A 142,435-nucleotide genomic window follows, 5' to 3' on the forward strand; every position below is an offset into this window, starting at 1 on the left:
CCCCTGGGCTAAAGTCTCTACCGTGACGGCTTTTATTCAGACTATGATTTGTAACTAAATTGCCAAATTTCAGAGTGTTTGACACCAGCACTTCAACTATATATGCCCATTGTTTAATTTTTACAAAATAACTGCACAACACAGCATGCAGAAATAAATAAAGAAAACTGCAAGCGCCGTCCTTGTTTTAAAAAAGAACTGGTAAGTGTTTTTTGAAGCTGATAAATGGCATCAGATAATAAGCGGAGATTGTTAGTCCACACATGGAAGTAATTCCATTGAGCGTGTAGGATATAGATTTGTACATCACATGCCGGCATAAAGGAGCGCAAGATTCAACAATTCCAAACCAACTAATGAGCAAAGCTGAATCAGACAGATTCGAACCAAGGAATTTCGATTAAACCATTTGACTCCAGAGCAATGCAAACGCTGCAAAGGGTTGGTAAGTTAACCATTTCGCTATATGCACCCGCTTTGTCCCCTCAGATTTCGGGTCCGATCGAAGACCAAACCACATCCAAGGAGGAGGCAAGCAAGGCGCAAAGATAACATGCAACGAAAAGATGAAAAAAAGACACTGTTCAAGGCTCAGATTGATGCGTAAACCAATCACAGACATTGATCTCAGATGTCCAGACATAGAAATAGTTAAGCATCTTCATCACAGCACCAATTAATAGATAAAGACAGACCGGCGAGACAAAGGAAGAAGAAATCAGGCAGATGGAAAACGTAGCTTTTCTGATTTCTCTCGGATGCCAAACCAAAGGAAGGCATGAAACTGCAGACGAATCAACACGGCATCAGATTCAGACCGCCCGTCTGCTTGGACTCTCTTCACAGAGAAAGATCGACCAGCAAAACATTAGACAACCAAAATCGGAGAAGAAAAGGAGAAAAATATTGAACAACATCACACTGGGGAAGAACAGAGGGCGCCGCGGGGAAGAAACGGAGGCGGCCGAGTCTGCTGCTGGGGTGTCTGTATATAGAGGGAAAACTAGGGTTTCGTTCTATGGGCCGTCTTTTTAGTGGATTCGGCCCAACTAGTCATGCGTTGCAGGAATTATAGAACTAGGCTCCCATTGATTGAGCCTTCTTCCAAATGGACCTTGTAGACACCTGCGCGGCGTAGCTAGGATTTTCTTTATTTTGAAAATAAAAATTGTAAAAATAGATATCTATTTTTATTTTCTAATCTAATTTTCTAATTTTTTCAAACTAATATCTATTTTTATAATTTTTAAAATATAAAAAAGTTTTTAAATATACCACTATAGTCCTGTTATTTATAAAGATGTCATTACAAATATAATAAAATTGGATATATGCTATCACCTTAGTCTTCAGACATATTTCATAATGGTATGGATTCAATTTTAAAAGATTTATAATGACGTAATCTCATTTTAATAGATTCATAATGGTATGAAACTGATTCCAGGAGATTTAATGGCACATATCTAAATTCATAAGATTTATAATGATATTTTTAAAATACCGAAACTATAGGAGCATATTTAAAAACCATGATTTTATGATTGCATAAATTAAAAACCAAAATAAAAAGCTCCCGAGCTAACCCCGTTCTTTTTTTTTTTTTTTGCGAAGAAGCTAATCCCGTTCTTTCGCAATCAAAGTAGATGTGGGGTAATAAGCGACTGGCGCAACGGACAAGCAAATCCGGGCAGCCGATGGGGGCCGAGCGAGCCGCTGCAAAAACGCTAGCCATGCGAAATCCCCAGTGCCGCTCCCCGCCACAAACCCGCGCCCCGCCCACGCCGCTCTCGCTCCAGTGTCACCGCGACCACCACCTGCTCGACCACTCACGGCCGCCGCGAGCGCGTGTGCACGGCGAGCCAGCATGGCGGGTGCGCCGGCGCCGCGGAGGTCGGACCTCGACTTCGCCGACGTATTCGGCGGCCCGCCCCGCCGCTCGTCGGGGAACGAGCACCGTTCGCTGCGCGGCTCGCTGGACAGTTCGTCGTTCGGGTCTGCGCCGAGGGCGCGGAGCGGGGAAGCCGAGACGCCCGTGTTCGGGGACCGAGGGAGCTCCGACCGGAGGAGGCAGCTCGGGGAGGAGTTCTACAAGGACATATTCCCCGGGAGCGAGGCAGGATCGCCCAGGCGGGGTAGCGGCGGCGGGCATTGGGGGGACGTGTTCGGCGGGCCGGCGTCGCCTGGCTCCACAACCCGCCCGCGATCGAGGTACTATATTTAGCTTAGAACGAAGCGAATTTTTCAGCGAAGTGATATGAACAATCGTACTAGCATGCCAGAAAATGTTGGTATTGTGATTATGAAATTGCTTGCTTACGTTTACATACCTGTGTCCCGAATCAAATCAGTACTGACTGGATAGTTCTCTACTAAGTGGAGATTGTTTGCTCGTTGTCACGGACCTCAACCGAATCAAGCAATCAAACCCAACTCACAAAGCACACCAAATCAATCCAATTCGGTGTTCAACGTTCAAGTGGAATATCCTATCTGAAGTACAAATGGGAGACGAGAGGGAGTTCAGAAGGGAAAAGCAAGCTAAACCGGGTACAGAGAGAGAGAGAGAGAGAGAGAGAGTCCGGGGAAGAGAGAGCCAGGAGGAGGGAGGAGCCGGAGGTAGAAGAAGGTGCCGAGGAAGAGGAAGCCCGTTCGGTTCGGTTCGGTTCTGTTCTGTATTTTCATCGATGCCCTTGTCTCTCTCTGTTTGCTTCTTTTGCAGGCTCCCTCCGTTGGCCTGGCCCTACTTGTCAGCTTGACAGCTAAGGTCGTGACATCCCCCCCCCCCCGCCCCCTTGAAACTCGGCTTGTTCCCAAGCCGATTCCACTGCAAACCTCCGGGATCCCAAAGCACATAGAACTCCTGTTGGACAGCTGCTACCATCTTGCGCCATTGAATAACAGTGAGCCAATGCATCGGGAATTGTTCAGACTTCAGACTCTTGAACTTCCACCCGGGTGGTCACCAAATACCCGTGTGGTCACCAAATCAGAGAGGGGAACCTGATCATTCTTCTTGGGTATGACCATCACCAGCAGCGCCTCTGAGAAATCGCTGATGGCATACTTGTCGTGCATGGAACGACTGACAATGATGGACCCGTCCTTGGGGATCACCTTGCAGCAGTAGCAGCTCCCGAGCCCCTCCTGGTACTGGTAAAAACACTTGTGGTGGCTGTTCTTCTCCTGCATGAAGTTCCACACCAAGCAATTGCCAAGGGTGTAGCCAATATGTTCCTTCTCAGCCAGCTCTTCTCCATCTTGCAGATTGTTTTCCCATGAGTTGAAAGAAATGATTCTGACAGGAAGATGTTCAACTTGCCTTACCACTTCTGTCCTTGCATTTGCTACTTCCAACCAATTCTCTCCACCCAATTCATAACCCTGCTGCTGTGATTTCTCCATTTCCGTTTCATGAGAAAACCAAGTGATATCATAACTGTGAAGTGCATGTATTTCCCTTCCATGTTCCCTGATTTGGTATCTCTGTTGTAGCTCAGCAGGAATTTGCAAGTACTTCTCAGCAGATAGACTGACAACTAGAAAAGAAGCGTGCCGTTGGCACGGATTTTGACCCGTCATATAAATAGATATGTAAAAGCTTAATATACAAATGACACAATGGCAAGGGAGCGCACATCCTTTTTGAAAGGAGGACAGTGATATTACACAGCATATCAGGTTCAAAGCACTGCCACACATACCTTACACATAATAATAGCTTAAGTACCGGATAGATAAACTGCATAAGTTGTTAGATACTTAATAGTACAGTACAGTGGAAGATAAATTGCTAGATACATATAAGACCATATTTCTACACCACTACCCCACACCTGCCTGCACAATTTGAGAGTCACACACAGAGAGAGATGCAGCCGTCGTAACTTAGTTTATAATGGAAATTTAATTAATATGTGAGCTGACTTAACCATCGTAACTTAGGAGAAATATGCAACCGTATTACTCTGTCCTGTAACTTCATTCAGAGAGAAGAGTAGACAAAGTGAAGACAAGATGTGCAGGAGTATTTCAGGAAGCTTACAGACCAAAGGTGATTAGCAAGTTTAATTGAACGATCTGAAAATGGCCTAAACATCATTAATCAGACCAAGCAGATAATATCAAGTGGCACAGGAACTTTTCAAAATTGGCATAGACTGAATGTAATGCTACCAGCATTGCACAGATATATCAGGTAAATGAGGAATGGAAGCAATAATGCAATCAGTGAGTTACATAAGAACAAAAAGTAAAGGTATGTCAGTACAGAAGTTAACATTTTGTTATGTGTCGAGTCTTCTCTATCGTCATAGTTTTCCGAAACGCTGAAATCTATTTGGGGGGTTCTTAGAACGAAAATTAAGGAATAAACCATATGAGAAATGTGAAATCAGTTTATTATTTGCTATGAAGAGATGGAATCCTACTTCCATGGCTTCCAAAAACTTAACAATAACAGTGAAGTGAATCATGCATATAACTACTATAGTGATGTATTGTTATACCACGGACGCCTACATTTTCAGTTTCTTGTCAGACACTGCATGTTCTTGTTGAATCCTGTCAGAATTTGTGCTTAGTTGCACTACTGACAGTAAGGACTGGTGATGAATAAATCGAATCTAGAGTGGACTGCGCATATCAACACTGTTACCATGCAACCTTACTGTCTTAAATGTTGACCTGCTGGCCATTCTGAGAGCAAAACAAGGGATTAACTTAAGCAAAATTTCTGTCCAGATTCATTGACCTGCCCTCCTAGCAGTTCTAGACCATTGCATCTTCCATGCACTTATGTCAATTTTATTTAGACATCAACGGAACAATTTCTTGTCAGAAACTACACTTTTACATTATCCCCAAACACAGTTGCAACCTATGCATTAGCTACTACGTAGATTTGCACATGGACCCTATGTAACCAGTAGGCATGCCTTAGTTTGTTGTTCTGAACTCAAAACTAAGAATGAACGAACTGAACATTTCCCTCCAGATTCATTGGCCTGTAAATTAGGAAAGGAGCTCGAACATGCTTACTGTTGAGACGGTGATGAGGCTAAGCGAAGTAGTCCTGATCCCACCTCTCAAAGTCGTACTTGAGGCAAAGTAGCTTCATCAACAGTGTCGAGATGATACAGTCAGCTGCCTATATTAGATAATCTCTACATCATTCTGCCTATGTTATTTGAACAAAAGAAACATAAGTAAGGTTCAGCTCAAGCATCAGTCTGCACAAAATCAATTTTGAGCCCTGAAGACACCAATGATTAGAAGAGCAAAACTGAGTTTTAGCCATAGGAGCAAGGAACCAAGAATATCCCGCTTGCCAAACATGACTGTATTGTACTTTTAGTGATCCTTGGTCCGTTGAAAATCAGAGACACATCCAAATCGGTTCTTGCGGAGAATAGCCTTTTCCTTAAAAAGACCAAAAACTACAGCCTCTTGTAAACTAATACTGTGCGCTTGACTGTTACTCTTACTTCATTTGGCCTGTTTTTAGAACTTCACTGTCTTTATTTGTTTAGCTAACACTGCAATATAACGCACACTTTCTCCAATGTATGAATAAGTAATGATGGATGCATGATTTTGTTAGATAAATTTTATTACACTCAATATAAAGCTAGATGGATCAGTAGATGCATTCCTTGTCAACTCAATATTATCAAGTCTTCATAGCTAAGTGTTACTGCATAGGTTGGCTGATTAGGAATTAATGGTCAGTGTGTGGAGATGTAGTATGATATATAAACTGGTCACTTTTTTGGCGTACTCCGAATTCATTTGAATTCAAGTGATATGAGGTAAAGATAATAAGAAAATGACAATACGACCAGCTCTGTAAATGGCAAACTATATATAAAAAATGGAACAATCATTGAAAAACTAATATTATATTTGACTTTTAATTTTAAATCGGCAACATCAAGGAATTCTATATACTATTTCAAGTGTCTTGAATATAAGTGAATTTTCTCCAAACTTTTAGGAATGAAATTGATGCTCAAAAAATTTATGGAAATATAAAAAACAGCCAACTTTGGAAATTTTTAATTCAAATCCATTATTCCAATTCAAGTGTAACTTCTCAAAATGGATTCATTAGAGTCAAATCTACATCTTGGCCATGTTTCACAAGTTTTGGAACAGCTTAGCTCATCCGAATTTGAGAGAGAAGATACGAGGGAGACCGTACAAAATGTAGAGACAGCTCCATTCTTTTCCTGTTCCTGCTGGCCCCAACATCAGCGACCATTCTTTCCCTTTCTTGGACACGCCCCAAGCTCTGCCTTTGCCAGGGACACGTGCCGAGCTCTGTTCTCCTTTATCTCACTTAGTTCTCTCTCTTAATCTGCTGCTCACTCCGCCAGCTCCCTACCCATTGACAGCCACAGTTCACCCTTCCCAGCTCCCTCACGCCTCCGCCGTTAGACCATCTCCAACGGTTTCCCTTCAGGATCCAGAATCCCTTTACGACGGGATTTTCGTTCCCTTCAGCGCTCCAACGGTTTTCCTTCACGGTTTTTGTCACGAAGGGATTCCCAAGATCATTCTCTTCACGATTCCTCTCGAAGGGAAGCTGTTGGAGATGAGAGAAAATAAAGGGAGTGAAAACGGAGAAGAGAACGAAATGAAGTGAATATGGTTGGAGATGATCTTAGGCATAGCACCAACAACTCTGCCTGGCCCGGTCGTGCACCACCGCCCCTGCATCAGTCTTAGCCGAGCAGCACCGCGTCGCCCCGCTTTGGACGCTTCCACCAGCGAGCACGGGTGGCTTGCCGCGAATCAAAGCTGCGCTTCCTCAAACCGGACTGCCGAGCATTGTGGCTAAAACTACGCAGACCCGCTGCGTCCCCGATGCCTCTTCGCAGTCCGAGCCCGTCGTGCTGTCATCTCTTCGTCGATGCGCCGCGTGCAAATAGGCCATGGCGGTGGAGGGGCCCACCACCCCTCCGCGTCCTCCTCCTCATCCTCCATGAGGTACCTACCGGCGGCGGCGGCGCCGCCGCCGTCGTCGTAGAATGCAGAGAGGTTTGGGAGGAAGTCTGAACCCGCAGCCGCGGCCCAACAAGCTCATCGGGAAGGATGAGGCATGCCTATCACGGCTGCGCGTTGGGCGTCAGATCATGGGGAGGTGGAGTAGCTCGGCTTGCAGCCCGTCATTCTGCTCCGACAGAGGTTCCTTGCATGATGCCCGCCCCTGTTCTCACCGAAGAACCCCGCGTCCGCAGGGTTGCTCTAGGGGGAGGAGGGTCCGCCGTCTCTAACGGACCGGCGCTCGGGACACGTCGCTGGTGCTCTTGCCGCCGCTATCCTCAACGGAGGGACGCGCAGGAGACCTCGCGCAGAGGAGGTGGAGAACGCGGGGAGGAGCTCGTGCGGCAGTCGGGTCCAAGGCGGCAGGGCCCGGCGCCGGTGGCCGAGAGGGACGGCTCCGGCGTCTAGGATGTGGAGGGGCCCGGCAATGGCGGAGGTGCGGAGGAGCCGCCTGGTGGCAGCGGCCAGGACAGCTCCAGCGGGCGGCGGGGGCGGCGGAGCCGGGTTGCAGACCTCGAGCGTGGGATGGGCCAGCGCCGTGATGGAGCACGGTCGGGCGGAGGAGGAGACGTGACGGCGGCGGCGCTAGCCCGGCTTCAGATCCGGCGCGTGGAGCTCCGATCACCGGACGATGACGGCAGAGAGAGAGAGAGAGAGAGAGAGAGAGAGAGAGAGAGAGAGAGAGATTGCCGAGGAAGAGGGGATATCTTGATGCGGCTCCTCGGTCGAGCGGCTAGCCGGTCGGTGGCGCAGAAAGACTGTTTCCCAACGGACTAGGCACGAGGTCGCGGCGGGGATCGCACGGGTCGACGGAGCAGCAAGTCGCCAATGATCTTCTGTGAAGGGCGGGGCGGAGGTGCCTGCGGCGGTGGCGGAGACGGAGGTGGGGGGTTGGGAATCAAGAGGGACAGATCGTGATGGCGGTGAGGGCGCGCGGTGCAGAGCGCAAGCATTGGTGGCAAGGATATCGCGAAGCGGGTGGACGGGAAGCGAAGCGAGCGCTGGAACTCTCGGGGCTTTTCAGGGCGGATAGGCTAGATCGAATGGCTCTAATCTCTTCGGGAATGAATCGGACGGTAGCCAACCAACATGCTGACGTGGATACGCCGGGAAGGCTCAAATGCGACCAAGTTGAGACTAGTAAGAGATGTGTGACATAATGGTGAAAATGTAACCAAGAGCATGTATATAGTGTTCACCACAGGACAACATTTCAATTTCTTTTCTAGTGCCCCATGTAATCTGCGATTTGAACAACAACCAACCCACAGAAAACTGGAATATGGTTACCTGTTGGGGTGGTGGCCACGAAGCCAACTCAATTAGCTTCAATGCTATGGCAATTTGGTCAAGGCTTCAGCTCAACCAGTGGTAATGGATCCATGTCACACACCTCGACAATCACTATATAGGCAGATAGTAGCCAATGTTTTTGCAACAACCCCTCAACTCGATTGTTGATGAAAATTGGCCATGGTGGAGGCCTTAGACTACACGCACTACCAGCTGAATCCACTCGCATAGATAGCAGCCCAAATGACCACCACAACACTGACCTGCCCTTGGCTGAAAAAATGCCGCATACCTTACAACCACTTGTCAGGCATGGAAAAGCAACAAGGATAGTGCTGGCCAAGCTGAAGCACAATACATTGCTATGTGTCACAGGCAATATAACGTTGTGATAGAAACCTAAGCACCCCTGCAAACACAAGGCGCCGGCTGTGTCCTCTAGTAGGAACACGATGCCCTGGTCAAAGATTAGTGTGCAACTGTTGTTCCTGGGTGGCTTCCAGCTAGAATGCAATGGATTCGGAGGGCGCCATGGCACAGGTGGAGAGCCCAAGAGCACCGAATCCTTGCAGGATGCGATTGCAACTGACCATAGAGGCTATGATGGTGGTCTAAATGCATGAATAGGGATGTCAGGCGGGCAACATTAGTACCTCTCGTCCACAGGCATGTCGAGGTTGAGGTTGGTGAAGAGTGACGTTGATACAATCATGGTAATGTCCACGGATGTCAATAGACTGAGCACACGGTCATGAAATGGCACCGAGCACCAAATGAGCTTCACCATGGGGAGGTTGATGGTGATGGCTTGAGTGGTGAGGGCAGCTCCGTGACCACTCCCCTGCTCTACGGAGGTAGTAGCGGTGAGGTTGACGCGCTTATTTGGCGCAGACACAGCGAGATCCACAGCAGCGGCGGTTGTGGCACACCAACATCGATATTCACTGTCACTGGTACAACAGCAACCACCAGAGCAAGATTGTCGACGACGATGTCGAGTGTTGATGCAGGCGTGGCAATGGTCGGAGCCATGGCTGGAACACCCAAGTGCGTTGACTTGCTGACAAGGCATTTCATTGAACACCTTGCACGCAGGTTGGCAGCAAGAGTCCCATCTGTCCTTGGATCAATAGCGACCACAACGCAATCCGTAGAGGCAACATGAGAGGTCGTTGGCGCCAGGGTCACTGACGACGCGGGAGCGGTGGTGGTGGCCGATGTTGGCGCAATGGTGGACGCCGACGTCGAGGGAAACGCCGCAACGGGCATCGTGATGTTTGTCGACGCAGAGGTGAACTCCGATGCCAAGGTGGACTTGGGCGCAACGACGGGCACAAGAATGGTGGGTGTTGAGGACGATGCTGCACCAGGGTTCGGGGTGGAGGTGACGGTCAACGTCGGCGTCGACGTCATGGCACGCATGCCTGCAGATGCCAACGAAGCTTGGAGCGACATCATCGAGGAAGTGAACGGCCTGGTACATGTGAACGCCGTCACCTCTTCGAGCTGGTGTGGGAGATGTCAGCGACAACGCTATTGTCGATGGCATCGCAGGACGGGATGCTGTCGAGGATGAAGAGGTTGAAGCCTGAAATTGCTGCACCATGTCGTCCATCGTCACCATCATGCCGTCCATCATTGCCCTCATCTCCTCGATGTGTTTGGCTCTCTTGACACGTTCCTCGGCCATGCTTTCCACCAATTGTGCGAGCTGCTGCCGGAGCTTCGCCTTCCTCTCGTCAGACATAGCAGTCCACTCTTCCTCCCAAGTCATGGTGGCGAACTCAATCAGTGACGAGCGACGGCGGAAGGTGGTAGTAGGCTCTGATACCAATTGTCACGGACCTTAACTGAATCAAGCAATCAAACCCAATTCACAAAATACACCAAATCAATCCAATTCGGTGTTCAACAATCAACTCAAGTGGAATATGCTATCTAAAGTACAAATTGGAGAAGAGAGGGAGTTCAGAAGGGAAGAAGCAAGCTAAACTGGGGAGAGAGAGAGGGAGAGAGAGAGAGAGAGAGAGAGAGAGAGAGAGAGAGAGAGTGGGGACGAGAGAGCTAGGAGGAGGGAGGAACCGAAGGCAGAAGAAGGTGCTGAGGAAGAGGAAGCCCGTTCGGTTCGGTTCGGTTTTGTTCTGTATTTTCATCGATGCCCTTGTCTTTCTCTGTTTGCTTCTTTTGTAGGCTCCCTCCGTTGGCCTGGCCCCACTTGTCAACTAAGGTCATGACACTTGTCGATACATAAAAATTGAACACAAGACGACGAGTGCATCACTATTAGCTTACCACATCCTTTTTATTCTTTTGTAAACCACATCTTTAGTTCCACTTCGGAATATGCAGAACAACATATCAAATTCTAACATTTCAAATTTGAATAATGTTATGTTCACTTTGTTTTGACTCTACCCATACCTGCTTCTTGCAGCTTCTCCATGATCAACAGAGGCACAAACAGTTCGATGCCTACTTCTCCCTCTCGGCAAACATCCAACAGAAATGATGATGGGACATCACATGCTTACAGCATTCCAACTTCACCAAATTCACAAATGAACAATTATCTAGCCCAAGGGGCACCCCAACAAGATTCCAGGAAGGATCCCTTTTCATGGCATCGCTATACATTCCTATCTAGGTTTCGTTCTCAAAGTGGAGAAAAGAAAAACACCTCCAATTATGTCAGCTCGATGGACAGTGAATGTGAAGGAACTCCTGTTACCTTGGAAAATATCACGGCCAATAACAATTTCCATTTTTCATTCTATAAGTGGGCGGGCAAAGGAGCCTTGTTAGTGTTGCCAGCTACCGCGCAAGGAAATGCTGGAGATATTATTGGACTGAGAAGCTTCCCTCAAGTGGTTGTGCAAGGTTTTGACCTAATTGATGAGGAAGACAGCATGTCAACTGCCACTGGAGCATCAAAGAGTCAGACAGACTATGAGGATTCCAAATCTGGAAAACATAGTACAAACTCAGCAACCAAGGAAGGAGCTATTCCTTTATTCTTTGATGACTATATGCAAGGTGATAATGTCGAGGAAGCAGGTGGTCTTTTATTCAGAATTCTGCATACATTTCATTACTGACATAGCAGATAAAAACACTGAACCTATCTGCTCTAGTCATATTTAGTCCATTTGCATGGTTACAAAGAGTGGAGTAATTAGATTTCCATTATTAAGCTAGAGTGCAATGTGTGTTCTGCTTATCTAACTCCTGAACCTATTGCCCGTTTGCATTTTAGAGTAGATTTCCATTATTAAGCTGGAGTAGAAAGTGCATTAAGCTTATGTAACTCCTGTGATAGCTAAGGGCATGCCTTTTGTAAAGGAATAAATTAAACTGTTATTGTTCAAAATTTCTAAGTCGTGGGTTTTTCCCTTTTCTTCCATGCATAGATGGATTCCAGCTGATGTGATTTCTCTGCAGGAATGAAACATAGCACCGATTATACGAAGAATGATGTTTCATCAGGTAGCCCGAGCGCTAAAAGTTCTCGACCACCTTCAGGAGAGAAAAGTCGTGGTAGCAGAGTAAGGGGAAAGGTGAAGGATTTCATGAAAATATTTAGTCCTGAGGGTTCACCAAAGCGCAAAAGAGCATCGGAAACGCAGGACCAGACATCCATTGGGAAAAATGGAAGCAAAAGTGAACTGCAAGATAAGTTTAGCATATCCAGTTTGGAGGCCAATGAGGATGTGAAAACAGCCCAAATGAACAATCAGAATGCATTTATAGCTGCACCTTATCTGGTATGTAAAATCCAGATTATCTATTACCTGGATATCTGAATATTAATTTATGAATTATAAGCCTTTGGTTGTTTGACTGCTATCTTCAACAAAATACAGTTTGGCATTAGACAGATACACACACTAGATTGATCTCTGGATTGTTTCAGATGAGTGAAGTGCAAGAGAGTATGGACAAACCAGTCATGACGGCAAATAGTAAAGTGGAAACAAAAATGGATACAATTTCAGGAACTAATGAAGCTGTTTCTAATGGTAAGTCCTGACAGGGAGGGAGGTAGGGAGGGAGGGGTTGTGTTAAGTGTGCGTGTGAACGAATTGAAATGTTTGCCTCGCTTTCTAGAAGAAACTTTAAAATCAACATAATCATTATATTGTTTTTTCTTGAATATTCCTGCTACGAAAGAAAGATCGCAACAGTCTTTTCTCAATATTATGGCATTTACTGTAAAAATTTGGGGACCTTGCTGCATAGGCTATTAGCTACAGTTGATATACAGAACCGTGTGTTTGTAGATGGGACGTAAGTAATCCAGAAATTAATTTCCAAGCACATGTTTCCGATGATTTTTTGTCGTTTGTTATTACAAAACTCGTGCTCTTTCCCGAGAACAAATCACAGATAAATTATTTCTTCTTTTTTTCAGAGTCAATCCTTGGTGATACAAAAGACAAAGTTGACAACACAATAGATCATGGGGAAAGACATGTTGAAGATCTTGATGGATGTGTGGTACGTGCAAACTGCAAGTCTCTATATTATTGAGATTGATTATTCTAGTAGATAGCAGCAATCAGCAGATGCATTTGTGAATATTGGTCTATCAATCAACCAAATTATTTTTCAACTAATTCACCAACTAGAAACTTTTCCCGTCGAATGTCCTACAGGGTCTTAAATGTTGAAATTCAGCATTGGATTGGATGCCGCTAGGTGACTTACTGACTCATACGTGTCTCCAACCAATTACTAACCAACACTTTACTGAATGGGACGGTGTGTTAAGGATTTGGGGTTGGGGGAAAGCCCATGAGGCCATGATCCGTGACAACAAGGAACTGGCCTGATTTAATTCTGAATAACCAGCTATTTTAGTCATCCATTTCTAGCACAAAATGGCATGCAAATCCTACGGCAAATTTTGCCCTGGGACACTCCTATTTTGTGGTTTTAGCTACAGGACATTGTAAATGTTCATCTTTCCTGTTGTACACTGTAATATTTTGCTAATTAGGAAAGAGAAATAACTCAGAATGCCCTCAATACCCATGTTAATTTGTGGGACCCACGCGTCAGCCTTCACCTCTTTCTTTCTTTCTGTCTTTCTTCTTCCCCTTCCTTCTCACTCAGCCTGAGCTGGGCAACCCCTGTCGCCTCCGGCTCCTCTGGAGGTTGTGCAGAGGGACGCACGTGCTTCAACGATCCTGTGGGTGGGCTCGCCTCGACCGGTGACGCGTGGAGGCACGCGAAGGTGGTTGGACAATGGTAGGGACCCAGGAACTGGATCTCATCCACCTCGCACTCCATGCATTTCTTCCTTAGATTTGATGGAGGTCGTTGGGTGGACGATGGAGGTGGAGATCTCTGTGGACGATGGATTTTTGGAGGGCATTTCTCATATGTTGCCTTGCCTAGTTGAGTGTGATGGATAATTGGAGGCACGATGCTCGTGCCTTGTCCTAGGAATTGAGAAATTTGCTTTGGTTTGGCTCATCTAGGATTGGAATGCGATGGATGGAAGGGTCGAGGAGGAGGTGGAAGGAGACTCGGCTCGGACTCACCTTGGTGCTGCTCCGCCTCCACATCTCGCGTCGGGCGCTGACCCTGTGGCTGCCTTGTTGGAGGCAAGCGTGGGGATCCACCATCCATCACGCAACGCGCGTGGCATTCAGGGAGATCGTCTTTTCCAATAGAAAATTGACAAATTGACATCGTAAAAGGTGGGCTTCAACTATTTGCCACTAAAAACTATGTTATTTTTTATTCTTCACCATTTTACCCAAAATAATTGGTTTTGATTTTCATTTATCCATTCAAGCCATGTCAAATGATTATTGTACCCCTTATCTCACATTTGACCACCGATTCACCAGAGACCGGTCGGCTCGCGCTCGTCTCCCAGACAAGATCCTCCTAGACTGAGACTCACCATGAGGGGGTGAGGGAGGATGGGAGTGCAAGTTCAAGAAGGTGGCGGCGGAGGGGTGCCCTGCTGCCACTCAAGAGATGCATCTTCTCTGATCACCTAATGCCGGGTGCTCGCGTACCAGTGCCTCATCAAGGAGGATGATTGCCAGGCGCCCTGAAAGTGCCTAGAGGGGGGGGGGTGAATAGGCTTTTCTGAAAAATTAAAACTAAAACAGCGGATTAAATCTGCCGGATACTCCGGTGAAGGTCGGATACTCCGGTATGGTCCGGAGTATCCGGTATAGGCCGGAGTCTCCGGTCTATACAGGAAATTTAGAACAACTACGAATTAAAGCTAATAGCTAGAATCTAAGGTTTAATCTAGGTCTACTAGATATCACAGAGCTAGAATAACACTTAACACTAGCAAGATGATCACTAAAGTAATTTATATGACAAATCACAAAATTCACACAATAAAGCAAATGGCACAAATACGAACACGAGAGATTATCCCGGAGTAAGAAGTGTCTACGTCTCCGTTGAGGAGCTCACAAAGAGCTGGGTCTTTTTCCAACCCTATCTTCTTCTAGCGACCACCAAGATCAAGCTAGATATTCTTACTCAATTCGAAGATGTTTACAAACTTCCCGTGGCACTCTACAAGTTTTGGGTGCTCTACGGGCGACGTCTTTCCGTCTAGAAGCACAAAGCTTCAAGAGAAATGATTGCAGCGAATGCTCGATGAAGAACTCAATGCTCAAGTGGCTTGAACTCTCTCCAAACACAAACTCTCTAAAAATTTGCAAACTTTGCACTAGAGGTGGTTGGAGGGTCTTTGAATGCTCTTAAAGTGCTCAAGAGGTCTAAAATTTACCAGCAACAGCAAACTCTAAATGCTATGGGGTGTGGGGGCATTTATAACTCTCTCTCAAAAACTAGCCGTTACTGTTTTGTCAGAACTGACCGGAGCGTACACCGGAGTATCCGGCCCTAAATCCAAAAACGGCGTCGAATGGTCACAGAACGTGTCAGAACTAGCCGTTACAGTTCTGTTAAATTACCGGAGTCTCCGGTGAACACCGGAGTCTCCGGTGAACACCGGAGTCTCCGGTCCTGACAGTCCTTCCAAAAACGTTAAGTCTGGAGACTAGCCGGACCTTCCGGCCTCTCCAGGTACCGGAGTATCTGGTGTACACCGGAGACTCCGGTCTCTCTTTTCTTTTATCAAAAAGATTAAACACTAACCGAGAGTCTCTGCCGGAGTCTCCCTCGGAGACTCCGGTTAACTCTAAAACATTTACCGGAGTATCCGGTGAACACCGGAGACTCCGATCCCCTTTTAATTAAAATAAACACTTAACCGAGACTCTCTGGCGGAGTCTCCCTCGGAGACTCCGGTCTGTTAACCCTTAAATTACCGGAGTATCCGGTGAACACCGGAGACTCCGGCCTTTTTCCAAATAAAAATAAACCGTAACCGAGACTCTCTGCCGGAGTCTACCTCGGAGACTCCGGGCTAAATACTTAGTACCGGAGTATCCAGTGAACACCGGAGTATCCGGACTCAATGGATTTTTTCAGAATGAACTCGGTGTCCGTGAGTGATTGTGTCTCTCAACTAGTTGGTTCTAAGGGATATCTTGAGCATTGAGACACTAACCAAGCAATCAAATGCAACCCTCTTAATAAAGCGGCTATCCTAGACTCAATTTCAAAAATAAAAGAATTTAAATCCTATTGAGTACTCTTCGTTGATTCTCCATTTATTTCGACGGGCGTCAAACGTCACTTATCTTTACAACTAATGCTTAAACCTGTTCATAACTTAGAAAAGCATGTTAGTTCCTTAATCGTTTTGTCATCATTAAGCCAAAACCCACTTAGGGGGGCCTAGATGCACTTTCACGCCCAACTTTCCTGTTCAAGTCCGTCAAGCAGGGATTCGAGGGCAACAATGTGGCAAGATTCGTGCATCCAACCTTCTCCTTCTGGTTCCATCATTGACTCAAAAGTTGTTGCCTTTGGGGCATTTCATCGAACATGTCATTTGTAGGGGAGGTATAGTGTGATCAGGGCCCAGGCCGCCATGGAGATCGTGGACAAGGCCAACCATGTGACCGTGATGGACCATGATATAAAGTCGAGGAGGGAGCATTTCGTGCCTGATCCAATGAAGATCCCAGAAGCATTATGGAGCAGTGGAATCCACAGATTACCGATGGCCTCAACTCCTGCTAGCTTGAAGCTCCGAGGCTTGCTCGTCCCTCCCTCGCGCTCTGGCTCCCCGTCCTCCCTCGCCCTCTCCTGGTTAGTCTTGGTCAGTCAGTCTCCTGGCGAATCGGTGGACACATATGAGATAAGTGAAAAACTAAGAAAGAGAGAGAGAGTGATTTGCCAAATGCAATGATCACATCTGGATCGTGTTCTTTATATAACTGTTGATGCAGTACGATGTACAACGGATTCAAGATCCTAAGAAGAAGGGCGTGCCTATATGCACGACAACTAACTCACGCGAGAGTTCATGCTGACCACGCCATGCTATGCCAAGGATGCGGTCACCACGCCGCTGGCCAAGCCACGATGCGCACCAGACGCACTCACGACTTAGTCAGTGGACCACTAAATACAAATTCAATTTCTAACACGCCCCCTCAATCGCAACATGGTTCTCTCAGGTTGAGATTGTGACAGATTGTGCCAAACGGTGATCTTGACAGTGGCTTGGTAAATATGTCAGCAAGTTGGTCTTTAGATGAGATGAACCTCACTTCCAGAGCCTTGCGTCCCACTTGCTTTCGGACAAAATGGAAGTCTACTTCGATGTGCTTTGTGCGAGCATGAAAGACCGGGTTAACAGTGAGATACGTTGCTCTAAGGTTGTCACACCAGAGCAATGGTGGCTTGTGCTGAAAAATACCAAGCTCCTTCAGTAGAGACTGTATCCATATCATCTCAGCTGTGACATTTGCAATCGCCTTGTATTCAGCTTCGGTGCTTGATCTTGACACTGTAGGTTGCTTCCTAGAACTCCAAGACACAAGGTTCGACCCAAGAAAGACTGCAAAGCCACTAGTCGAGTGTCGATCGTCTGGGCACCCAGCCCAGTCTGCGTCTGAAAACGCGCTGACTGTAGTTGTTGTAGATTTCAGCAGCTTCAGTTCACGATCAAGTGTTCCCTTGATGAACCTAAGCACTCTTTTTACTGCAACCCAATGGATATCAGTAGGAGACTGAATGTATTGACATACTCGATTGACTGCAAAAGATAGGTCGGGTCGAGTGATAGTCAAGCACTGTAAGCCTCCAACAATGCTTCTATACTGAAATTGTTCCTTGTCTTTTAGAGTCACACCTTGGTCCTTAACTAACTTCTCACCGGATGCCATTGGAGTTGAAATTGGCTTGCATTTCTCCATATTTGCTCTTTTTAAAAGGTCCAAAGCATAACCTCTCTGTGACAGCAGAATTCCATCCTTCTCTGGCTTAACTTCTATTCCCAAGAAATACTCAAGTGGACCGAGGTCCTTTACTGCAAACTCACTACTGAGTTGTTGAATCAACTTACTGGTAGCTGAAGGTGTAGAGCTAACAATTATGATATCATCAACATATATCAGCATATAAATAGTCACCCCTCCTTCATTGAATACAAACAGTGAGGCATCAGCTTTAGATGAATTGAAACCCAGCTGTTGCAGTTTTCCTGTCAGTCGAGAATGCCAAGCTCGTGGAGCTTGCTTCAGTCCATATAGTGCTTTCTTCAGTCGACATATATAGTTGTGTGGATGGTTTGAATCCTCAAAACCAGGTGGCTGCTTCATGTAGACCTCTTCTTCAAGCACTCCGTGGAGAAATGCATTTTGAATATCGATTTGGTGCATTGTCCAACCTTTGATGACTGCAAGTGACAAAATGATCCGAACAGTTGTAGGTTTGACAACAGGGCAAAAGGTGTCAAGATAGTCCACACCATAACGCTGTTTAAATCCTTTGGCCACAAGACGTGCCTTGAACCTATCAACCGAGCCATCAGATTTCCTCTTTACTTTAAACACCCATCGGCTATCAATCAAATTTATTCCTTTCTTATGTGGCACCAAATCCCAAGTATCATTTTTTTATCAAGGCTGAATATTCAGTATCCATGGCTTCCTTCCACTTGGGTTGCTTCAATGCTTCTTGGAAGTCAGTAGGCTCAGAGACTGCAAACAATGCTTTTGTCGGACAGCCTACAGTTACTGTGTTATTGAAGCTGCATGTGTTCTCTGAATAACGCACAGTTCCATCTCTGAATTCTTTGGGCTGCACTATGTTGTTGCGGAGCCTGGTTCTCATGGGATGCTAGACATGCTCAGAAGGTTGTGCCTCACCAGATTCGCCATTTTCTTTGTCAAGGTTCAGTTGGCGTGCCACTGGTTCTATGTCTGAACTAATTACTGCATGTTCTGAACTTTCTGAATTTTCTTCACTGCCAGCAGTTGTACCTGTTTGAGAAGCACTAGTACCAGAGACATCAACGTTAGCATTAGGATCAGATATGCTACCACTCATGAGAGAATTATTCACTGTTGGACCACACACAACATCAGGGAATTGAATGAGCTCATGCTCTTGGTACTGCACAGGTTTTGCTGAAACTGGCAAGATGGTGGGATGATGTGTGGTCTTTGGTTGTTGGGTTTCTGTGGTAGGCTCACTTGCAAAGGGAAAAATGTTTTCGTCAAACACCACATCACGAGAAATGTACACACGACCAGTAGACCTATCAAAGCACTTGTAGCCTTTGTGAGCAGCACTATAGCCTAAGAACACGCATTGCTTTGTTCTGAAGCTGAGTTTCTTTGTGTTGTACGCTCGTAGGTTGGGCCAACAGGCACAACCAAAGACACGTAGCAGGGTGTAATCAGGCTCAGAACCAAGCAACCGATGAAGAGGAGTATCATGATTAATTGTTTTACTAGGCATTCTATTGATTAGATAGCAGGCTGTCTGAAAAGCCTCATCCCAGAATCTAAGAGGCATATTGGATTGAGAGAAGAGTTAAGCCTGTTTCTACAACGTGCCGATGTTTTCTCTCTGTTGTGCCGTTCTGCTGGTGTGAGATGCGGTGGCTAATCCCTGTACGATTGAAATAATGGTGCAGTCTATTGTACTCTCCGCCCCAATCTGACTGAACCATACAAATTTTAGAATTAAGAAGAGTTTCTACATGCTTCTGAAACTGAAGAAAGACAGACTCAACCTCGGATTTGCATTTCAGGAAATAGATCCAAACAAATCTACTATAATCATCAACAAAGGAGACATAATATTTCGAATTGTTCACTGATGGGAGAGCTGGTACCCAAACATCAGTGTGGATTATTTGTAGAGGAGCATTGGTTACATGTAAAGAAGAATCAAAAGGAAGTTGATGTGCTTTCCCTTGCTGACAAGCATTACAGACAAAGGAAGAGGAAGTATCATGAGCAACATCAATTTTATTGTTCTGCAGAATCCGAGAGACAATTGGCATGGCTCGGTGTCCCAAGCGTCGATGCCACTGTTGTTGAGTCATCTTGGCCGGGAAAAGAGCCTGGCTGGGCCTTTTATTGGGAAGCATGTAAAGGCCATCCTTACACTTTCCTCTGAGCAGAATGGCCTTCGTTGCTTGATCCTTAACAAAGAAGGAATGTGGATGAAATTCAACAAAGGCTTTATTATCAATGGCTAGCTTTCGGACGGAGATCAAGTGTCTATTGATTTTAGGGGCATGCAGAACATGGTTTAAGTAAAGTGGTTGATGTAATCCAGCAATAAAGGAATTCCCAACATGAGAGATAGACAAACCTGCACCTGATGCAACCTGAATTTGATCTCCTCCAGTGTAGCGTCCTCTTGTTGTTAGCTGCTCAAGATCACTTGTGATGTGATCTGTTGCGCCCGTGTCGACGTACCAGTTGGGGTCGACGGCGTAGCTATTGGTGACGGCGGCTGCGACTTTGTTGTTGTCGTCGGCTTGGTAGCTGTGGTCGAAGCGATACCAGCAACGAAGGGCATCATGCCCAATCTTGGAGCAGACTTGGCACACGACGTCACTGCGTCCTCCGCGACTGGACTGTCCTCCACTGGACTGTCCTCCCTGACCTTGGCGACCATTGCGGCCACTTGGGGAACGTCCACGATCTCCTCGGCCTCGGCCGTTCCGGCCACCATGACCGCCGCCACGGCCCTAGTTCCTGCTTGCACTGTTAGCAGATGATGATACCTGGATGACCGTGTTGTTGTGTTCTTGGCGCATCTCGTAGCTGAGCATGTGTGCGTAGATGTCGTTGATGCTGTAGGTGTCGGTGCGCGTGGTGATGCTGGTCACCAACAGGTCGTAGTCGGAGCCGAGGCTGCGCAACATGTACGAGATAAGTTCTTCGTCTGTCAGCGGCTTGCTGATGGCGGCGAGGACGTCGGCGAGATTCTTCACCTTGCGAAAGTACGTGGCGATGTTGGAGTCGCCCTTTTGGATCGTAGCAAGCTGCATGCGGATCTGCATCATGCGTGCATGCGAGCTCAACCCGAAGTGGTTCTCCAAGGTGCGCCATGCATCTCGCGCCGTCGTCACACCAACCATAAGCCCAAGCACCTCCTCGGTGACAGAGGAGAGGATGAAGCTCAGAACCAACTGGTCTTGATGATACCAGGTGATGTACTCGGGGTTGACGGCGATCCGGCAAGCGCTGCCGGCGTTCTCGTCGACAGGGAGAGTGGTGGTTTGATTGGGACGCTCAATGGATCCATCAACATACCCGAGAAGGCCTTGGCTCCTCAGATACGGGAGAACCTGTGTTTTCCACAGTAGGTGGTTCTCCTGGGTAAGCTTCACACTGATCATGTGGCTGAATGATGGTGTGGGCAATAGGCTGGATTGAGCATTGGTGGAGGGTGAGTTGGTGGTGGTAGAGTTTGGAGATCCGGCCATGGCAGCGGGCGATCAGAGTTGAATCGTGGCTCTGATGACCATGAAAAACTAAGAAAGAGAGAGAGTGTGATTTGCCAAACGCAATGATCACATCTGGATCGTGTTCTTTATATAACTGCTGATGCAGTACGATGTACAACGGATTCAAGATCCTAAGAAGAAGGGCGTGCCTATATGCACGGCAACTAACTCACGCGAGAGTTCATGCTGACCACGCTATGCTATGCCAAGGATGCGGTCACCACGCCGCTGGCCAAGCCACGATGCGCACCAGACGCACTCACAACTTAGTCAGTGGACCACTAAATACAAATTCAATTTCTAATAATAAGGGTACAATAGGTACAATAGTCATTTGACATGTCCTGAATGGATAAATGAAAATTAAAACCAATTAAATAGTTTAAAATGGCAAGGAATCAATGATAACACATTTTTTAGTGGCAATTTATCGAAGCCAAAATTTTAGGTGGCAAATAGTCGAAGCCCACTTTTTGCGTTGTCAATTTGTCAATTTTATCCCTTTTCATCACCGGTGAACATGAGTTGTGCCTCCCGGAAAGGAGAAGACAAAGAGGAGTATGAGGAATAAGATAGATATGACATGCAGGCGCAAGGGTGAAATTGATATTCCATCCCGTTTCTCTCTCCTCATCTGCGCAAAAACCTTATTTTAATACCCGCTATGTCCTACAACAAATTTCACACTTTTCGACAGTCTCCTACAACAAATATAAAAAATTTCAGTATATTACTGCTAATACCACAAATGGGAGTGTCCGCAAAAATTTGCCAAATCGTAACCATACCCCCAAAGCTTGGATGTTTTTGACATTCTGTTGCTAGTCCTACGTGAGTAAAAACTGGTGTTTTTATATTCATCATAGCAGCATTTGGCATTTAGTTGCTGCACGCCGATACATTGTGCGCATTCTGAGATTTAGTCATTGCATCCCTGATACGTGGCTATCTCCTTATTTTGGGGAAACACGGTTCCCAACACCTTGTATCCACAAATGTGCCTCCGAGAGTCCAAATGTGCACCCTGTGAATGCCGTTTACTGCTGTATTAAGCAAAATGACTTAAGGACAATGTGGCAAAGATTGACAAATACAAACCTACAGTCATACATGTAGTAAAAAATCAGCATGTGTCTATATATCTGATTTTGAAACCTCAGCTAACTTAGTGTTAGTTCATAGCTTAGAAGGTAAGTAGGTAACTACAGACAGTATCGTTCAAACTTTTAAACTAGATACTAAAAGATGTAAGTGAAGGTTGCTCTTTGTCAGATGCATAATTTAACCTATTTCCCTGTTATATAAAATTTTTCTCTTGTTATGGCTTCTTTGCCTAACAAATTATATTTCACAAACCAGGTTGAGCATTTCTCTGAAGATCCGGAACTTTATAATGATCAGGAAAAAGAGCAAATAAAGGTACTACATGGAGGACGAATTGGTGACTTGTTTCACAGTTACATTCTGCTTTTCCAATTTTTTCCTTTCCTGAATGTAGATATCTGAATCCAAAATCCGTGAATGGTCAAGGGGAAAAGAAGGAAATATTAGGTCATTGCTTTCTACACTGCAATATGTAAGTGCAGGAATATTAATCATATGTAATGCCGTAGTGTATACTCTTGCTAACTCTCAATTCCCAATAGGATATAACAATGTAAATATGATATGATAATGTTTTTATCCCATCTTTTGCCCTAACCCCAGTTTTATTTATGTTCTTCTCTTCCTTCTTCTTTAATGGTGAATGAGATCAGTCTTATTTTTGCATATCCAGAAGAAAAAAACAGTGTCAGAATTTTTATTCTTGCTGTATGTCTCCTGTAAGATGTTAGATGAAAGGTTTTCCTTTTATTTTAATCTCTTTGAAGTATGCTATAAATAATATCCCCACTACTTTTAAAAAAAAAAAAAATCTTGTGCTTCTTTAGGTGCTGTGGCCTGAGAGTGGATGGAAACCAATTCCTCTTGTTGATATAATCGAAGGAGCAGAAGTCAAGAAAGCTTACCAGAAAGCATTATTATGCCTTCATCCAGATAAGTTGCAGCAACGAGGAGCTGCCATGCATCAGAAGTATATAGCAGAGAAGGTTTTTGACATTCTACAGGTACACTGGATTTATCACACGTACATTTCTGATTGACTTGGGAGTTGAATGGTGGATATCACATTTCTAGTTGATTTCGTTTTGCAACGCTCCAGTAGTTTAATTGTGCATTTCTAGTTGATGTTTGACGACGTTGATATCTTACGTTTCAACAAAAACACCTGACATTTTCTCTTATATCTGCAGGAATCATGGAAGGAATTCAACACAGTCACTTTTGGATAGTATTGGTAGCTTAATTTATCATTGCATTGGCCATATGATATACCATACAGATACGGTGCTACCCAGTGTCCACAGCAGTTTGTTGAAACAACCTACAACAGTATAGTAAATGGCAGCCGATAGCCGATAAAAGAAAAGGCAACCGATTGGCTTGGTTCCATGATAGTTTTTTTTACATGTATATTATTGCTGGCCTCAGGTGAATCACGCTTTATGAACTTAGACAATACTGAAGCCCCGGGCACTGCTGCCCTTTGTTCAAAATTTCCGACTGTATAATATAGTAGTGGTAGTTCTATTGCTTCTAGAGGAAGTATCGTATCTGCAATGCTTCGTGTGCAACCATTTGTGTATAACTCCATTACATCCCTGGTGGGTCTTTGACGGAAGACGAGATGTGTGATGTTAAATACAAGTGTCCAATTTATAAGTGGTATTTGCAACTAGGACTAACTTATTGGGTATACAATTCTCTCTTTAATATATGATTCACCCATCACTCGATCCCTGTGGCTGCGCTAATCAGTGACGTCAGACTGAGCCTCCCCAACGCGCCATGCGTCTTCGCTGTTGTGCCTAGGAAACTCCTAAGATTGCACATCAGCTGGCAGCTGCCACCTTCCACTTTTATTTATCTATAAGTCGGATGTACATATTTACACAAACACTATACGCATATCTACACATCACTCGGATGTGTCTTAGCACATATTTAGATAAAATTAGAGATATAACTTTATACAACATGGATACGCATTTTGATCACTGAATATATTTATGTGTGCATGTTATATTCCTCTCGGGATTAGTTCGTGCTGCCTCTCTCTAATTGCAGCGGCCTCTTACGCGAGGAATCGGTTAATTAAATATAAATAAATAATTTTTACCTAACTAATTAATTTGTTTATACTATGTAACCAACTAAATAACTGATTGAACCCACATGCTAGCCTAAGAATAACTAATTATAGATTTTATTTATGAATTCTAGACCCACCAGCCATACATAGTAGAAGTAACAACACGCTGCAAATCAGATCTAGAGTCTATCCTTTTACATCACGTTGATGCTAGCATCGCCTGTAGTTTTCAGTTCAAGCAGCACCATCAACCTGCACCTAGTACACTCCAACAGCGATTAAAACAGAACACATACCGTCTTTCTATGCTATAGGAAAAAAAGTCAGATAGAAAGGCGACTTTGGCTTTTGGTGTCGATTCGATCGTCCTCCCTCCTCCAGTGATCCCGCCGGCACCAGAGCGAGTGGGGAACGAATGGATCGGCGCTCGAAGACAAGGGTATATGTCTAGGTTTGTCTAGGTTAGTGTACTTGGGGGCTTCATTGATGCGAATGTCACCCCAGGGTTAGGTTTTCTGGCGGCGATGATGAGGTGGTGGCGGCGTCGCTATCGGAGAATAAGTCTATCCGGCCCCTTCCTCGCCTCGGCAGCGCTCATTGCGGTGCCGGCGACGGGTTTGTGATGTGGAGTTTGTTGATTTCGTAGGTTGTTTAGGAGTTTTGTGCTGTCTGATGCTTCGGTTAGAGGCAGTGGCAATGACAGCGTGGTGTGTTATATGTGGAGTGTCTGCAGGAAGTGCGGTGGTGCAGCTAGTGGATCTAGTCTTCTTCAATTGTCGTTTTCGGACGGTGCGATCAGATCCATGGCCAAATGATAAGCACGGGGTGTATCCCCGGCCGATGGAAGTTCATAGGTTTTTCGTTCTTGTCTTCAGTGGCGGGACACTATTGTGGCTCACTTAAAGCCTTATGTGCGATGGTGTTTCTTTTGGTCTCGGTTTACTGCCTGACATCTTATTTCTTCTCCGTCATGTGCGTCGGTAACGAGGAAGTCCGACAATGCCAGACGGCTTCGGCAAGTACCAAGGTCCTCAAGGGTTTATCTATAATTTATTCTCTTTCTAGGGTTCTCTTTGTAAGTTGGCTGGGACAGCTCTCTCCTTTGTATCCTTCATTTTATGTATCTGTATTTACACCGTCCATGTACTTTTTTCGTTATTGTTTAATACAGGTGAGTACCAATTTCGAAAAAAAAGCCTGCCCCTAGTTTTAGTCAGCGGGCAAGACACTGACTAATGGGACCTAGTACGAAGTCGTTACATTTTGCCGGATGAACACAGTTTCAGGCGTGTAGACTTTGAGTAAGAACCAACCAAAGAGAGTTTGTATCAGGATGGATGGATTGATGGAAGCCACCACTTCAGCTTCCGCAGGCCCCAGTTTTCCGTAAGCCAATAAATACCTACTCAGGATCATAAATATTTAACATTTTGAATCAGATTCGATCAAAAATTTCAAACTTTAACTATTAATAACTTTTAAAATACGTATTTAAAAACCATGAAAATCATATACGTAGATTTCTCTGAAAAACACTTTCACAACTCATAAATTTAGATTTCATAAATATATTATAGTAAAAAATAGTAGTCAAATATACCTATTGAAGACCTTATCGTCTTCAAAACCTCCTCAACTGTTTTTTTGACCGGAGCGATAGGAGTATAGGACCTCGCGTGCCCACATCTCCGCTCTACGGCCCATGCGGCCCACAAACAAACTCCACACCGAGGCCTAGCCCTAGCCAACACGCCGCGCACGCAGGCACTCCTCATCAAGCCCGCCGCCGTCCGCCGCCTCTTGCTCCCACTCCGATTGCGCGGCGCTCTCCTGCGCCCCCCGTCGCCGCTCCTCGCGTTCCACGTGTCTCGCGCATTCGTCTCCCCCGCCTTGTGACCCAGCCCTTCGCCCCCGCGCTGTTCCTCTCCAGGTCCTCCGTCTCCTCCTCCTCCGCACGCGAGGATGCTCGACATTAACCTCTTCCGCACCGACAAGGGGGGCAACCCGGAGCTCATCCGCGAGTCGCAGCGCAGCCGCTTCGCCACTGTCGAGCTCGTTGACGAGGTCATCGCCCTCGACAGGGCATGGCGCGACAGTAAGACTCTCCTCTCCTCTCCTCGTTGCCCTAACCCTTCGAAAGTCGAAACCCTTCCGGATCCCCGGCCGGTTTCTGACCCCCAGGGTTCTCATCGCTGCAGGGCAGTTCGAGCTGGACAAGATCAGGCAGGAGCTCAACGCCACCAGCAAGAAGATCGGCAAGCTCAAGGCTGTACGTTCGTTTCGTTTCGTCTCGATTTGCGATGCTCTCGTTAGTATTCTCTTTTTCTGAGGGTCTTGGGGTGATGGCCGTGTGTCGCTGTGCAGGCCAAGCAAGAAGAGGAAGCGAAGAAGCTGATGGAGAACACGAACGAGATCAAGGACAGGTTGGCTGCCAAGGAAGCTGAGGTGCAGGAGGCCAAGAGCACCCTCGACGCCAAGCTCACGACTATTGGCAACATCGTGCATGAATCCGTGCCCATCAGCGACGACGAGGTGCGCTGGAAATTTCGTTTGTGCTGGTTCTAGAGATAATCGATGCAATTTCCTTTTTTTTGCCGAAGAAACCATTCTTCAGTAATTGCCCATCAACGACTGTAATGTGGAAGTCAGAGAACTGCTACCTGCACTCTGACCCTAATTCGCGCTCCCATCTTTTTATTGTTGGAATAATAATTGCGTTATAAGAAGCTGTATCAACATAAGAAACAACATTGCATTACTTTGATAGGTTAAAATTGCTCATGAGTCTGCCTATTCTGATCCAGTTTGACAAATTGGAATCAGTCTCTCTGAATTCCACTTAGCTGATATAAATTGTTTGTTCCTTATTGCAGGCAAACAATGCAACTGTACGGACATGGGGTGAGAGGAGGTTGGAGGAAAACTTGAAGAATCATGTGGATCTTTGCAGGATGCTTGACATTGTAGCTTTGGAGAAGGGTATATGCTCACAACTTTTCTCTTTTCTGAAGTACTTTCTAACTGCTAACACCGCTTGTTTAACCCATATTTCTTTTCCTGCTCTGCTATTGTTGTTGTAGTAACATGTGGGGTTTTTTTTTCGCGAGGAGTTGTAGTAACGTGCTGATTTTGTTCCTTGTTGCCATTCTAGTTTGGCTGCATGTGATTTTGTGCTGCTTCCCGTAACATAACAACCCTTTGTTCAGAACTTGGAAAATGTATAATGCCATGTATAATGTACGCTTTTTATTTTAAAGTTTTTCCTAATGATCAGTTCTGGTTTAACCAATTTCTATGTGCTTATGCTCTTTATTTGCTTCGTAACCATGATCAAGACTGTTTTTGGGGCATATGGCATTTTCAGATATGGAAACAGAGTTGATAGATTGTCCTTGTATTCCTTTGGCTATTGTGTCTTGAGCATTGAACCATCCAGGTATCCAACTAAGTAGTGGAAAAAGGAACCACATTCTTCTGTTCCCCCCTGAGAGCCTGTATGGATTGGAGGAAGTTGGATCCAAGTCCTTCCTAGAGAAGTCCCCCTCATCCAACCAACCCCAAAATGCACATATCTCATCCTGATATGTGCACATACGTTGTCCATCTAAATTAACAAGATTGTCTTTGTCAATGTGATATCACATGCTCTCGGGATCTATTCAGTATGCACTTATGAAGAAACTCATGGTGACAATTGACAATTGTGTTTTGTTTCTCTTGTTTTTGAGGGTGCGTCTCTTAACCTACTCCATTTTTACAGGTGCTGATGTGGCTGGTGGAAGGGGTTACTATTTGAAGAAAGAAGGTGTCCTCCTGAACCTGGCATTGATAAATTTCGGGCTAGCTTTCCTGACGAAACGAGGCTTTGAGCCAATGCAAACTCCCTTTTTCATGAGAAAGGAGACTATGGGAAAATGTGCCCAGTTGGCCCAATTTGATGAAGAGCTTTACAAAGTAAGCCTGATGAAATATTTTGTACATGCATATCATGTTGTTACGTAGCAACTGCTCCTGCATTTGTTTGATTAGTTGCATTATGTTTTCATGTTTTCGTTTTGGGGAAAGGTAACGCATCCTTTTGATGTATCAATTTACCATCACGTCTTCACAGCTTTGGAATAAGTTCACCTGGTTTATATGATAGCTAAAGTTCTATCCAAAAGAAAATAAATGATACATTGTCTTCTGGTAATTATCCTTCCAATTCTAAAGCTAATTCATGCGATTAGTAAGATCTAATTTCTGGTAATGCTGAGGGTTTCAATGAATTGCAACATCACTACATTTTTTTGTTTTTATCTCATCTGTTGCATTTAGGTTCCCCATAATTCCAAAAAAATAGTTTGATGAATTGGATGAATATTTCAGTTGTGTAAAAGGATATATTTCATTACAAGTTCATGACCATTAGTTGCATTTTCCAGTTAACAGGTGATGGAGAAGAAAAGTATTTGATAGCAACATCGGAGCAGCCGTTGTGCGCTTATCATCTAGGAGATAGAATTTATCCCGCTGAACTGCCAATCAGGTGGGTGATTTCTAAGTTAAGTTAGTCTGTCTTTAGTTTATGCGCACTAGTAATTCGATCATAAATAAATTATGCACTTATAGATATGCTGGGTTGCTGTTAAGTTAGTCTGGCTTTGTTGTTGTTGTTGTATAGATATGCTGGATACTCCACCTGCTTCCGGAAAGAAGCTGGTTCGCATGGAAGGGACACGTCTGGCATCTTCAGAGTCCACCAGTTTGAAAAGATTGAACAATTCTGTGTTACTGGCCCAAATGGCAATGATTCCTGGGAGATGCATGAAGAGATGCTTAAAAATTCAGAAGATTTCTATAAGGAGGTAAGCATCAGTGCTTTGTGAACCTTAAACCCCCATATCTATATCCTGGATGGTTGTCTTTCCAACCTGTCTAAACATTTCTTTAATATCCATCTTGCAGATTGGCCTACCTTATCAGGTTGTTTCTATTGTTTCCGGTGCTCTTAATGATGCTGCAGCCAAAAAGTATGATTTAGAAGCTTGGTTCCCTGCATCAAAAACCTACAGAGAATTAGTGTCTTGTTCGAATTGCACAGACTATCAAGCTAGGAGGCTTGGAATAGGCTACGGCCAGAAAAAGGTAAGATAATGTTTCACTTGGATTCTTGTAGATGTTTTGTCATTGTCGCTCTGCTTCACCTTCACCCACTGTAGATCGAAATGTTTGACCAGTTACTATCACTAATGATGTATGTCCGAAACGCAGAATGATGAGCAATCCAAGCAGTTTGTTCATATGCTCAACTCTACGTTGACTGCCACTGAGAGGACTCTTTGCTGTATTCTTGAGAACTACCAGAGGGAGGATGGTGTTGAAGTGCCGAAGGTGCTGCAACCATACATGGGTGGAATAGAGTTCCTTCGTTTCAAGCAACCTCTGGATGGCAAACAAGCTGCTGACTCCAAATCAAATAAGCCCAAATCAAAGGTCTGCCTCTGCTCGTGCCTTTTCCAAAGAACATTTTAATCCATAATCTGATGTTTTTGGGTCCTCTGCTGACAGGGAAATGCTGCTTGAGCTGGATGATGGACGAGCAATTCACACTTTTGGGAACTGATTGATATGGTGCATCCTTGTATTAATTTTGTGGGTCTTTCAGTATTTTATAGCATGATCATGGTGTTGCAGTTTTGGTGTAACCATTTTTTTGTGTCCTGGTTAAAACAGTATCTGGTCATGTACTTGCACACTGATCTTGCAAAGGACGTCTTGCGATTATGGATATTTGCGTATAATTTACTAAAAGGAGTGTAGTTTCATCGGTTTGTGCATTTGCTAATTTTCATCAAGGTTGTGCTTTATGTTAATTTGCTGCGCATGCTACTGTTAGTACTGCTCATTTAATTCTTAAAGTACTCACTTATTTGTTACAACCATTTGTCTGTTTAGCAAGGTTAACTCCAGTATACAAAACCTGCGGATGCAAGGGGATTTTTTTTTTGTTGCACCATCAACCCCACCCGAGGTGTTTATTGCGTTGCTAGCAAACTTTGCTTTCTTACCTGAAACAGCCAACACCAAACTGCGTTTACTGGCAAGTCTTTCCAATGCTGTCCGTCGATGCTGGGTGCCAGCCGGTGGACGGCGGCCTGTTGGCGATTAGCTGGGCCAATTCAGAGCTTGCTGGGTGTTGCAGCGTGTGTCACCGTATTACCCGGGGGGGGGGGGGGGCTGTTGGTGCTGGCTTGGTGTTTTGGGCATTGGCTGAGCAATTGTAAGTGTTACTGGCTTGAAGTGCTGTTATGGCTGGAACTTGGAAACGCGTTGTCGTGGTGAGTGGTGACCTCGCATGCACTTGCTTTTGGATTGTAGCCTTTACATAAGGCTACATGCACAGCAATGCCACTGAACTAAGACTGCGTAGGTCAGAAGTTAGTGTCAACTGCTGAATGCTGTTGTTGGCCATGCTTTTCAGGCTTTCACTGTTCAATGTAACTGTAGCTCTTGGATTCGGCAAGCATTCAAAGTTTCAAACCGACCGCCTCTCATCTTGTTGGCCTGTAACAGCATCCATGCCTGAGAATCTTATATGCTTGTAGTTTCAAAGAATCTGATTACATTTGAGTTGCCTTACATTGCTAGTAAAATTAAATCAAGGGGTAAAATCTGTTAGGATTTTTTTTCAAAACAGTGGTAGGAGCGCTACTATTTATTAAAGAAGAACAGAGGTTTTTATATTAAAACAGAACAGTTGTCTAACAAAATCGGCAGGGAACAACGGCAAAAAAGAGAACAATCAGGGATAGGTATAAATAAGGAAAATTAACACCGAATGTGTAAGGATCGATGATATTTTAAGAGAGGAGGTGAATTAGAACACTTAAAACTATTTCGGTTTCAAACAACACAAGATAAACTTATATCAGTTTCTATCTAAATATGCTCTAGTTTTATGTAGTGTGTCTACTCTACCGATCAAAGAGCTTGCAGCCTATCTAAGAAGGTAAAGTACAAGTAAGTAAATACAGAAATGTAAATAAGGTAGAGAGAGCAAATTCGACACAAGTATTTTTTTTCCGTAGTAACGATGATATGAATGTCACCCCTATTCTACGTTGGAGCTCCACAAAGGATATACTCCCGATCGGCATCCGGTCACGGACTTTGAGCCACTAAGTCACAAAGATGAGACCTCCACCCGGATGAGCCACCAAGCTACCAAGGTAAGATCGCATCACTAGCCTCTCTTTCGGTTTCTCGCCGCCTTAATCAATTTGAAGCTTGAGTTACAAAGGCAAGGGTCTTCGCGTCCTCGCACAATCGCCTCCTTCGACGGGGAGGAGTACACACCGCGCTAAATGGCTTGATGGCACAATAGCACGGCGGTGACTGAGCTGGCGAGGCATAACGGCAGCGCTAGCATGTGTGGCATGGCGGGCAGGTGGGGGCGTAACCCTAACTGCCGCACCGTGCTGGTCTTATACCCCGCACGAACACCCCCCTCTTTGGGCCGACCGAAAGGCCGCCATGGCCCAGGCCCAAGTTACAGTTGCCTCCTTTTCGCGCGTGCTCGCCTGCATGGGTCGGTGGGCCTAAAGTCCGATTGGACCTCAGCCTAAGTTTACTTGGCCCACATGCCACTAAACCGTGACCTAAGGCTAATTTGCATTTTAGACCCTGAATTTCTAGGAATTTGCAAATTAGTCTAACTACTAATACTGTTTATTTAATATTTATCATGTTTAGGCCCATGATATTTACTATAATTACATTCAGTACTGTTTACTATTGTAATTTAATATTCTAGACCCTATTTTTCTAGAATATTATGTAATGTTCAATGTGTTTGCTCCGTGCATTCCCTATAACATGCAATTATGTTTACGACCACTTTAAATTTGCAATTGAGATGTATTTTCTTGCAAGGTTATATAATAATTCACCTTAATTAAACCAAGAGCTCTTATGCCCAAAAATGCTTAATTTAAGTAGAATTGCAATGCGAAATAAAATTAAGTGATTACCTCGATTTAATATTTGTGAAACTCAAGTTAATGAAAATATGGATCTACTGCATATTTACAGATTATCCACCATTTCTATGAGGTTTGCATTTTATCATCTTGACAAAATGACTACCTTCTATGTGCTCCTCCAAATATTATACTTAGTATAACACAAGGTAATAGGAACATAGATATCTACTGATAAATGTCATATTATACCTCCTACTATTGTAAGATCTACACCATATTTGATAATTACCTTTAACATATTAGCTACATAATTTGAGGTCTACACTATGTAATTTAAGTCTCAACTTGATTTTACATATTTTTGCATCATTATTACAATAATACCATGATGATTTTTAATTTACCATTAGTAAATTAATCAAATCTATGGTTTAAATCCATGTAGGTCAAGATGAGCAACAAAGAGTTCGATATATTCGCACTTGATGGTCATAACTACCCGACATGGGCAATGGATGTCAAGATCAGCCTTGCGTCCCGCGGAATGGTAGCGGCACTCTAACCTCCACAAGAGGGAGATCCACCGCTCACAGATCAAGTTAAATATGATGTATTATACATAATAAGGCACTATATCTATCCAGGTCTCAAATCTAAGTCTCTGATGGAAGAAAATCCAAGCACATTATGGCTAGCTCTCAAAACAAGATATGAACAGCAGAAGACAGTCATTCTACCTTATGCAAGTCATGAATGGACATATCTCCGACTCCAGGATTTCAAATCTATCGGAGATTACAATCATTTAGTTCATAAAATATGTTCCAAGTTGTATTTTTTTTTGTGAAAAAGAACCTACAAAAACAAAAAAAAAATAGAGAAAACTTTATCTACTATGTTTCCCGCTAATAGGATCTTACAGCAACACTATCGTGCAAGAGAATACCAAGTTTATTCTGACTTAATACTTGTATTACTTCAGGTTGAAAAACACAATGAACTCCTTTTAAGGAATCATCATCAGTGTCCAATAGACGTTGCTCCTTTAACCGAAGTAAATTACATTCTAATGTTCAGAATAACAGTAAGTTCGATGGCTCTTCTAGAATTCAACCAACAAACTTTAAAGGTAAACGCAGGTGCAATAAGAAGCAGAAGCCACGTGCACGGGAAAAGGGGAAGGCCATTTTAAATCTAAATTTGATAAATCTAATGTTTATCGCAAGTGTGACTGTCACAAGCACACTACTAAGAAATGCCACACCCCGAGACATTTAATTGATATATATCTACAATTCGTGGGACGCAACCGACCTGCTCCCGGACAAAGATATGAAGCGCACTTCATTCTTCAAACTGACATCGTCAAGGAGGCTAGTTCTTCACAACAAGTTCCACAAGAACCGAGTAACAACCAAATTCTTCAGCTGCCAGAAGATCCCATGAGCACAGAAAATATGATCATCAATTTTGCTTCGCATGACATATTTGGAGACCTTATTTAGTCCCCAATTCCGAAGATACTATATTATCCATGTCTATTAGTTGTTGTAATAATAAGTTGTCATCATTATGTATTGTATGTCATAATATTGTATCGGTACTTATGATACTAAATAAAATTTATATGTATTCTATATATCTGATCAAGAATTTCATATTAAATTCTTCAATTATATATATATATATATATTTCTATGGGTCAATTCGATGGAGGAGGAAATGTGCCTTGTGGATAGTTGCACTACAAATTCTATACTGAAGGAAATAAAATATTTTCAAACTCTTGCGAAGAGATAAGGAAATATTTTGACAATCACTGGACATGATACAGTAATTGTTGGCTCCAGTCATGCCATAATTACTCTCCCTATAGGTACTCAAGTTATAATCGATGATGCTTTATTGTATCCTGATTCAACTCATTCCTTACTAAGTTATAGAGATATCCGTTAGGATGGTTTTCATATTAAAACCCATGATGACAACAAAGAGGAATGTCTCATCTTAATGAAAAACAACGGATATGGCAAACAAGTACTTGAGAAAATTCCCTTTTTATTGTCAGGATTATACTACACATACATCAAACTCGTAACAAATGTTTCGTATAAGATAATTTTTCAGAATATCAATGCATTCCAAACTTGGCATGATCGCCTTGGTCATCCCGACATAGGGATGATACAAAAAATTATAAACAATTCCATTGGTCATGATTTAAGTCATGCTAAATGCCGTGCATAACTCGTCGTTATGAAACAGTGAGAAGCCCTAGAATAAAAAAGAACAACCGCGGGAATGATGACCGAATTAAAACTCATATTCAACGTATTCATCAGTACGTTGTCACCCTCGTGAACTCCTTCAGCATGGTGTGGTGTGGTGCGCTCAGCCACGCTTGGGGACGTGGGTAGCCTGAGAAGACTACGGTGCAAACTGAGCAGGTGGTGGCCTTGGAGCGATCACCATGGATCCCGGCTTCGGATATGGGAAATCCCGAGCATAGTAACCGACATGGCTGCAGTTGTAGCACGGGCCGTCGGGGCCACCTGTCACTCTCACTTGAGAGCCAATGGGTCTTGCAGGCTGCCCTTATGGAGCGGAGAAAGACGGGCGCTGCACCATCCACATCGGTTGTGGAGCAGTCGGTGCCAACACGTGAGATGGTGGAGGTTGACTCTCAGTGCGAGCACGTTGAGAGCTCCCGCCCATAGAAGGCGACGAACCCCTCTTGCGCTTTTTCTCCGCTTGGTAGTTCTTGAGCTTGAACTCCACCGTGAGAGATGTGCTCACCAACTTGTTGAAGCTGGTGAACTCATGTGCGTATAGCCGGTCTTGCATCTTCGAGTTAAGGCCATTGACAAAGCGGTATTGTTTCCTCTCATCGGTGTTGACCTCATCCTGAGCATACTGTGCAAACTAATTGAACACCTGCACATACTCCATCACTGATTTACCTCCTTGCTTGAGGCCCATGAATTCCATTCTTTTGATCTCCATAAGACCCTTAGGAATGTGAAAATCCCAGAATACCTAGCGGAACTCCGCCCAAGATACCCGATAATTGGTGGGGTGCATGGCCAAGTAGTTGGACCACCACACGCTCGCCAGGCCTTGGAGCTGATGGGCGGAGAAGAGCGCCTTCTCGTGGTCCTCGCACCGAAGGAGAGCGAGTTTCTACTCGATGGTGTGAAGCCAATGGTCAGCGTCGAGCGGGTCCTCAGCACGCATGAAGGTAGGCGGCTGAGTCCTAAGGAAATCCGAGAAGTCATCTCGACGCCCGGCCCCACCTCCTCCTTGAGGGGCCGTGTTACGCACGAGAGCTTCGAGAAGCGCCGTCTAAGCTTGCCGGTTCTGCTCAATTTGCATAAGCACCTCCACCATGCTCGGCGGTGGAGACGGGTTATTCTCATTAGAACCTTCAGGAAGATCACCCAAACTGTCACAAGTTCTCATCCTGTTGCGACGATGTAAAGAAAGAGAGGCGAAAGGTTAAAGTCTGACATAGGTGAAAGATCCAACTCCAACTAATGCTATTTTGCTATGTCGGACCTCGCTTATTTGGATCCGTATACTATATACTGATGAAAATGCATGTTCAAATGCATGATGCAAAATGAGCAATGAAACATGAAAGCGTGCTTGCTTCTGAACTACACGTATCCTTCTCAAATGCTTCTCACCCCATCAACCATCACAACTACATACTTATACTTAGGGACATAATATAACAGGTTATACATATTGGCAAGAAGATGCACAAAAGAAATTTTAGTGAGTTGCTTATTGAAATTAACCACTTACTAAACAACGTTCTAATTATGTTTATGCTACTTATTTAAACCAAGCTTTGATACCACACTGTGAGGACAATTTAAATAATATTTCAATTAATCATCAGGAGGATCATTATTCATAATCATAACCTAGATGATTAACCAGAATATCATCCCGGTAGTCCCAGCACGTGTTTCGTGCCCAAGATCGGAACACATGCCTTCCAATATTTAGCATCACAACATAGCTTAAGAAAGAACAAGTAATTAACATTTATATTACAAGTTTTTAACATGCAATCATTTCCAACAATTTACATCAAAAGGTAATAACATCTACGCAGCGGAAACATAAACCTATACAACAAAAGAGAATGGAGCCACATGCCCTTAGGCTCCACCCTAAAAGCACGACCTCTGAGAGTAAGATGAACTACTCTTGCCCGCAACCCTGATTGGTAAACACAAAGTAGCCAAACACCAGCTCTTCCTTACCAGGAGCACCTAAAAACGCAGGCATGAGTACGAAGGTACTCGCAAGACTTAAACCATATAGAGCATATATACATAGCTTGACTCCAAAGATTATGCATTGAGCCATTAGCAAGAAAAAAGCCACATGGTTAAATTAAACATAAGCGGTAAGCAACCTGGACATATGTGTGAGCAACTAACTTAACTAACAACAACATAACTCTACCCTGCTATAACCTACTGAACATAAATAACTGAAAACATTATGAACATACATGTAACAAAGACTAACTCAACCATCTCCCACATATCCAACCATCAACCACAAGCGAAAACTCTACGACCAATGCAGATGGACAGAAGCATGCTCATGACCGAGAGCATGATATTTCAAAATATTTTTACACTATACAGGGGATACTCCTGGACCCACACGACTTGAGTACCATATAGCTTGCATGACCACACAGATCCATACAAGGGGGTACTCATGTCAACCTTTTCCAATAAGCTTCGACCATTTGAAACATGTATCGCTCGACGCGGCGATACTAGAACTACTCCGGAGCAAACTAGTACCACAACATGCCCGCCTACTCACATCGTCGATGTTCAGGCCTCAAATAACCACAGTTACAAAGATATTCGGCTCGCCTTACCATTAGACCGGTATGCGGTGAGTATGATAAGTGCCAACGCTGAATACACTGACAATTGGTGATTAAACAATGCAAGCGGTCTATGGTGTCCGGTTTTCTCTTTCGCCCAACCCAGGGGATCTCCACATCTGGGCAGGATAAACACCTCCTAGCACCGCCCACGTCTCATCTCATACTCACCACTCATACAACCATCATCAACCCATATCCAATATTGTGATCATTACGAAAGTAAATAACGCCTATGCTCGCGAAACGATGAAACAATTCACCGCTCGACTTCTACCGAATGACCTATGCATTGCTAAGCATTTCGATTTAACTTGTAATATAGACACCAACAACATACTCAAGGTGACAAGGAAATGATGAACAACATTTCAAGGTGGAAGTAATGCATTCAACATAGGATCTATCCACTTGTATCTGATCTCGACTCGACACATGCAAACATACATAAGCATAGTTTATCAATTTTAGACTTTATTCAATTGAACAAAGGTGCAATATGCTTAGTTGCTTGTCTTGCTGCTCAGGTGGCTGCCTATAATTACCCACGTAACACTCGTAGAAATTCGGAAGATTGGAGTCGTCTTCGACCACGGTCGTCTCCCACTCCGGCTCATTGTTCACTAAAGAAGAGCGAATGCAATGATGAGCATGAGTGAATACAACAAGGTATGCCACAATGCTTAACAACATGCTAGAAGTACAAGACATGCGAATCAATGCCATACTAAACGATCTAAACGAAATCTGGAAAATAACAACCACCCGGAGTATCCGGGTTGGTCTGGAGTATCTGGGTCCGGACCCTCCGGGTGAACCTCTGGAAGAGGCGCTCGGTTACTGCCTTCTTATTTGACTGGCCTGGAGTATCCGGGTTCCGGAGCCTCCGGGTCATCTTCCAGTGAAGGTGCTCGGTTAGCCACTATTCTAACTTAACCCAAAACCTCCGAGCTGGTTCGGACTATCTGGGCTGTGCCGGACACTCCAAGTGAAACTTTGGGAGAGGATCTCGGCTAATCATTAATGCAACTACCCGGAGTCTCCGGGTTTACCTAGATTATCCGGGTGAGGCGGACTTAGGTTCTTTCACAAATTTCCCTCGGTCGATTTGAGTCACTTTACAAATATGTGCTACACAAACATGTATATGTCCTATCCAATGGATTCCAAACCCATCTTGCAACCTAAACCCTAATAAATTTTGAACATAATTCGACGGACGATTTCTGCTGAACCCGAAGTATTCGGGTGAGGCCGGAGTATCCGAGTCCGCCCAGAAAAGCTGCTCTCGAGTGGATTTTTGGTTGATTCGAGTTGCGACCTTCTCCAAGCCTGAAGGAAACATGTTAGGGATAGTCCAAGGGTCTTGGAACTCACTCATCAATTAGCAACACGACTTTATAGCTTAAATTTGTCCAAAACTCCATGTTTGCTTCAAAAAGCTCAAGAACCTCAAGGACTTCAAGAACTACTCGATTCTTCCACGAAAACGAAAATGAATTGGATAGATGAGTAGCTCATGAGCTAGAGAATGCAATGGTACCACATGCATACCTTGACCTTGCTCCTAGAGAGAGAAATCCAAGGGAGAGTGAGAGAGCTTGAGAGGGGAGTGAGAGGGGCAGCAGTTGCAGCTGCTGTGTGCTGCATGGGTGGGGGCGTGGGGAGTGAGGGAGGAGAGAGAGAGAGAGAGGACAGGTGGGGCTGCCCATTTGAGTGGTTGGGATGATGGGGCCACTTGTTGGGCCCACATGTTAGAGAAAGGAGGTATTTCCAATGCGATTTCTATTCTTTTCTCTCTCAATTTTCTTTCTCTTATCCAAATAATTTTAAACAAATTGCTTTATAGTTACATAGCAAAATCATACAAAATTAAACATAATGCTTAAGAAACATATTTATGCTTAATTATGCAATTACGGATTTTGGGACGTGATAGATAGCCTCGCTTACAAAAAGAGAGGTATTTATAAAAGTAATACATATACCTCCAAATGTCTTCCATGTGGGATTTAAATGGGTTTTCGTTCGGAAACGGAATGAGAACAACGAGACAGTGAGATACAAAGTAAGGCTTATAGCACAAGGGTTCACGTAGAGACCTGACATTGATTTCAATGAAACCTATTCTCCAGTCATGAGTGGAATCACATTCCGATGTCTTATCTCATTGGTAGTTCAAAATTATCTATCTATGTAGTTGATGGATGTAGTGACTGCATATCTATGTGTGTCACTTGATTCAAACATATATATGAAGATTCCCGATGGAATCCAAATTCCGAATCCAAGTGCAAATTGCAACATATATTGTGTAAAACTTAATAAGTCGTTGTATGGCTTAAAGCGGCCAGGAAGAATGTGGTACAACCGAATTAGTGAGTTCCTTCTGCAAAAAGGCTACTCCAACAATGATGATTATCCATGCGCATTCATCAAGAAATCCTCAATGGTATTTTGTATTATCTCTATGTATATTGATGACATAAACATCATTGGCAACACACAAGATATCAATGAAGCATGTGATCATCTAAAGACGGAATTCGAGATGAAGGATTTGGGTAAAACCAAATTTTGCTTAGGTCTACAACTCGAGCACCTTCCCTCGGGAATTATAGTACACCAAACTGCATATGTCTAGAAAATATTGGAGAAATTCAATATGGACAAATCATATCCATGTAAAAGCCCCATGGTTGTTCGATCTCTAGATATGGAGCAAGATCCATTTAGACCATGGGAAGATAGAGAAGAGATACTGAGACCAGAGATTTCATATCTTAGTGTCATTGGAACGCTTATGTATCTTGTAAATTGCACCAAGCCAGATATTGTATTTACAGTGAACTTACTAGCTAGGCATAACACTGCTCCAACTAAACGCCATTAGGTGGGAGTCAAGAATATCTTTCGATATCTCTAAAGCACTAAAGATCTTGGTCTATTTTTTTAATTTCAATGAAACCAAGATTCAAATACGATTGGATACACTGATGTTGGCGACTTATCAGATCTCCACAATGCCAGATCACAGACATAATTTGTGTTACTACATGGTGGGATAGTCATTTCATGGAAGTCTTCCAAACAGACTCTAGTGGCTATATCCATCAATCATTCTGAAATAATTGCATTATATGTGGTATCACATGAATGCGTGTAGCTTCGCAGAATAATAAACTATATACAACAATCAAGTAGTATTGGTTCCATTGAATCACCTACCATTATCTACGAAGATAATGCTACTTGTGTTGCTCAGATGCAAACAAGTTACATAAAGAATAAAATCACTAAGCATATTGCCCATAAATTGTTTTATCTTTATGAGTTACAACAAAGTGGGGAGATAAACATCTTGCAAATTACATCTTGTGATAATCTCGTAGATTTATTCACAAAGTCCTTACCAACTTTGACATTTCAAAAATATGTTCATGGTATTAGTATACGTCGACTTCGAGATTTGCAAAAATCAGAAGGAGTCTCCTCCTAAATTTAACCTGTTCATACATCATATTGTACTCTTTTCCCTTTATAAGTTTTACTTATAAAGTTTCTCACAAAAAGTTTTTAATGAGACAATATCTACACAGGATCATATATCATACCTCTTATTGGTTTTTAAAGGAGGTATACAAGACATATCTGTTGTTCTTTAAACTCGTTTATGGATTTATCCTTTTACAAGATTTTCTCATATGAGTTAACAAAGAAACAATAATCAATATATGTTGTATCATTTTCTCCTTATTTTTTCACTGGATTTTAAAGGAGTTTTAATAGCATATCACTATTACTCTTCTCATATTTTTCTCATAGGATTTTTAAGGAGCTTTCAAGATGAAATATATAAGTACATGGACTGACATCGATCAAGGGGGGGGGGGTATTAGAAATTAAGTGATCTTCGCATAACCGTCGAGCAGTTACTCCAGAACAGTTGTTTGATCAAATGGGTGTCCGTTCGGGAGGATGTCTCCACGAATGGACACCCCTCCAACATGTATAAATATGTAACAATCATCAACAAAATAGATAGTTTGAATCTGTGTTTGTCTACTACTACTCTTTGCAATCCAATCGTTCTCAATAGATCCAAAGAAATGAGAATCGAATAAAGAAAATCTCCAAGTTGATGAATCTAGAGGACGAGGATGGTTCAGGACCAACTCATATATGATTCTTATCCCTCTAGCAACAAGAAGTATAACTTCAACAAGATATAAAATTTCAGCTTTAAAACAAAAACAAAAATTACAATGAAAATCGAGAAACTTGGAAGCAAACAAGAGAGCCAATAGAGTAAAATCTGAAGGAGATAAATGCAAGCACAAGAGAAAACTATAAACTTCATTTCTTGCACAGAGGAATGATCTATTTTTGATGGATTACAAAGTATTTTTGCATACAAAAGATTTCATATAATACATAGACAAAGTACTCATCTCTCCCTTTTCTAAAACCCTAGCACACAATTATCAAATGTATGGCTCCAAGGGCTCAACCACCTATCCCCTCTATTTATATCCTAGGTTCTTTGACCCCTTAGTTTCCTAAATTAATCCAAAAATACTCCTCTCTTTCAATACACTCCTACCTACCATCGAGAATATTTTCATACATCATTTTTCTCATTCATCGGACAACCGTAATGCCTTTATGACTTAGCTTCGTCTCAACGCAATCTTCGCGATAATGCCACGTGCATTTCTCATTCCCACGGTTTTGAGGCTAAACCGCGAAATCACCTTACACGCTTCTCAAAACGTGACTCACTGCCACTTGCTTGATGTCGATACGTGCACTTCATCTTGTGGTCTTGACCGTCGACAAGTCTCTCTTGCTCCCGATCCCTCGGGCCCTTTTGTCACTTGCACAAACATCCCTTTCGCTTGACTTTGTCAACACACCGTCTTTATCCGTCTTTTCACATTTTGCTTGCTCTCCACATGTACAACTAGGATCACTCTTGCTACATCCGACCTCCTTGATTGTCTGGTAGCCCCGATTATCCCACCATCGACCGTCAAATTATATCAATCACATACACATCATAAGACAAGTAAAAATGTATCTCTAACTCCATTATAGATTAGTCAAAATCAAAATCCTCAATCGAAAATCTTATCACAGAAAAATCATGAACACCGGATGATTCGGTGTTGCAAACTCTTCAATGTCGGGTCATCCGATGAATGTAACCCACTAGACAAGCCATTTTGCAACCTCTTTAAAAAATTAGTCTGACGTGCACAGATCTAATCACTGGACCATTCGGTATGCACTATTGAGTTTTCTCTTCTGACTCAAAACCTCCAACATAACTTCCTTTTGTACATTGGATCATCCGACGTATACAAATTTTTCAGTGCTAGCTCATTCGGTGAGTGTACATTTTTCGCTTAAGAAACAAAAACGTCAACTCCATTTTTTTTCTGTAATTTTGGTTAGTCATGATTATAATTGCAATACATAGACATACTAATGTAATCCTATAAATCATCAAACCAAATTAACAACATTATAAATCACTCATCACATATAAAACAAGACGCATTTCAATTTGATTTTTCATTTTCAGTTCGGTAAAGTTCATTAATTTTGAGGCTCGACAGTATTTTTGCAATTATTGAGTTTCACATGGCACTAATTAGCCAAAGATTCCAAATGGTTCCCATGAATTTTCTTTTGAACAAAAAAATGGCATCAGCTACCGAGGTCCCAAATGGCAATAATATTTGCATCTGATCTAAAGACAGAGACAATCAGTGCCAAGTTGGGTCATCCGCTTCAAGATCCTCTAACCTTTTTCTGGGTACCTTATACGTTTTCCAACGTATGCGCTACTTGAACCTCACAACGCTTTCTTCCAGTTTCCTGCAAAAATATGAACAAAACCTTATAGAAAACTGCAGATAAGGGACAAGTGGCTATGAATACTGTCGGTGTATTTAGAACCAGGGGTCCCTAAGTCCCGAGGCCAGGCCGGCCATCCACCACATATCACCACCCTGCAAGGTAGGTAGAAGCTAAGTCCCGGGAGAAGGTGCTCGGGGCCGCCGCTTCTGGTTCCCGAGCACCCTAGTTCCCCGATGATCCGCAGAGCCCAAATACCAAGAAGGAAGTGCTCGGGAGAGAGTGCTCGGGGCTGCACGTGGCAGCTCCCGAGGACTCAGTGCCCCGAAGGTCCCATCAAAGTGATCGGGAGAGAGTGCTCGGGGCTGCACGTGGCAGCTCCCGAGGACTCGGTGCCCCGAAGGTCCCATCAAAGTGCTCGGGAGAGAGTGCTCGGGGCTGCACGTGGCAGCCCTCGAGGACTCGGTGCCCCGAAGGTCCCACCGAAGTGCTCGGGAGAGAGTGCTCGGGGCTGCACGTGGCAGCCCCCGAGGACTCGGTGCCCCGAAGGTCCCACCGAAGTGCTCGGGAGAGAGTGCTCGGGGCTGCACGTGGCAGCCCCCGAGGACTCGGTGCCCCGAAGGTCCCACCGAAGTGCTCGGGAGAGAGTGCTCGGGGCTGCACGTGGCAGCCCCCGAGGACTCGGTGCCCCGAAGGTCCCATCGAAGTGCTCGGGAGAGAGTGCTCGGGGCTGCACGTGGCAGCCCCCGAGGACTCGGTTCCCCGAAGGTTCGCGCAAGATCATTCAACGACCCGAAGGGTCCCGTCGTCAGGGTGTCATCCAGTCAAAGGCCCAATGCCGCATTTAATAGGCACGCGCGGTCTGACATCCTGACATCCTGATATTCTCAACTGCCCACGCCCCAGTGTCAGACCCTGCCATACACTGACAGGGGGGCGTGGGTCCATTAAATGCACGGGTCCCGTTCCGTTTCATCCAGGTGCCTCGGGATAACGTTGCCAAAATCGAAGCGCTCGGCCTGCCACCCTGCCCTGGCAGAAGAACAAGACAGGGTGGGCGCACCAGGCACCTCTGAGGCTGCCCGGTGGGCCCCTTTCATGGCGCCCCGAGGCTCCCGCAGCGGCTGGTGGTCGAATGCGCGCCGCATCTCTCCACCGCCCCTGTCACTTCGCCAAGATGAAATGATTACGCCTTTCTCCGTGGCACCTTGGCATTCACGTCCCCTCTTTCCCATTCAGGATATGTTGAGGTCGGCGCGCCTATAAAAGGAAAGGATGGAGAACACTAAAGGGGGGAGGAGAGAGGAAGAGCCCCCGACCACAAGACGACCAAGAGACCAGACAACCAACAATCTCCGGCGAACCAGGCCAAAGATAGATCAACAGACACTCGAACCAGCTCAAGTTAAGCTAGAACGGAAGAGCCTCAAGCTCTTTGTAAACAGTTCTCCCCTTAGAACCAGATATCTCCTTGAAGAATCCCCTTCAAGGATAAATATAGCGCTCATACAAGAGTAGGGTGTTACGCCTCCGTGCGGCCCGAACCTGTCTAAAACCCGGCGTACCCACTTTTCCTTGCATTAGGGTGATCGTCTCCCACCAGCCATCGCATTTATTTCCGTTCCCGATTATTTCCCACACAAGCTTTTCCAGGATCATCCCCCCGGCCGAATCTCTAAAAAGGGGTCTCTTGGGATCCCTGCGACAGGAGTTCACTCTCCGACAGCTGGCGTGCCAGGTAGGGGGGAATATCCCTGGATTGTTTGTTTCACTTTTTTCTCCACAGGAAAAGATGGCCAGTGGGCACCGTCTCCAGCGTTCCGGCTCCACTTCCAGTAACCGAACGCTGCCCCACGAAGAAAGCCCCGTCGCTGCTGCGTACCCGCGGCAGCCGCCATCCACGCGTGCGGTTTTTCCCGCCCAAGGGGATCAAGGCGCTGGGCCCATCAGCGCCGCCGCCGCTGCCGACGTACTTTCCGACCCCCAGCAGGTGGTCGGGACCCCGGCCGCTAGGTCTGCCTCTGGACCACGTCGGGTGCCGCCTCGGCGCAGGCTCGCTTTCAGTGAGGCCAGCCCAGGGAGCGCGTTGCTTGCGGCACAAGCTCTCCTCAGACACCCGCCCATTCAGGCCACGCCAAACACTTCGGAAGGCCGGTGGATGCAAGATGTCGTCGCTTTGGTCGGCACTGCTCGTCGCCAGGTGCAGGCCGGGAGTCCTCGCGCCACTTCTCAGCACGGTGCCGCCAGAGCCGGCTCCTCAGCGGGCAACACCTGCACGGGCCGAGGGGTCTCCAGGCGGAGTGCCGTCCCCCTGGCCATGTCCGGAGCCCGGGACCTTCGTTTGCACCTTGACGAGCGGAGGGGCCACGAAGATGCCCGAGTCACTCTCGAACGTCAGCGGGAGACCCGGCAGGGGGTTGGGGCAGAGGACCAGGCTTCCTCTCTCCCGGCCCACGACCACCGGGGATCCCCGGCTCGCCGCTTCTCACCACCGAGAACCCCCGCTCGTGCTGCGGGGTACGGCACCGGTTGCCGTGCCTTCACCACCGAGCTCCGCCGGGTGAGGTGGCCTTCCAAGTTCCGCCCCGAGCTGCCGGAGAAGTACGACGGGTCCATCGACCCCGTCGAGTTCCTCCAGATCTACACGACGGCCGTCCAAGCGGCCGGAGGCAGCGAAAAGGTGATGGTAAACTATTTTCATGTTGCCTTGAGGGGTTCCGCCCGCTCTTGGCTTATGAACTTACCCCCAGGATCCATCAGCTCCTGGGATGACCTGTGACACCAATTCGTGGCCAACTTTCAGGGCACGTTCGCAGGTCCCGGTTTGGAGTGCGACCTCCACGCCGTCCAACAGCAGGAAGGGGAGACGCTACGGCGATTTATACAGCGTTTCAGCCAGGTTCGCAACACTATTCCGCGAGTGGCCCCCCATGCTGTTATTGTTGCTTTCCGGCAGGGCGTCCGTGACGAGCGGATGCTCGAGAAGCTAGGTACGCACGAGATCGAGACCCCTGCGGAACTTTTCGCACTGGCCGATAAGTGCGCCAAGGCTGCGGAGGCCAGGGCGTGGCATGCTCCTCGCCCCACTCCCGATCAGCCATGTTCTTCCCGCTTTGATAAGCGGGAAAAGAAAAAGAGAAGGAAGCGCGAGGCAGCTCCCGTCGAGCCAGCCCAAGTCCCCGCTCACAGGGTACCGCAAGAGCCTGATCACCGGCAAGAGCGTCAGCCGGGTGTCGATCGGCGCCCCGTCAGGGCCCCTGCTCGGACTCCTCCTCGGGCCTCTGTGCCCGCGAGGGCCCCGGCACCGGCTAGGGCGCCAGCTCCAGCAAGAGCCCCGGCCCCTGGCCGAGCTCCTATTCCAGCAAGGGCCCCTGCTCCCGCGGGGCCCGAGCCAGGTAAATGGTGTCCCATACACCTGACCAGATGGCACGACCTCACGGAGTGTCGTACGGTCAAAGGACTCGTGGAGCAGCGCCAGAGGGAGCGCGACGAGTCCCGCGGAGGAGGCGATACCGAGGTCGTCCCCAACAACGCCGAGCTCGGCTTCCAGGAGCCCGAGCATGCGGTCGCCTTCATCGACGGGGGCGCTTACACACCCTGCTCGCGCCGTGGCATCAAGGTCATGCGGCGCGAAGTGTGCTCGGCAACCCCGAGCGAGGAGGCCACAAGACCCCTGAGGTGGTCGGATGCTCCGATCACGTTCAGCATGGCTGATCACCCCGTCAGTACTGCAGCCGTGGGACGGCTACCTCTGGTAGTGTCTCCCACTATCTGCAATGTTAAGGTCGGCAGAGTGCTGATCGACGGTGGTGCCGGCCTCAACCTCCTTTCCAAAGAGGCTTTTGAGAAGCTGCAAGTATCTTCCCGACGCCTAAAGCCGTCCCTCCCCTTCTGTGGAGTAACTCCCGGGCACTCCCTGCCCCTCGGGCAGGTCGAGTTGCCTGTCACATTCGGGAGCCGGGACAACTTCCGCACGGAGTGCGTCCTCTTCGATGTTGCGGAGCTCCCTCTCCCCTACAACGCCATCCTCGGGCGCCCGGCGCTCGCCAAGTTTATGATGGCCGTGCATTATGCATACCTTACGGTTAAGATGCCCGGCCCCGCAGGCTCTATCTCCGTGATCGCCGACTCCGGCGGCGCTGTCTCCTGCGCCGAACAATCATACATGGCTCTGGTCTCAGCGCAGGCCGAGGTTGATGGCTCTTCAGGGGGCCCGGGACCCTCTTCATCTAGACCCCGACTCGCCGCCGACACCTCTGTTCCAACGAAGGAGGTCGAGGTGGGCGAAGATGCTACCCAGGTTGTCCGTATCGGCAGCAACCTGGGCAGCAAATAGGAAAGCGCGCTCGTCGCCTTCCTCCGGGCTAACGTGGACGTGTTTGCCTGGCAACCGTCCGACATGCCCGGGATCCCTAGGGAGGTGATCGAGCATCACTTGGCTGTGCGTCCGGACGCCCGCCCAGTGAAGCAGAAGGTCCGGCGGCAGGCGCCAGGGCGCCAGGAGTTTATCCGCGAGCAGGTCCGCAAGCTCCTCGACACCGGATTCATCCGAGAAGTCCTCCACCCCGACTGGCTAGCAAACCCAGTCATCGTCCCGAAGGCCAACGGCAAGCTTCGCATGTGCGTGGACTACACCGACCTTAACAAGGCTTGTCCTAAAGATCCCTTCCCCTTACCTCGCATTGATCAAATCGTAGATTCAACTGCGGGATGTGATCTTTTGTGCTTCCTAGATGCAAACTCTGGGTATCACCAGATTCGCATGGCCGTAGGGGACGAGGAAAAAACTGCTTTTACTACCCCGGTGGGGACTTATTGCTACATGTCAATACCTTTCGGCCTGCGCAACGCTGGATCATCCTTCCAGCGCGCCATTCGTATCACTCTTAACTCGCAGGTTGGCCGCAACGTCGAGGCTTACATCGACGATCTCGTGGTCAAAACCCGAGATCACGCCACCCTGCTCAAGGACCTTGCCGAGACTTTCAATAGTCTCCGCTCTACCCGCCTCAAGCTCAACCCGGAGAAATGTGTCTTCAGGGTGCCGGCGGGCAAGCTCCTTGGTTTCTTGGTCTCTGGCCGAGGAATCGAGGTCAATCCGGAGAAGATCCGGGCCATCGAGCAGATGCGACCCCCGGTTCGACTCAAGGAGGTCCAGCGCCTCGCCGGCTGCATGGCCGCCCTCGGGCGCTTCATCTCCAAGCTCGGGGAGCGAGGGCTCCCCCTCTTCAAGCTTTTGAAGAAATCCGGTCGTTTTGACTGGACGTCGGAAGCCGAGCAGGCCTTCCGCGACTTAAAAAAGTACCTTACCTCGCCACCCGTTTTGGTGGCCCCCTCCCAAGGTGAGCCCCTACTACTTTATGTTTCGGCCACTCCACAGGTCGTGAGCATAGTGCTGGTGGTGGAGCGCGACGAATGTTCGGGGCCGGGTGCTGGGTTCCAGCTCCCAGAGGCCCCCGACCGTTCACTTATCCTCGCGGCTCCTCCTGGGCAAGGGGTCGAGCCCGAACACACTGCTCTTCCTAGCCAAGGAATCGAGCCCGAGTGCCCGGCTAGCCCCGACCATACCACCGACCCTGGGGGCTGTGGCAGCCCCCCGGGTGGGGCCACCATCCGGGCCCGCCGGGTACAGCGACCGGTGTACTTCGTCAGCGAGGTCCTCCGGGAGGCCAAGACAAGGTATCCCTAGGCGCAGAAGCTACTCTATGCCGTGCTCGTCGCCTCCCGGAAGCTGCGCCACTACTTCCAGGCGCACAAGATCTCGGTGGTTACCACTTATCCACTGGGACCCATTCTCCGGAACCGGGAGGGCACCGGGCGCATTGTCAAATGGGCGGTTGAGTTGGCGGAGTTCGACCTACACTTCGTCTGTCGCCAGGCAATCAAAAGCCAGGCACTCTCCGACTTCTTGGCAGAATGGACGCCCATCCCCTGCGTCATCCCAGAAGAGATCTCTGCCTATCCTGGGCACGACGCGCCCGGGTACTGGGTTATGCACTTCGATGGCTCCCTCTCGCTGAAAGGCGCAGGGGCCGGAGTGGTTCTCACCTCCCCAACAGGTGAAGAGCTCCGGTACGTCGTACAGTTGCAGTTCTGCGCATCCAACAATATGGCGGAGTATGAAGGTCTCATCGCCGGCCTCCGGGCTGCGGTGGGGCTCGGGATTCGTCGCCTCCTGGTCAAAGGGGACTCCCAGCTGGTCGTCAACCAGGTTTCCAAGGAGTACCAGTGCACGGATCCTCAAATGGCAGCATACGTGGATGCAGTCAGAAAGCTCGAGAGACGCTTCGACGGCCTCGAATTACGGCATATCCCTCGCCGCGACAATGCTCCGACCGACGAGCTCTCTCGCCTGGCCTCCTCACGTGCGCGCGCCCCTGCCGGAGTCTTTGAAGAAAGACTCGCACGGCCTTCCGTCCTGCCTGCCGAACAGGATGAAGGGGAAACCTCGAACTCAATTCAGGGGACCCCGGCGGTACCCTCAGTGGGAAGCCCCGTCAGGGCGCCGCCGTCCGGCGAGTGCGCCGTGCTCGCCGAATGTTCTCAAGATGCCTCGTGGATGTCTGACATCCGAGGGTACTTGAAAGAAAAGTTCCTACCTGGGGATGAGGCGTCTGCCGAAAGGGTTGCTCGGCAGTCCAAACGCTATGCCATAGTAGATGGGGATCTCTACCGACGTAGCGCAGGAGGTGTCCTCCTGAAATGCATCTCTCGGGCAGAAGGCGGCGATCTTCTCGCTGAGGTCCACGAGGGCGAGTGCGGTGGCCATTCATCGTTCCGCACGCTGGTCGGGAAAGCCTTCCGGCAAGGTTTCTACTGGCCTACAGCTCTCCAGGATGCTTCCGAGCTGGTTCGACGCTGCAGGGCATGCCAGTTCCATGCAAAGCAGATTCACCAGCCAACTCAGGCTCTCCATACCATTCCCCTGTCATGGCTTTTCGCGGTCTGGGGTTTGGACATTCTGGGTCCGTTCCCCCGAGCAGTCGGGGGCTATGCATACCTATATGTCGCTATCGACAAATTCACTAAGTGGCCGGAGGCGGTCCCAGTCGTCAAGGTGACCAAAAACACGGTGCTCCAGTTTATCCGCGGCATCACCAGCCGCTTCGGTGTCCCCAATCGAATCATCACCGATAACGGCACCCAGTTCACTAGTGCCTTGTTCGGGGACTATTGCGAAGATCTCGGCATCAAGCTTTGCTTCGCTTCCGTCGCTCATCCTCGGAGTAACGGGCAGGTCGAGCGCGCCAATGCGGAGATACTGAAGGGCCTCAAAACCCGGACCTATAACGTACTCGCTAAGCACGGAAAGGGATGGGTAGACGAGCTGCCAGCCGTGCTATGGGCCAATCGGACTATGCCAAGCCGCGCCACCGGGGAGACTCCGTTCTTCCTCGTCTACGGCGCCGAAGCAGTCCTCCCCTCCGAGCTCACTCTGGGCTCCCCTCGAGTGCATGCATACTCTGAGGGTGAGCAGGAGCATCAAAGGCGCGACGACGTGGACTACCTGGAAGAGCGCCGACGGCTTGCTGCTGTCCGAGCGGCTCGGTACCAGCAGAGTCTGCGGCGTTATCATCTGCGCCATGTTCGGGCCCGGTCTCTCGAGGTGGGGGACCTAGTTCTCCGACGCATCCAGTCGCGCGAAGGAATGAATAAGTTGTCCCCTGTGTGGGAAGGTCCCTTCACCGTGATCGCGGTCCCCCGGGCAGGTTCTTTCAGGTTGGCGACGGAGGAAGGACAGCCACTCCCGAATCCGTGGAACATCGAGCATCTTCGACGCTTCTACCCGTAGATTGTCGTGTTCACGGTTCAGGTTAGTAAGGCCGGGGGCTTCTCCCTGCCCGAGCAGTATGAAGGATTCGCCCCGTGGGGTAAGTCGCTGTCGCCTAACCTTGTAAATATTGCACATTAAGTTTTTCAATAAGCAATCGCTATGTCAAAATACTTTTTCTGGATTCCATATGTTTAATCTGTCTGGTGAGGAGCTCGGTTGTGCGAGAAAAAGTTCGCTCTCTTTTTTTTTCCCCGCTGACAAAAGAATCCCGATCGGTATGCATGCGAGCAGTCGCCGCTGACTTACGTCCGCCATGGTAGGCTGTGGTGTTCGGTGTCATGACAGGCTCCCGGGCACTACCGAGTTTCGGGGTGCTCCGGGTAATCCCATCGCTCGAGCTGCTCGAGTAGTCCGGAGCTCGGGCTCCCGGAGCGGGCTGTCGGTGCTCGGTCTGGTCTGTCATACCCGGGCGCCACCAAACCATAGGACCTCTGGGTTATGCCTCTGCCCGCTCTTGTCCGCCGGTTTGGGTGTTCGAGAGGTCTCGGGTCGAAAACAAGAGCAGTCTATAACAAGTACCGCACTGGCAGAGCGCACCAGACAAAGAAATCCTATTTTTTTTCTCTTAAGTCACAGGCTGGCGATCGCAAGCAGCTCGGCCGCGAGGGCTTTAATGCCCCGGCCTTTGGTCGGCCCCAAGGGTCCTCGGGTGGTCCTACCACTTAGGCTCGGGTGGTCGAGATCACCCGACCCTAGGAGCCTCGTATGCCTCTGGGCACTCGGGCACTCCGTTGAAAGAATCGAGTCCCCGGGCACCCGAGCTCGGAAGCACATCCCTCCTGGATCGATGAGCTGGAAGGCCGACAGCTGTCCGGTGAGTGGTTATATTCAGACAAGTCTGCTTTAAGTAAATTTATGTCCTCGAGTCACTCTCGGGGGCCCTCGCGGTTTAATCTGTTCGGCGAGGTGGCCTCCTCGCACGCAAAACCCTGCCGCGTGACTATTTTTTCCCAGAACGACAGAACGGTTTGCAGAAAAGAGTAGCGTGCTCGCGATAACGTCTGACCGAAGCCCTTCGTGGTGGTCGTGGTGTTCGGTCCGCTTTTAAGGACCCCGAGCACTACCGAGTCCTCGGGTGCCCTGGGTAATCCTATCGCTCGAGCTACTCGGGTAGTCCGGAGCTCAGGTCTCGGGGGCGGGCTGTCAGTGCTCGGCCTGGCCCGTTTAAAGCCCGGGCACCACCGGACCGCGAGGACTCTTGGTCACATTCTCGCCCGCACGCGTCTCCCTTCTACTAACTGAGTGGTCGCAAAGTGAAAAAGTGTTCATCAGGCACGGCGTGTTCCGCGCGGGATCAATCCATCTCCCGGACAAGGAAGTCTCTGTCTTTATTCTTAACTTAGGCAATACGGATTCGTGCGAGCTTGAAGGCCGACTGTGCCAGTAACAGCGATCAAAGACAACTTCATCCTCGGGGACGGGAAGGTCGGGAACGGCCCGACTGAGTACTCCCCGGGACTTCGAAGTAAAACATCGGAAGAAGCATCGAACACACAGAGAAACTGGAGTTGCGAGCCCAGGGAAAAACAGCCATTTAATATTCACAGGATACTTCCAAGGCATTTTCTAAGGGTTCACTCCTACATCTACAAACAAAAGAAAAGAGGCTACAAAAGATCTAGTCGGCGGCAGAAGCGTCGGCTGAATCCTCTGAGTCATCCCCGGGGGCTGGCGGCGGCGGCACCTCTCGCCTGAAGCCGGCCGCCACCTCAGCGGCGGTGCTCCGGACCGCTGCCCGGGCGACCTCCCCCTCAGCCTCGACCACTCCCTCCCGCGCCGGCTCCAGTGGGAAGTTCGGGTCCCTGCTTCGGTAGCAGGCCAGGACGTGCTCGGCCACGGCACGTGCCAAGCCACGTCCCTCCCGGGCAGCAAGTTCCTGGACTGCCCAGGGCAGGGTCTCGAGGCGCTCGCAGACCTGCTGCAGCCCCAACACTTGTCGTGCGGGGCCGTCGCCCTTCTTGTCGTCGACAAGCCGTCCAAGACCACCCTTCTCCACGGCCCGTCGCATCCGCCGGAGTATGTCCTCCAGCATATGCTCGAGGTTGACCCGCGAGACAAAGGCAGTCTCGATTTTCTCCTTGGCGGCCCGCAGCTGTGCCTCGAGTCCCTGGTCCCCGGCCGGACCGGGAGCACCGCCAGCCACGGTGGGGACGGCAGCCTGCTTCGTCTTGGCCACCATCTCGGACAAAGCGCGTTCGCGCTCAGCCAGTTCCGCCTCGTGCTTCGCATTCTCCTCCGCCCTGGTAGCCGCGGCGGACATCACAGCAGCAGCTTCGCCCTCTCGGCGACTCAGTTCGCCTTCTCGGCGACTCAACTCATTCTCCCGCCGGGCCAACACATCCTCCTGCTGGGCCACCGAATCCTCCCGGGCACCAAGATCCGACGCCGATAGCTCGTTGTCCACTTCCCGGATGGAGACGTCCTCCTCCCAGCGCTTGATTTCTTCTCTGATCTTCTGGAGATCGTCTTCCCAGCGCTGGAGATCGGCGCGCGTCTTCTCGGCCGCACCCTCCCGGCGGGCCAGCTCGGCTTGCCGCTCCTTCGCGGCCTGCTCCCGGGCTGCGACAGCCACCTCCCTCTCCTGCACCTGCCCCATCCTGGCAAGGGCCTCGGCAGCTTGCTGCCTCGACGCCTCGGCCAAGTGGGCGGCGTCTTATCGTTCCCGCGCGGCCTCTGCCCGCGCGGTCTTCAGAGTTTCTCGTTCCCGCGTGGCTTCCGCGCGGATGTCTTCTAGGAGTTTCTGCTCCCGCGCGGCTGCCGCACGGGTCTCCTCCTGGGCGCCCGCCAGCTACGCCTTCTCCAGTGCCAGGCGGGCGCACTCGGCTTCGAGCTCCCCCTCCTTGGCCCTCACCACTGCGCCCAGCTGCCCGACTGCTACTTGGACGCCTTTAATGGCGGCCAGGAAGGGATCGACAGGCCGGCCGAGCACTGGGGGGCCCAGGCTTCTCCGCAGGATGCCTCCAGGGGAGCCAAGCTCTCCGCCGGGCCTTGCGCCGCCATCCGCCCCGGGCTCTGCCTGACCGGGGTAGGCTCCGCCAAAGCCAAGGTTTCGGACAGCGGCCGCATTCCCGCATCGGCCGCCCTGTCCGCCGGCCCCGGCAGAACATCCACCTCCACCATTATCCGCCCCGGGCTCTCCGCGCCCAGGGTAGGTTCCGCCGGCGCCCTTCTCTCAGCCGCCGCCTCCGCCTCTCTCCCAGGGGCCGCCACGTCAATTGGCATCTCCGCCGTTCCTATGCCGGCCTCCGCTATTGCAGCGGGCAGGCTCAGCTCTGGCCCCGGCGCCTGCTCTCTCTCCGTCATAGCAGCGCCTGCAGCCGGCCTACGGGAGACGAGTGAAAGTTGTCAAAACTCAGTTCGGACCGGAAATGCCCATGGAAAAGCAAGCAAGAAGACTCACCGATACCGTCATTTGGCCGCTGGGAGCCTGATGTCCGGGTCCAGCGCTGTCGGTCCTGACTCCTCCCGCCGCCTCTTCCGTTGGGGGCTCGGCTGAGCCGCTGCGCGGGGTACGGGCGCCGTCGTGCGGGCCACGGGTGCCGCCGCACGGGTCTCGGTCTCCGCCATGCGGGTCGCGGGTGCCGATGCAGGCCCCATCCGCACCAGGCGCGGCTCCAGCACCGGAAATGCCGCCGCTGCCGTCGGCGACGGCGGAGAATCCGGCACTAGGATCAAGGCCCGGGGACGCTTTCCCCGATCTCCCGGCGCCAACTCCTCAACAACTTCAGTGGCGCCCTCCTCTCTGGTACGGCGACTGCCGCTTGCGGCGACCCCTTCACCAGCCTGCGCTGAGCTACCAGCGACCTCATCGCCAAGTAGTTCCTCCAGCCCGGGGAGTTCGGAGGCCTCAGGACTCCGGCTTCTTGGCCGGTCCACGGGCCCCTGGGCATCGAACTCCGGCAGCCCCGCCATAATGGCCACCCGGCTGGGGTTGGCACAGAGCGCCATCTCCGGCCATGGGAGTTCCGCCCGGCTCATATCCTCCGTTCCGGTGATCACCCTTGTCATCCCCAGCAGTTCCGCCGCCCCCAGATCCCAGCTCGCGCCAATCTGGGTCCTGGTGATGTCCTCCGGCCCGGTGTAGAACCAGCTCGGCCGGGCCCGTTCTCGCAGAGGCGCCAACCGACGACGCAGAAAATCCGCCACCACCATGACTGAGGTCAGCCCGCCCTCGCGCAGTTCCAGAATGCGCTCCAGCACCGGCTTCAGTCTCGCATCTTCTGGTGGCGGCGCCTCCCACGTTGATCGCCGAGGTTCCGCCCCCTTCTCTGGCAATTCGAGGCGCTCGTGGGGGTCGATGTCGACGAAGAACCAGTCCCGTCGCCATTCCTCCCACTTGCTGCGCATCACCTGGGGAATGTAATGGTCCCCCAGGCCTTCCCGGAGCCGAAGGTTGCAGCACCCCGCGACGTCCGCCGTGGAGTGCCCCCTCTTCTTCCCCACCGGCCGAAGGACGAAGAAGTGGCGAAGCAGCGTCGCCGACGGCATCACCCCCACGAACATTTCGCAGAGATGCGCGAAGACCGCCAACGCCACGACAGAATTGGGGCTTAGATGCACCAGTTGAATGCCGTACGTCTCCAGCACTTGCAGAAAGAAGGCGGAGAACGGCGGCACTAGCCCCGCCGCCACGAAGGAGGTGAAGAGGACGATCCGCCCAGGGACAGTCGTCGCCGGCGTCAGAGTCGCCGGCCTCACCGCCACAGCACCCTCCTGACCCTCCGGCACCAGCAGCTTCCTAATCTTATCCGCCGCCTCCTCGTTCCTCAGACGAGACTCCGGCAAGATGCTGTCCGAAGTTTTGTCCCGTCGTCCTCCTCCAACCCTCGTCATCTCGGCAAGATGGGGGATGTTTTTTGGTGGTGAAAAGAGAGAGAAGGGAGAATGCTCCGGTCGCCTGGGAGTTTCCTGAGGGCTTCGGAGCACGAAGAAGGCAAGTGCAAGAGAGCGTAAAAAGGGGAACGGACCGATCCGTTCCCCCTTTTATATCTCAAAATTCGAAAACTGCCGCCCGAACGGTTCGCTCGGCGAAGCGTCGCCTCGATCAGCGCAACTGTCAGGCGAATCTCCCGCCGATCGCGCGATGTCAGCGATTGCCAGGCGTATTTTCCTCGATCTGCGCGGCAACCGCGCGTGCCGCCCGGATGGATATCATACCCTTCGGAAATTGTGTGGACACGCGTCCACTCATTTTCCGGTTGGAACATACTTGAGGTCTAGGTCCGCAAGGGCCACCCCTCGAAAGCTTGCCACATGGCGTCCGCGCCAGCCTTATACGTTTTCCAACGTATGCGCTACTTGAACCTCACAACGCTTTCTTCCAGTTTCCTGCAAAAATATGAACAAAACCTTATAGAAAACTGCAGATAAGGGACAAGTGGCTATGAATACTGTCGGTGTATTTAGAACCAGGGGTCCCTAAGTCCCGAGGCCAGGCCGGCCATCCACCACATATCACCACCCTGCAAGGTAGGTAGAAGCTAAGTCCCGGGAGAAGGTGCTCGGGGCCGCCGCTTCTGGTTCCCGAGCACCCTAGTTCCCCGATGATCCGCAGAGCCCAAATACCAAGAAGGAAGTGCTCGGGAGAGAGTGCTCGGGGCTGCACGTGGCAGCTCCCGAGGACTCAGTGCCCCGAAGGTCCCATCAAAGTGATCGGGAGAGAGTGCTCGGGGCTGCACGTGGCAGCTCCCGAGGACTCGGTGCCCCGAAGGTCCCATCAAAGTGCTCGGGAGAGAGTGCTCGGGGCTGCACGTGGCAGCCCTCGAGGACTCGGTGCCCCGAAGGTCCCACCGAAGTGCTCGGGAGAGAGTGCTCGGGGCTGCACGTGGCAGCCCCCGAGGACTCGGTGCCCCGAAGGTCCCACCGAAGTGCTCGGGAGAGAGTGCTCGGGGCTGCACGTGGCAGCCCCCGAGGACTCGGTGCCCCGAAGGTCCCACCGAAGTGCTCGGGAGAGAGTGCTCGGGGCTGCACGTGGTAGCCCCCGAGTACTCGGTGCCCCGAAGGTCCCACCGAAGTGCTCGGGAGGACTCGGTTCCCCGAAGGTTCGCGCAAGATCATTCAACGACCCGAAGGGTCCCGTCGTCAGGGTGTCATCCAGTCAAAGGCCCAATGCCGCATTTAATAGGCACGCGCGGTCTGACATCCTGACATCCTGATATTCTCAACTGCCCACGCCCCAGTGTCAGACCCTGCCATACACTGACAGGGGGGCGTGGGTCCATTAAATGCACGGGTCCCGTTCCGTTTCATCCAGGTGCCTCGGGATAACGTTGCCAAAATCGAAGCGCTCGGCCTGCCACCCTGCCCTGGCAGAAGAACAAGACAGGGTGGGCGCACCAGGCACCTCTGAGGCTGCCCGGTGGGCCCCTTTCATGGCGCCCCGAGGCTCCCGCAGCGGCTGGTGGTCGAATGCGCGCCGCATCTCTCCACCGCCCCTGTCACTTCGCCAAGATGAAATGATTACGCCTTTCTCCGTGGCACCTTGGCATTCACGTCCCCTCTTTCCCATTCAGGATATGTTGAGGTCGGCGCGCCTATAAAAGGAAAGGATGGAGAACACTAAAGGGGGGAGGAGAGAGGAAGAGCCCCCGACCACAAGACGACCAAGAGACCAGACAACCAACAATCTCCGGCGAACCAGGCCAAAGATAGATCAACAGACACTCGAACCAGCTCAAATTAAGCTAGAACGGAAGAGCCTCAAGCTCTTTGTAAACAGTTCTCCCCTTAGAACCAGATATCTCCTTGAAGAATCCCCTTCAAGGATAAATATAGCGCTCATACAGGAGTAGGGTGTTACGCCTCCGTGCGGCCCGAACCTGTCTAAAACCCGGCATACCCACTTTTCCTTGCATTAGGGTGATCGTCTCCCACCAGCCATCACATTTATTTTCGTTCCCGATTATTTCCCACACAAGCTTTTCCAGGATCATCCCCCGGCCGAATCTCTAAAAAGGGGTCTCTCGGGATCCCTGCGACAGGAGTTCACTCTCCGACAAATACGAACACTAGTTTTCGTTGTAAGGAGACGCTAAGGACATGGATTGTTTTCAGCACATCCTTTTGTAAAAAATATATTATTATATTCTTACTTAGAAATTGAGTCTAGCTCAGCTAATGGAGCAAGTGACAAGTTTAGAGTTATCTTCAACGAATTTGGATGCTTTCATGTTGGCATTCCTGTATAAATCTTTAAATTGTATTTAAACCTTCAACATACCTAGAACAGGCTGAATTAGTTTTGCCTGAATGAAAAGATCGCATATTCAAGTTGAATCTTCATTCAAAAGAAAGGAGATTCTGGCACTTTGCCTCCTGAAACCTGCCCAAGCATAGCTCTCCATGCCCATGGAGGCCTGTCGTTTCTCTCACTAGCCACTAGTCCCACTATGTCTCTGTCTCGGTCTCTCCCACCGATGTACAAAATAAAATGCAGAGCTTTCAAAAACAGGAGAGAGGAAAGAGATACTGTAAAATAAGAAAGACAAGGCGATAAATTACAAAACAACCCCACCCCAATGGGGCCCCTGTTCCACGTTGCTTTTCCCCAGCCATCACGAGACCCCCCTTCCCGAAGGCCGAAGCCAACCAACGCCACCACCCGTGCTGCGCCTCCAAGAATTCCTCCTCGGATTCTTTCCCCTCTCTGCAGCTCCCCCTCCCGCAGGTACCTAGCCGCGTTACCTTCCTCGGCCGCGTTAGTCGCCGTCCGGCTTCCTCCGTTCTTCTGTAAGCCGCTGTTTTTTTTGGTTCTTGGCAACAATGTAGCAAGATCCTGGCTTGGATCTGCGCGCGCCTGGTTTCTTGGCTTGCTTGATTCTTGGGCTGCTCGGTTCTTGATTCTGTAGATAGGGTCCGACGGGGGAATTATGGCTTGTCTTTGGTGTCAACATCGGCTGTTCTATTTCTCCTCATCTGGAACGAGTACGGTTGTGGAATTATTTCTGGGGTTCAGTTCAGTTTGGTAGTTGTACCGAACGTTGCTTTCGTTGCAATAGTGCAGCTTACCTACCTGTACTGAAACAGCTGTTGAAGTTTGGGTAATGCCGTGATGTACATGTCACTGTGCTCTGAAAGCTTTAGTTCGTAGTAATGGAGTGGAATGGTACATGAAAGGCAATTGGTGCCTACTTGGTTAGTTGCATTCTTGAAAAAGAATTCTCTTAATTCTCTCCGGTGTTTGCTAGACTGAAAAAAAAACATGCTGCATTGTCCACAACAAAAATGTTTTGAAAAAGCATTCTTTATCAGAGATGTGGTGGGTTGTGGACTCTTGGTAGCAAAGTGAAACAGATCTGATCTGTCCACTCTGTTGTAGCTGACAAGTGCACATTAGAGCTTCGAGTGAAACTAAGTACTGGTACAAGTAAGGTAGTTCAAACCATAGTGACAATTGCACTTCTCCGAGCTCTTCTGTGAACATTGGGTGATGCATTGTGGGGACTGAACCACAGTGCTGGATTTTTGAAATCGCAACTGCAGTGTTGCGCAACCTGTATTAATTAACAGGTTCACATGAATGTGCAAGGAATAAATTCTCTGCTTTGGGGAGATTGCTGAAGAACTCCTAAGCTCCTAAGCATTTTCTAGTACTTTGGAGCTTTCACATGTCACTAATGCATACACTATAGCTAATGAGCTAAGTAATACTCGGAGAAAACATGATAAACTAGTTTGTTTTCGTTTTTTAGAAGGTCTGTATATCTACGGATGTGAAAGAATCTGCACGGGGAACAACTTTTTTTTTTGGGTGGGCGTGCTTTCTTTTTCAAGCCCTTGTTGTTGGCCTCTTCAAAATTCAACCTAATTCATTGCTATTTCCATTGTTACTTATGCCAAGAAAAAGAAATCGGAGAACAGCTATGGCAGCATTGTCTTATTTGATTTTGTAAATGCTACAATTTCTAGTGATTGTTGAAGTAGATCCTTCATATGTTGATATCTCACTTATGTGAAGGTACTATGAAGTTAAGGACAAAACGGCCTGAATGGAAGTCCCTCATGCCTCTACAACTAAGCAGGAAATCTGCCATGCGTTTCTTTTTGTTCCCCAAGGTTCAGTCGGCTGGTCAATCGCCAGATGATACTCCAGTTTATCTTAACGTGTATGATTTGACACCCATGAATGGCTATATATATTGGGCAGGCCTTGGTATATTTCACTCAGGAATTGAAGGTTTTTCTCTCTGCCATATGTCTCTCTCTCTCTCTCTCTCTAGTCAACTTACAATCAAATGCTGGTTCATTTTCTGCCCTAACGTTATTCAGCTAATTCCTCCTTGATCTTTGTGAACCTTTAGGACTAGTAATCCAGTAACACGTCCATCCCATATTGATGCCATGATTGCTATCTAGTACTGTATTTTATCTGTTATTTCACCCAAACTGCTAAGAACATCTCAAGTTGTCTGAAACATTGTAAATCGTTGAGAAACTATAGTACTTATATCTTCCTATGAAGTTGTTACTTACTCTAGAATATGTATTAAAAAAGCATTTCTTTCACTACATCAATGATCCCTGTCTGCTTGTTTGTTCATTCCATGCCATAAATAATGTTCAGGCCGTTAGTATTTTTCGCAGCTGTAACCTGTCTAAAGGAATCCAATCTAATCATTACTGAAAGACAATTTAGTATGCTGTGTTTCATCTAGGCTAGATGAGCTACATATTATAATTTTTTGTTGCTGTCACTGATGTGACTAGCCGATAATGTTAGATTCACATAGGTATCATTTTACTATATAGAAAAAGATAGATGAGATGGGGGGTTCTATGCTCTATGTAGGCTCTGTAATAGAAGATATTACAAAATAGGGAAAATATTATTTATCTATCTACTAGACTTGGAAGATGGTCGTTATGTCTTGATGTTGATGCTCGATGTCTTAGACTCCACTGTACCGTACACCTTTTTATCTGAAACAGCTTGTTTAACAAGATGGAATTAATATCCATGAGTGCATCTCTTGGACCTTTGAATTAGAGATCTTTACAGATCCAGATCCCAGTTTTGTTAGGATGTAGGTGTGGTTTTAGATATTTTCTTTAGGTGCCTGTGAAATTACTAGTCTATGCACATTTGGTGAAGGTGCCCTCCTTATGTCAACTGGATCAAGTAAATAAGAGAACTTGGGAAGGAGGCGGGAGTAGGGAAGGTGCATCAGTTTGATGAAGTCCATGTGGAAAACTAGGACAGTGAAGGGTACTTGAGGACGTAGAGTTGTCCCAATGAGATCTGGATGAGGAGAGGAAGTGGGCTGATTCAAAGTATTTAAAAGTTTGTCAATATTAATACTTAGTAGTGCTAGCAACTATGCATTTAATAAATTTACATCCAGACGGTCCAACTTGGTTGTTCCATCTTGTTAGTCATTTTCTACAATAGGCCAGTCTTTTGGACTAGCCTAGAGCTTTCTTCAGGTTCAGCTTTCTCTTTGTCCCCCTGAAAGGGTCACATCTGAATGTATTAGGTTATTAACAACGAATTGGACTGAGCTATATGCAACACCTTGATTTTTTGGAGAGTACGAATGCTGGTGAACTCAATTGTGCAAGTTTCAGCTAATTTCCCAAGGTTTAAAGGAGAGTGATTTCTGTAATCACCTTGCTGACTACATCCAAAAGCATCTGCTTGATGGTGCAACAATTACAACTTAGATGCTTTCTGAAAACAAGATTTCAGTACTGTTTTCTCAGATGACACTATATTTTGATTGCCTCTTTATCATTCACAGTTCATGGTGTTGAATATGCATTTGGAGCACATGACTATCCCACAAGTGGGGTATTTGAGGTAGAACCTCGTCTATGCCCTGGTTTCAGATTCAGGAAATCGATATTTCTTGGTACAACATGCTTAGATCCAATCCAAGTTAGGCAGTTCATGGAGCTACAGTCAGTAAACTATAATGGAGATACTTACCATCTTATCACGAAGAACTGCAACCATTTTTGCAAGGATATGTGCTACAAGTTGACTGGTAACAAGATCCCTAAATGGGTGAACCGGCTCGCCAGAATAGGTACTATAACTTTATACATGTGCTAATGCTTATATTAGTTCAATGATTCCATGTAGCAAAGCTACTTATTGTGCATTATCAGAATGCACCAAGCAATTTTAATAGTCAATGGCATTTTTTTTGCTCTATATTATTATTTCCACTTTACTTTCTAGAAATGTAGTTTACCCAGGTTTGTGAATGTCTTGTGGTCATTCTGCTATCATGTGCGGAATCTCCTATCGTCGCAAGAAAGGGAAGGGGGTGCCAGATGCAAAGTTGAAGGAAATAAAGTAGCTTTGGAAGTTAAGATTAGTTAGAGATAAGTTAGGAAAGTTTGAGAAGATAGAATCGGTTAGAGATTGAGTTGGAGTCGGATTAGAATGCATTGTTAGGAACCAGACTCTATAAATAAGGAGCAACCGGCAATCATTGAGATCAAGCAATACAACAAACTATTCTCATCCCTTGCTACTATTTCTCATCTCCCTACTGCCAGCATCTCATCTTCCTTGCTGCAACCGACGCCAAGTGGCGTCACCACCACCACCACGGGCAGGAAGCCAACCAAGGATTGGCCGAAGACCTCCCACACCTATCCTCTTCGGTCACTTCCCCACGAGCGTGACCTCTGAAACACCTATACTTCCAAATGCCTATGTATTCGTATCGAATATCGTATTCGATACCGATATGGATACTTAGCGAATATATATCTATCGAGTATCTGAATAAAAATAAATATTGAAAATTTGGATACTCCTTAGATACTTGTGGGATACATTTAGGATACGACCCAATCCAATCTGGCCTAGTCACATCTCCCAGTCGTATAACTTAATGACATCGCATCTTCTAGCCGCATCTCCCATGCCTCCCTCTCGCCCATCACCACCATGCCTGCAATGCCGGCAGTGACGCCCTCCACCACCTGCCGGCGGTGAGTTCCTCTCTTCCCTGGCTCCCCATTTTCCTCCTCCTTTCTTCCCATCTCTATTTTTCTGATTTTTGACTGTCGATGACCGAGTGCAGGCGGGCAGGCAGTACTGTGGGGCAGTGGCTGTGAGACGACGTTTGGGGTTGTGGCTGTCATCAAAGCAGCCTCTCTCGCTGGCTTGTCCAACCCCAACGACATGAGGACGCTGGTGAAGCCCATGCTGTCTCCAGGCGATGATCTATTAAGTATTAGTTAGTGGCCACGCCTAGTCGAATACAAGTTGGAGACTTAGAGTAGAACATGGGAGTAACTTATTATTGTTTTTTTAAAAAAAATAGTAAAACGTATCCGCGTATTGGGTTTTCTGATAAAATGACGTATCCCCATATCCGTATTGGTGCTGCCTAGGGCGTGATAGCTTAGTATCGAAGACCGTGTTGTCGGACACCACGCGCGCGGTGACGGGCCTCATGGATCGCATGATGGAGGTGCCCCAATCAAGGGTGATTCTGTTTTATCGGCGGCCGACCAGACGCAGATTCCATCGGCGCCTTTTCCTTTGTTGACCGGCGAAGGAATCCTACAGACAGAAGGCAAAGCTCGTTCTAGTCCACCGACCACCAATTTAGCATTGTCCAATGGTACCGGTTCACACAAGACGAACAATAGGCTGACGGACAATAGGATGAAGCCAGGCAGTGGCACCACACGAGCGGTGTCACGCCTTTTCAAATTGGAATTTCCGTGTTATGATGGCAAAGATGACCCCCTACCATTGTTGATCAGGTGCGAACAATTTTTTCATGGACAGAAGACGGAGTAGCAGCACAAGGTCTAGTTGGCGTTGTACCACATGGATGACAATGCGCATCATTGGTACTTACACCTCGAACACAGTCGGGGTGAGCCACCATGGGACGAGTTCAAGACCCTTTGTAATACTCGTTTCAGGCCGCCCATCCGAAGTAATTCGCTAGGCGAGCTTCATCATCTTTGACAAACTGGAACGATGGAGGATTACTAGAGTCGATTTTTGGCATTGCTGAGCTGTGCCAACCCTATGACGGAAAGATAGGAGCGCCAACTGTTCACTTCCAGTCTTGTCGAGGATCTTCGAGTGAACGTTGAACTTCAGGATCTGTGCGACCTGGAGGAGGCTATGAGCTTGGCCCGTGCCTACAAGAAGAAGGTGGCACGCGTCACTCGGTACAACGGGTTGCGCCACTTTGTGTCTCAGCGTTCACTGTCCATGACGTCGCTAGCCACAAGCATCCTGACGTGGGTTCCAACGGTCATCGCACCATCCGATACGCAGACTGGGGCGGTAAGGAGGTTTCGATCGTGCTGCAGATTTTGTTGTATGCCGTGGCCAGCGTCAAACATGCTGCCACAATATGCCTCCAGGTGCTGGTGGGCAGCAGGCACTTCTAGGTCGTCTCATAACTTCATACATGAGGACCTCACGCTTAGTCTCGGCATCTCTCTCCAGCCTACTCGGACATGCCTTCACGTGATGGTAGCCAAATGGGGATCAACTCATTACGTTGAGTGTCCACAGGGGTTTGACCATCGCCATTGACCAAGAGGAGTTCGTCCTGTAATGCTACACGGTTCCTTTGGGCGGATACGATATTATACTTGGCACATAGTGGCTGCAGACACTCGGCCCTATCCTTTGGGACTTCGAGCGCCTAACCATGCCTTGTCGTCTACATGGTTGTGCTGTCACGTGGCATGGGGTGCTAGGATCAAGTGGCCCCAGGCTATATGCGACCAATGCTCAAGATGACCTGCTACAACGTCTGCTGCAAGAGTTCCAAGGCTTGTTCGACGAACCCTGCGGTCTTCCTCTAACTCACGCCCACGACCACCACATCCACTTGGCGCAGGGTGCACAACCAGTGGCGGTATGGTCACACCGCTATCCTCAGCTGCAGAAAGATGAGTTGGAACGACAATGTGCCGACATGCTCGTGCAAGGCACCATCCGCCTGAGCACATCTGTGTTCTCTTCTCTAGTACTGTTGGTAAAGAAGCACGACGGCTCATGGCGATTCTACGTTGACTACAACACCCTCAACGCCCTCACCATAAAGGATAATTCCCGATTCTGGTGGTCAAAGAACTCCTCGACGAGCTGCATGGCGCACAATATTTCACCAAGCTCGATCTATGTTCGGGATATCATCAAGTCCGTATGAATACTGCTGATGTTGAGAAGACGACATTCCACACACACCAGGGCCATTACGAGTTTTTGGTCATGCCCTTCGGCCTGACGAATGCCCCCGACAACATTTCAGGCTCTCATGAACGACGTCCTTCAATAGTATTTGCGACGCTTTGTCCTTGTATTTTTTGATGATATCCTCATCTACAATGCATCTTGGGCGGACCATCTGCGGCATGTTCGGCTGGTGCTAGAGACTCTGTTGTCACCTACTCTTCGTCAACAAATCCAAGTGCACTTTTGGGGCTTCGTCCGTGTCCTACCTAGGGCATGTGGTGTCAGCTTCGGGTGTCACCATGGACCACCAGAAGGTAGTGGTTGATTGGTCGGGCGGTTCGTGGGTTCATCGGCCTTACGGGGAATTACCTGTGCTTCATCGCCAACTATGGTTCTCTCGCCGTACCTTTAACACATCTCTTGAAGAAAGAAGCTTTTGCATGGACCACAGAGACCGAACGGACGTTCTAGACCCTTAAACAAGTAGTCTTTGGGTCCAGTACTTCAGCTACCTGACTTTCGCAAGGTTTTCGTCTTCGAGTGTGATGTTTCCGGCTCCAGCATGGGCGCTATGCTTCACCAAGGGCAGGGACTGGTGGTCTTCTTCAGCCACGCCATGGGCAGGGCTTTAACTTTGTAGTACAATACAAACCGGGCCATGCTAATTCGGTTGTCAATGCATTGTCACACCAGGATGCAAAATTGGCCGCCATCATCGTGTTGTCCACGCCTGTGTTTGATATCTTCAGCACCATTCGGCAAGAGGTGGCCACTAAGCCAACACTTCAATGTTTGTGGGCGGAGGTCGGAGCAAATAGCAAAGGGTCAGCCTGGGGCTTGCCGCGATGGTCTAATCACGACCAGTCGGCGGGTATTTGTTTCGACCGCTTCACCAATGGTGCCTCATCTCCTCGCTCGTGCGCATGACACAAGTCATGAAGGAGTCTAGCGCACATTGCAATGTCTCCGGGCAGATTTCCATATCCCAGGGGACAAGTCTTTGGTGCAAGATTATGTCCGTGATTGCATGGTTTGCCAGCAGAACAAGATCAACCACCTGTACAAGTTTGACCAACTGCCACAATTGAATAACAAATTAGTGATTCTCACGGTAGTAGATTGATTGTCCAAGTTCGCCCATTTTATTCCGTTGGGGCATCCTTACACGGCTAGTTCAGTGGCACGAGCTTTCCTCGATGAAGTGGTCCGTTTCCATGGGTTGCCGGAATCTATTGTCAGTGATAGGGATGTCGTCTTTACCCACAACTTGTGGAAGAAATTGTTCAGGTTCATGTTGCATAGATCAGTCATCAGATTAAAACTTAACCCACCGACTCGACAGCATGACTAAGCATTGCTACCCCTAACACATACACTACAACACAAGCGACAAGGATAATCACGGAAAGTATTAATAAACCCCGAACATAGGATTCATATTGACAAGCATGTATCTAGAAAGTAAAAGATACGATTTTCTACAGTAGGATTAATGTGATTAAGGACACTTACCTTCAGTAGCGGGTTGCTCAAACTCTCAAAGATATGGTCCTGCAGGTTCATGTACTGCTCGTCTCCTATTGCAATCACGTACACCGAAAACAAACAAGCACAAACATCTAAAAACAGTACACCAAACAATAGCAAAGCACTATAAAAGCCTACTAATGGAAAGTACTCGCTCCTACGATCGCGTGAGCGCAAGATTCGCCCAAAACGGAGCTATAACGGAAAAGTTATAAGGGTTTTATGCTACAAGGGCTTTTATGTAAAAGAACAAGGTCTAAATTGTAGAAATAGAAAGCTTGAGGGACTTATTTGTAAAATTTCTGGGACCTATTGTAATTATTTAAAAATTCAGGGGCTAAAAGTAAAATAACAATACTGATAGAGACATTTTTGTGAAAACAAAAAAGTTTTAGGGCCTAAATGTAAGATTAGCTAATTTCAGAGAATAAAATGGTTTATTTTTGTATTGAAAAACCTATTTATTGTGTAAGCATGATGTCATCACTGACTGGGCCTGCTGACCGGGCTCGTGTGTGCTGCCGTGGCTTGCCACGACGGACAAGGCTGTTGATGTGGCTGCGACCCGAGGCGCTGACGTGGCAAGGCTGACTAGGTTACCTCTATTTAAATCTAATCCGTTGATCTCAAAATCAACGGTTATGATTCAATGGGGCGAAGGGGTATCTAAACCTCTAATGTTGGCTGCACGCGAGGAATTTGACTGCTCAGGGTGATTGGGGAGGGTTTGGTGGCTGGCGGTGCCGCCGCGGGCATGGACGGAGCATCGCCAGCGACACTCGATCTAGCGCTACAGGCTACCAAACGCGACGAGAAATGGCGCAATCGAAAGAGACGGTGATAGGGATTCTCATCGAAGGCTTCACGACGGTCGGAGATGGCTCGACGGTGGTAAGTGACGAAGAGAAATGGACGACGAGGTCGGAGCTCGACGGGAAGGCGGGTTCGGTGGCAGAGAGAGAAATCCGGGGGTTGGGGAAGCTTGTTGGGGTCTTGTGGTGCTGAAGAACCGGTCAGTGAGCCTCGGGGCGCAGCGGAGAAGGTGGGCGACGGTGCGTGGCGGTAAAACTCATTGGAATTCGGCGGGAAGGCCGCGCAGCGGCGGAACGACGTCGAGGGGCAGCAGAGAATACTCCTTGTGCTCCTGGGAAGCCAATGGCAGGCTCGGAGTCGCCGGGGAGAGCTCGATCGCGTCGGACGGCGTGTGGTGGAGCTTCAGGACGGCAATGGAGGCGATGCGATTTGGGGCGGCAGGGTGGAGGGAGAACGGGAGGGCGGTGGGATGTTGCGGAGGCCATTTTATAACTCGAAGAGGGAGCGGGGCCGTTGCAGAGTTGTGGGGCGCGGAGGCGGATCATGGGTGCGGCGGTTTCGGCCGTCGGTTGCGGGCACGAGAGCGAGCGTGGGCGTGAAGGGAGTTAGAGGTTGGGGCTGACAGGCGAGTCTAGCTTGTCGGTGAGAGAGCGAGCTGGGGAGTGGGCTGGGCTTCAAGCGCAGGGAGATGGGCTAAGCCGATAGCAAGGAACGAGCGTCACAAACCTATCCCCTTAGGATGAATCTCGTCCTCGAGATTTGAAAAGATCGGAGAATAGACAGGGAAACTCTGCCTTTAGATGTTCTTCTCTTTCCCATGTGGCTTCTGTTTTTGAGTGATATCTCCACTGTACTTTACACATGCGAATCCTCTTATTCCGGATGACATGTTCTGTTTTTCCAGAATTTTGGCCGAATACACTGAATAAGAAAGATCTTGTTGCACATTTAGCCCCTCTATTGGTAGCTACTCTCAGACATTTCTTTAACTATGAGATGAAACACATGGTGCACACTGGAGAGCTGTGGTGTTAATTCCAATTGATAAGCTACTTCTCCTCTCCTTTTCAGTATCTTGAACGGTCCAATGTATCGGGATGCCAGTTTACTGTTGACTTTAAATCTGCGAAGACATCTGATCAGGGATACCTTGAGATACACGAAGTCTCCAACTTCGAAGGTCAACTCTCGACGTCGATAGTTCGCATAACTCTTCTGCCTTGACTGCATGGTTCGCATGTTTTCCGAATCTCTTATACTTGCCTTTCTACTTCCTTTAAGACTTGGGGCCAAACACTTACTTTCTTTGGTCTAATAGTGGGGTTATGCACTTCCTTCTATATAGTGCTTTAAAAGGGGTCATCTTTAAACTTGTTTGGTAACTGTTGTTATATGAGAATTCCGCATAGGAGAAATTCTTATCCCAACTCTTGCTGTTCTTTAAAGTGCATACTTTCAACATATCTTCTAGAATCTGATTGGTCCTTTCTGTCTGTTCATCAGTCTGCGAGTGATAAGCTGAGTTAAAGTTCAACTTGGTGTCCATGGACTCATGTAGACGCTACCAAAAACGTGATGTGAGCTGGGTACCTCGGTCAGATACTATCCTCTTAGGTACTCCATGAAGACACAATCCTAGACATATACAATTTTGTGAACCTTTGTCTCTTATATGACTATGACTGGTATGAAGTGAGCTACCTTTGTTAGCCGATCTACTACAACTCATATGGAATCATACTCGGACTGTGTTCGACGTAGTCCTATAAAATCCATGCTGATTTCTTTCCATTTTCACTCAAGTACTTTCAGTGGTTGAAGCAACCCTGCTGGTCTCTGTTGTTTGACATTAACTCGCTGATATGTATCACACAAGGCCACATATTCCACTACCTCATTTTATTTTGTACCACCAATAATGATCCTTGAGATCCTGGTACATCTTGGTACTTCTTGAGTGAATATAGTAAGCTTAGTCGTGGGTTTCTCTTAAAATTGACTCCCAAATAGACTTAATATTAGGAACACATATTCTTTTCTTATACCACACCATTTCTTGCTCATCTTCCGTGAATCCTAAAGCCTTGTTCTCCTTAATGAGTTGCTTGATCTCTAGAATCTTCTCATCTTCCTTTTTTCCCTTTCGTATATCCTGCTCCAAGGCAGAATCCATTTCCATTAAAACTGCGTCTATGCTAGATACAATGTTCAAATTAAGCTTCTCAAACTCTTTACATAATCTAGGCTGTTTTTCTTGTATAGTCATCATACTGATATAGTTCTTTCTGCTAAGAGCATTTGTCACTACATTTGCTTTTCTTGGGTGGTTGTTGATTCCCAAATTCTAATCCTTGATGAGTTCTAGCCATCCACGCTGCCTGAGATTGAGGTCGGGTTGAGTAAAGGTATACTTCAGACTTTTGTGATCCGAGAAGATCTAGCATCTCTGCCCTATCAGGTAATACCTCCAAATCATTAGTGCATGAACTACGACAGCTAGTTTCAAGTCACGGGTAGGGTAGTTCTCCTCGTGCGTCCTTAATTGTCTTGAGACATAGGTTATTGTGTGGCCTTCTTGCATTAACACACATCCCAAACCTTTGGCGTGAGGTATCACAATACACCGAGAACAACTTCTGTGTGTCGGGCATGATTAGCACTGGGACGGTGGTTAATCTCTTCTTTAATTCATTAAATCTGGTCTCACGAGCGGGGGTCCACTTGAATTCCTTCTCTTTCTCTAGCAATTCCGTCATTGGCTTGACAATCTTAGAGAAGTCTTCTATGAAGCGACGGTAATATCTTGCAAAACCTAGAAAACTCCAGATCTCTAAAACGGTATGTGGTGTCTTCCAATTTAGAACTTCCTTCACTTTTCCAGGGTCAACGGATACTCCTGCTGAGATGATATGACCTAGGAAAGAGTCTTCTTTCAACCAAAACTCACACTTGTTCATCTTAGCATACAACTGATTCTTCATGAGCTTATATAGAACCATCCTCAAATGCTTTTCGTGTTCTTCCTCATCCTCTGAGAAGACCATGATGTCGTTGATGAACACAAGCACGAACTTGTCCAGATAATCTATGAAGACATTGTTCATGAGGTACATGAAGTATGTTAGGGTGTTGGTCAATCCAAAAGATATCATTGTAAACTCATATAGACCATAATGAGTGACAAAAGCGGTCTTGGGAATGTCCGATGCTCGAATCTTCAGCTGATAGTAATCTTACCGAAGATCAATCTTGAAAAAGACGTATGCTTCTTTTAGCTGATCAAACAAATCTTCAATGCAAGGCAAGGGGTACTTGTTCTTAATGGTCACCTCATTTAGTGCATGATAATCGACGCACATTATTTGAGTTCCATCTTTCTTTGACACGAAGATAACCGGGCTCCCCAGGGTGAGGTACTAGGGTGAATAAACCCCTTGCCTAATAGCTCTCGGATTTGCTCCTTGAGCTTAGCCAACTGGTTAGCTTCCATTCTGTATGGTCTCTTATATATGGGGGCAGTGCCAGATACTAATTCAATAACAAACTCAACATCTCGGTCTGGTTGCATACCTGACAACTCTTCGAGGAAGACATCCGAGAACTCGCTGACTACTCTGACTTCCTCCACTACCTTGGTTTGGTTGAGCTTGATATTCTCTCCTAATTCTGCTGTGGCTTTGAACTCTACCTTGGTGCCACATATATGTGTTAACTGAACTGTCTTGGTTGTTGGTCTGATCTTGCTGTTTCTTGGGATACTTATTGGTAAGGTGATCAAAGTTTTCACAGCTGAAGCATGGACCGATGGTACTAGATCCCTGACCAGTGCGACCCTGCTGTTGTTGGTTTTGGTTCACTAGGTGTGGGGCTTGGTAGTTGCAGCGCTGCTGCTGCTACTGACTTGGCTGACTGAAAGATTCCGAAGTCTGGTTGGGTGCCCTCTGTTGCTGGTTCTGGCCTGCCTGATGGTACACCTGTCTATGGATGGTGGGTTGAAGCGGGGACGAGTGTTGCTGCCTGAAGATTGATCCTGCATCATCCGCTTGCGTTCCTCTCCTAAATTCTATTTCTTCTCCATAACGAAAGCTTTGTCAACAAGCTTCTGGAAGCTCGGGTACTCATTGGCTGAGAGGGAATACTAAAGTCCAGAGTTTAAACTTTCCAAAAAACAGTCTTGTTTCTTCTCATCGGTGTCCACATCTCCGGGGGCATAGCGAGATATCTACGTGAATTTGGTAAGGTCTTCACGCACTGACATGAGACCTTGCTTTAATCCAAGAAACTCCTTCCGTTTCAGTTTCACTTCTCCTGCTGGCACGTTGTGCTTGCGGAAATTGTCCTTGAATTCTTTCCAGGTGATCTCTTAGGGTTCGTCATGGGCTGCAGTGTAAGCTACCCACCAATCTGAAGCTGGTCCTACAAGCTGTGAGAAGCGAATAAGACTCTTTCCCTGTCTGTGCACTGAGAGATCTGCAGCTTGCTTTGCGAATCATCAGCATCCATTAGCTAGACTGCCTATGCAAAAGTAGGTGGTTTGGTGTTTAGGAAGTCCTTTAGCTTGTTCCGCGTCTTTATTTGCGGTAGCGGTGGCGGTGCCTGATAAGCTAGGGGTGCCTATTGAAGTCTTGCCACGGCTTGCGCTAGTTCCTGCAGAATCAGAGTTTGTGCGGCCATCATTTGCATTGGGTCCACTAGGTTTCAGTTGGTTCGCCTGTTTCATGAGGGAAACACATCTTGGTTGTCGTCCTGGGGGTGAGCATTGGGGTTGCTGCCTTCAGCGTTGCCCCTGTTGGCGCCAACATTGTTCGTATTCCTCGTGTTCACCATCTGACGGTTGCAAGAACACGAGATTGGGAAACGAGAACAGGGCAAGGATAGATGAAGCAAGACGAAGAACTCACAAGCTAATATATATTAAAGACAGATACAACTACGAAAGACAAACTTTCACATCGCATCTACACACACAAAGCAAACCTAACACACAAGCTCACAACATGGAAAGCAAACATGTCCATTACATCATGAAACAAACGACTCTAAACGACACTAAGCTGCTACTAGGGTAGACCACTAGCTCAGAAACTGTCTCCACCATCAGAAAGGTCCTGTGGTGCAACACGCAGAGCGATGTCGAGGCAGAGCTTCTTGTGGGAGGGAGAGCGGGGCAACTCAGGCTCGAGCATCTCCTTTAGTTCCTCCTTTGAGTCATCAGTCATCATAGCCTGAAGGGTGCGAATCCTCTCCTTTGCCTCGGCGAGCCTCAGGTGCAAGTCGTCTAGCTCGTCAAGGGCTCTGTCCAGCTCCTGAGTCAAGGTATCGGTGAGGCGAACTTGCTCCACCAGTTTGGCGTCGCCCTCCCTGTTGGTGGCGGCAAAGGTGACCTCCAAGCTACCACTCCTACGCTGCAGGTAGAAGCTATACTGTATAGTCTGAATAGTGTTGTGGCACTCTGCATAACCGTGGTTGCTGAGCGGGGTCCTGATTCTTGTGTAGATTGGGCCCTCTTTGTTGTCTAAACCCTCGAGGATCGTCCAAAGCTTGCGAGGGAACTCTCCCACCCGAAGTCCAGAAGAGTGAAACTTCGAGGGCGGCTGGAACACCCAAGTAACCTCTACAGGAGTTCTAGCAGGAACAAGACTGCTGATGTGGCTGCGACACGTGGCGCTGATGTGGTAAGGCTGACTAGGCTATCTCTATTTAAATTTAATCCATTGATCTCAAAACCAACGGCTACGATTCAAAGGGACGAAGGGGTATCTAAACCTCTAATATTGATCGCACACGAGGAATCCGAAGGCTCAGGGCAATTGGGGAGGGTTTGGCGGCCGACGATGACAGGAAAACTGCGGCGTCCCCACGGGCATGGTCGAAGCATCGTCAGCGACACTTGATCTAGTGCTACGGGCTACCAAACATGACGAAAAATGGCGTAATCAAAAGAGACGGCGACGGGGATTCTCATTGAAGGCTTCGTGATGGCTGGAGATGGCTCGACGGTGGTTGGTGACGGAGAGAAACGGACGGCGAGGTCGGAGCTCGATGAGAAAGGGGGTCCGACAGAGGAGAGAGAAATCTGGGAGTTGGGGAAGCTTGTTGGGGGTCCTGCTGTGCCGAAGAACCGGTCTGTGGGCCTCGAGGCGCAACGGAGAAGGCCGGTGATAGTGTGCAGCGGTGAAACTCATCGGAGTTCGGCGGAAAGGTCGCGCAACGGCGTAAGACATCGAGGGGCGGCGAAGAATACTCGTGCTCCTGGGAAGCCGACAGCAGGCTCGGAGTCGCTGGGGAGAGCTCGGACTCGTCGGACGACGCGTGGCAGAGCTTCAAGACGTTAATGGCGGCGGTGCGATTTGGGGCGGTAGGATGGAGGGAGAACGGGGGGCAGCGAGGTGCTGCGGAGGTCTAGTGCGGAGAGGGAGAGGGGCCGTTGCGGAGTCATGGGGCGCGGAGGCGGATCGTTTGCGCTGCGGTTTTGGTCGGCGGTTGCGGGTGCGACACGCGGGAGCGAAGGGAGCGGGAGGTTAGGGTTGACGGGCGGGCTAGTCTTGCTGGTGAGAGAATGAGCTGGGGAGTGGGCTAGGCTTCGAGCGCAGGGAGATGGGCCGGGCCGGTAGCAAGGAACGGCGTCACATGCGGAATCTCCTATCGTCGCAAGAAAGGGAAGGGGGCGCCAGATGCAAAGTCGGATTAGTAGTAGAGATAATTGGAAGGAAATAAAGTAGCTTTGAAAGTTAAGATTAGTTAGAGATAAGTTAGGAAAGTTTGAGAAGATAGAATCGGTTAGAGATTGAGTTGGAGTCGAATTACAATGCATTGTTAGGAACCGGGTGTAAGTAAGGAGCAACCGGCAATCATTGAGATCAAGAAATACAGCAAACTATTTCTCATCTCCCTTCTGCTGGCATCTCATCTTCCTTACTGCAACCACCACCACCATGGGCAGGAAGCCGGCCAAGGACCGGAGACCTCCCACACCTATCCTCTTCCGTCACCTCCCCATGTCAGTGACATCTGCAAAGTGAAAGTACTTTTTCCATCACATCATATCACAGTGTAACTCTGTAATTGTGCACCTACAACTGATCTGGTAAAGAGTCAGTATGTCTATAGTTTATATTTTTTGGACTGTCTCTAGTTTCATTCACAAAGAACACTGAGAAATTTGAAAAGAAAAATTCAAAATAATATATCCAAGAAATTGTGCCATATGCTTTCAGCAGGTTGTTGCATTCAGCAGCATGCCCAACTAGAACAATGCAGCTTTGAGGCCAGGCTTTGCGTTTCTAGTTCATTAAGTCCTAAGTAGGACTGTTTTATATGTACACGGAGTTCTTGTTGCAGGTTTTGATGTGCACTTTCTGTTTTATAACGAAGCGGTACTCTTCTGTGGTCTTTCTCCCTGTAGGTGCCATTTGCAACTGCCTTCTTCCGGAGTCGCTCAAGATCTCTCCAGTTGGCCATAATCTGAATAGTCAATCTGAAGATTCTGAGAAAAGGCGGCTGAGGAATCCATTTAGCTGTTTCTCTTCCATCTCTAGCCAGAGACAGCTGCCCTCGTCTTCACCTTTCCCACCATCTCCTGTGAAAGAGCGTCTCCCCCATTGTTCGTCGAGGAAATCCAGCACCGCATCACTGAGAAATAGGTAGCCTGGCCCCTGATACCAAGTTATGCTAATTCGTGCAGTGTCAACATCTGATGGCACTACCGTGCTGTAGCTTCTGTCAGGTACTTGTTCTTGCTCGGTAAAAGTCTGATGCCTGATGTTGTTGTATCATGTAAAACCCATGCGCCGTGTGTCGATTCACCTCGAAAGATCTGTTGGGCTGAATATCGCTCGATTCTACCCGCCTATGCACTCGTGATTTGTATATTAATCCATTATTCTTTCAGCTGTTGAAATTTTCGCCAAGCTCGTTCTGGCAATGCTTTTACATATGATTTCTGCAGAGTAATACTTGACAACTGTAAAAACTCAGTTGGGTTCAGTTTCTAGGTCTGCATCTCAATCATACAAGTGCATAATTTTGTCACGACGGGGCCAAAGTTGATTGGACGGTAGCACAAATATAGGTGCCGCAAATTCTGATTCCTGTTCCAATCGCACAGTACAGTTCCAGGAGGGAAGAACACCGGATAAGAATGACCATATGCCTCCAGGTGTAAGCAAAGGTAGTAGTGGCAGTGGTACTCCGCGCCATCATAAACCGGGTGATCGCGACGGCTCGTCGTGCTTGTGCACGGAAGGCCAGCGGCGTGCCGAGAGGGACGGGCGTGCTGCGCGAGAAAACCGATGATTTCTCCGTGCACGCGGCGCACGTTCCCGACGAAAACGAACGTCGCCATCGTGCAACGAATGTGAGCTGGGTTGGGTTGTACGCTTCTTCGTCGTGCCGTGTGACGGGAGCCGGGAAAGAAAGGAAAGGGAAGGCGCGCTTTTGATCAGGTCATCTCATCTCATCTTTGCAGGCTTATCTCCGAAGACAAAGGGCTTTAAGATCACTCTCAATTCCCAAAGCTACACATTGGCTATTTCTTGGATATTAAATGATCGTTACATAGAATTTTTTATGTGTGGCAAAGAATTAAAGAATAGAGAGTCGAAGTTAGTATCTTCCATAAGACATAAGTTAAGTTCAAATTCTAATACAAGAAATAAACTAAGAAATAAATTGGGTGGCCAATGTCCATGTTATTGTGGTCCATAAAACAAAGCAAATAAATGTGAACTAATAGAAAACGGATGTGGCATATTTTTTAAGATGTGAAAGAAACTTTGCATTGGAGAGAGAATTTTTACACTAATGTTATGTGAGGTGGCAGGAAAAAGTGGTTTTATATTAACATAACAACTCATACCCACTATGTGATCAAACAAAAGAATCAGCTTTACACTTTGGATTGCAATAAGTTCTCTCAAAAGAGGTTTGGGAGCATGTAGCTCATTGGTCACAAAGACAAGAATTCAAAGCAATGCTCCTGCACGATCATGTATCAGTTGCACCATGGTGGAATAAACAATAGCGGAGATCCCCAAGAATGACTGTAAAGTGGTCAATTCAGTTTTCATCTATACCTATTGGAACATCTGCAAAGAAAGGAACTGACAAATTTTTTAGAACAAGAGCTTGTAGCCAGTTCGGGTTTATTCCCTATTATTGATATATGAGGTCATGGCAAAACTGAGAGCAGAGATGACGCCAAACTTCTAAGCCTGCTATGATGTTGTATCTATATGTTATTCCTTCGGTGTTAATTTTTTTTTAATCCATACCTGGTTTTTTCTTTTTAGTTGTTGCTCCCTGCCACTATTTTGAAAAAAGTGTAGCTAGTTGCTATCTATTATTTCTTCCATATCATATATAGATAGTGCAAAAGCTGACCTCTCCGATGGTTGGTTTATAGCACAATTAAAATTTTAATTAGTCTACCTACCCATGTTCTCTCGCAACCGATCACAGTAAACACTTTGCCTCATGCATTATAGTATATCTACAAATTAAGAGTTAGTTTTTCTCTCTCTTCTTTTCTTCTCTTCTACACTTAGATAAAAAGCTGATATGAAAATCCTTACAACTAGCTGACATAAGTTGTTAGCATTAGTGATGCACGGCTTTGATGCAATCATTAGCTACGGATAATGCCCACATAATTTTGCAGACGACACATCACTTGTTTTTAAGTGTCGTGGCTGTTTATTGCACCTCACTTACAGAGCTGTAAGGAGTTGATCTTTTGTGTACCGTTGCTTAACTTTAGTAAGAGTGTACCGTTTTTCATCACTGCAATTTACAATTTTACAAAAGGAACTTCAGTGTTCAGCTAGCAGAGTAGGGAATTGATCAAGGATGTTGTTGACGCGAAAAGTTGCAACGTCAAACACTGAGCATCTCGTGTGCAATCCGTAGTACAACACGTAGGGCGTTCAACAACAGAGATAACTATCGCGCTTTCGTAGAACGAGCGACTGATTTACGAGCAAACCAGCTAAGAATAACTAACCCGGCGAGCAGCACCTAAGAAACCCAGTATAACACTATGGCAACCGATCTTCATCAGCAAATTGCGTCCAGGAGGGACCCTGTCAGAGCACGGTCAGCCAGCGGCTTATCCTTAGTCATCGAGATCAAGAACGAGTAGCAGCGGGAGGAGGAAAAAGGAGGAACAAGACTACAAGAACTAGATAGAAAATTGTAGATTCATATTGATATTTGATTTATTGTATCATTTTTTCAATCGGCCATGATCCTCTCATATTTAAAGGACGACATGTCTTAGCCGTAAGAGATCAGGACTCCTAATTCAAACTGAACAAGACTTACATATATGGTTCAGCTATAACACATGAGTCCAAACTTTCTATAACTAACATATACCTACTATTCAACCACATAAATTTTTAAATATCTATTCGAGTATCCTTTATTGCAGTTTGGACTTCTTCGATTTGACTACATTTTCGATCTGAACATCTGTCTGTATCATTGGTCATGATCGTGGCTACTGTTCACTGATCGGGTGTACTATTCATTGGTCGAAGGTATTATTTATCTGGTCAGGGGGTAGTGTTTATCTGGTTGGGGGTAGTGTTTATCTGGTCAGAGGTACTGATCACCACAATGACCACTATAGATGCCAAATCTTATCATCAATATATGCCACCTATTTTTTGGTAAAGCTTGTGTACTGAAAAACACTTTCATGCGCGATGATAAATAAACATCGGTCATATATCTTATGTTCTCCTAATAATATTTCTAATACGGTTGTAACAACCGATCCTATGTACCTTGCCTTGGCAATGTCTGACTAAACTGTAACGATTCATAAAACGGAATCCAAGGATCACACAAAAACTATGAAAAATAACCAAACATATCTGGGCATAGTTTCCATGATGAGGACATCAATGGAAAAGGTAATGAACATAGATGATGTGGCTGCCAATGATTTTCATGATCATGTGCAAACCTGTGATTTTGCGGCTGTTTCCTATATCCCTTTGCCTTCAAATTTGCCTCCTGTGTAGTTCTACCAATGGATACTTGAACACTACCCTTAGTCTGAACTTGTGTGCTAGCTTTAGGAACCCACATCTTGCTTGTAATTAACCACATCAAGGCCATGCTTTCGATCAGTCACGTCATCTGCCTTCTCACTTTCTTCCTTTGAACCTGAACTGGAACACACGCATTCGACTGCATTATTTACCATTGAGCTGCTGGACTTTTCCTTTTTTCTAAGCTTGACATCAATAATTCTTCTTCTATGTGTTACTTTTCCTTGTCAAATACTAATGCAAGAGCCCAAACCAGATGTGTGTTTGGCTTGATCACATGAGGCATGTGGATGTTTATCAGTTACCGACATAGCTCCTTCAAGTGAATTCACACTTATCAGCTCCTTGAGTACAATAGTCACCTTCTCATCTCTTAAAGGCAAATATGAACTTTTATCCTTGTTACCATCCGTTTTAACACGATAAACTTGTTTGATCACTTTCCTCTTCCTTTGATCTCCAGGTTGATTCCCTTGATCAAAGTGGTCATCTCTAGGATGAGATAGTCTATCAAACACCGGTGGCCTAGGTGGTGTCTGCCTTGGATGGAATGACTCAAAGGGCACCAGAGGTGGCGTCCGTGGACTATACTAGCCCCACAACGAACAAAGAGGAAATATTAGGAAGAGGCCCCCACGACATGGGCATTGGTAGCCCAAAAGGAGGATATGACATTGCTACATGAAAACCTTCCCATCATCGATCCCGACCAATAAACTCATGCTTTGGAGGTGATCTTGGTTGCTTAAAATTACCAAACCGACCAGCAGTACTTGGGCCAGCTTTTTCCCTCTCATACTTAACCAGAAGATTTTTGAATGTCACATTCGGCTTTGCATTTGGTACAACTCTAACAGTTAATGCTTGAACATTAACCTTAGCTTTAATGTTTTGATTACCTTTAGGGACCCAAACCATCTTCTGATTTTTGCCTACAATATTTCTAACTTTACTAGTTCTATCGTTATCAATCTTGCTAGCCATTGTCACTTTCTTGCCTTCGGTTGCATCAGCCTGTTTTAGCCGAATCCACACCTGCTTGTCTTCACAATTCACGTACTTATAGGAAGAGATTGTTCTACTCTATGCCCCCTATCTCTAGATGAATTGCAAACTTCAATCGACCTTCATTAATAGCCGATTGTATTTGCGCGAAACATATTACAATCATTAGTACTATGAGTAAACAATTATGCCACTTGCAATATGAATACCCTTTCAACTCTTCACATGAATGTATAACATGATGATCAAATAATCTGAAATGTTTCTTTTGTAATAAAATATCAAAAATCTAATCATTGATCGAAGGTACTGTTCATCTGGTTGGAGGTATTGTTCATCTGGTCAAAAGCACTATTCATCTGATCGTGGGTACTGTTCCTCTGATCGGGGGTACTATTTATCTGGTCGGAGATACTGATCGCTGCAATGACCACTATAGATGCCAAATCTTGTCATCAACACTTGCCCCCTGTTTTTTGGTGAAGCTTGCTCACTAAAAACATATTATCTCCCTTCCTACCTACTTAGTGCGATGATTAAGATACCGACCATGAATATTTCTTAGGACAATTGTAATTAATACATCGGTCATATTCCTTTAAGCATCTTACCGCATGTTAGGATAAAATTTCTTCAAGTATCACCCATTAATAGCTCTAAGCAATTTCTCTCCTTTCAATTTTCTAGCAAATAAGAATTTTCAGGAATGATACTTACAACTTTATATGGGTCTTCCCAACTCGAAGACCATTTGCCAAACTTGTTGTCCTTCGATCCTACAACCAAAATAGTCTTCCACACAAGGTCTTCAATCGAAAATGACTTTGCTCTTACCTTCTTGTTGTAGGTTTTAGCTACTCTTAATTTATCCTTCTCTATCTCCCTCAAACCCTTCAACCTTTCATATGTCACTTCATCAATCATGTCCATCGTTCAACTATAATAATTCACAACCGATAGGTTACTCTGCTCGGCCAATCTGAAAGCATTAAGGTTTACTTCAACAAGTAAAACAACTTCTTGACTATAAATAAGTTCATACGACATTACTTTATTGACATCATGTCTAGATATATGGTGTGCCCACAAAACTTCAAATAGAACTTCATGCCATCTTCTAGGATGTTCCTCTATTTTCTTCTTAATGAGCTCAATCAAAATTTTATTACTAGACTCAACCTGACCATTGGCAAATTCACGTACCTGGTGTGATATGAATGAAGTATCTTAATTCATAGTTAAAGTCTGCGGAATGCCGAATCTATGAACAATATGCTCTAATATAAAATTTATTATCTCCTTATGTGTCACGTCCTCGAGAGGAACAACTTCAGTCTACTTAATAAAATAATCAGTAGTTACCAAAATAAAGCGATGACCTTTAAAGGACGGAAGATGTATCTGGCCGATGAAATCTAAACCCCAACCACGGAACGACCATGGTTTGATAATAGGATGCATCATAGCAGCAGGAACTAATTAAATATCACCAAACTTTTGACATACCTCACATCCTTTATAATACCTAAAGTAATTATTAAGCATAGTAGGCTAATAAAAATTAGCTCTTTTCAATAACCATTTCATCTTACGTACTGATTGATGCGTGCCACATATGCCTTCATGCGCTTCTCCCATAGCAATCCTAGCTTCATTTAAATCCAAGCATTTGAGAAGTACACCATCTACAAGTTCGGCGATATAAATCATCATTTAACAATGTATATCTGAAAGTTTGCCGCTGGATTTTTCTATTAACACTCTTGCTTAGATCTTTCAAATAATCAATGTGAGGCTCCCTCGTATCTTCAATTCCAGCAACTCCAGCCTTTTCTCTCAATGAAGAAGACACAACCGAACCCACAAATTTATATTCGGTTATATAATGATTAGCATTATCAAGCATCGGTCTTTTAATTACAAAGAAATTGACTCTATTAACTTGATAACTAGATGCTATTGTGTTAAGTCATTAGCTCTGAAATTATCATCTCTAGAAATATACTTGACAACAAAATCATCTAAAACAACAATAATGTCCAGAAATTTATTAAGAAAGCTATTTAGTGATCCGTTAAAATATTGGTAATTACCAAAAACTTGTTGGACAACTAGTAGCGAATCACCAAAAGCCTCTATGTTCTATACACCCATGGAACTTAAAATTACTAATCCTAAGAGAGCTTCATATTCAGCTTGATTATTGGTTAAAAAATACTCTAAATGATAAGATATTTCAAAAACAACATCTCTAGGTGACAAAAAAAAAAAAGATCAACACCTTGTGCAACCTCACAAGCTGAACCATCAAAATAAAACTTCCATGCTTTAATAGATATAAAACTAGCATCTAAATCATGATTATCATTAATCTGATGGTCAACAATAAAATTAGCTATAATTTGGCGTTTGATAGATTTCAAAGATTCATAAGCCAAATCATATTCTATAAGTGCATAAGCTCATTTACCAATCCTACCACTTAAAATTGGCTTTTACAATATATATTCAATTACATCAACTTGACATGCTACTACACAAGTACTAGATAGTAAATAATGCTTTAACTTTGTGCAAGTATAATATAGCGAAAACCATAGTTTTTCAATAAATACATACCTTATTTCTGCTTCCAAAAGATGTCGGCTCAAGTAAGTGATTGCATGCTCTTTACTATTAATTTCTTATACTAAAATAGCACCAATCACATCATCTCATGTATCGATATATAGCCAAAAAGGCAATCCAATTTTAGACGCTCGAAGCATCTAACAGAGTAGACAAATATTTCTTGATTTTATCAATAGAAAATTATTGTTTTGCCTCCCCAAGTGAATTCGATCTCATTCTTTAATTGAAATATAGGTGTAAAGGCATTAACCTTCCAGGATAAGTTTGATATGAACATTCTCAAGTAATTAACCTTACCTAAAATTTTCTGTATATCTCTTTTGCATGTAAGAGGCTAAACTTTTTATTTAGCTTCTATTTTATTAGGATCTATCTCTATACTATTCTTATATATTATAAAGCCTAAAAACTTTTCACACACCAAAAGCACTTTTGAATGGATATATTTTCAGACCATATCGACGTATTCTTTAAAAAGATAAACGTAAATCGGCTAAATGAGAATCATCACCATCACCATCACCATCCGGTTATATACTTCTAATATGACACCAAGTAGATCATAAAAAACTAAATTTATAGTACTTTGATAAGTAGCACCAATATTTTTTAAACCATATGCCATAATCATTCATTCAAATAGACCAACAAAACCATGAAAAAAATATTTCTCGTCTGATCGGATACTGTTTATCGGTAAGAAGTACTGTTAACCTAATCAAGTTACTATTTATCTGATCAAAAAGTACTTATCACTACCATAACTAATATACATATTAAATCTTATCATCAACAGGGACGTTGTGAAACAGCCCAGAACAGAAACGAAGCCCAGGCAATTGGGCCAAGGCCAACTCCACATTCAGAGTTCAGAAACATGTACGTAAGTACATCTTCTGATTCCGATAACCCCCCAATATTACGGAACGGATCCTCTGACTTGTGACTTTATTGCACCATGAGGTGTTGGATCTCATATCAAATGGATAGAATTTGGTGCTAATGTTAGGCTACTGTTCACCATCTTACCAATTATTGTTCACTTCTGACTTCACTGCATCCCAATACTACATCACAGAGATCAGTCCATGACATGAACTTGCATGATAATCCACACATATTTACAGAGATTACCAATTACTAATCTACATGGCTTAATTACTGCTGCTGCTGCTGCTACGTGCCCTGCAAATTGATGAACACGAAAATAGATAGTTAATACTCCTGCTCTCAGTTGAAGTGATCGTAGACTCCGCCGAAGTAGCTGGGAGCCAAGTCCATCATGTTCATGTAGCTGTTGTATGCGTACTCGCTCATGTTCATGTAGCTGTTGTATGCGTACTCAGCGGCCTCCTCCTCCACCCCGAACTGCCCCACCATCGCCGCCGGGTGGTACGTCACTGTCGAGAACGACGACGAGCTCGGGCTGCTGCTGCCCGCGGCGCCGCCGGTTGCCGCCGCGGCCGCCGCCATGAGCTTCCTATTCTTCTCCTCGGCATCCGCCAGCTTATCCTTCAGCTTCAGCAGCTGCACGACGCAAATCATGCATGCATGAAGTCAGCAGCCAAGTAACGAAACACGCGCGCAGAAATAATTCGTCACCATACATCGAATCAGTCATGTTGGTGTGGTGTCGTTTGATTACCTCGGTCTCGAGGTGGCAGTTCTGGAGGACGACGGCGTCGTGCGCGGCGCGGAGCTTGGAGAACTCCTCCTCCATGAGCTTGCTCTTGTGGCGGGCGCGGCGGTTCTGGAACCAGACGGCGACCTGCTTGGCGTCGAGGCCGAGCTCGGCGGCAAGCTGCACCTTGCGGGGCGTCTCCAGCTTCCGCTCCTTCCTGAAGCTCAGCTCCAGGAACCGCGCCTGCTCGTCGCTCAGCCGCCGCTTCTTGAACTGCTCGTCCCCGCCCTCTCCCTCCGCCGGCGGTCGCGCCTTCCGCCTCCGCCGCTGCCGAGCCTTCTTCTGCTCACCACCTGCTAGCCACCCACGCAAGAAACCAACACCACATGCGCATTGCTGTGAGTTCGCAATCTTTTGCACCTTCAAGTACATCGAACTATCACTTGCCTAAGAGATGAAATTGCTTACCGGAGCCGGAAGTGGCGGCCTCCGCGAAGCTCTCGCCCGGGAAGGAGAACGACGGGAACAGGAGCCTCTCTTCCTCCTCGCGGCCCATCTCTGAGCTAACTCAAGAGCACACTCAAAACTAAAACCGCAGGAACAAAAAGAGCTACAGCTGTTGCTGTGCAGACTAATGCTCACTTTGATCGTATTTGGCGGATACTACCAGCTTTGTTTGTGCTCTGCAGTCTGGATATTTCTATAGGTGTTGCTGTGTTGGGTTGTCCATTGACCGACCAGCTGTGTCCGAGTCTCTGAGCTCGGAGTCCGGCACGGGGATTTATAGGCGGGAGAGGCGAGCGAGAGGAGGGGACTGGCCACTGCCTCACTGCTCTACTTGGGGCTCGATATATTTTGGTGGGGAGATGCGAGAAAGCAGCGAGCCACACCACAAGACACAGTGACAGTGCGTGTCACACTCGCCGAGAGTACTTTGCGCGGCAGCTGCTTGTGCTAGCCGGTGTAGTTTTGGATAATGGAAAAGGAAACGGGAGTTGGTATCGGTAAAAGCGAGCCAGCGAGCGGGCTTAATCGCCAACAAGCTAACTCACCATCTCCCGATTAAGATAACAGTGCCGCCTTTTGGCGACAGGGACACGCGCACGCAGACGCTACCAAGCTGGCCCAGTGGAGACGCATGGATCGGTCGATTTTCGTGGCGGAAACACTGTGAATTCCTGCGGTTTCGTACGTGACTATATCGATAGCTGCGACTAGCTGCCAGAAAAGTGAGTACATTTGACGCGTGCTGGCCGGGAAGGTTGAAAGACGAAAATACTTTCAAATCAAAACTGCTGACCCTCTGCTCATTCAAACGCTGGCTGCGAATTAAAGCTAGCGAGGTCGATTTAGTTACTGATAAACAAGCGGTTTCGTACGTGTGCTACGTGCATTGTAACTCGTGTACTTGCGATGTCCAAGAGAGCAGTTAGCGCGGCTGGTTGAAACCGAGAGTTTCAAATGCACAAGTTACCATCGGAGTCGGAGCGCATGGCATCCATGTCGGCTTCCGGGGTCCGGGAGACACAAGCGACCTCACCGTGCGCGCCTAGTAGCTCCAATCAATTGACGTCAACTGGATGTATGGCCTGTACACCTTTCTTACAAAAGAAATTAAAAGGCAACTAAATTTCCATTTCCAAGTTGATTACTATAAGCTTACGTTGCATAAAGCATTATTTAATATACAAAGTACAAGTGAATATATAGATATGGGAGCGAGCACGTGAAACATTTCCGTCGTGTAAATATTTGACCGGGACGTGTTCACACGCATGGAGATAGATGGATGAACGAAGGGAGGTTTCTTGTGGTCTCTTCTCTCTCGACGTATGCTTTAGCTACCTTACTCGTTGCAGCTGATCTCTCTCTCTCTCTCTCTCTCTCTCTCTCCTTGAGTTGGGTGCACACAAGAGTTACAAAGATCTTCTGAACAGTGCTTTCATGCGACGAAATCATGCATGGCGAGCCGCGCTAGATGACGGACACAGCTTTTGGAAACTCTGCAAGGTTTCCTTGCGCGTTCTCATTCATGCCGTAAGCTAGTAAAGTATGTCATGCCAATTGGTAGCTAGTAGTTTGGCACGCAGGTATTCTCCTGTTTCAAGAAACTCAAGTACCACACCAACAGTGGTACTGCTCATGCTGATGATATGCAAGCAGTTGAACATACCGTTCCTTATCAATCGGATTTACTATATTTTAATCGACTAAAATTAGTATTTTGTTTCACTTAACTCGTGTTGTTCGTCCGATCGTTCGATCATATATTTATCTTTTGATCTGTACTCAGTCAGTGATATTTATAGACATAAAAAAAATTTATATATGTTTTTATTATAGAAAAATATTATTCACTTGTGAATCAATTTTTATTGACCGTTCCATCTTCATCCAACTATTACTGTTATTAAGTGAAACATACCTTTTTCACTTGATTAAAAATTAACAACTCTCCCTCCTATTTATGCAACTGCTCTGGTCGAGTCGAACAGGTTACCAGTACATTGAGGACAAAACAGGAGTAAGTAGCAAACCGCAAGGACAGATTTAGTCTCGGTCCTCGGTCGGTCAGCTCCAATCAACGTCCTGCTGATCGGCCTGTAAAGAGCTATCAGAAATCGTCGATCTTCTTGTTCAAAAGGTCACTATAGGTTAGGCACGAGCATCGGCTGTACATGTAGCTAGGCTACGGCTCATCATTTGAGGGTTCCATCCTGCAAGTCTGCCAGAGACGTGTACTGTTTATTTATCTTGCATCGATCACGGCTGAGTTTTTTTTTTTTTTCATAATCCTTTATTCATTCATCGCAAGCATGGCCGCCAACGAGTACCGTGTCACTGCTGCGTCACACGTACGAACAACTGCTTTTCCGTGTGCTTGACTTTGTAAAAAGCTGTTCATGCGTCCGTCCACACCGGCCAATGCACTGCATGCCGTCGTTACAAGGAGGACGTACGGTGACGATCTGGCTGTTAATTCTAGGTGGTGAAAAAGTCACAATTCACAACATGGCGTTCCAAACTTGAACCGCTCATATTGTAGAGCTAGGCATTTTTTAAGACTGTTAAGAGGCAGTGAGTCACACGGTTATCTGATGTACTAATCAAGCTAGGACCTTGTCGTCTCTCAAGTCTCTATTTGGAGTCGATCTATATATGTGCTTATCCTGTTGGTGATTTTCCAATGTACGTACGTACGGTACGTACTCCTGCTGTGTTCTCGAAAGGAAAAAAAAAAACTTCTCTAGGTTATTTGAGCGCTTTTATGGTACACTCAAATACATATGGGCCGTTCATTTCTGTTGATCTAAATGTCTAGATCCGTTGGGATTTCAATATACTCCTTGTGATGGTGCGAGGGAGTTTCATCCAGGGGGGTTAGATTTGTACAATGTTCTTGAAACTAAAAACAGATTTCCATGTTTTTAGGAAACGGGGATTTCCTTCCGTTCGTGATTTCCATGAACGTCCAAACCTAACCATTATCAAATAATCAACCCATGGAGAACGATTTAACGCTTCTGCGCACGGATACTTTCATATTGGTAGTTAACGAATGAGAACGCAAATATGGTTCTCTTTTGTTTTGAAACACTGTAGGAAAAAAAAGTTATGAGTGATGAATGATAATTATCATAGGTGATGGATCCGATAATTAGTTATAAGTGACGGATAATGATCTATCACCAATAAGATCATTGGTGACGGGTCATAATTTGATCCGTCACTAATGAAGATTATAAGTGACGAGTTATAACGGTGATCCGTTACTTATAAAAAATCATAAATACCGGGTCACAATATGACCTATTAGTTATGACATATCACTTATGACTGATAAACATTTTTCATATTTTTTGATATAAAAAAGTCACATATATATATATATATATATATATTCACCCAAGCCGTCTCAATACAGAGGCCATCACCAATTGCCTCATGTCACATGCTATTTTCACACTATTTTTATACTCTACGTTTCGTAGGAATCAAACTTGTGACCTCCGCTCATGTGTTTCCCCTTACGACCTCACCCTCTCATGCATTCTGATGAAAACCGTATATTTTATTCTTTTAACATTTTTTACCGAAGGTCATAAGTGTCGGGTCACGGTTATGACCCCATAAGTGACATGTCATAACCGTGACCCACCACGTGACCTGTCACTTATGACTGCTATTTTGCCAAATTGTAATTTGATAGGTGATTTAGAGTGATATTCGGTACAATAGGCATAACTTTTGTATACGGTCTCCGATTTTGACTTTTTTGACTCTACAAATATTTATAGAAAAAGTCACATTAGTTTCTCCCCCACTTCATCGGGTTCTGCAAATTTTTTGAGGCAAAAAATAGCCTGGAAGATTGAGTTCTCACCCTTGAAATTTCTACACCGTTTTCAGAACGCGTGCTTATGTCCATAGCCACTATCCCTTACATCAAACTTGAGCAGAAATATACAATAGTTCATATTCTAGTGCTACTAAGTTGAGAAAAAATAAGAGAAAAATAAAATTAAAATAATAAAACTATAGCATCTTATTATGTACATATTTACTATATAAGCAAAAAACTAAGTAAGTTATGATAAAAAACTGATTGACTAATATATCTAATGATTAATTAATTAAATTTTCTTTTCCTATTCTATTTCATCAAACTGGTCATTAGTAATGGGTCACAACTTGACCCATCAGTTATGACTTACCAAGGATGGTCCGTTACTTATGATTGGCCAAGGATGACTCGTCACTTATGACTGGTAAAACGTGATGGGTCACAACTTGATCTGCCACTTATGAATGGTAATAAGTGACGAGTCATAACTATGACTCGTAATTATTATCGGAAGTGACATGTCATATTACGATCATTATTAATTTCGTGCCTCCTTTGTCTATTTTTCACGCAGGGAAACACAACTGGTAGGAGAACTCCCTATTATGTATTAATAAGAAAGGGGGCCCGACGGGCCAAAGAATAGTACTAAAAAACAAGGCCAGCAAAATAAAAGAAAGAAAAGACAAAAAATAGAAGCACGGAGGCCAAATCTCGTAAGATAAAGCACCCTAAATGGTGCACCCTCATGAATGCCCAAGTCTCGGCCTACTAAAAAATCTAACCCACAATACCAGCCCCCGACTTTTTCTTGCTCTCAAAGATGTGTTTGTTCCTTTCTTAAAAATTTCTCAGGTGGCAAGCATGACAAGCGATTTGAGAGCTTTCCTTGATGAGGGAGTGGAGAAAGATAGAGATGTCCACCATCCGTGGATTGAGTAGCATTGTGGCCACGTCTCAAGGTGGATGGTCTACTGCTTGAGATTTGCACCAAGGATATGCCAAATTCACCTAGAGAAGGAGCATTCCTCAACAAGGAGAAGGACGATTTCGTTGAATTGCTCACAAAGGGGGAAATAGGTTTGCATGGCTAGCTCCTGCGTATTAGACGATCTGCAGTTCAAAGCTTATTCTAGACGTGGTTAGTCAGGCAAATAATTTGCATTTCGGCGGCGCCCACACCTTTCAAATCAATTGAGTGAAGTTTGTTCAAATGAAGCCATTGAACATCATGGTGTACGCCAAACTAGCCGAGTAAGATCCCTGACTAGAGCATTTCCAAGTGATGGAGTTCAGGACTTCTGGTTGGAGGACTACATCTCTAGTGACGCCCCAAAGTCAAATGAATTGTGCAATGTGGTCTCGTGAAGTGTGTTGAAGAGTAGCCATGTCAGCGATCCAAGATCTTTGGAGAATCGCCTCCTTAAGAGAGCAAAGCTTCACTCTTGAGATGGCAAAAAGCAATGGAGCTCGGTCTTTTGGTCTGGTGCCCTTAGCCCATGACGAATGCTAGAAGGATATTGTATCGCTGCTTCCAATGTGGATCGAAGTGGCACACATGAAGAGTTGATGTTTCATTTTGATCATGAAACCTGTGAACCTACCTAGGCTTTCTGGGGTGCAGTCCATTCTTGCCAGAGCCATCTTTGTCTTAACGCTTTGCCAAAAATCTAGAGTTGAAGAACGTCGAGGCCGCCAAGCCTTTTTGTCCTGAAAACCCTCTTCCAGCTAACTTCACATTTGCCACCCGTAATTGGTTTGTAGCCCGTCCACATGAATTGTCTCCTGGCTTTGTCAATCTGTAGCTAGATTGATGCGTGGGTTTTGATGGCTAGCAGAAAGTGAATAGGTTGGGAGGTCATTACAGCTTTCACAAGGGCCAAATCGATCGAGGGTGCCAAATTCTCCCCCCCCCCCCCGCCTCTAGTTGAAAGGATGTAATGACCCTAAAGGGGGTGAATAGGGCTCTAATCAAACTTTAAAATAACTATTGATTGCTAGAACAAGGAGCAACCTTATCCTAGAAGAAGGAAATACAACTACTCGATCAAGTAAGCTAGAACATGGAGAACAAACATGCAAGCATATAACTTAAGAGTAACTTGCGGAATTGAAACTTGCATGGAAGTAGATGCTAGAAGTAAATTGCGGAATATAAAGAGAGTTGGGAAAGAGGGCACTAATTTTTTTTCGAGGTACCGAAGAGTTGGTACGCTTCCCTAATCTTCGTTGGAGCATGCACACAAGGATATCGCCCCCCTTGAGTCACCAAAACTCAAGTGCTCACTAGTGATTGCCACATCTCTATCTCCGGATTGACGAGCATCAAACCAAGTATAAGCTCTTCCTGGGGCTCCCACAAGAGCTCCAAAAGCTCACTGAGAACACCTCCAATCACCATGACCCACTCGGTGTTACCAACTACTAAGAGCAACAAGCTAACTAGTTCACTTGATTTCATCAAACCTAAACAATAGTTAGATGCATACTCTCTACTCTTGAAGCACTAATAAATTCCTTAATCTTCAATTAAGGACTTGAAAATCAACTCAAGTGCTCTCCCTTGCTGCTTGATGATACACATAGTGTATGAAGTCCTCTGGGTTGCAAGAGAGAGGTATGAAACCGAGTGAGGGGGTATATATAAGCTAGAGGTTCAAATCTAGTCGTTGTACAACCACCCACACTTTCTGTGAACATCTAATAGTTCGGTGGACACACTATTGTACACACGGGACAATCCGGTGAGTAACCTTTAACAAAAGCAGCCCTACCAGCTGTAAGTAGCTGTTGCCTGAAAATCTTCGGTGTTATTTTGTGGGGGAACCGTGCAAATAATATTCTAGTTAATCACCAAGTCGATCATCTATATAATCATGACTTCAATGATTAACTAGAATATCAACCCGGTAGTCTCGGCACGTGTTTTGTGCCCAAGATCAGAACACATGCCTTTCTAACATTAGCAATCACAACTAAGCTTAACAAAGAACGAGTAATTAAATCATATTAAAGGTTCTTAACCATTTACAAGTTTAATAATTTATAGCAAAAGAGATCTAGGAGGATACTAAAACTAATCAACTCCTAGCCAATAGAGAAAACTACGTTACGAAAACAAAAGCTAAAGGCAACAAAAGATGGGTGAAGTAATATGCCCTTAGGCTTTACCCTAAAAGCGCGACCTCTGAGTAGTTTCTTACTCATTCCCGTCGCTAGCATCGGCAGGCGTAAAGTAGCCAAACACCGTCTCTTCCTCACCTACAAAACCTGTAGAGCAGCTGAGTACGAAAGTACTCGCAAGACTTAATCAATATAGGGTACATATAAATAACCCGACTCCAAGGATTATGCATTGGGTCATTAGCAAGAAAAATAGCCACAAGGTTGATTAAAACATATGCGCCCGCAACCTAAAACATATGTATGAGCATCTAAACATAACCAACATATCCTTCCAAACCTGTAACTACCAACATGTACATAAATGTAAATGGAACCATAGTAAGACATCACTAGACAACCATCAACATTATCTAACATACCATCCATACCACCATCCCATATTCGTAACTCTACGATCGATGCAAATAAACAGAAGCATGCTCATGATCAACAGCGTGATAATTCGAATTGTTTTTACACCTTGCAGGGTGTACTCCTTTACCTACACGACTCGAGGACCATACGTCTCACATGTCTACACAGGCCCACACGAGGGGTACTCATGTCAACCTTTTTCTAATAAACCCCAACCATTTGATCATGTGCTGATAGGTGCAGCGGGTCATCTAGAATTACTTTCGGAGCAAACAATGAGGCACAATTGCTTGATACACGTTTGCACAAAATCTGAGTTTATGACTTATGACCTTAGTTAGATGTGAGAATTGCAAATTTCAAATGGTGATTTGGTAGATTGGTCTAACATGAACATTTTCTTTCCTCTCTTTGTATGAAATGGATGAACTAATTTCTCATTGAGTAAGTTGTGAAAGTATTGAAAGATTGAATGGAGTGTCAATATGTTGCTGCCTTGTTGGTACTGTCGGTTGAAAGTCAACTGTTAGATGACTTTGTTCTCAGTGGTACTTGTTGGCTCCATATTTAGAAATTTATCACAGTAAAATACAAAATCTTTGCCAACCTTACCACTAATTTATGCACCTTGGTCTTTTTTTCCTTCTGCTTTTCAAGGCTTGGAGATGGAGAAGTTATATGTGGACTGGATACATATTTGGCTTTGTTTTTTCTTCTTATGGAAGTGTATTGTTGATCTAAATTTTGCATGGATGTAAACAAATGTACAAATATTTATTTCGGGAATGAGTATAATAAATTAGAAATTGTCATATTGTTTCTTTTGTATATAGCTTCTAATAAATTTATTGTAGAAATAGAATATGGAATAATATTTTTGTATAATCCTTTCATATATTTATGGCAATATATTTTGTCATAAATCTTACATGGTAAGCTTGCAACACACCCAAAAGTGACAATTTATTTGCATGATAGAATGTATTTATCAATGATGATTATATTGTCGTCACAAAATGTATGGCTGCCTGGGCGAGAAGATGGGGTCCTACGTTTGTGACGACGCGAGGAAATTTTGTCACAAAATATATTATATGACACTATTTCTGACGACCCTTGTGACGCTGATTTTTCATCACAAAATAGTTTTCATGACAAAAATCCAACCTTCCATGATGTTTTGGCATTGTCGTATAACATCAATTATGTTGTAGTGAGTGCTGCTAACGTGGTTTGCTGCTGCTGTTGAAGCAACTACATCAGCACAAACTGCTGCTAATGGTGGGAAATACTCAAGATTTGAAGAATCCAAGTCACTGTCACTCAGGTGAAAAGCGTGCGGGAGCTCTGCCTCAGCCTCTACAAGAGCCTGGTCCTCTGCTGCTACTCTCTCTGTCAGTAGTTGGCACATGCTCCTAAGCATAGAATATTTCACGCTGACCTCAGTGTCTGTCTGAAGGTGTTGTGGGAGCATATACACTGAAGTGCGTGGGAGACTACTCGTAGGCCTGAACAAACTCTGGAAACCTGACCGAATGTGCAAGCAAATTAGATATAAAATGAGTGTATGACTGTTGTCTGGTCACAATCATCCCCTCTGCAATCATATCCTCAATCTCACACAGGATCAGGTTAACTATGTCAAAGCACTGGTGAGTGAGTATAAATAGAATTAGCCACTGTTACATTTATCACATGAGTCCCACCGATAAATGGTATGTACATAGAGCATGTGAGTATATAAGATCATCTAAGTGGTATGTATACCTTTTTAGGTGGTTTGCACATTATTTTTTTTTAGCATATTACATTTTTATGTATAAATATAAAGGTATTATCAAAATCTATTAAAAATGAATGACTTTTTTTAAAAAAAATTCGTATAGTTCATATTAAAGTATCTTATAATGAGTATACTCATAATGATAAAAAAGTATATCAGTTCATTTATATGGTATAACATAGTAGGAGTGTGTATATATATATATATATATATATATATATATATATATATATGCACACGCGCGAGCACATATATATATATATATATATATATATATATGCGCTCGCGCGTGTGTCAAGTCTAGTTAAAATTGATGATGAGAAGTTCTCTTTAGAGATGATTATTGTTATTGCTCAGTTGTAGTGAACCTTTAATTTACTGTTATTCACTTTTGGTCGAGTGATAGATTTGGACGTGCAGACATTCGCGCGTGTGTGCATGAGGTGCCGAAAGGGACAGGATCCCTGACTTCACGCAGAGCCGTCAATTTTGTGATACAGTATTATGTATGTAGTAAAATCGGCACGTTATTTTTGACCGTACCAGTATCCAACTGAGCAAATTACTGTAGCACATCTCATAGAATACTGTTCCCCTTGTGGTGGATGACAACGACGACACAGCAATGACCTGAGAAGGCCAGCAGGGATAAACGATGGGGACCCTACTACTTGTGCTTTGTAGTATAAAGTTGTCCTTTATTCGTGCCCAACAAAATAATCTTAAACCATCCCGCTAGCCTATATATTCAGGATCTGTGTTCGAATTATTAATGGCTAGTTACCAAATTAATTCTGAAGAATCCGTTCTACCTGCCTGCTGCAATATTTCCGTGAACCCCAATCCCCCTCACCATTTCGAGCAGCGGCAAGATTTGACGTGTCGAGTGATCCGTCGGCAGTGGCCCGGAAAATATTGCGCCGGCCACGGAAGAAACTACCGCGGCATGCATCGATGCATGAATGGCCGGGCTAGCAGATGAAGCGAGGGACAGGGCAGGGGGTCTAGGGGCGAGTTTGGATTGAGCTCCAGCTAGCCTCGCTAATTTATTGGCTCGCCAATCCTTTTAGTAGGAATCGCACTAGCGCAGGCGTGGAAGTACTGGCGCTTAATCAAGCCGGGACCCTCGCGTGGGCGCGCTGGGGCGCTGAACCAAACGAGTCCGTACGTGCGCACGGCCTTGGGCAGGCGGTAGAATGACGAGGCAAAGGCATGGAGGCAGGGCCCAAGTCATCAACCGGCCTTGGCTTGCTCTCGCTGTCCCGGCCATCGCATGGCGCGCACATGGGACGCCTCGAACGTGTCGCGGCCGTCGCGGGAGCCCGGCGCCCGGGGCCGTGCGCTCGCCGCGCCGCCACGCGTCGTTGCTTCTCCCCACCATGCGGACGTTTCAACGCGTCCAAGGGGACGGAAAGCCTGCGCTGCGCACCGGGGCAGGCAAAAGCCAGCGCTATCCTATCCGTAGCCAGCTTTTGAGCGAAAGGGATGGATGGCCTGGCACTCTGGACCGCTGGGCGCCACGGCGTACACAAAACATGCAGCCACCCAGCCAGCGCCTAGCTAGGGGCGCCCGGGCCAAAAGCCAAAAGCCAAACGCCTGAGCCTGCCTGCCCCGACAACGCGCGCGTACACTGCATCTGGCCCGATCGCGGGTGGAGAGCAACTCGGATGCACCGCGAAAAGCCGGTCGCGTCTTAATTGGATAACCGGCGTGCGATGACAAGCGCGCCAAATGGCAGTGACCTAACTACGCATAGATCAGGGGGGCCGGCCAACCATCTCTCTCATCGCCTATAGTAATGTGGATTGTGGAGCAACTGGCTTAGATGCATGTATGAAATTTGATTCTACAGTTCTCTGACGGTACCTCTGGCCTCGTACCAGACTGCAAAATCCTATGCCTCCTCTCACAGCTTACTGTTCTCATCTGACTTCACATGAGATAGACAGCTAGGTAGACGAAGGCACGCACATGGGAAATACAACTTCAAGTGCACTTACAATGTATGTATCTTGGCTGTCTATTATTTTCACTTAATATTTATTTATCCAATGATTTTTTATTTATTTTATAATTTTTATCTATTATTTTAATATGAATTTCAATATAAATAAATGATTCTAATAAACTATAAGACCGTAGGGCCTATTGAAATTTTCCACTGCCAGACACATTTGGACGTCTGAACGCCATGCATGCTATTGCCGTAGCCTCTCGGCCTTTCTATATCTTGGAAAGAATAACCATGGGTAATAGATAGCCTTCGCCCGCCGGTGAATCTAGCTGTTGCGTGAAGCATGCACGCAGGGGAGAAAGGAGATGGTTTGGTTCCGGAGGTGACTGACGGTGCAGGTCAGGTGAGGTTCGACGACGAGCGTACTTATATGTGGGAAGTACCGTACCATATATATTTATATATATATATTTATTTATTTATATATATATATATATATATATAAATCAATATTCACATGTGGTTACTTAAGTGATCGTACGTGAATATAGATTTACACAAGCGGTCTATTTTATGTCTGTGGAAATCGTTTATTTTCACAGGCTTTCGATTTGCGAAAATTGATTTTCGTTGATGGTTTCTTAAAAGAATCACCTGTGAAAATTTATTTCTATAGGTGGCTCACTTAAGCAAGCGTCTATAAAAAAAATCAATACCACAACGGTTCCTTAAATGAACCACTCGTGAAAATATATTTCTACAGACGACGCACTTTAGCGTCCTCTATAGATAGATAGATTTTCACATACAGGTGAAATAAGGACCTATCAGTGGTATGTATTTTATTTAAGAATTAATAATAAGCATATATTTTATTCCCTTCAGATTTCAACACATTTTCAAGACAGATTTTTAACATCATAGATTTTAACAGTATTTGAATCAACACAGGTCCAATATTTAACATAAATGCAATAATATTCATAAGTAAAATATTTTTTTATCACAAGCCAAATATTCAATATAAGTATTCTTTCATCTCCCACGCACAAAAGCCTCGGATAGTTAGCCAATTCACCTCTGAGGTTAAAGAAACTCTCACTCTTGTGAATGACTTCGTGCATGATAAACCGACATATGTCACATTGGACATTTTGGATATCTTCATCGTTGAGTGAGGTGTGAATACATTCGATCATCCGTACCTAAAATGAAAACACAACTAAAAGAGCTAAAACATTGCTAACAGCGGAAACATAACCAAAAAAGAATGTGCAAGCGCCATAATAACTTACATCCTCATAGTTTGTTGTGTACCTCCAATTTACCTTAAAAACTAGCAAACATAATATCTACAAATAACAGTGTCAAAATATTGCTCGTGGCACTTCAAATAAAAACGCAACGTATAGTTCAATAAGACTTTTAGTCATAAATAGTGAGATATAAACATTAGAAGTGTGTTATTACCGGAAAGTGTGTACAGACCGTTATCGTATCTGACTTGGCCGTATCGAGTATCTCACCTTTCATTACGTACCACTTGTAGGCCATATTCGAATGATAATAAGTAATTATCAATTTATAAATGATTTATAAGAATTTTCTGTATGAGGATTTTCTTTACCTCTGTATAACGTTGATGAGATCTTGGTAAGATTTTTTGGGAGATCGGCTGAGTTAAGGACTACGAGCTTACTCAACTTCGGCATCAGCATTATACAAATAAAGTGATCGTTACATCAATCTTTATATTAGGTTCTTGATCGATCAATTAAGTTGAATACTTATGTTAGGTTCTTGACGTATCACACTTATTTAAATTTATAGGGAGCCATGATATAGTCTTTGTCTTGCATTTCTAGCATAGCCCTTCCTAAGTTCCTATATAGGTTAACATTTTAAGCCTGCGTGACTTGGTCATTTCTCTTATAACCTTTGCTGTCTCCTTGTTACTCTTCCCCTTAATCTGGAGGTCATCAGTCCTCAACTTCACAATCAAGTTGGGCTGAAAAATTCATTACGGATTAATAAATTCGATTGATAACCTCAACTTTTCCGCATCATTAAATTACATTCTGCAGAATAAGTCACTAGTCATTAGCTTCTATAACATATACTGGTAGATATATAAACATATGGCTAGATTGTATGTACTTACAAGCACCACACGTTTATGATATTGATGTCGAGTTTATCACAGCGGAACAAAGCGTGCATGTCCTTAAAATCCACCATGAGAATAGGAGTCTCTACTTAGAAAAATATTAGCCGGGACAGAAGTAGTGATTATGGAGAACCCCGCGTGACATACCGTCATGTACTATTCGTAGAATCTCCTCATCTCCCATGGACCTTCTTGGAGTTGAAACAATGGAAGAAATAGCTTGTCATTCTCATATTTCTCAGGAACATCCGGTGTAGGCAAGAAATCCACCTGACAGGTACTTAGAGTGTTTTGTTGCTCTCTTTCGCGAGATCGTCCTTCGCTGTAGATTCTAAAGTGGATGATGCCTTTGCTTTGGAGGACAAAAGCCACCTCTTCAACAGAGATATTAGAGTCTTATTGTATGGGTTAACAATGATAGGGACTCTATGATGCTTAGGTGAAGGTGCCGGAGGTGGAGATGCTAGAGTGACAGACGCTAGAGGTAGAGGTGCCGGAGTCGCAGATAGTGAAGCACGATGCGAAGATGCCTGAAATGGAGATAATGGGCGTAAGGGTGAAGGTGCCTGAGGTGAAGAGGCTTGGTTCTAGGGCGAAGGTGCCTGAGGCGGAGAGGCTCGGCTCTGCGGCGGAGGTGTCTGAGGCGAAGATGTTGGGCGTAGGGGTTGCCGTGACGGTGATGATTGTGACTTCCGACGGCTGAAGATGATATCCCGTCTGGGCCATAGAATGAAGTTGCCAACAGCCTCATCGAGAATCTCGATACCCTTTGGTGTGCTGATGTCTAGCTTGTACTTCATGAAAATTGGTTGTACCGAGTCCACTTGTACATTGGCGTAATCGGCTGGAATATCTTGATTGTGAAAAAAACGACCTGAATGCCTTGGCTCGTGGCAACATCGATAGTGAAGTATCCTTTGCTGACCGGAACATGTAGCATGCAAGGGGTAGCCTCTAGGATATCATCCACAGGATATCTCTGGTTATCAACCTGTGTGGATTTGATGTTGCTCCAAAAGCCTGGGCTAGTTGGTTGCTCTATCATCATTAATGCCGCTCTTTCTTTCTCCTTTTTATTTCATATTTTCATGAATTGGACCTTAACTTGTTCTTGTATCTCTTTCGCTATGGTATTCTTATATCTGTTATGGATCTTATACTAGCTCGTGGCGTTTGGACCCATGCTTCTAGCCCACTTTTAATTTGATACATCGAGTGCGACCCGGGTGTTCCTTGTTCCCTAGGGCCTTGGTAAGCAGATCGTTCTCCTTGTCAGGCTCTAGAGACCCTTCGTTAGCAATCCCTTGAATGGTCAGGGTCACTTTCATGGTCTCGGGGTTTTTGAAGGCTAAGTCCCTAGACTCGGTTCGTTCTGACCGAGTATAGACCTGGTTCCTGCTTCGCTCGTCATAATTTTCCAAAGGGTTGAATTTCCCAGCCCGGGCAACCTCTTCTTCTTGCCTCCTCAATTTAGAAATTTTAGGGGCGTACTAGACAAGCTCAGATGATTGTGGTATTTGTTCTTCTTCGCAAGGTGCTTGAACAATTCACCCAGTTTGATGGCCTCATGTGTGGTCTTCTGCCTAACAAACTCCATCCATTGGTATGGCATAATCGTTCTGTATTTATTAAAGGATACCAAGTTCTTCTTCATAAAGTTCTTATTTAGCTCACTCTTCTAGCCCCAGGAGTTCTTTCCCATAGTTATCAATGAATTCTGTTTGGCAGCTTCCTCTGTTCTCGAGGGGAATTGAATGGTTCTCTGCAATGTTTCCTATAGGAACTCCTTCGTCTCATCCGATAGCAACCGTCAATCAGTTATTGTGATTGAGACATACTCCTTGACAAGAAATCTGCAACTGTTACGAAATTTGGCACATGCCTCACGAGGTGCAATAGGCTCCCCTTCAACATCGACTTGCGTTATTATATAAGTGCCGGATGACAACTTATTTCTACTTTGCTCGCCCCGTCTTCGTTTCAGTGTATTCCCAGTGGGACTTGAAGTTTCGAGCATAGAGAGAGCGGAAGGTTGTGGCGTAGATAGTCGATGCGAAGATCTTTGCACCCTCACCCTCTAGAGAGAGAAAAAAAAAAGAGAATTAACATAAAAAAATATTCTGTGATTGAGGGGTGTGTTAAGATATGTACCGATAGGATATTTCTGTATAGATAGCAATAACCGATAGCATTCCGTGATTATAGAATCGGTTGATTGCCTTGTACTTTAAGATGTAATCTCCTGTTACATAAGAAGAGAAGGCCAGCCCTGAGAGGCTCACGGCATTAAAAAAAAACAGATTGTCTGCTTTACATAGAGGATAAGGCAGGCGTATATATCTGTACGCTTGTACTGTGGTCCGTGGTCGAGACTTCAGCAGCTCAGCTACTAGCTACGAAGTTGTACAGCATGTTGTGCTCCATTGATTGCCATATGGTTGCTTCCTGCGACTTGTCAGTAAAGGAGGCAGCTGAACGGTAGGTCAAGTACTGTCCAAAAATCTAAAGAGGAGGGGGAGATGCATGCATGTACGTAAAGGGTATGGCGTATTGCTGTGTATGTGAGACCGCGAGGGAGGACCCTATCATCTCCGACGATGTAAGGCATGCATGGACAGCTGCAGCCTGCATTTACACTATCTAACACTGTACTGTTAGATTGTGCAAGCTATGTGTTTTGCTGTAAAATGAGACTGCATGCGCATAAAATGCAATAGACGCCAAGAGAGAAAAAAATCGTTGGGGATGGTACCAAAACCCTTGGGAATGTTAACGCCAAAGGGTGCTTGGAGTTAATGGCGTAGCTAAAGCTATCATCTACAACGACCTCGTTGAGGATAATTACTCCCAGTGACTTATTTCCGTGCAATGTTCTTGGTGATGATGACTCGTTTTTCTCCGTCTTGTTTGCTGCATACCATATGACTATTTGCAAGGATATCTCGATGCAAATACATTTATATAATATTAGCATTAAAAATAAATAATTAGATAATACTAATCATTTTTCCTATACGAAGAGCTGCCCTTGGGAATGCTCCAAAATACATCGATATTCATTTATTGCACAAATTTCTTTACCAATTAGGATAATGATAATATACTTAAAAGAACTACTTTTAAGTAGCCGGCCGTCAAATATAGTGAATGCATGCACAATATGCATCACACAACAAATTAACCATAAACAAACTAACATTAAATTTGCTCCAACACAAATCCGTCAGCGGTTGTTGCATTACATCAGTAATGCTAACAATGTAAATAAGTCCATCCTGATTAATCTACCAACTATACTACATAATCTTTCTTGGATGACTTTGTCCTAACATCTCCATCCTAGAAGCGCCACGGATCATCACCATCGTGAGATCTTCTAGATTGCCTTGTTGCTCTTCAAAATTGTTTAGCCCACTCTGAAAGGAAAAAAAGGAAGAATAAGCTCGAGTTACCACAAAAACTATATTAATGGACCTTAATTCCTTTTTTAGCAATACTTTCTAAATTGAGTCTGTAACTCTGGGACCAGACTACTTTCTAAATTGAATCTGCAATGTAGGAATTTGTAAATAAAGTACTAGCATACCATTCTTACAGTGAGAAGTTTGTAAAGAGAATATTATTCTCCAAATGAAAAGAACGTTAATATTATTCATATAGGATTAAAATTAACTAGTTCAATCATCCAAGGTTCCAAAATTCATTTGGGACCCGAAAAACTGCCCCCTAGCGATTTTCCGATATTCACAAAAAGGGGAAAGTACAGTAAAAAATCGGCAAGAATTCAGACAAATCCATTCGGGCAAATTTATATATCGGAGGCAAAATTTGGGCAAACCGACTATTTGGTAATCGCTCAAATTCCATTGAAAATTGTTCGGTTTTATCTAAAAACCGTTTGGTTTTATCGAATTTCAGTCAAGTTAAAGAAAAACAAAAAATAGCTCAACTTTGTAAAATCGATAACTAATTCATCTAAGCTTCAAATCAAGTGAAACAATTTTTTTTGGGTTCCTTGTAACATTATCTACATGATAAAAGAATTTATACTCATGAAAAATTTGTACATTTTCTTTGAGAAAATATATTTTCTAAACCTATTTAAATGCACAGTTAATTCTTTGCTTATCCAAAGAAACCGATTTTTTTAGCCTTATTACATGATCCTATGTGTTCTATAAATATATTAACTGATGAAATAGTTATTGTAATGTGCAAGATTGTGAAAATATTTTACAACTAGATTAATTCATAACTAACCCATCACACATCTAAAATTAATGAAACCCATTTTATTAGTTTACTTATACTATGATTTATGTAGGAAAAATAATGGTAGATATGAAAAAGTTAATTACAGTGTTATTTCTTAACATTTTCACTTTATGCTTGTGAACTTTGTAAAAATCATGGAGAAATTAATAAAACTCTAAATGAAGTGAAAAAAATTAAAGATCCTCCCAAAAAAATATGTGTTTGCATGTTAAGCTTTTCCTTAACGTGATGAGCTAAATCATCATGTTCATACGGCCTATTTTAGTATTTTTCTTTTTTTTTAACTTCCTTTATATAAAATATGATGCAAACAATATTATTTTTGAAAAAAAATCATAGAAGATCTTAGAATTTTCTCTATTATTTTTTAGAAATATAATTATTTTAATTATTTTTTGAATTTTTTGGATTCAAAATTGTAAACTGGTCGAATTCAGATAATTTTCGGTGAATTTTTTTAACCCTGCAATCAGCAGGGAAAGGTGAACACAATGGAAACAGAGGAAGTGTATAAATGCCACTAAATTGATCGTATACCATATTTAGTGCCTCAAGGAAACCTGGTACAGCAGAAGTTGATGTCCCATGACCATCCTGCGATTATAGAAAATAAGAATGTTAGGGAACATAAAATATAGACAGCAAGCTAATTGGCGCTTTAAAACCTCCATCGTCATGTCTAAGGACACGAGTGTGCTTTGTTCGCACGTGATCAGCAAAGAAAAAAGAAATAAAGTTTGAAATCTCCTCAACTTTGTACCCCCTCTGTAATCGAACCTCCAACACGTGCTTTATTGCGAATTTTTTTTACGGGCCTTGTGCAACTCCCTACAAATTGATCACAAAAAACATAAGGAAACTAAGAACTAAAGAATACTTGCTCCTGAAAATCTCAAAGGCCAACCACACAAAGAGATGCACCTCTTTAGTGTCACTTTATTAGTAGAGGTGGAAAAGGACTAATTTAAGTAGTGTTGTGTCTTCCAATCTATTAGCATATGTGCATAGAATGACTAGAAATAACATACAGGTGTGCTCCCTCACCTCGCCGGGCCAGGCCGAGCAGAGTAGAGGGTGTGGACACGTGACATATGCGTGAATAATCATCCAAATCTAGTCTAATGCCATGCACAAGTGCGGCCTTATTTTATAATTTTATTTTTGTAATGTAGAATGGTCTACACAGTTATGAGATATAAAGATCATGGTATGTCTTAACCACATGGTTTTTTTCTATATATACACCTATCAACCGCTGCCACAATGCATACACGAGTTAGGGTTTTGTCTTTTCCTCTCTGCTCCGCCACCACAAGTTTATTACTACATCTCGTGCATCGACGTGTACTGACGATGAGAAGAGCAAGTCTTTAGAACCTATCGTTTTTATATCCTGCACTGAGAGATGGTGAATCTGCTCGCGATCTACTTTCTCTACATCCTCTTTAGCGTCGACATCAATGTGTCATTGGCATCTTCTCTAAAGGAGGTTAATCTCCTCATACAGTTTCCTTTGCAGAAGATTGGTATGTTCACTTAATTGTATCTAATATTTATTTATATCTCCCATAATATATTTTTTATGTTATATGATTATGCTAGTTTGTCGGTTCAAAATCATGGTTTATTTATGAATTATATAAATTAAAAGGGCTGGTTGTTTCAACAATTAGATTAGAGTCATAATAAATTGTTGCAACGCCGTACTAGCTAGCTTTGAACCTATCTGCCAGTCTGGCCTGCGCCGGGCTGACCACGGGTACGACTTGCCGGCCTTTCACGTGCACCCATGATCCGACCCCTGTAGTCACCAACCTCGCTGAGCCAGCCAATCAGGCGTCCCCATGCCTTGGAGATCGGATAAGGATCATCACAATGATTAGTATTCTTTAGGGTACGGTAAATTGCACGGTTAGCTCCTCAACAACCCCTTCTACAAACTTCACTGATCCTATTGTTAAGAAAAACGAATTACTATATTTATTAACAGCATTCAACCATCCGGGCCATCATATGCTTCGACCTGTATGGAAAACGGGGCCATTCTTATCAATTCTTAAGCATCTAGTTTTTTACTTCAATTTTGTCTTGCCCCTCTCCTTTTTGTTAGTCCTTTCATTTTGCTGACTTATACTATTTTCATACTCTTTTACTTATCGTTTAGGCTATTAACAAGGTCTCTAATACCCATGTTTTAATATTATTTTTTATAAAATTTGTTAAACATATAATCATATAAAAGTATTTTTTAGTGAATCCAATCATATCATTTGTATATGTCAAATTCTAACAATTTTGTATGTATTAATTATCGAAGTTTTTAAAGCTTGATTGCACGTATTCTAAATCGACATCAATTTGAGAATAGAAGTAGTAGTACTTTTCCCAAGCTTTAAAAAACACGCTTATTAATTGTAGCATTGTGCAAAAACCGAAGGTTTACAGGGATATGATACTTCCTCTGATCATAAATGTATGTTATTTTAGACTTATATATAAAAATTAAAAAAATAGCTTAAATAACCTTTTATTACCCTTCATTTATACCACTTTGGGGAAAAGAGATCATTTGTTCACGAGAGTGGTTGCATTTATTTAGCAGTGAAGAAAAGATTAAAAATTGCATTTCTGGTTAAAGTCATTCCCTGTAAGACGAGATTCTATCTACTTTCCTTTATAAATCTTTCGAAGAGAAATTGTTAAAAATGAGAGAAAATAAAAGAAATAAGAACGAGAAAAGATATCAGAAAGAAAACAAAATGAAGAAAAAATAGTTGAAGATATCAGAAAGAAAACAAAATGAAGTTAGCAAAAAGTTAGAAACATTGCGAAAGCCCACTGAGTGCGGTGGCAAAGCCACATAGTATGGTCGTGCCCACCGGATTCGATTCCCAAATATTATACACTCTTGATTTGACCTTCAATATAGACCTGGATAAGGGGTCCGATTCTTAAAAAAGAGTTGGAAAGACAAACAACCGCATCCATAATGTGATGGAGTATTCAACCAAACTTTGGTTAAAGTCGTGTGGAGCACATTACCCTGGGTGATTCCCTGTTAGATGCCTAGCTAGGCATCAGTAGCTGGGCATGCGCCCCTTCGGCATCGCACGCACCACACACAAGCACCACCAGTCGGCAATTTATTACCTAGTGCCCAAGTGGCCGTTGATTAGTTAGAGATGTGGCTTTCGCTTAGGCCTTAAACTAGGGAGTGCCATACTTATCTCAGACACCTCCCCTCCCTGTTTCCCCTTCTCCAACTTGTGGAATCCCGACGCCATTAACTAATCACCCAATCAACCAAACCTAATCTCCTCGGGACACGGGCTATATCATAGACTACTCTTACCTCTTTTGAGGCTAGCTAGGCCTCTGCTTTGACGAAAATCGAATCCACATGAGATCTCCGCGGCGCGCCCGGATTGGGTGGCGCCGCGGTGTCGTGTGCGCCGGGGAGGAGGGTGCAAGAGAACGACTGCCGAGCCGGCCGGGCGCGTAAAAAATTGCACGCTAAGCAGCTGATAAAGCAGCAAGAGAACGCCTCGAAGTGCGTACGCGCGCAGGGTCGTTGATGATCTCCTCGCCTTTGCGTTGCGTGATCGGCTCCATCTCAATCATCCACAGGCAGCTCGGTTAAAATTAGAGGAGTGAGTGGCGCTGCATGCTAATACCGATGCATGCATGGTACGACCGCCCTCGTCGTTACGCGCGCCTGCAGCTAATTTCGCGCCTGCCTTAACTGACGTGATCGTCAGGTTTCTGGCGTGTTACAGTCGTAGGTCAATTGGTCAAGATATTCAGAGGAATAGTCAGGCTGCTCTTCTTCTTTGTTTGCCTACTTTTTTAAATTACATATCTATTATGAAATATATTTTCACAATAGAAGAAGTGATTTTTTTAATAATGGAAAAATTGTCCAGCCTCTTAACCATAGTGGTGCACACAACATGGTTTATTATTACATCATACCAGCGGAAAGCTAAAGTTTTGAATGACGAAATATATTAAACAAAGACGTTACATAATGCTTGAATCATTCACCACTTAGCTTGTTAAATCACCACACATTCTTGACAAAGATCTCCATAATCAAGACGGCGCTAGGCCTGGCTCTAAGACCTTAATGTATGGCACACCTTATGCATAAATCCCCTGCGTCCACATTCTGTAATAAAAAGCCCAATCGCTCAGCCAATAAATACATCTAAAGAATGCCTGTGTAAAAGATGTGTGTGTCTTTTTTATCAAAAGTAATATCATTGTAATATAGCCATAGCCCAAAGCAGTGCAACTAAAAGTTAATTAGCTGCCAAAAGTTTAAGGAGGGTTGTTACTATCATTCTTATTTTTTAAAACAGGGTAACGGCATTTCAGTAGTAGGTTTGATATCACATGGAAAAAAACTCTGACAAGCAGGATGAATCGTGTGTGGGTGGATGGAGGGTTCAGAAGGAGATATAATATCATCGTAATGTGGGCGCTTAAACGCTGACATATAGACCAATTGTTAGAGGAACCGCTTCCGGAAGGCTCATACCCCCTGTCAGTTGCCACTCCCTCCATTTTTTGCAAGAAAAAATAGATGAAGTGGAGGACCTCCTACTTGCTTCCCTTGCGTACGCTGCTGCTGCAGATCCATCATGCTGTTGAAGATAGGTAGCAAACCATTTATATATGTTCTTGATCCATCCAATTAATTTATCATTATTGATTAGCAATGAAGACGATGCCTTTTTACTACGAGGTCTTCCACTATCCGGGCAACACGTGTAACAATGCCAGTACTAGGGCTAGAGCCGTTGTGGCAACAAGTGTAAACCCGAGGTTCTGTTTCTAACAGCAGCACTAAGGCCAAGTTAAAACCGGAATCATGGCCCGGCTTTCCCGAAAGGCGCCAAGTTTTGTGCCACATTTTAAGGAGACGGATTGGATGGCAAGCAAGCTTCAACCTCAAGGCACTACACTCGGCAGGTTTCAGTTCATGCTGCATGGTTTGTTAAGACACTACTCCCAATGAGAGTATCATAAACATTAAATAATGTGCTGTCATATATTACCTAGGTCTCTTTTACTTATGGTTTAGGACATCGATAGGGTCTCCAACAATCACGTTTAATTACTAATTTTGACAACTATCTTTTAATAAAATTTGATAAAAAAATAGATGATGCTAAAGTATTTTTTATAATAAATTCATTATTATCATTTTTATATGCTAAATTCTAATAGATTTATGTATATTAGTGATCAAAGTTTTTAAAATTTAACTGTAAGAGACTATGCATTAGAGCTATTGTATCTTTCTAGTTTCATGTGATATGACAGCTTCGAAAACCGTGATACGATACAAAGGATTGAGAGTAGTGTAAGGATACTCCTCCTTTCCCATGCCAACACCTTCACCACGCTTGATCTCTAAACTAAACCAATCCCAGTTGCATGGCAAAAGCTTAACCACCAGCCACACAAGTAAAGGATGGCTTTGCATCCATTAGCAGCGCAGCTAGGGTAGGGGACCTCCGGACTGGGGGGCCATGGAACATTCAGGCAAATTAAAGGCGAAAGGCTAATAGTAATCAACACTAAACAACTCGCTAACCTTTGCCGACATCGGCTTCGGCCACACCTCGAAGCTCACACAAGTGTTACTACTCTAGCGTGACGTGGACCTGCGTCACTGACCCGGCATCTCCCTGGAAGCGACACGTTCGCGGCGGGTTCCGGCGACGGCGTCGGCGGAGCAAGGGGGCCGGTACGTGCGGATACCGAGGTACCCTCGAGGAGTGTGATCAATTGTTTTTGGAAGGGAAATGACGGGATTCCAAGCTTAAATATGACCAAGTGGTTGGGCTAAACAAATGGTTTGTGTGAGTGAGGTTTAAGGGGAACACGGTTACACGGCCATGGAGAGGCGAAACGTGGCCATCGTGTTGTGAGTAGTTTATGGGGCCGTTCTTGTGATCAATTTGTTTTTTGGGGGGCTCACTTCTCAAAGGAAAACTTTCATCGTGTGATTTGCTATACAAGGCAAGTATGTGACATAAGGGCTGACGCATCATAACCATGTCAACACACACTCTTTTGTTTTTGCATGTAATCAGCCTATCTCTAGCCCAATATCTCTACTTTCTTTTGAAATCTCTAGCCCCTCTGTGTTTGTCTATATATATATAATTCATGTGTCAATACGTGTGCAAGTATGAAGTGAAATATCATAGAGTACTTGTGTTATTAGGTGTGTAAAAATCAACGATAGAAAATGCATAAGTGTCAGCTAACCTTAGATTACCAGGAAGAGAAACTGAGAAAGGAATATTAATAGTATACCAACATTCTGTTGTACTCAATGATATCCACTCACCGGTTTTATTGACATCCGCAAATTGTTCTTGGAATATTTCTTTCAAAAAGAATATTGTTCTTAGAATAAAAAAAATCTTGTGGTAGGTAATCAGATGCAAGGTTCTTTTGTTGGGGAATAAAAGGACAGCCATGAAACGGCAAACTACTAGAACATTGTATTGCATTGTTTGTACATACACACCAGACACCGTACATTCAGAAAACCACAAAACAGGAGTCACTTTGCATCAAGGCCAATCAATATGCATTTTGCAATACATGTGAGAAAGCACACCACACCAGAAACTTGCACAAATTTATACAATATATACACCACTTATTCAGTGACCTCTCAATGCACTGTCAAATGTCATGGCTATCACAGACAAAAACAAGCACACCTGGAAGGTAGGAATCATTAAGTTCTCGAGTCCTGAGACGATTCAGGCTAAATTCAGTGATTAGCTACACCTCCCTGATGTCTGAATCCTCTGAAGAGGGTAGTGAGCTCAACCTTCTGTCCGGCAATGCTGGCTCGGCTCCCACATTCTATTCATTGGTTTTGTGCTGGATGCAAGTCTGAAATCTGAAGCAGCATGATATATGGTCGTTGACGATCCCGGAAACTTGCATGAAGGAGTAGACCGTTGTAGGGCCAACACATTGGAAGCCTCGGCGCATCAAGTCCTTGCTTATGGCTTCAGCTTTGGGCGTCTTTCTAGGTACTTGGCGAGCATAGCGGAAGCTGTTTGTGATGGGCCTGTGGTTCACAAAGCTCCAACAGTAGTTGCTGAACGATCCGAATTCCTGAACTACCTGCAGGTCCATTGCAGTTATTTAAATACCAAATAAAAAAGTTATGGAACATATGATGTACTCAGGTGTTTAATTCCCTTAATTAAATCATGGTCACTGCAAATCATGTGTAGGTGTAGGTGAAGTAAGCCCATGTATTATCTGATGCAAAGCCCATATATCACATGTCCAGATTCTCAAAGGGCAGAAGATATGGCCCATTTCGAAAACATGGTCTTGGGCTTTTACTTAATGGTTAGGAAATGGCTCGGTTGTAGCTTAGCTGTTGGAACAATGTGCTAGTCGCTGAATAGCCAAGGAGAAAACAAATAGGCATTCGGCAAATGGATGTTGAAAACAACTCTCAAAACAGGATCGGATGAAATTTACCACATCAAGAATCCTTATAATTTCATTCATGTTGTATATGCATTTGGCAATTGGTCCAAGTTCTTATGTTGTAAGACTTCTGATACCATTTATCCATTAGTTGTTAAACGCCCAATACGAGAGGCAGAAAAATAATGGGTTTAGCCGGACCAGAAGCACAATCTGAAGATCGCCATTTCTGTGTCCTCACTCCTCAGAGATAAACTCAACAAACCAATTGATGCTAATAAATGCAAATAACTGCAAGAATACAGATTTGTTTACCTTCTGCATTTGCTTGGCATTTGTTACAACAGCTCGTATCTTTTGCTCCGACAACAGCATGCTTCCACTTGATCTCAGGTTTATCTTCTTCTCCGTCAACTCAGATATGGATGCGAAGTTGAAATCATCAAACATCTCCCTGGTACAATGCTGAATTATCAGTATACATTCTCACGCCTCCTGTATGAACAGGGTAACAATTGTGGAAAGCGCACCTGAATTCCTCCCTCTTGCTCAAAATAGCAGACCAGGTAAGTTCAGCTAAGACTTGCGATAACGTAAGCAGCTCGAACAGCTTTTGGTCATCATGAACTGGAACTCCCCATTCTTCGTCATGGAATGCAACATAGAGGGGGTCTGAAGAAATGAAGGTATCAACAAAAGCTTGAGATTAGTTGAGAACTGCAGGCCTATACTTGCACAAAATTGAAAATTCAGGTGTTTCTTATTGCAGATTGTACTTTCTGTACCAAAGACGTATGATCGTCAAATTTGGACTGTTCATGGATGACATTTCTAGAACTAAAAACACAGGATATTCGCAATGTACTCGAGAAATTAAAGCACAAAGGGATGGAATTTTTTTTCCAATGTTGCTCAAATTGCACTTGCACCACACACAGTGGAGAGCGAGAGAAAGGAGAGAAGGGAACAGAGTACTGAAGAACTCACCCGAGTTCGCAGTGATCCAGGAACACCTCGTCCTCCCGGCCTCCGTGCCGACTGCCGGTGGCGGCGGGCTCCTACGCCTCGCTGACGGGACGAGCCTACCATTCTCCCCTCTGCCACTCTTGCCCCGCTTCTCTTGATCCTCCGCTCTCTTCGCCTTCAGGTTGGCCGACGCCTTGGCTCTGGCACTGGCAACCTTGGATGAAGCGGTGGGGAGGCCCGTCCGGATGCGGCGGAGCTCTGGAGCGGGGCTCGCCGGAGACTCCGACCTGACGCCTGGCATTTGCAGTGGCTGGGAGCGCGGCCGCGCGCAGTGGTTTGTTCAGTTCGGTACTTCGATTGGGGGCGGCTTATTAACGATGTTTGAAACGGATGCGGAAGGACGGATTTACCCCTGACTATGCGAGTGGTTCTACGAAGTTGCCTTGGGGGCGGAGACGTCATTTGCCTCTGCCGTGGTGGCCTCGAACGGGCAGGAGGCGGGGGCAGCCGCGTCGGGCTGCGCGTCGCCGTCGGCGGCGGGTGCAACGGCCCCGGCACGAGGGTGGCGTCGCCCCGACGCCTCGTACCGTTACGCACAAGCATTGCCATACGCCGCCCAGGCAACACGTAGTCAGTGTCCCTCTCCTCATTATTCCGTGCCCCCAACCAGTTTCGCACACACGTCCGCCCGGGACTCCGGGGTTCTCGTCGGCAAAGTGCTTCCCGCGTACATTCGACAGGTGTTCTGCAGATGTAGTCCTTGAAGAACCACTTGCAAATGTAACTACTTAAGGAAAATGACAAGACGAATGAACACAGATAAACATGTGAACATGATAGGAGCAATAGAACCCAGATAAGTTCAACAAAACTAGTTGTGGGATCTTGAGCTGAACTGCAATGTTGTGCATACTTATTTCATCTCTCGGACTGCCTGTTACCGCTTGCTCCGTGTTACCCAGAAGTACACTGATTACAGCAACATAGGAAAAAGCACGGTGTGGGAGTATATGCGAGGTCAGCTCTCAGACCAGCGCAGATAGGATACGTCAAACCACCAGCTTCTGACCCAAAAAAATGAAAAATATTGGCCTCGTTACCAATCAAGTACCGCTGGGAATCAAGAGGTCACATTGCAAACCAGCAGTGGGAGATGGCAAGTTCAGCTGGAGCTGGGTGTGTTTTTCAGCACCTGCGGAAAGATATGACATGTTGTCAAAAGTTAATAACATCCAACTAGAGAAGTTATAAACAACAATGTATACACCAGGCATGACTGTATATAAGGAGGGGGGGGGGAACTACTTACAGAAAAACACAAGATACAATGGTACAAAGCATTTCACTGATATTCAACTCATACATAGCAGTTGCAGCAAAAATTAAACTGTTCATGTCATACTCTTGTCAATCAAATTACTTCTCTGAGAAGTATATGGAATCCTGAAAATAGAGTGGCTCATTTCCCCATGAGGTCCATCCAGAAAACAACTCTCTGGCAAAAAGTTCAATGCACCTTGGAGGTTTAGGACCTGGGATATATTCTGAAAGTAATTCTTTTACAGGTTAAGGATTGAGTGATTTACCATCTTTTATATTCAACTATAAAAAGAGCCACGTTACATTAGTGTCTATTCCAAGCTACAAACAGAAGGGAAACTGAAATGTTGGAGGCAAGGATACTCTGAAGGGGAGGTTTCCTTGAGTGAGCACCCGGAACACTCATAATTACTTGGCTTCCTTCCAGCAACTTTAAGTTTGATCCTTGCTTAGCATCTGTGCTCTATATGAAGAAACCAAGAGAACAAGATCTATAAATTTAAGAATAAAGCTGCAGATCAAAAGTTACAGTAGAGAAAAAGGACAAGTAATCTAGTGGAATGAACTCACAACATTTATGTAGCCAAGAAGGAGGCACTCATAAGGCCTGTGATGGAACAAGTCCAGATCACCAATTAGAGAACCATCAGGTTTCACCTATGATTTACTGAGATTTTTAGAACCAAATTAAAGAAAAATAATGGTGTCATCATAAAATTAGCAAATGTGTCAATGAAATACAGCTTGAGCCAGCAAGTGCCAGATGAGTATCTCATGTAAACCTTAAGCCAGTAAAACACAGTGGGATCTTTCACCCCCCAAGAAGGAAGCAATTCTTTCTCAATAAACATCCGGAGTTTCTCCCTATTTGTAATCCACAAAACAAGAAGGGCTCCAGCTGGATGGGCAAGTTCTTGCACTGGAAGATACAGCAAATATCTGTTGGGAAGTGTAGGATACCTGCAGCATGAATTCTTGAATAAATGATTTATCACTTTATAAGGTTCCTAACTCACAATCTATAAATGTGGAAATTACAATTAAGGAGATGAAGGCGATGAACATGAACTCATTTTAACCAAAGACGATTTAGTTTTGAAGACACATCCAATTCATGGTTTACTACAAGTTTACAGAAGAAGATGATACAGCATATCTGTTCTATGGTCAGCTAAGGGTAATAATACCTGCACTACATTGGGCACTTAACAAGAAATGCACGCGCTGTCGGGGAAAAAAAACTTCCAGAACTGGAGCACAGTATACTGCATGTTGTAGCCTTGTACGACATATCGCAAAGTTATGCTAGCATGCATGCATCACATTCTGACTTGAATGTCAGCTAAAGAATGTACCTAAAACTAAATATTTAAAACCAAGAGCATGTATGGAAACAATGAATCTTTGTATTTTCAGACATGAAATAGATAAATGTAAAGGAGAAAGTAATATCTGAGACTACACCTAAGGAATAAGTGCAAAGCCAGCCTCCACAATGTCAACCAAAGCTTAAATCAACCCCTCTAGCACTCTAGATCTCATTTACTTGGCAGGAGGGGAAGTATAAAAAATTGCTATTAAATACTTCCTCACTTTACAAATAAAGCAAACCCATAAAAATGTGAACTTACGATTCTTTCTGACGAACACATCCATTCTCCCAAGGTGGGTCAATAACTATAAGGTTATACCCTTGATTAGGATTACCTGGAGATAAAATAGCATCGCCAAGCAAATTAAGAATCGAGTAAATGTGCTAATACAATTATCACAAGCCTAGAAAGATGGATACGTATTTAGCCATATTTGGGGCTAAACTGTCACATACCAGGAATGAGATCACGAACATGTCTGAAGTCGGTCTTCATTTTAATAGAACACCCAGAGCATGCAAAAATTTCAAAATTAAGGGTGAGTCGTTCAATTAGCTAAAAGCCTAAAACTAATTGGAACCAAGAAGGATAATATTTAATTACCATCAAGAAGCAACTTCCTCTTGGGAAAATATAGCGCCTATTTCGAAATTCCCCTTCTGCTTCATCAGTAGCGTCAACATTGATTGTCCTAGTAAATAGTGGAGAGGATGTCCTTTGGACAAGAAAGGGACCTATGACATTAGAAATTTAGAATCAATGAAATACTGCTTCAATAATGCATCATGTAGCTCCAAACACGTTCATCAATAAGTAAAACATTTGTGTAACTATTTTACCTTCCTCACTGCCCAGACCACTAGGTTTCCGAAAGCAAAGAGTGATCTCATAGAAAGGTGCTCGCCAAGAGCTCCCAAGCTCAACAAGATTATTCTCAGAACCACTTTCCGCATCTAGTGTATGCTCCTTGCCTTCGATCATCTTGGAAAGGTACTCCAGTAGATTTTTAGTCTTAAGGAGTGATTTGTGCGCGCTCAATAGCAAAGGCCTCGCTTCCTAATAAAAGGTAACCACAAAACATCCAAGTATTACAAAGGTACTCACTACAACTGCAAATAACACTTCAGATGTTCTCCACAAATACCAAACGAACATTCTGTTTCCATATTCCACTTCCTAAAACTCTAATCACCTGGCGAGCAGTCAAAGCCGGCCGATAATCATAGCAACTCAGGCCCCGGTACACCAAAACCATCAGTTTAAGCCAAATTTTGTTAAATTCTAGGCATTTAGTATTACTTTGTCACAGTAAAGCAATGTAACACATCACCTGGTGACGCGCTTCAGCGATCCGCTCCATGGCATTGAGCTCCCTGGGCTTCGGCTTCCGATTACGCTTGCGCTTCCTCCGTTCCTCGGGCTGCTCGGTCTCTGGATCGCCTCCCTGACGCGGCGGCCCGAAGCTTCTGGAGTAGTACGCAGAAGGGGCGACGCGGAAGCGCTGGTAGGACGCGTTGAGGAGGCGGACCGGGTCGATGAAGGCGGCTCCGGTGCCATTGAGGCGGTAGATGCCGGTGGCCTCGAACGACTGGAGCTCGTCGGAGACTTCCATCGGCGGCGGCGGCGGCGGCGGCGGCGACAAGGGTTTGGTAGGGCGTACTTCACCCTCAATCTGAACCGCTTGGTCTTCTTCCTTCGGGCCTGCGCAGCGGGCCGATCACCACCGCAGCCGTGGGAGTGCGTGGGCCGCCCCTCTCCACCCCAGGAGCGCCGCCACCAATGGCCGCGGGCGCGGGCGCAGGGCGTCAGGCGCCGCCGCAGTGCCGCAACGCCGCCGCTTGGGGTTCAACTTTCATCCAGTGGGCCCTACAAGACAAGCGGAACGCAAATTGGCACACCCACACACCGCATCGGCACGGTGGCCGCCGTCCTCCACATAAGCGAAGCGAACCAACCCCCGCGAAATCTTCAAACCCATCACCGTTTGCGCCATGTCCGTCTCGCACCTCCTCTCGCCATCTTCCCACCCCTCCCCGCCGCCGCCCCTCCTCCGCGGAGCGCCACGGCGGTGCCCGACGCCCCTCCGCGCTGCCGTCCGGCTCCCGGCTCCACGCCGCGTGGGGCTCACCGCGGCCCGTGGCTATGGCCGGGGCCGCTTCTTCGGGATGCTGGGCTCGAGGAGCGCGCGGGCGGCCACGGCGTTTAGGGTTTCGGCAATCGCGGGCGACGGTGGGGGTGGGGGTGGGACGGGAATCGCAGCGGCGGTGGCGGCCACCGTGGTGCTCGCCGTGATGAACCGGGTGCTCTACAAGCTGGCGCTCGTACCCATGAGGAATTACCCCTTCTTCCTCGCCCAATTCACCACATTTGGGTAAGTTTGGTATACTTACGACGACATCCCACCGACCGCCGCGAAATTTTACATTTTTGTGCTACAGACTGCAGTAGATGCGTACTCGTATTTTTCTGGATTGATTAAATTTAGATGCATGTTGACGGTTTTGGCTTGTCAAACTTAAAAGTTTCCTGTGACTTATGAAGTGCAGTGTTCCAATAGAATTCAGTATCGGCAGAATGCATGTGTTCTTTAGATACCTCGGTGTTGTTTCCTCTGCACGACTGATTTCTACTAGCAATGAACTACTCACTTCTTGTTCTTTGCAGGTATGTCCTAGTGTATTTCTCTATTCTTTTTATACGATATCGTGCTGGGATTGTCACAAGAGAAATGTTAGCACTTCCGAAGTCACAGTTCATGCTAATTGGCTTACTAGAAGCGCTAGGTGTTGCTTCAGGCATGGCTGCTGCAGGTAATTGATGATGTTCCTACTTTACTTTTACAATGCATTGTTTCAAGTGTGTTCTTTTTAACAAGCTCAGTGGTTGAGGTATGGTTTCTTCAGATTATAACTATGGGCTTGCATATATGTTTGTCTGTCCTCCTCACAGCTATGTTGCCCGGGCCATCTATTCCAGTGTTGTCTCAGGTAACACTGTGTCAGTTCTGATTACTTCATACTTGAAGCTTTGATTGTGAGAAGTATGAACGTTCTGATGTTCTCACATATATGCCATCATTGCAATTTCTGATTTTTTTCCCCTTAGCATTTGTCTTAAGGTTATTCTTTTGTTTCATTCTTAGTTCTTATATCAGATCAACACTGAGATAATTTTGCTAGCCTCAATGGTGGGTTAAGCATTTCACATGCTCATTAGTAATTTCTTTTCCATGATCACATTAAGAATCATCATTACTATATACCCTATATATCAGGTGCAATTAACTTTACTTTTCTCTTCTATCTTTGCTAGCGACATGCATTCTTTCTAGGATGCAGTTATGTTTGTATAAGTTCTCTGAATTCATCCACCTTCATGACTAGTTTTCATGTGATCTTCCTGTGAATACTCTAACATGCTTGTCATGTTTTTGTAGTCTTTTCTGGTTTGGCAGCTTATCTTATCTGTCCTCATCTTGGGAAGGAAATACAGAGCAAACCAAATTTTTGGCTGCTTTCTTGTCACAGCTGGGGTAATTCTAGCAGTGGCTAGGTGTGTATTGGAATAGTTAGCTTGCTAATTTTGCTTACTCTTCCGTTGTACTACCATAATGGGCACTAAATAGTTACTTATTCTCTATTATATTTGTCACCTTGTTTGCACTAAATAATCACAATGGCACGAAATTAGGTTCAGAAAATTAGTGACATAAAATTGGCCAATAGATACAAGTTCAACAGATTTCTTGTGTATTCCGAGTTTTCATTGACATAGTGCTGTGAACGAACTTGCTGTTGCCACAAGATTAAGTATATAAATGCTGAACCAAGAGGCTTGTGTTGATTAGCTTTCGTTTTGAGTGTATCTTTGACATACTCTTTTTTTTTTTTGTGAATGCAGTGGAGCAAATGGCGGTCCACTTCTATCCGGTGTCAAGTTCTTTTGGCCAGCTGTAATGATAGCTTCTGCTGCATGTCAAGCTGCTGCTTCCATCATCAAGGTTGAGTGTCCTTAGTAGTGTCCTGTGGATTTTCCAGTTAATCCAGCTCTATAGTCTTTTTTCCTTTTTGCATTACTGCAGGAGTTTGTTTTCATTGATGGTGCAAGACGCCTGGAGGTTCGTATAATTCCATTAACAGTTTGTTTATTTATGTCCTTCATTTTCTGATATTGAAGGCATGATGATTGATGAGTTTGGTTATTTGTTTACATAGGGAAAGAGGCCTGATATATTTGTAGTCAACTCTTTTGGTTCAGGTTTTCAGGTAAGATAATAGTGTTCCGTTCTTTTCGTTAACTATAGGTTCTTAGTCAATACTGTAAAGAGGAACAGTACTAAGGGTACTCTATGATGCTTTGGAAGTCCCTGGTGATTCTTATATCATTTTTTGCTTATCAATCCATAGAAATTTCTCCCTTTTGTTCACTTAAAATCTGCTATGTGGACCATACAGGCTCTTTTCGTTTTCCTACTCCTTCCATTTCTCTCGAACTTGAAAGGGATTCCTTTTGCTGAGCTCCCTACATACATAAACCATGGTGCTGCATGCTTTCTGAATATTGGAGGGAATCTGAATGGTCAGTAATTGTTTCTCATAGTAGTTCCATCAGATGCTAAATATGTGACGCATTATATAATATTATGTAACTTCAAATCTATGTTTGATGGGAGAAAAGGCTTTTCCTGGAATCTTCAACAAGTGAATATTATCCATTTGAATTTTTTTTTTGTATGCTCAGTGAGATTGTTCAGTTATGCATGGAGCACACACACAGAGACATACTTACAACACTTCGCTAGCGATTTCAAATTCAAAATGCATGAGGCTCTTAGTCACCTTGACCATTGATTTTCTATAATCTATGATGCCAGATCATGTGCTTAATGATTTAAATTTTCAGATTGCCATGGAGCTCCTTTGCTTCCACTGCTCTACATAACTCTGAACATGGCCTTCAACATTTCTGTGCTTAATCTGGTGAAGATGTCTACTGCACTGGTTGCTTCACTAACATCAACTTTAGCAGGTTCTTTAACAATCTGTTCTCCCTCTTCATAGTTTAATGTTGAACCAAGGTACTAGTACAAGGCAACCAGGCAAAGGGTATATTGAGCTTTAAGTTTCTGAAAAATAAAATTGAGGTGCCATACCATTCATTTTGTGCAGGTGTGCTAGAACAGATTTCCTAATAAGCAGTTGGCAGTCTCTATAACTCGAGATTGCGTTCATATGATTCACGACCAAATGTTTTAGGAAACAGTCCCCTTTTAAGCTGAAGAATTTTTGTCACATGATTCTTCTGTTTGGTCGGTTGTATGTTTCTCTAACTTTATACTTCCCTGCAGTACCTCTTTCCATCTATGTCCTGTCGCTGCCTCTGCCATATTTACCGGAAGGAACAGGTTTAAGCACATCTTTTTTGATTGGTGCTGCTACCTTAGTGCTTGGGTTGCTGCTATACAATCTTCCCCAAAAATCAGCTGATCAAGTGAAGAAAGACTAATCTAAACCGATGCCAGATACAAGGATGACAGGAAGCTTTTGGTGATCCTTGATAGAAAAAAACAATTTCATTTATTGAAAGTGAGCAGTACAATTTTGTGCAGAACTTCTAAAGAGTGCTGCGATTCTGCTGCAAACATTTGAGACACCACCTGAGCACAAAAATAAATGAATAAATAAATCAAGCAGCCCAAGGTCTCGTTTCAGCCTCTAACAAAATCCTAGTTGATTCTTGAGTTGCCTGTCAGCTCTTTTTGGGCAAATAAGTATCCAGCTAGTTATTTTCATCATAATTTTTTTGGTTGATTCAAGAATAACATGCTTTCATTGATCTCATGCCTGTAAGGTGTAATCTCTTTTTATATATCAACATGAACTTGTGCAGATGCTCCCTCAAGTCACAAATAAGTGTTATTTTGGACATCGATACGATTCTCGAGACAACATGAATTACCAATTTTTGCTGTAATACATTTATAAAATATAGTAAAAGTATACTATTATGAAAGTATTTGTAAGACAAATCTACTCATATCATATTCAAATCTCCAAACTCAACACATATCAAAATTTGGAGTGGTTGACTACATGCAACCCAAAATGACATTTATTTGTGACTACAGGGAATATTTATCTCCATGCTGCTTACTAGTTGTTCGTTAACTCTGATTAGCTTGATGATAGGCATATTCAACAACCATATTTCCTCATGGGGATTGTTTCTACTCGTACGGCTGTTGGCAAACGAGTCAAACTGCAAATCCACATGCTTGGCTCACGATTCGCACAAATCGTCAGAAAATCGAAACAGGTAAGTTTTGCCTTACAGGCTTCATTTTTTGGCACCACGATCACAGAAACTTGTCGAACAGAGTTCCTAGTACCGACAAGTAAAAGAGAATGTTGACGTGACGGAGTTCATTGCTTCGCCCGCCATCCAAGTCCAAGTGACATCTGTGTCATACGTATGTTGTCCTGATATTGCACATCCGCATCGACATCCGTAGAATTGTAAGCAGGATGACGCTCGCAACCGGCGAGGAGGGGAGAGAGATGCGTAGCAGATGCATCGAAAGGGACTGTAGCTGCAGAACAATTCGCCAGGACGCATGATGAGTTTTCCTTGCCAGAAAAATTTAACCTGCTTGTTCGGTTAGTGCCGAATTGCCGATCCGTTGCAGTTTCTAGTACCAACAGTTCTGGCACCAGAAAAATGTTCGAGCTGTATGGAATTATTGATGTCTTTTGTCCACCCAGTGATTTGACAAGTCTGGTGTTACCTGATAAAAGGTATACGTGCTAAACCTTTTTCTTTTTTAGCCTCAACACTAGGGTAAAAGTCTAGGTATACGTGCTAAACCTTTCTTACAAACTCACTTGGCTCAAGTCTTAATCAGATGAATCTGACGAATGAGAGTTTCGTTTGAGCGTTTTCTTACCAGTACTCATACCATTGCTGGTATTACCCTTTCTTGATTGAACAATGCAAGCAGATATGACTGAGAATTACGTCCATTCACTGATATACAGAAGAACTGTCGATGTGGACTCAACAGGTACTTCTCAACGAGCGGCAAACTCACCACAAATCGAATTATATCTGCTCTGTTCTGAACGCAAGTAAATTCTAAACACTTGTCCGTTTACTAAACTTGGTCCTTTTTTCCACACAAAACAAGAAATATTTATCGTGAACCTCATACGTCCACGAACCGGCCCCGTGCTGCGCCAGTGTGCACACGCACGGGCATGCCAAACAAGAACTAACCATGTACACACGAAAATTGTTGGCTGATTGCTACAATACGCTCAGTGCTGGCTTAAAATTGTGCTCAGCGTTCTTCCGAAAGGAAGTTTAACCAGGGAGAAACTTGGTGCGGTGGTGGATGCGTGAGGATTTCACTCTATTTAACATGGTTCAAAGTTTGGTGCCCATAATTTACATATGTGAGTATTTTCAACGATTTTATTTGTAGATATAAAATAGGAGACGTAATCGTGAGTATATAAATGTGGTGTATATGAGTGACGGTGTGCACACGTGTGTCATCGTTGTAATAAGAAAAAAGAAAAGGAAGATAAGATGAGCAGAAGCACACGTAGCAGTCGAAGCTGAAAGGATCACACGCGATCAACAATCCATCGCTCTCGATTGGTGCAGAGGTTGCCATCCAGCGTCCAGCACACAGGGCTTAATCCCTGGCTCGTGCATGCACGTTCTCAATCGGAACGTTCTCAATTCGCTATACAAAATGAAAAATTACATATCCCTTTCGTACTTGGTATTAGAAAACAGAGTAGAAAGATGGAGCTGGAATAGCATGCGATAGGCAGCTAGCAGGCCTGGGTGGGGGTGTTTGGGGATGCAAGCCAAGCAACCAGCCTCCTTGGATGATCATCCATGGTGCAGCAAGGCAAGCAAGGGGAAACCGTAAAGCGAGCGTGTTTGCCGAAACGGGCACACCGAAAGCTCGCAAGCCTCCTCCAGCTAGATAGCTAGCCGTGTGCCGCCGCTCACAGGGGCGGGGACCAAGGGAGGCGCAGACGGGGCTCAAGCCCTCTCACTCCCTGCCATCTGTCACTCCCCTGTAGCGTCTCTGAACCTCCTCCGGTCCTCTATTTTTTTGCAAGAGAACGAGACTTTGTTGGGTCTGCCACTGACTCATCACGTGTTTGTCTGCAACCTAATATGCGAATTCCTCGACGTGGGGACAACTTGAGACCATGTTGTCCGACCTTTCACTTCATGGTTTACAGAGTTGGTATTGGGAGGAAGCTGTGAATCTTCTAACTCTAATTACCAGCTCCGTAATGTAGTGCAGTCTATTGCAACGGCATTCTTTCTCAACTTTCTTTTTCTCTCGTGATTATAGGCGGATCGTTCAATAGGAGGAGATAAGACGGTCATCCTACTTTTTCGGTGACAACGCCTCTATAGATCTCTCTGTATCGTATTTTTACTCCTGATAGTATTAATTCATAACGTAATAGGTGAATCCGTCTAATATATATTTTTAGATTGAATCCGCTACTGTTTATAACCGAGCAAGGTAAGACAGGGCGTGCGTCCAACCCGCCTGCGTTAGAGCCTTTCAGTCCGAGCGGGTGCACACCGGGGGATTTAATCCTATTCTTTACAGGGTACATACGTACTCGCGGTTAGCGAGTATTCGTTTGTACCGCGAGTATTCGTTTGTAACATGTACACGTGTGATGAGTCTGAGTGTGGCATGAATAAGTTATGCGCTTCGTCATATGTACCAAAAAAAGACCATGCCGATCGTCTCGGGCTATGTTCTGCCAGGTCGGTCAAAGTGGTCGACACGCAAGCATGCAGAATCAATCAGATGGGATCGGATCTTGTTCGAATTAAACTATGTTGCGTGAATGTCGTTGAAGGCGCTACGAGTAGAGGATATCTGTGGCGCCCTCCATGGCACGCACATCTCGTGAACCAACGCGACTGTGCAGCTGTATAAGTGTGGGTTTCCTCTTTGAAAAATATCTCGTGAACCGGCGCATGAGCCGGTATGGGCGTGTGTATCCAAGGTAGTTTGGGCATGGAATTCTAGCTCAATCAGTCAGTCAGCTGCCTGCCACGAGAATCTCGTATCAATGTAGTCCTGCCATTTGCCCATTTGCTAGATGCTGTCGACGAACAGGCGCGAGCCGGCCTTTTGGTAGATGTTGGACAGTTGGAGGTGGGCGTGCGTAATACACGAACAAATACGTTCAAAGTAGTGCGAGTGCTAGAAGAAATTTATCAATTAATTTATGAAAGCACATGCACTGTCGAGCTAAAATAAAGGACGCAAAAAGAATAATGGAATACGAAATTTCATTAGCTCTTGCACTATGATTTATTAGAACTATTTATTTATATTAAGATTCGTTTGCGAGATAGGTGAAAAAATTATATGATAAATAAAGAATTAATAGATGTATGAATTGAGACGTGATAGAGGGACAATTGATATAAATCTTGTGTTCGAGAAATAATGGAACAGGTCTAAGAAAAATAAATAAAAACATAAACAACACCGACCAGGTCTATCATCTCCAGCAGCTACCTCAAATTTTCATCCTAAAAATACTATTGCATCATCCCCTATCACTATTATAGCATCTCTTATTTTTTCATCTCCAGCAGCTACCCTATTTACTACCTTCTACTCCTCTTTTTCTCTCTTCGGTCCCGCTCTCAGCCTCTATAAACAGTACTGCTACAGTGTTGCTGCAGTAACCTAACAGATTGATAGGATAAGTGTCATACTATTAAGAGGAGTTGATGTGCGTTTACTTGAAATATCTATAGTGCCACAATTTCTCAAACTTGTATTTCATGTAGAGTGGAAAATTTAGTTTGAGAGAAACCAAAGAAAGACGACCCTTGGGGTGTTTTTGAGTTGTGACGGGCTAACCGCCAGAACGGCCGATCTGAACACCTGAGAACAGAGAGTTTTGGCACTTTGTTTCCTACTCGCGGTCTGACCACTGGGCATGGCCAGTCTGACTGCCCAGGAACAGAGAGTTTTAGCACTATGTTCCGTGCTCGCGGTCTGACCGTCGGGTATGGCCAGTCTAACCGCCCGGGAATAGAGTGTTTTGGCATTCTGTTCCCTGCTCGAGGTCTGACCGTTGGGCATGACCAGTCTGACCGCCCGGGAACAGAGAGTTTTTGGCACTCTGTTCCCTGCTCGTGGTCTGACCGAGAGGGTTGACGGTCTAACCGTCAGTTGAACTATGGTCTGACCGCTAGTGTCGTAGAGGTGTCAAATCAACAGTAACAGTCACGTTTTGGAGTATGGCTTATATATAGTTGCTTGGCTGGTTCAAGTGAGCACTCTAGCACTTCAACACAATACATTTTAGCTCTTGCCCTCCTTCTCTCCCTTTCTTGACTTAGTGGTTGCATACTTGACAGTATGAGAGCAACCAGTGCATAACTTTGAAGAATCTAAGCATTGAGGCACTAGTTATCCTTCAAGAAAGCGTCATCAATTTGTTACTCTTGGAGGTTGTCACCTCCTATAGGGCTTAAAGGTTGTTGCGTTGTTAAGCCCTTCAAAGAAAATTGTGAATGAGCCACAACAGTGATTGTGAGAGGCTTTGAGGACGCATTACCGGAGTGACAAAATGCTACTCTAGTGGAATCGAGGTAGTGAGTAGTTCATTGCTCTATTCTGACTTAAGATCATGGTGTGAGCTCTTTCTCTGTGTGAGAATTGAATACTTTATAGAAAAGTGGTTAGACGGTTGAACTCACCTCAACATGGATTATGGGTGATCTGTAAATCACCGATACCATAGGATAAACTTCGAATGTTATCTCTTGAGCTATTTACTTTATTGTTTAGCTATTTACTTTCATATAATTTACCTTATACAATTTATCTTCTTGGAATATAAATTATTTCATGTCACCCTAGAGTTGCAAACCTTGACATAGCTCTTAGTTGTTTCTTATTGTACTAGTGATCCTTAGTATGTTTCTGTAAGTTTTCTTGATTATTTAGCAATTAGTTTTAAAACGCATATTCACCCTCTCTAGTCAGTATTCTAGATCCTACAAGTGGTATCAAAGTTTAGGACTCCTTTTTTATAGAGGATTTAACCATCCTAGAGTAGGATTATGGCTAGTGACGCTTATGTCAATGTGGGAAAGTCTCTGTTCTGTGAGGGATCAAACTATGCCTATTGGAAGGTTAGAATGACTGTCTATCTTAAAGCTATATGTGGTAAGTTATGGGATACAGTGGATAAGGATTATGTAATTATTGATCCTACTAATCTTATCATTGAAGATAGGGATAATACTCTTGTAATTGCTTAAGCTATGAATGTTCTTTATGGTGCTTTAGATCTTAATGAGTTTAATCGCATTTGCAAACTTGAGACACTCATGAGATTTGGGAAAGGTACAAAGAAATTTATGAAGGCACAACCATAGTTAAGAATGCAAAGCTTTTTTAACATTCATGACCTTAAAAATGATAGTGGATTTGCTGGTACCTATCCTTACAACTTTCCATCACCATCTTGAAGACGACAACCATCTTACTCTAATAGTATTGACTGGCACAGCTGGCATTCTTCCGCTAATTTGTGTCGCCACTTTCCTCCGCCATCTTGAGATGATGTAGGCATTCAATATCTATGCACTATGAATTATGCAAATACCAAGCAGGATTATTTATTTTATTTACCTTTCTATTCCATTAGTTCAATTCGATAGATGTATGGTTATTATCTTATGTTATGAACTATTTGTAAACTTTATGTCTAATCAATGTGACGGTAAGTTTATTATATTAACGTACTATCTAAGTATAATTCTTTCCAACATATAAAAGGTATTACTTAGAAATCTAATTAATTATCATTCCATCGGACCCGCTCATGTACTCACGAATACACTTCAGTGCATACAGACGACTACTTCATCTCCACCACAAACTCGTTGTAGGTAAATTATAGTCGTTCACAACCTCAATTGCAACCATACCCTGCTGCAACCACACCCTGCTGCCAGCACAACACTTATGTTATGAGTCAGACTTTAGACATGAAGTGACCACACGACTCAGCTTTAAGCATAAAATGACAACACCTACCTACCAGCACAGCATCTCTGTCGTGACTCATATTGTACACACGAAGTGAGCACACGACGCTTCTTTAAGCATGAAATGACAGCATTTCTGTCGTGAGTCAGGCTTTAGACAACAAGCGACCACACGACTCAGCTTTAACCACAAAATAACAACACTAAGCAACAACTTTCACAGTAAATCTCTGCCAAGTATTAATGCCATAACTTTTCTAACTTTCACAGAGAATCCTATGCTCTAGCCCACAACCAAGCCCGTGCACTCAGTCCATGCACTAACCTCCATCCATTATAAATAACCCATCCCTCATCCATGAATAGACCACTCTTTCCTCAGCTCTCTCAATTGCAATGTCTTCCCCAGCTCCATCAGCTCACCCAAGAAGCATGGGGGGATTTTTATCCCTCAGTGGGTCGAAACGCCGATATGCTTTTGTAGTGACTCTTGTAGGTTTCACGAGTCTCAATACATCTCCTACACATATGGCATATGTTTTTTCATGTGTGCCAACTACCAATACGGCAAGTCTCGACATGGACAATATGAGTATCTACCGGTATAGAACATAGATAACTTATGTGGCACTTTTCAAACGATTTAATGCACTGTCTTACTAATCTTCCCTCTTATTTCATTTGTCTAATCTCCTCCACCTATCTGTGACCTCATGGAATGGCTGAATATGGAGCAAAATAAGCACCAGAAAGCGATGGGTCGACATGAACCTACGGTGGAGGACGGAAGCGTATGAACGTTGAGAGTACAAGCAACGGCATGAGGAACTATGACTAAAGCGTCAGGAGGAGGAACGCATGAGGAAGGCAGTGGAGGAGTACGCCGCTACTAAAGCTCGTGAAGAAGAGAGAGAAAGGAAGCGGGAAAGGGTTCGTTACGCTAAGGCGAAGGGCCCTGATGCCTTAAGAAATGGTAAATATCCTAGACGCATTCAGTAGAGAGCATCTATAATAACTCGATCTATTTTTATTCCCTAAGGCATATTAGATTTAGCAGCAGCATTTCTATTAAGTTAGTCATTAGGTGTACCGTATATGCCAACGTTTGTTATTATCGTATGTAACCTCTGTATCGGATTATATGGTAATTATACTTCACAACTACTATTGTTTGATAAATTTAAATTTGTATCATCCTAATGTTACTTCACAAAATTACACCAATCAATTTACATCGAGTGAATAAAGAAATGTGTGAAGAAAATCTCTCCTTGCTACTAAGCTACGAGTGGGCTGCAAAACTCGTATGCACCCAAAGCACGGACAAAACGTGACGTGACTTGGTTGGTATGATTTTGGCAACTTAAGTACCAAATACGGCACTGTACACCATATTGTGCACCTCAGTTGCCGAATACAAAGAGCTTTCGGTGCCAAAATCAGTGAGCTCGGGTTGCTTTTGGATTTTGAGGGACCGGAATAGGGTTTTTCGATTTTAAGGTGTCAAATATGTATACTAGATTTGTAAATATATTGATATATTGTCTATTTTCGTAAATATGCTGATGTATATTATTTATTTTTTGCATTTTTACTCTTTTTTATTGTGACCCGACAAAGCACCATACTAAACACACATACTCTCTCCTCTCTTTTCTTTGTTGCTTGCTTCCCCAGGCAGCAAACTCGTCAAGCTGCGAACTGCCAGCCTCTATCCTCCCCGGGAGAGAATGGGGAAGATACAGCAAAAACACGCGTAATTGCTGAGTTAGAGCATTTTCAATCCGCTTTTTAAATTTACCTCTCTATTTTCTTCATACAAGGAACTCCGTATCTTGATTCCCTCTATATACGCTCTAATCCTCTCCCTAAATTTAGCTCTCTATTCTCTACTCATTTATATTTTATTAGTATCCTATAAATAAAAAATATTTACAATGGCTATATTTTCAACAGATAAATTTTGTACATGTTTAGATTTTATTTGAATTCAAATTGAATTAAAAGAAGAGTATCATATGAAATGATAAAAATATATATAAATAGAGTATTATAAAGAAACTCACTTTTTCAACATATAATCTAAGGTTAAAAATAAATTTAGAAATTAGTTTATTACATAAGAAGAATATTAGTGAGTTTTTTTAGATTTTTAGGAATTTATTTAAGACCCTAATGATTATTAGAAGTTTTTAAAGTAGTCTTTTTAAGAATTTTAGTTTAAATTCTACAAAGATTTTTTATGAATCTAATTAAAAATAGATTGCACATGTATTATGAAACATGTAAAAAAATTCTATAATTTTTAAAATAATAGAAGACTACTATTTTAAATAAGGTAGAAACAAAAATTGGAAAGTACTATTCACAGCCGGTGCTAACCGGAGATAGCAATCCCTCTCCCGTTAGCTGGATGTGGCGAAACAGGAGGAGATGATAGGAGCCTCTAAAAATAACAAATGTAATAAGGAGTAGGTTGAAGAAGGATTTTCGGTTTATTTTGTTAAAAAAATTGGGTAGAGAGTGAGATAAAAAATGGGTTGGAGATGCTGTACTACACACATCGCAGCAGTGCACACCATCTCCACAGTCCACACACGCGCCTAGAGATAGAGTGAGAAGCATTGGGTTGCTTCCGTCGATGGCCACTGCCAACTTCGCCCCATCTCCGCCGTTACGCGTACAAGCCATCCCCACATCCCCGCTCCACCTCGTCGCCTGACGACATTCGCACCGCAGCGCTCCACAAAAACCATCCCCACCATCCGGCCCCCTGCATTCATTCTCCTCGCTTCCCCGAAACCTCGCGCTTGGTCCGACGCAACGCGTCTTCGATTCCTCGGATAAAGCTCGCGGCTTTCTGTCCGTTCCGCACAATCCAGTTCTCGATTTCCCTGGGCTGTCGGGATTTCTAGGTTGTTTTAGTTCTTTTAGGTTGCTAGGATTTGTGGGTTCTACCAATGCTCGCTGGTTTGATCCGTCCTAGTTATTGAATCGTCTCTTCATTTGTTTCTCGAATACATCGTTTCTTGATTTGATCCGTCCAAATAAAAAAGGCAAAAGGATTGTTGTTGTTTGGGGGTTGTTTGGTTTGAGTGTGTACCTACCTACCATCTTTGCTTCGGGCAATGGGGAACAACAACAGCGGCGGCAGCGGCAGGCGTCCGGTGAGCTCGGAGCCGGCGCTGCCGCCTGAGGCGGTGCCAGAGGAGCTGAGCTCGTACGAGGCGGCGTGCCGGTCGGATCCGGAGCTGCGCACGTTCGACACGACGCTGCAGCGGCGCACGAGCCGCGCCATCTCGACGCTAGCGGTGGGCGTGGAGGTGCGCTCGCTGTCGCTGGACTCCCTCCGCGAGGTCACCGGCTGCCTCCTCGACATGAACCAGGAGGTGGTGCGCGTCATCCTGGACTGCAAGAAGGACATCTGGAAGAGCCCCGAGCTGTTCGACCTCGTCGAGGACTACTTCGAGAGCAGCCTTCACACCCTCGACTTCTGCACCGCACTCGACAAGTGCCTCAAGCGCGCCCGCGACTCCCAGCTCCTCCTCCACGTTGCGCTCCAGCGCTTCGACGACGAGGAGGACAGCGACCCAGCCGCCGCACCCTCCGCCCGGTACGCGCGCACGCTACACGAGCTACGCCAGTTCAAGGCGGCCGGGGACCCCTTCACCGACGAGTTCTTCATGGCCTTCCAGGCCGTGTACCGGCAGCAGCTGACCATGCTGGAGAAGCTGAAGCAGCGCAAGCACCGGCTCGACAAGAAGGTCAAGGCGATCAAGGCGTGGCGCCGGGTGTCAAGCATCATCTTTGCGACCACGTTCGCGGCCGTGCTCATCTGCTCGGTGGTGGCCGCGGCCATCGCTGCCCCACCTGTCGCGGCAGCATTGGCTGCGGCTGCTTCGGTTCCGGTGGGATCTATGGGGAAGTGGATTGATTCGTTGCTGAAAGGGTATCAGGACGCGCTCCGTGGACAGAAGGAGGTGGTGAGCGCAATGCAGGTCGGGACGTTCATTGCCATCAAGGATTTGGACAGTCTCAGGGTGCTAATCAACCGGGTGGAGGTGGAGATCAGCTCAATGATTGACTGTGTAGAGTTTGCAGAGCGCGATGAGGAAGCAGTCAAATTTGGGGTCGAGGAGATCAAGAAGAAGCTGGAAAATTTCATGAAGAGTGTTGAGGATCTTGGGGAGCAGGCGGACCAGTGTAGCCGGGATATCCGTCGGGCAAGGACTGTCGTGCTACAGAGGATCATCCGACATCCAAACTGAAAAAAAAGAAGAATGTAAGGTATGGATGTCTTAAGATATAGTCATGTACTCAGTACTCATGATGATGTTGTGATGCAATGTACATAAGAGATGCACCTTGTAGAAAGTGTGAATGACTCAAATTGATATCATTATCATTTGATTCATCGTGTCTGTGCTTTTCATATTTGATTAATGTCTTTTTGGGTACTGTACAAGATTATCGGTTGTGTTACTACAATTTCCCCACATGTTTTGCTTCTATCAATTCTAAGTATAGGTAAATATATTGCAAAATTCTAGTTAGTATTTGTTACTAGTACACGCAATATGTGAGTCATGATCATTATCCACACAAGTCTTTTCAGTTAGCACTTAAACAGTCATGCGATTGAACTTAACTTCCACTTTCTTGAAGTATTCAATGCCAAGATTTCTCAAGCCTCATGACAAAAGAAAAACAAAAGGTCGTTGTCTACACTTCGTGGCTGTTGCCGTATTCTAGATGTGTTGGTGTTGTCTCTGTTTTTTCTCAAGTCATCTATACTTCTAAGTGAAGGGAAATTTTAAATTAAAAAGTTTCTATGGTCTTAGAGAACACAGTAGCAGTGACCACTTGTCTTTCTTGAATGCAAAACAATCGGTAAAATGGTACGATCCTGAAAAATAATGAAATGCTAGAAATTTATAAATAAATACTTGCTAACAAAAAATAAGTCATCTTCTGGTCAGAATTATGTAATTTTGGCTGATTCAATACCCAATCACAGTATTCATGCTCAACTAAGTGCACTTCTTGCAAATTCTACCCACAGTATATTCAATCAACTACATTTCTAGTTCCTTGCTTTTGACCTGTATGCTACTAGTTTCTTTAGAGAACGTTATTATCTGTTGTTAGTTCTATTTTCCATTTAATAGCACACTAAGAATATCTGCGCTCGTCCTGTTTTCTACCACATCTCAATACATCACATCTTGTTCCAGATGTCATGTATATCAAGTCAAAGGTGGAGTGAGCAATCTAGCGCGTCAATGAGGCTTGAAAACTGACGAGTGTTTTATAATTTGTGACGACCGTAGTTCTCAAGGACTGCTCTAGCATTTCTTTCAGGAGTGACCAGCCACGCTGTATACTTATATAATTATTATCGTGCTCAGAAGAGTAGCAAATTCACCTTGTGGTCGCTTTATCTCCTCATATGACCGCATGGAGTTCATTGTCACTTTTATCTTTATCATTCATACCTGGATTAGAATTGTTTTTTTTTTTCAAATGTCTTGAAATTTCACATCATCCAAAACGTATTCAGCTGTTTCTTTGATTCACCACACTCCATTATTCTTCATAATAATGTACATTCTCCTTTGCAATTACGGATCGACAAGGAAAGCTTTCAACTCTCATCATGTTTCCCATGTTTCTTGCAGGGATTCGGTGATAGTGATGCGCATGGAAAGTTCTGTAGCTTAGATAAGCAAGCAAACAAAGTTTTGGTTGCCCTAAAGCAACAAATAATGCTCGCGGACTTGTGTGAAGAACCACCATTACTAACTTATTTATCTCCTGTCCAAATATACTATGCTTATTCTTTCCTGTTCTTATTTTTAGGACATCACTGTACTCCTCTGGGCTGTATGCCTGCATCACACCCTTAATAATGTCAGTGAGAAATGCTCCGTCTGTGTCGCTGAGAGTACTGTACATGTTTATTTCAACTCTGAAATTCATGGTTCTGATAAGTTAAACAAAGATATTAGTATTTACTTGTGCACCCTTTCTGAACTAAGGGCTAATCTTATCTTACATATCTAAAGCCCAGCAGGGATGTAGCCTCCGGATTGGCTGGATCACCGGGTTGACTGCAAGTGAAGGTTAGATGAATGCATCTACAACATCCCTGTTTCTTGAGACTTCGAGTGATCCCTCGATCGGCGTAGCTAGCTAATCGTGAAGTAATCTCCCCTCCTTTGGATCCTTTGACTTACTACATGCTGGTTGATATGTGGGCTCAGGGCCCATTTGTTAGCATATGGGCTCAGGGCCTATGTGTGTAGTATCCGTGCAGTATGTTAAAAAGATTCACATCTCCTTCACACCGTCGTCACCTTCTGAGACCATTGACAGTGTCCTCTCTGACCTTAAGTTCCACTTGCGCCTTCTCACCCCCTCCCACGCCACCGCTCCTTCCCGTCTCGCTCCTCCACCGCCTCCTGAACCTCGCCGCCCACCTCCACGCCTCCCTTGGCCTTATCGCCTAAACACACCACCTCTTCGACCACCTGCTTTTCGTGTGCGCCTTCCTCTGGAACTGCCTTGTCGCGTGGTCCGCTAGCCTCGGCCGCCATGATGACGCACTTGCACTCTACCTTAAGATGGACGAGCACAGTGTCCTGTGTGCGCGTTCGAGGCCTGCGTGACCGCCAGGTCGGTCGTGCTCGGGCAAGCCATGCACCGTGACATCATGCGAGCGGGCCTTGCCTCTGACATACTTGTGAGCGGCATACTTACGAATATGTACATCCAATGCGGCGACACCACCGCTGCCGATGATGAGGTCGTTGTGCCTGGTCCTCCTACCGCTCGTCCTCCTCATGAGGCTCGCCTCCTACGGTGACGACGATAGTGCGACGCACCTCCCACACTCCCCGTGGGGAGGAGCTCATCAAACTCCGCAAGCCATTCGGCTGCATCGTCAACACCAAAGTGCGGTGTTGGGCCCCATGCAATTTCGTCAGTGTTGCGGATTTGGATTTGATATTGCAGCGGGTCATAAAGCCTCATGCCTATTCAGATATACTGTAGATTGTTTATTACAAACTGCAGACGCTTGATCTGTTTTGCCTCCACATCAATTATCCTTGATTAAACCTGGTCTAGGGATTGATCAATGTTCGAAGCTATAAAATAATGGTTTCTTGAGTTGCATAGATTAGGCATAACGATGGGATTTTATGCGTAATGTTTGAAGATGTGCAATAATCGTTTGTCTAGTTAGCTCTGGCCTATGGGACCGTGCAGAGAGTACCTACATGATTTGAATGAACAGATAGGTTGTTTGGATGTGAACTTAATGCATGGTTGAGTCTTGTTTTCTTAAAACTATCAGATGGATTTTGAAGTTGGTGATTTGGCTGCTCTGAGTAGTATTTAGAATAATATTTTTACACCATTCTCTTGGAATCGATGGGTACATGTGTCACTCTTTATTATGTTCCTCAGGTTTTAGTAATTTTTATATAATCTCTTCTCTACCACTTATCTCTATTATTTAAAAAAAATATAGTGATTCCTGCACCTTCCTGTGTCCTACCTCCCTATCATGCCCTCTCCCACATTCTGCCCTCGCTCCTAGCCCACAACTACACTTCCACCTGCCCTCGCTCTTGGCCCACGCTCTGCGTTCTTGTCCTACACGATGTATGTCTGGTTTTAGAGGAGTCAACAATATTATCATGTGCAAATTTTTGGCTCCCTCCATGCCCCATCGCCCCCGCTCCGGGGTCTTGGTCCGCTCCTCTCCTGCGTGTGGCGCTAAGAATAGCATTTCTTGTATGGTTCCGCCGTCTCTTGGTTGATGGATTCTTGGTTATGAAACCCTAGGTTTTTGATGCTCTTTTGCTCACCCAGACCGCGTGAATTTGATGGTTTAATCGATGATGTGGCCCCAATTTTGGGTGCACTGAAGCGGGTTTCTCCTAATTTTGTGGTTCCTTTTCTTGGGAATTCTTGGCTCCGCCTAATCCCAAGTTCTTTATTATTTTCTGCTTACAAATATCATAAATGGTAAGCGAATGTAGATTATCTTTGATTTTGGTGTCAACGCCCCCACCAAATCCTGACTTCTTGGCCCTCTTCTCAAGTTGTCCTGCGATTACACAGTTTGAGTTCTTCGGTTTTTTTATTATTTCTGGTGTGTTGGCGGTTGGGTTGATTTGGCAATTAGTAGAAGCTAACCTTTATTCATAATGATTCTTCTTGCTCCCAGAATACATTCATTACTAATTTAGCAGTTGGGTTCCATGGTAAGATGTTTGACAATTGCTATCCTAAATACAACTCCTTTTGTGCTTATCAAGATCTCGACATAGCTACATGATATATGTACTGTATATATTGTTCTTGATGATGATGCCTAATAAAACCCCGCGTTCCTAAATCTTATTTTGCGCATCACACAACAACACGGATGCAAGAAAATAATTAGAGAAAACAATATTCTGAAAAGGAATTTTAGCATTTTGACCTTTTCAAAATTGTTATTATCTCATTGCTCTTATGTATATGTGCGCCAAATAGCTTTTTCATATTCTCTTCCTTTCATTGCTCGAGTTTATTTTTTGCTAAAAAAAATTCAGCAAGCTTTTATTTGTCCATGTCTAAGTCTTGTAGTGTTGCGAGTGACATATTTATTCTTAAGGATGGGTTCTTTAAATGGCAACTTGAATTCTTCTTCCTGTGTAGGTAACTTTAATACGGCTCCACAAATTTTGTTCAGTTACTCATGTCGCTTATTTTGTTGGAACGACTTCTTAGGATCGAAATGCGATAACATTCCTGAAGTTATACAATAATTTCTTAAGCGTATTATGATTTAAATGTTTTCGAAAGATATAAAAGTTGTAATGTTATTTTACACATGTGACTATGTATTCAATAATATAATAACTCTTTGTATCGTTCTTTTTTTACGTGAATCTTAAATCTATCTCATTCTATCCTTTATTATCAGAACATATATATCACCTTTTTAATTATTTATTTATATTACCAAATATCACCGTAGCGTTAGCACATGTATTATACTAGTATGTAATAAAAAACCGGAAAAAAAAACAGGCGAAAAGCCGAGAAAACCACTCGAAAACCGCTCATTACCCTCCCCAATCACCCGCCCCCGCCGCCCCCGTCCTCCTCCCCAGATCGTGGCGCAGCCCCATATGCCCGCCTTGCACATCGCCACCCACCGGCTTCTCCGCGCCCGCCGTGTCCTCCCGATATGCCAGCCCTGCACATCGCCCCCGCCGGTTGCCCCCGCCCCCGCCGGATCAAGCAGCACGCCACCCCGCAGGGGGACGCGACGCAGCGCCTGGCGCACTGCTTCGCCGAGGACCTGCAGGCCCGGTTCGCTGGCACTGTCAGCATGGTGTACCAGTCGCTCATGGCGAAGCGCACCTCGGCTGTGGCGTTCCTCCAAGCGTACCTGCTGTGCATGGCCGCCATCTGCTGCAAGAAAGTGGTCTTCATATTCTCAAATCACACGATCTACAATGCCTCCCTGGGTAAGAAAAAGATACATATGCACAAATAATTCGTTGATGCTTCTGGAACGTATGCGCAAGTTCATGAAATCGAAAAGCCAATTTCTGCATCTAATGAAATTATTTTCTGAAGCAGGTTCAAAAACAGATCTGCCAATTGGTCAGGTAAAAATTTCTCACTAACGTTTTTTCAGAGACGCTGATGACTTCAGCTGTTTTAGACATGAAGCTGTGTAATCAGGAAATCTTATCTAACGCAAGAGATTAGATGAAACACACTCAACGATTATTTAAATGAGTATTATATTGGATCTTTTTCAAAGCTGTGACAGATACAACTTTTTGTTCGACTGCAACATGCCCCAACATCTATTCCAGTTGATCCCAAGGGATTGCAACTGCTGGTGGAGTACCTGAATGAAGCCTATGGGAACTTTCCCATTTACTTCCAAGAGGTCGGCAAGTCTATTACCCAGTTGTAAAAATCTCGAAAAAAATGGTTCAGATAGTATAAGAAATACCACTCGATGACTATGCAGACATCACTGCATATTGTTTATGCTTTTGTTTTTCCAGAACACACATCTTGTTTATGCTTGTTTGACATCTTCTTCCCTCGCCTTCCTCTCCAGGTTTTGCAACCAGCAATGGCAGCCTCCACGACGCTGACAGGGCCGATTACTTGAAGAGACACATAGAGAACACACTGACTGCACTAAGGTGAGAGATGGCAGATTACAAACAAAACTCAGCAACGTCATGTCAGGCAGTTGCCTTCTCAGTTCTCACGAATTTTTTGGATTTTTTTTCATAAAAAAATTCTTTTCAGGAAGAACTATTGTTTAGACGGATAGATCCTGATGCTATTTTCCTTTGCAGGAATGGAGCCAATGTGAATGGCTACTTCGCCTGGTGCTTCTTGGACGTCTTCGAGTACCTGACAGGGTTCAACTCGTGATACGGCCTGTACCACGTCGACTTCCACGAGAGGCCCTGCCAAGGTAAGCCAGGCTCTCTGCCGCTGGTACTCCAATTTCTAAAGAACAAGGAGATCCGTGTAGAGAATGAGCTTAACGATGCAGGAACTCACGCTCAGCAATGAGTTACCTAGGGTAAGAGCAGGTAAGAACAGATATAGACCTATCACTGTTCTTTGTGATGAATTAATTGGTCTCCAGTTCTTTGATTTTATCAAGTGACCAGGATTGGAGAGCCATGCTAGCTGAGTTGGACTTGTTTATCTTATGTATTAGTAAACATTGTGCCTACATTGAAAAGAAAACAATAACCTGCAGTCACCTGTGATACAAAATTGGAAATGTAGGACATTATATTTATTATTAAAGTAGATTTGTAGTGAAATTTGTATCCAAACTATCGAGCAAGTGTTGTACTGTTTGTAATACATACAATGAGAGTTAAAAAATGATGTTCTATGTCAATTGGATTATTATGACCACAACATTTTTTTCTTGGTTGTTCTGTTTAAATACTCCTTGCCTATAGGTAAAGTTCAGTTTTATTTTGACTATTAATTCATGGTTCTTACAGGGAAGGACTTCACATATTTTCATGTGTATCTCTTTAGCCGATATTTCTTATATATTATTACAATTCAATATAAAATTCCATCCGCATGTTAGTTCTGGAAGCTACAATATCTTCAGAAGAATGTATGGAAGGGCTTTTACTTTTAATTGCAGGTTTATAAGATATAAAAGTTCGCCGCAGAAAGCATGCTGGATTCTAACTGTTTAGTTTGTATGGGCTGCTGGGGAGCTGGCAGGAAAGGTGCCCTTGTCAAAAGCTCTGGCTGTTGTCTCAAGCATTTATTTTTGGTTGTTGTCTACCAGGATGTTACCTTACTTCATTCTTGGTCATATAGAACTGTGAACCTAACAATGTGCAAAATATTATGTGATAAACTTACAGTTGTGTTGTCTCACAATTGTAGAAGTTATCCAGGATGAGAGTTTCCTATGCGGTGGCCATGGTCGCGGAGTTTGATGAATACACCAGTGATCGGCTTTACCTCCATGAAGGTCGAAGGGCAGTTGTTCAAAATATTGTGTTTCCCTTCACTGTTTGATCTCAACATACTGATATACTTCATTTGCTGCTTTGTTACTCTCCAGTTGTTTCGATTTTTTTGGTTAACATGTAGTCCTTCCTACTCTGCAGAAAGTTATCCTACCGAAGAGAAAGTGGAGCCAACTGCCTGATCCGGAGCTTCTTGCGAAGAACTGCAATCTAGCGATGGCTAAACATGATGATTCTCTCTCCTCAATTGTTGTTGCAAAGAATTGGAGCAGGAACAAGTGAGAAACATGCTTCTTTTTTAATGTATGGACAACATGATTCTGATGCCCCAAGGCGGATGCCAACATACCCTTGTTCAACAATAGTGAAGATGTAAAGAAGAAACTCTTGATCATTTGTAAACGTGTTTGTGTAAGTACATGTCTTCATTCTTTAGCATCATAGTTTAATCTCTTCGTGTCAGAAGTAAAATCAATATCGTGTCTCAAATTTAGAAATTGTCGCAATGCACGGGCATTGTATAAACTACTTATACGATTGTTAGTATAGTTATCTCCAGGGATGGTGCTGATGTTCTGAAACCACTTCAAATCTCGAGGAAGTCACCACAAACTGCTGGCAAGTCAAATGTGGTTGGACGGTGCTCAAAATCGAACATGACAGTGCTCTGTCTCACTTCACCTCTGCTGATCCTGAAGCAAATAATAAGTTCACTAAGAGTTCTTACAGATGGTATTCCCTGTGCAAGTGGCAGTCATTCAGGTGATGATGTATGAGAAGGTCATTCAGGTGATGATGTGTGAGAAGGCATTTGCAATACCGTTGTATGGTATTTATTTCCATCAAGTTGGGATGGGTGGACGGCGCGCGAGGGAGCGGACGTGGGACATTGGTTCGATTAGATCGGTCTGTTGGGATATCACCTTGTGTAGAACAAGGACGATTTAATGGGCTAGGCCAGATGGCATGAACCGCCAATTTTGAACAGGCCTGACTAAGGTCCTGTTTATTTTAAACACTTAAGATTATAATGAGCTAGTGTATTTGTTTAAAGGGCAAACAAATAGCTAGATTATTTGTTCAGATTATTATACGCTGAACCTCAAATTATAACAATCTCATAAACTGTGAAAAAAAGTTCATTTCAGCTTATGATTTGATCTTTTACTATACTACTCATCGAATTTGAGGAAAAATATCCCTGGGCCTAGTTGTTGCGGGGGTCATGCCTGGCGCGGCAGCCCCGGCCTCGTGGTCACATCGGATGCCTCCTCAGCAGTGCTGCAACATGGGAGGCGCGGCGATGTAGGACCTGCTGGCGCTGCCGTGGGAGGCTTGCACGGAACTGTGGTCGTCCCGGACGGCACAAATAGCTCCCCAGCTACGCACCGAGGGAAACAACTCTACATGCCGCCCCGTCCATCCTCTACGGCTAGTGGCCTTGAGGCTGGTGTTACCGAGGGAGCGACCAGCGGCAAGGATACCAATGCGCCTGTGCATGTGGCCACCGGCAACATGGTGAGCTTGTCCCGTACATGTGCTTGGGTTAACAGACACTGATGCAATTCTTGTACCAAGTTGATGCCTTTTCTTGGCTTGGGGACCTTGATGCCGGATTGATTTATCACTGATTAATTTAGTAGTAACACTATGGTGTTAGTTTTATAGAGATCTCTATCAAGCATTAGCGGTGGCGAGGGTTTGGTGCCTATGGTGTTGATGGAACTCGACAGCTTGGTACTATGGTTGTCGGTTGGAGGGAGTAGGAGATTAGGTGTCATCTTGGTGCTGATTTTTGAAAAGTAGAGCTTATTGGTAGTTTGGTACTATGAGAGTTCTTCCCCCGATGTAATCTACAACTCTACAAAAGCTATAGTTATCAGGGACAATTACTTGTTCATGAGTGGTGCCGCATAACTTTCAAGATAAAACTACAAATAGATGCTCTAGCTTTTGCACCAAATTGGAACATGTGTGTGTGTGTGTTTTTTTTTTTTGTCCTAAATAAAAATTTTCTTTTGAAGTTTGCAAGCAGCTTTGTGAAAATGAAACTCTGTGGACAAAATAGCAGTTCTGAGAGTTTGCATTGTTCTCTTATTAATGACTCAAATTTTTAGTTAACAGATAATTAAATTTAAAGTTAATGTTCATGTCTATGTCCATGTTGCTAAATTTAATAGACACTAATGCTAAGGCTAGTATAGTTACTTCCTTCATTTGATTGTCTGAGTGGATTTTCTATAATGTGCAAATTTTTAGCCTTATGTGATTTTTAAAACTGAATCTCTATGTTTGTGTTCTATTGAATAGAAGGAGGAGTTTGACAAAGCAGATTGGTCTTCCTTGAACATTAGGATTTTTTTGTGAAATATGTATTAAAGAAATACATGCTGGGAATATACCTACTGGGGTTATGATTAATAGAGGCTACAAGAACATTATTGTTAAGTACTTTTAAAGGATAGGGTTGCGTCACTCTAGAACACAATTGAAGAACCGATGGGATTTACTCAAAGACATATATAGCTTTTGGTTAGTCATTCTCAAAGATACAAACCTTGTATGCAATGATGCTAAAGGTATGGTTTATGCAAGCAAAGATTATTGGAAGAGAGTCACCAAGATAACAAATATGTGCTGCTAAATATGTATTGAAGAAATATATGTATTGTATGTATTATTGATACTAATGATTTCTTGTCTTCTTTTCAGGACATTCAGAATGGAACAAGTTGCAGCATGGTCCACCAGAGTATGAAGAGTTGATGAAAGAAATGTTCGGTATTGTTACTGTTGATGGTTCCTTTTCTACTATACCTAGTGAGGTATTTTGATGTTTGCTAGAAAATTTACCTTGTTGACTCGCGCTATCCAAATTGATTGTGGTTTTTAGCTCCATACAAAGGGACCAAGTACCTTTTAATAGAGTTTCAAAATAGTTCACGTCCTAGTGGCAAGGAGCTATTCAACCACTTACATTCATCTCTTCGTAATATAATTGAGCGCTCATTTGGTGTTTTGAAGATGAAGTGAAGAATTTTATTGGACTTACCAAGTTATCCTATGCATGAGAAAACTAATATAATACATACATGCACGACTCTTCATAATTTTATTTGAGATAGTGCTTTGGATGATGAAGAGTTTATCCGGTGTGATCGAGATAAAAACTACATGTTGATGCTTTCATTTCAAGGGAGTGCAAGTCAATTGAGAGATGAAGAGATAGGCATGAATGCCTTCCGTAATAATATTGCTAATGTTTTATTTACTATGAGAGAGTAATTTGTTTGTGAGAGCATATTTGTATGGACAAAAGTTCAATGATGTATGAATGATTTATCTTTGATACTTATTTATTTATTTTTTGTATTTTACAAATGTTCTGCAAGACCAATTAAACGTTAAACGTGTAATAATAAGATATACAAGTCATCCAAAATAATTGAGGATATTGCAGACTTCTGTCATCTAAAAACAACAATCCATACTCAATAATTTAAGTTTTCAAACAACTCACATCTTATTTCTCTCCAGCTTATTATAATCCACCATCTATAAGCTACTTATTATAATCTCAAACTGAAATAAATAGGACCTAATATTGACGCCTTTTTATCGTGCATGAGTGTTGTGTGCTGAGATTCTATTGGTTGCTTTTAGGAGCTTCGGTGCAAGTGTTTATCTATTCACGTGTGATTGGTTGTTTTTAGGGAGATTCTGGTGGTTGCTTTTAGGGAGCCTCAGTGCAAATGTGAAGCGTGTTTGGTTGATCGTATTTTTTTTTCAATCTAGCCTGACAAATATAAATATATGAGCTTATTCTAACCTAAAGATGCAGTTTTTCATCCGCTTATACAAACAGATCCACTAATCAATGTTACAAAATCATCTTCATACGAATAACCAATCAAAATCTTATCTTTTTCATCCGCTCATTCAACCAAATAAATAGATATTTAACTCAAACTATATAAATATATACAATCAATTAAACACTTATTTATAATAAATCTTATCCACGGAACCGAACCCACCCTCTGCATCCCTGGAGGCTGTTGCGTGCAGTGAGGCGCTATCGCTTGCCCTGAATATGAATATCCAGTAAGTGATGATCCCGTCAGACTGCAAGGAGGTGATCAACAATCTTGAGGCGAATACCACGTGCGCCTATAGCATGACTCTGAAGGAAATTGGAGAGGAGTCGAAGACTCTGAATCAGGCAAGTTTTCGCCACGAAGGAAGGGAAAATAATGTAGAAGCTCATAATTTAACACATAATGCAGTGACGGAGATATTTGGATCGTGCATGTTCTTGGCGAACTGGTTCGAACCCTTGCCCCGCGACGCAAGCCGCTCCACGTAGTATACTTGCGCAATCAGGGCTCTCTCTCTCTCTCAGAAAGAACCAGGGCTCCCTTCTGATCGAACTGCACTGCACGCAGCTCGAACTCCCTAGCCGAGCCCCATGTGGCATGTCAGATGCCAACTCACGCTCGGGTCTCGGGTCTTTAGTTTTTGCCGATCGATTCCTAGGGGCTAGGGCTCCGAGACGCTCGTAGCCGCCGTGCCGTGGCGTGCCGTACGCCCTCTCTCCCTCCACGGCGTGGCCGCGCATGTGGAGTCCGGGCGAGCCGAGCCGAGCCCACCCCGCGGCTCTCGATGCGGAACAGGCGAACAGCGCCGTAGGGGCGCGCGCCGGTCCTGCATGCCAGCCCGGCTCCGTGTGCGCGCGCGCCTGCGGCCACGCGAGCACGCACGCATGTGGTTACAGGAATCCGCGGCGGTGGCGCGCACGTGCCCGCCGATATGGGCAGGGGTCGGTGGCGCGCTCGTCTGGCCGTGCATGCCGACGCGTGCACGCTTCAGTTGCGAACTGAGGGATGGGACAAACTGAGGTCTACCTTGCGCCGATCCTAGCTTGATGGACCACTCTTTGCTCCTGCGAGATAAATAATATATGAAGCTTAACTAGCATCATCATCTCCGAACGTAAGAATCCATGAATGGGTTGCAGTGTTCCGAATGCAGCTGTGAAATTGCATAGCACTGCGGCCACTCGTTGCGTCTGCATTGTTACCTAGCCAACGCTGTCATGGCATATTGGTGTGTGAAAACGCATGCAGGGGATGCAAAAAAAGTTTTCTTTCCATCAGTGATACACTGTGGAAGGCTGGACGCCTTATGCAATGATGATGGTCAGATCAGGAATTTTGACGTGCTACTCCACTTTCCAAGAGGCGCGAAGTCATCAAGAGGCTATCAGTCCAACTCAAACGAGACCGGCCAACAGTGACACTGTCAGATCAAAAATAGTGCTACTATCTGCCATTCGTTGAACCTACAGACGTTTCAGAACGCTGCCGATCCAATGTGATCTGCACCAAAACGGGAACCCACTACAGCAACATGTGCTGCTCTTTTTGATGCAAGAAAGCACCGATAGCAACACAGGAGCCTGAATTACTCCATCCTACTGCATAAGCATCGCTGGAGCAATCGCCCCGTTGATCCCAATCCAATAGAACCGAGTGACCGACCAACCTTTTCAGGTATTGAAGGGGAACATTGCGTGCACAGTGTTGGTATAGTTTCTGGACACAAGAACACTTTTCTGCGATCGATGCATATGTGGGCACTCAGAATCGGATAATGGGATCGGGAAGCAGGGAGGTTTTGATTCCATCTCCATACCCCGGAGATAAAGTTGCTGCCACTCGGCATGATGGGTGGGCTGGCTGGAGGAGTGAGGCAATTAGGCAGGTATTGCATCTTCCCCGTGCTCTGTGCTCTGCTCATCGCCCAGGCAAT

At 44.9% G+C, this 142,435-nt stretch overlaps 8 protein-coding genes and 1 non-coding gene across 24 annotated transcripts; 6 read left to right on the forward strand and 3 right to left on the reverse strand.

The window, feature by feature from the left end:
- Positions 1-224: 224 nt before the first annotated feature.
- LOC133913889 (small nucleolar RNA R16) lies at positions 225-318 on the reverse strand. The gene has a single exon (XR_009909126.1). It is a non-coding gene; the product is annotated as a small nucleolar RNA R16 (small nucleolar RNA).
- A 1,386-nt stretch (positions 319-1,704) lies between these two features.
- LOC133911824 (J domain-containing protein required for chloroplast accumulation response 1-like) lies at positions 1,705-24,024 on the forward strand. 5 transcript variants are annotated; one of them, XM_062354247.1, is made up of 9 exons: positions 1,710-2,211; positions 10,775-11,394; positions 11,779-12,101; positions 12,251-12,356; positions 12,749-12,834; positions 22,568-22,627; positions 22,707-22,784; positions 23,140-23,316; positions 23,503-24,024. In XM_062354247.1, the coding sequence occupies exons 1-9, from the start codon at positions 1,868-1,870 to the stop codon at positions 23,539-23,541; spliced, it is 1,833 nt and encodes a 610-aa protein (XP_062210231.1). In that variant the 5' UTR covers positions 1,710-1,867; the 3' UTR covers positions 23,542-24,024. The 5 variants fall into 5 exon arrangements, with proteins under 5 accessions (XP_062210234.1, XP_062210235.1, XP_062210233.1 ...); XM_062354248.1 differs by having other exon boundaries at positions 10,775-11,373; XM_062354249.1 differs by lacking the exon at positions 22,707-22,784 and having other exon boundaries at positions 1,708-2,211.
- A 2,074-nt stretch (positions 24,025-26,098) lies between these two features.
- Positions 26,099-30,208, forward strand: LOC133911826 (serine--tRNA ligase-like). The gene is made up of 10 exons (XM_062354252.1): positions 26,099-26,496; positions 26,600-26,670; positions 26,766-26,933; positions 27,275-27,380; positions 28,162-28,355; positions 28,826-28,929; positions 29,065-29,248; positions 29,349-29,528; positions 29,655-29,876; positions 29,952-30,208. The coding sequence occupies exons 1-10, from the start codon at positions 26,364-26,366 to the stop codon at positions 29,964-29,966; spliced, it is 1,377 nt and encodes a 458-aa protein (XP_062210236.1). The 5' UTR covers positions 26,099-26,363; the 3' UTR covers positions 29,967-30,208.
- A 28,239-nt stretch (positions 30,209-58,447) lies between these two features.
- LOC133911827 (deSI-like protein At4g17486) lies at positions 58,448-75,379 on the forward strand. 2 transcript variants are annotated; one of them, XM_062354254.1, is made up of 4 exons: positions 58,448-58,710; positions 59,939-60,157; positions 61,719-62,006; positions 74,895-75,379. In XM_062354254.1, the coding sequence occupies exons 1-4, from the start codon at positions 58,500-58,502 to the stop codon at positions 75,134-75,136; spliced, it is 960 nt and encodes a 319-aa protein (XP_062210238.1). In that variant the 5' UTR covers positions 58,448-58,499; the 3' UTR covers positions 75,137-75,379. The 2 variants fall into 2 exon arrangements, with proteins under 2 accessions (XP_062210238.1, XP_062210239.1); XM_062354255.1 differs by having other exon boundaries at positions 58,517-58,648.
- Positions 75,380-83,207: 7,828 nt separating this feature from the next.
- On the reverse strand, positions 83,208-84,649 carry LOC133910931 (homeobox-leucine zipper protein HOX12-like). Of its 3 annotated transcripts, XM_062353170.1 has the most exons (4): positions 84,272-84,649; positions 83,828-84,159; positions 83,492-83,709; positions 83,208-83,367 (listed from the first exon to the last, which is right to left on the reverse strand). In XM_062353170.1, the coding sequence occupies exons 1-4, from the start codon at positions 84,357-84,359 to the stop codon at positions 83,337-83,339; spliced, it is 669 nt and encodes a 222-aa protein (XP_062209154.1). In that variant the 5' UTR covers positions 84,360-84,649; the 3' UTR covers positions 83,208-83,336. The 3 variants fall into 3 exon arrangements, with proteins under 3 accessions (XP_062209154.1, XP_062209151.1, XP_062209153.1); XM_062353167.1 differs by having other exon boundaries at positions 83,208-83,709; positions 84,272-84,648; XM_062353169.1 differs by having other exon boundaries at positions 83,208-83,709; positions 83,828-84,156; positions 84,272-84,645.
- A 23,753-nt stretch (positions 84,650-108,402) lies between these two features.
- LOC133910465 (methyltransferase-like protein 2) lies at positions 108,403-114,618 on the reverse strand. The gene is given in 14 exon segments (XM_062352857.1): positions 108,403-109,029; positions 109,663-109,801; positions 109,878-110,019; positions 110,335-110,652; positions 111,045-111,097; positions 111,734-111,869; positions 111,997-112,096; positions 112,204-112,290; positions 112,416-112,593; positions 113,265-113,340; positions 113,462-113,495; positions 113,610-113,740; positions 113,846-114,062; positions 114,337-114,618. Coding segments are annotated over 14 exon segments (2,244 nt in total). The 3' UTR covers positions 108,403-108,678.
- Positions 114,619-114,997: 379 nt separating this feature from the next.
- On the forward strand, positions 114,998-118,716 carry LOC133911828 (protein CLT2, chloroplastic-like). Its single transcript, XM_062354256.1, has 10 exons — positions 114,998-115,377; positions 115,671-115,816; positions 115,956-115,993; positions 116,443-116,558; positions 116,907-117,006; positions 117,088-117,123; positions 117,221-117,271; positions 117,461-117,584; positions 117,909-118,034; positions 118,354-118,716. Exons 1-10 carry the CDS (start codon positions 114,998-115,000, stop codon positions 118,509-118,511), a joined length of 1,275 nt encoding a protein of 424 aa, XP_062210240.1. The 3' UTR covers positions 118,512-118,716.
- Positions 118,717-127,652: 8,936 nt separating this feature from the next.
- On the forward strand, positions 127,653-131,048 carry LOC133911829 (UPF0496 protein 1). The gene is made up of 2 exons (XM_062354257.1): positions 127,653-129,362; positions 130,754-131,048. The coding sequence occupies exon 1, from the start codon at positions 128,204-128,206 to the stop codon at positions 129,341-129,343; it is 1,140 nt and encodes a 379-aa protein (XP_062210241.1). The 5' UTR covers positions 127,653-128,203; the 3' UTR covers positions 129,344-129,362; positions 130,754-131,048.
- Positions 131,049-134,224: 3,176 nt separating this feature from the next.
- On the forward strand, positions 134,225-137,628 carry LOC133911830 (scarecrow-like protein 14). Of its 9 annotated transcripts, none has more exons than XR_009908712.1 (7): positions 134,225-134,605; positions 134,721-135,039; positions 135,217-135,304; positions 135,464-136,375; positions 136,539-136,626; positions 136,766-137,035; positions 137,174-137,628. XR_009908712.1 is itself a non-coding variant. In XM_062354258.1 (5 exons), the coding sequence occupies exons 1-4, from the start codon at positions 134,323-134,325 to the stop codon at positions 135,268-135,270; spliced, it is 489 nt and encodes a 162-aa protein (XP_062210242.1). In that variant the 5' UTR covers positions 134,225-134,322; the 3' UTR covers positions 135,271-135,304; positions 135,464-137,073. The 9 variants fall into 9 exon arrangements, 1 of the variants encoding a protein (XP_062210242.1); XR_009908706.1 differs by having other exon boundaries at positions 134,721-134,749; positions 134,917-135,039; positions 135,464-136,626; positions 137,174-137,626; XR_009908711.1 differs by having other exon boundaries at positions 135,464-135,585; positions 136,288-136,375; positions 136,539-137,035; positions 137,174-137,625.
- The last annotated feature ends 4,807 nt before the right edge of the window (positions 137,629-142,435 follow it).

This window comes from Phragmites australis, chromosome 3 (genome assembly GCF_958298935.1).
Source record: "Phragmites australis chromosome 3, lpPhrAust1.1, whole genome shotgun sequence".
Lineage (NCBI taxonomy): Eukaryota > Viridiplantae > Streptophyta > Magnoliopsida > Poales > Poaceae > Phragmites > Phragmites australis.

Bases quoted from the DNA above. Each gene is read 5' to 3' on its own strand.
- LOC133911826 (XM_062354252.1), top strand. From the start codon at position 26,364: ATGCTCGACATTAACCTCTTCCGCACCGACAAGGGGGGCAACCCGGAG. The intron at 26,497-26,599 runs GTAAGACTCTCC...TCATCGCTGCAG, and splicing joins CGACAGGGCATGGCGCGACA to GGCAGTTCGAGCTGGACAAG. The intron at 29,529-29,654 runs GTAAGATAATGT...TCCGAAACGCAG, and splicing joins TAGGCTACGGCCAGAAAAAG to AATGATGAGCAATCCAAGCA.
- LOC133911830 (XM_062354258.1), top strand. From the start codon at position 134,323: ATGCCAGCCCTGCACATCGCCCCCGCCGGTTGCCCCCGCCCCCGCCGG. The intron at 134,606-134,720 runs GTAAGAAAAAGA...TTTCTGAAGCAG, and splicing joins GATCTACAATGCCTCCCTGG to GTTCAAAAACAGATCTGCCA. The intron at 134,750-134,916 runs GTAAAAATTTCT...AAGCTGTGACAG, and splicing joins CAGATCTGCCAATTGGTCAG to ATACAACTTTTTGTTCGACT.
- LOC133911828 (XM_062354256.1), top strand. From the start codon at position 114,998: ATGTCCGTCTCGCACCTCCTCTCGCCATCTTCCCACCCCTCCCCGCCG. The intron at 116,559-116,906 runs GTGTGTATTGGA...TTGTGAATGCAG, and splicing joins GTAATTCTAGCAGTGGCTAG to TGGAGCAAATGGCGGTCCAC. The intron at 117,585-117,908 runs GTCAGTAATTGT...TTAAATTTTCAG, and splicing joins TATTGGAGGGAATCTGAATG to ATTGCCATGGAGCTCCTTTG.
- LOC133910931 (XM_062353167.1), bottom strand. From the start codon at position 84,359: ATGGGCCGCGAGGAGGAAGAGAGGCTCCTGTTCCCGTCGTTCTCCTTC. The intron at 84,160-84,271 runs GTAAGCAATTTC...GTGGGTGGCTAG, and splicing joins GGCCGCCACTTCCGGCTCCG to CAGGTGGTGAGCAGAAGAAG. The intron at 83,710-83,827 runs GTAATCAAACGA...TGCGTCGTGCAG, and splicing joins ACTGCCACCTCGAGACCGAG to CTGCTGAAGCTGAAGGATAA.
- LOC133911824 (XM_062354247.1), top strand. From the start codon at position 1,868: ATGGCGGGTGCGCCGGCGCCGCGGAGGTCGGACCTCGACTTCGCCGAC. The intron at 12,835-22,567 runs GTACGTGCAAAC...TTCACAAACCAG, and splicing joins AAGATCTTGATGGATGTGTG to GTTGAGCATTTCTCTGAAGA. The intron at 22,785-23,139 runs GTAAGTGCAGGA...GTGCTTCTTTAG, and splicing joins TGCTTTCTACACTGCAATAT to GTGCTGTGGCCTGAGAGTGG.
- LOC133911827 (XM_062354254.1), top strand. From the start codon at position 58,500: ATGGGGCCCCTGTTCCACGTTGCTTTTCCCCAGCCATCACGAGACCCC. The intron at 58,711-59,938 runs GTAAGCCGCTGT...ACTTATGTGAAG, and splicing joins CCGGCTTCCTCCGTTCTTCT to GTACTATGAAGTTAAGGACA. The intron at 60,158-61,718 runs GTTTTTCTCTCT...TATCATTCACAG, and splicing joins ATTTCACTCAGGAATTGAAG to TTCATGGTGTTGAATATGCA.
- LOC133911829 (XM_062354257.1), top strand. From the start codon at position 128,204: ATGGGGAACAACAACAGCGGCGGCAGCGGCAGGCGTCCGGTGAGCTCG.